This window comes from Plasmodium malariae, assembly GCF_900090045.1.
Source record: "Plasmodium malariae genome assembly, chromosome: 9".
In the NCBI taxonomy this organism is placed as follows: Eukaryota; Apicomplexa; class Aconoidasida; order Haemosporida; family Plasmodiidae; genus Plasmodium; species Plasmodium malariae.
In genome coordinates this window covers 801,579-945,757 of record NC_041783.1, presented here as the reverse complement: position 1 = coordinate 945,757, position 144,179 = coordinate 801,579, and the positions used below count along the sequence as shown (strand labels likewise).

General features: G+C 28.8%; 31 protein-coding genes across 31 annotated transcripts; 14 read left to right on the top strand and 17 right to left on the bottom strand.

The window, feature by feature from the left end:
* Positions 1-953: 953 nt before the first annotated feature.
* On the bottom strand, positions 954-1,322 carry PmUG01_09030100 (heat shock factor-binding protein 1, putative; the record flags this gene model as incomplete). Its single annotated transcript, XM_029004991.1, has 1 exon — positions 954-1,322. The coding sequence occupies one exon, from the start codon at positions 1,320-1,322 to the stop codon at positions 954-956; it is 369 nt and encodes a 122-aa protein (XP_028861625.1).
* Positions 1,323-1,386: 64 nt separating this feature from the next.
* PmUG01_09030000 (conserved Plasmodium protein, unknown function) lies at positions 1,387-1,635 on the bottom strand (the record flags this gene model as incomplete). The annotated part of the gene is made up of 1 exon (XM_029004990.1): positions 1,387-1,635. The coding sequence occupies one exon, from the start codon at positions 1,633-1,635 to the stop codon at positions 1,387-1,389; it is 249 nt and encodes an 82-aa protein (XP_028861624.1).
* A 2,926-nt stretch (positions 1,636-4,561) lies between these two features.
* On the top strand, positions 4,562-7,957 carry PmUG01_09029900 (conserved Plasmodium protein, unknown function; the record flags this gene model as incomplete). Its single annotated transcript, XM_029004989.1, has 1 exon — positions 4,562-7,957. One exon carries the CDS (start codon positions 4,562-4,564, stop codon positions 7,955-7,957), a length of 3,396 nt encoding a protein of 1,131 aa, XP_028861623.1.
* Positions 7,958-9,233: 1,276 nt separating this feature from the next.
* Positions 9,234-18,232, top strand: PmUG01_09029800 (conserved Plasmodium protein, unknown function; the record flags this gene model as incomplete). The annotated part of the gene is given in 7 exon segments (XM_029004987.1): positions 9,234-9,349; positions 9,679-16,572; positions 16,587-17,190; positions 17,306-17,356; positions 17,530-17,667; positions 17,858-18,058; positions 18,170-18,232. The coding sequence occupies 7 exon segments, from the start codon at positions 9,234-9,236 to the stop codon at positions 18,230-18,232; spliced, it is 8,067 nt and encodes a 2,688-aa protein (XP_028861622.1).
* A 133-nt stretch (positions 18,233-18,365) lies between these two features.
* PmUG01_09029700 (tRNA nucleotidyltransferase, putative) lies at positions 18,366-21,219 on the bottom strand (the record flags this gene model as incomplete). Its single annotated transcript, XM_029004986.1, has 2 exons — positions 18,366-18,446; positions 18,589-21,219. 2 exons carry the CDS (start codon positions 21,217-21,219, stop codon positions 18,366-18,368), a joined length of 2,712 nt encoding a protein of 903 aa, XP_028861621.1.
* A 2,874-nt stretch (positions 21,220-24,093) lies between these two features.
* Positions 24,094-25,519, top strand: PmUG01_09029600 (alpha/beta hydrolase fold domain containing protein, putative; the record flags this gene model as incomplete). Its single annotated transcript, XM_029004985.1, has 2 exons — positions 24,094-24,278; positions 24,580-25,519. 2 exons carry the CDS (start codon positions 24,094-24,096, stop codon positions 25,517-25,519), a joined length of 1,125 nt encoding a protein of 374 aa, XP_028861620.1.
* Positions 25,520-27,104: 1,585 nt separating this feature from the next.
* Positions 27,105-28,838, bottom strand: MIT1 (CorA-like Mg2+ transporter protein, putative; the record flags this gene model as incomplete). Its single annotated transcript, XM_029004984.1, has 2 exons — positions 27,105-28,273; positions 28,577-28,838. 2 exons carry the CDS (start codon positions 28,836-28,838, stop codon positions 27,105-27,107), a joined length of 1,431 nt encoding a protein of 476 aa, XP_028861619.1.
* Positions 28,839-30,463: 1,625 nt separating this feature from the next.
* PmUG01_09029400 (conserved Plasmodium protein, unknown function) lies at positions 30,464-31,451 on the bottom strand (the record flags this gene model as incomplete). Its single annotated transcript, XM_029004983.1, has 2 exons — positions 30,464-30,550; positions 31,287-31,451. 2 exons carry the CDS (start codon positions 31,449-31,451, stop codon positions 30,464-30,466), a joined length of 252 nt encoding a protein of 83 aa, XP_028861618.1.
* Positions 31,452-33,895: 2,444 nt separating this feature from the next.
* Positions 33,896-34,970, bottom strand: PmUG01_09029300 (phosphoglycerate mutase, putative; the record flags this gene model as incomplete). Its single annotated transcript, XM_029004982.1, has 3 exons — positions 33,896-34,532; positions 34,715-34,796; positions 34,937-34,970. 3 exons carry the CDS (start codon positions 34,968-34,970, stop codon positions 33,896-33,898), a joined length of 753 nt encoding a protein of 250 aa, XP_028861617.1.
* A 1,333-nt stretch (positions 34,971-36,303) lies between these two features.
* Positions 36,304-40,450, bottom strand: PmUG01_09029200 (conserved Plasmodium protein, unknown function; the record flags this gene model as incomplete). Its single annotated transcript, XM_029004981.1, has 6 exons — positions 36,304-36,507; positions 37,282-37,335; positions 37,663-37,763; positions 37,910-37,970; positions 38,141-38,277; positions 38,506-40,450. 6 exons carry the CDS (start codon positions 40,448-40,450, stop codon positions 36,304-36,306), a joined length of 2,502 nt encoding a protein of 833 aa, XP_028861616.1.
* Positions 40,451-42,984: 2,534 nt separating this feature from the next.
* PmUG01_09029100 (conserved Plasmodium protein, unknown function) lies at positions 42,985-48,658 on the bottom strand (the record flags this gene model as incomplete). The annotated part of the gene is given in 2 exon segments (XM_029004980.1): positions 42,985-46,065; positions 46,079-48,658. 2 exon segments carry the CDS (start codon positions 48,656-48,658, stop codon positions 42,985-42,987), a joined length of 5,661 nt encoding a protein of 1,886 aa, XP_028861615.1.
* Positions 48,659-53,612: 4,954 nt separating this feature from the next.
* Positions 53,613-55,175, bottom strand: PmUG01_09029000 (conserved Plasmodium protein, unknown function; the record flags this gene model as incomplete). Its single annotated transcript, XM_029004979.1, has 1 exon — positions 53,613-55,175. One exon carries the CDS (start codon positions 55,173-55,175, stop codon positions 53,613-53,615), a length of 1,563 nt encoding a protein of 520 aa, XP_028861614.1.
* Positions 55,176-60,742: 5,567 nt separating this feature from the next.
* Positions 60,743-63,871, top strand: PmUG01_09028900 (ATP-dependent zinc metalloprotease FTSH, putative; the record flags this gene model as incomplete). The annotated part of the gene is made up of 1 exon (XM_029004978.1): positions 60,743-63,871. The coding sequence occupies one exon, from the start codon at positions 60,743-60,745 to the stop codon at positions 63,869-63,871; it is 3,129 nt and encodes a 1,042-aa protein (XP_028861613.1).
* A 1,575-nt stretch (positions 63,872-65,446) lies between these two features.
* PmUG01_09028800 (AP-4 complex subunit mu, putative) lies at positions 65,447-67,203 on the bottom strand (the record flags this gene model as incomplete). Its single annotated transcript, XM_029004976.1, has 3 exons — positions 65,447-65,674; positions 65,895-66,083; positions 66,292-67,203. The coding sequence occupies 3 exons, from the start codon at positions 67,201-67,203 to the stop codon at positions 65,447-65,449; spliced, it is 1,329 nt and encodes a 442-aa protein (XP_028861612.1).
* Positions 67,204-69,738: 2,535 nt separating this feature from the next.
* Positions 69,739-75,822, bottom strand: PmUG01_09028700 (ubiquitin-protein ligase, putative; the record flags this gene model as incomplete). Its single annotated transcript, XM_029004975.1, has 1 exon — positions 69,739-75,822. One exon carries the CDS (start codon positions 75,820-75,822, stop codon positions 69,739-69,741), a length of 6,084 nt encoding a protein of 2,027 aa, XP_028861611.1.
* Positions 75,823-78,131: 2,309 nt separating this feature from the next.
* Positions 78,132-79,064, top strand: U2AF1 (splicing factor U2AF small subunit, putative; the record flags this gene model as incomplete). Its single annotated transcript, XM_029004974.1, has 1 exon — positions 78,132-79,064. The coding sequence occupies one exon, from the start codon at positions 78,132-78,134 to the stop codon at positions 79,062-79,064; it is 933 nt and encodes a 310-aa protein (XP_028861610.1).
* Positions 79,065-80,720: 1,656 nt separating this feature from the next.
* PmUG01_09028500 (conserved protein, unknown function) lies at positions 80,721-81,500 on the top strand (the record flags this gene model as incomplete). Its single annotated transcript, XM_029004973.1, is given in 3 exon segments — positions 80,721-80,921; positions 80,935-81,096; positions 81,420-81,500. The coding sequence occupies 3 exon segments, from the start codon at positions 80,721-80,723 to the stop codon at positions 81,498-81,500; spliced, it is 444 nt and encodes a 147-aa protein (XP_028861609.1).
* A 925-nt stretch (positions 81,501-82,425) lies between these two features.
* PmUG01_09028400 (tRNA m(1)G methyltransferase, putative) lies at positions 82,426-84,010 on the bottom strand (the record flags this gene model as incomplete). Its single annotated transcript, XM_029004972.1, has 4 exons — positions 82,426-82,569; positions 82,897-82,956; positions 83,161-83,229; positions 83,384-84,010. 4 exons carry the CDS (start codon positions 84,008-84,010, stop codon positions 82,426-82,428), a joined length of 900 nt encoding a protein of 299 aa, XP_028861608.1.
* Positions 84,011-86,399: 2,389 nt separating this feature from the next.
* On the top strand, positions 86,400-87,485 carry PmUG01_09028300 (acyl-CoA-binding protein, putative; the record flags this gene model as incomplete). The annotated part of the gene is made up of 1 exon (XM_029004971.1): positions 86,400-87,485. The coding sequence occupies one exon, from the start codon at positions 86,400-86,402 to the stop codon at positions 87,483-87,485; it is 1,086 nt and encodes a 361-aa protein (XP_028861607.1).
* Positions 87,486-87,823: 338 nt separating this feature from the next.
* On the bottom strand, positions 87,824-89,485 carry PmUG01_09028200 (conserved Plasmodium protein, unknown function; the record flags this gene model as incomplete). The annotated part of the gene is made up of 7 exons (XM_029004970.1): positions 87,824-87,921; positions 88,017-88,050; positions 88,241-88,294; positions 88,371-88,396; positions 88,606-88,751; positions 88,904-88,953; positions 89,147-89,485. The coding sequence occupies 7 exons, from the start codon at positions 89,483-89,485 to the stop codon at positions 87,824-87,826; spliced, it is 747 nt and encodes a 248-aa protein (XP_028861606.1).
* Positions 89,486-90,324: 839 nt separating this feature from the next.
* On the top strand, positions 90,325-93,028 carry ARC40 (actin-related protein 2/3 complex subunit 1, putative; the record flags this gene model as incomplete). The annotated part of the gene is made up of 7 exons (XM_029004969.1): positions 90,325-90,513; positions 90,839-91,151; positions 91,304-91,400; positions 91,709-91,775; positions 91,976-92,045; positions 92,347-92,489; positions 92,720-93,028. 7 exons carry the CDS (start codon positions 90,325-90,327, stop codon positions 93,026-93,028), a joined length of 1,188 nt encoding a protein of 395 aa, XP_028861605.1.
* A 1,842-nt stretch (positions 93,029-94,870) lies between these two features.
* Positions 94,871-100,387, top strand: MLC-B (myosin light chain B, putative; the record flags this gene model as incomplete). The annotated part of the gene is made up of 18 exons (XM_029004968.1): positions 94,871-95,023; positions 95,331-95,362; positions 95,520-95,583; positions 95,782-95,921; positions 96,105-96,213; positions 96,458-96,591; positions 96,820-96,903; positions 96,999-97,095; positions 97,283-97,365; positions 97,536-97,590; positions 97,993-98,112; positions 98,359-98,463; positions 98,765-99,127; positions 99,286-99,333; positions 99,485-99,637; positions 99,921-100,012; positions 100,175-100,228; positions 100,366-100,387. 18 exons carry the CDS (start codon positions 94,871-94,873, stop codon positions 100,385-100,387), a joined length of 1,908 nt encoding a protein of 635 aa, XP_028861604.1.
* A 2,531-nt stretch (positions 100,388-102,918) lies between these two features.
* MYST (histone acetyltransferase, putative) lies at positions 102,919-104,565 on the top strand (the record flags this gene model as incomplete). The annotated part of the gene is made up of 1 exon (XM_029004967.1): positions 102,919-104,565. The coding sequence occupies one exon, from the start codon at positions 102,919-102,921 to the stop codon at positions 104,563-104,565; it is 1,647 nt and encodes a 548-aa protein (XP_028861603.1).
* A 1,517-nt stretch (positions 104,566-106,082) lies between these two features.
* NOP56 (nucleolar protein 56, putative) lies at positions 106,083-108,038 on the bottom strand (the record flags this gene model as incomplete). The annotated part of the gene is made up of 1 exon (XM_029004965.1): positions 106,083-108,038. The coding sequence occupies one exon, from the start codon at positions 108,036-108,038 to the stop codon at positions 106,083-106,085; it is 1,956 nt and encodes a 651-aa protein (XP_028861602.1).
* Positions 108,039-111,758: 3,720 nt separating this feature from the next.
* On the top strand, positions 111,759-112,673 carry PmUG01_09027700 (haloacid dehalogenase-like hydrolase, putative; the record flags this gene model as incomplete). The annotated part of the gene is made up of 1 exon (XM_029004964.1): positions 111,759-112,673. One exon carries the CDS (start codon positions 111,759-111,761, stop codon positions 112,671-112,673), a length of 915 nt encoding a protein of 304 aa, XP_028861601.1.
* A 1,321-nt stretch (positions 112,674-113,994) lies between these two features.
* PmUG01_09027600 (insulinase, putative) lies at positions 113,995-118,158 on the bottom strand (the record flags this gene model as incomplete). The annotated part of the gene is made up of 1 exon (XM_029004963.1): positions 113,995-118,158. The coding sequence occupies one exon, from the start codon at positions 118,156-118,158 to the stop codon at positions 113,995-113,997; it is 4,164 nt and encodes a 1,387-aa protein (XP_028861600.1).
* A 3,952-nt stretch (positions 118,159-122,110) lies between these two features.
* PmUG01_09027500 (heat shock protein 90, putative) lies at positions 122,111-124,789 on the top strand (the record flags this gene model as incomplete). Its single annotated transcript, XM_029004962.1, has 1 exon — positions 122,111-124,789. One exon carries the CDS (start codon positions 122,111-122,113, stop codon positions 124,787-124,789), a length of 2,679 nt encoding a protein of 892 aa, XP_028861599.1.
* A 1,290-nt stretch (positions 124,790-126,079) lies between these two features.
* PmUG01_09027400 (AP-1 complex subunit sigma, putative) lies at positions 126,080-126,858 on the bottom strand (the record flags this gene model as incomplete). Its single annotated transcript, XM_029004961.1, has 2 exons — positions 126,080-126,365; positions 126,677-126,858. 2 exons carry the CDS (start codon positions 126,856-126,858, stop codon positions 126,080-126,082), a joined length of 468 nt encoding a protein of 155 aa, XP_028861598.1.
* Positions 126,859-129,699: 2,841 nt separating this feature from the next.
* PmUG01_09027300 (conserved Plasmodium protein, unknown function) lies at positions 129,700-130,672 on the top strand (the record flags this gene model as incomplete). The annotated part of the gene is made up of 2 exons (XM_029004960.1): positions 129,700-130,077; positions 130,457-130,672. 2 exons carry the CDS (start codon positions 129,700-129,702, stop codon positions 130,670-130,672), a joined length of 594 nt encoding a protein of 197 aa, XP_028861597.1.
* A 1,429-nt stretch (positions 130,673-132,101) lies between these two features.
* PmUG01_09027200 (conserved Plasmodium protein, unknown function) lies at positions 132,102-136,832 on the bottom strand (the record flags this gene model as incomplete). Its single annotated transcript, XM_029004959.1, has 3 exons — positions 132,102-132,220; positions 132,468-135,028; positions 135,151-136,832. The coding sequence occupies 3 exons, from the start codon at positions 136,830-136,832 to the stop codon at positions 132,102-132,104; spliced, it is 4,362 nt and encodes a 1,453-aa protein (XP_028861596.1).
* A 2,916-nt stretch (positions 136,833-139,748) lies between these two features.
* MLH (DNA mismatch repair protein MLH, putative) lies at positions 139,749-142,424 on the top strand (the record flags this gene model as incomplete). The annotated part of the gene is made up of 1 exon (XM_029004958.1): positions 139,749-142,424. The coding sequence occupies one exon, from the start codon at positions 139,749-139,751 to the stop codon at positions 142,422-142,424; it is 2,676 nt and encodes an 891-aa protein (XP_028861595.1).
* Between the last annotated feature and the right edge of the window lie 1,755 nt (positions 142,425-144,179).

The following is a 144,179-nucleotide window of genomic DNA, read 5'->3' as shown; positions in this document are numbered from 1 at the left end:
AAAAAAAAAAAATAATAATAAAATAAATAAATAAATAAATAAAGCAAGAAACAATGTAAGAGATAAAGAAATATTACACACTGGAAATGAACGAGAAATGCAAAAATGCTAGCAAAAAGATAAACACAGATAAGTGAAATATTTAAGTAAAATTAAATAATGAACGAAAAAATAAGTAGAATAATAAGCGAAATAGTACACAATATGGCAAAACAAATACCATACAATAAAATAAAATATAAAGACTCAATAAAGTATATGAGCATTCGAGACTGGCTGTACCACTAAACTGAACGGACTTGCTCCATTTTTGTAATACAAAATATTGCTTCCCTACGAATTATTACTCACAATTTTTGGACATTTTGCGCATTTTCTTTTTTCTTTTTTTTTTTTTTTAACATTCGTGTTCATATTAATAAATTGCTAAATGCTAAAATGCATAGTACATGATGAGGATGAAATTTAAGAACAGTAAATAAACACTGTAATATATTATATATGTATATATATTTTTTTTTTTCGCGCCTTACAAAGTGAAACGACAAAAAAAAAAAAAAAAAAAAAAAAGCTGTGCTGTGTGTTATGTATTGTGGCATTGTTGTAGTTTAACAAAACTATGGCAATAATATCCTTTTTTCATACAGTTTTTTCTTAAAAAAAAAAAAAAAAAAAAGCTGTGCTGTGTGTTATGTATTGTGGCATTGTTGTAGTTTAACAAAACTATGGCAATAATATCCTTTTTTCATACAGTTTTTTCTTAAAAAAAAAAAAAAAAAAAAGAAAGAATGAGTGACAGACAGAGAGAGATAGACAGAGAAAGCATTTTTAGCAAACCTACAAATTAAAAAAAAAACAAACAAACAAACCTTTGCTTACATGTGGATGATGTACACCTACGTGTATATACTCAACTGTACATGTACATATTTTTATACTTATAATACAGCTACTCAACTATTTCTTTTATTTGAAAAGTCAATCATGATGTTTTCAAGATCATCTAGCGATTTTTCCATGCTGTCCACTTTGCTCAATAAGTTGTTCGACAAATTTTGCATTTTGCTTTTTAACTCATTTAGCATGTTCTCAACAAACATTTCCAATTGTTCTGTTTTATTTTCTACACCGACCTTGTTCCCCTGATTGCAGTTACTGTTACTGCCATTGTTACCGCTGATACTGTTGTTTGTGTTATTATGGCTATACATGTTCGTATTAATATCGCCAACGTTCTGAGTCTCGTTGTACGGAATGGTATTTCTTTTACTTGCCTCTAATGCCATCGATGTGTTGTTATAAGAATCAAAGAAATGGTTCATATTTTCATCTCTATTCCTATTTTCACTATTGTTTATTATGTTTTTGAAACTAAGTAAGTTCTCATTATTGTTGTTTAACATTTTTAGTTGTTTTATTTAAGATCGGCTTAGATGTACTACTTGCTCTATATATTGCTAGGAAACTAAAACAAAGAGAAATTAACCCAAAAAATTTTTTATCACCTGTTCTTTTTTCGGCTTGTAAAAATTTTAGAAATGAATAAAATGATAGACTTCCAAATACTAGCGTACCTGTAACTCGACAAAACATGCAATCTTCTGTGTTTGAGTTTTTTTCAGGTGTTATGTTCATCACGTTGTTTGCAATTGTTTGCGGTTATCTGTTTCACTATTCTTTATTTTGCAGAACCTTTTTGTTTATCTTGTTTGTTTCTCTTAATTTTTCAACCTCTTTTTTCTATTTCTACTTCTATTTCTACTTCTACTTCTATTTCTACTTCTACTTCTATTTCTACTTCTATTTCTACTTCTACTTCTACTTCTACTTCTACTTCTATTTCTACTTCTATTTCTACTTCTACTTCTATTTCTTTTTTTTTTTTTTTTGTTGGAAGCGATTTCACGTTGATACTGGAAAATGTGCTACACTTGCGAAGTGAATTGATTCAATTTTTACCTAAAAAAAAAAAAAAGCGAATAAAATGAGAAGCGCAAATACGTTTGCAGTTAGTGTGGATATGTGCATGGTCACACATGTGCGTATATACTTTCCCAATAACAAACATCATCTCTAAATAAAATATTAAAATTTTTTCCATTTATACTCTTACACTTCGGTTGAGCATAAATTCTTAAACTAAAAAAATTTTGCATTGGTCCGTACGGTTTCCACAATTCTGAGGGGAAACAGGGGAAAGGAAATAATAAAAAAAATCAAATTAAACAGTGAACGGTGAGTAGAGAACAATAGTAACTAGTAAACACTAAACATGCACACACACATACAAGTTAGCAAAATAGGCAAACATAGTTTTAGTAACTACCAAAATGACAACCGATTAGATTACTCTTATATTTTGTTACATTCCTACTGTAATGTACGATGGGTTTTTGGCGTAAGAACTACTGAGCAATGTTAATTATACTAGCCTTTCCCTTCTCTTTTGTAATTTCGGCGTTAAAAAAATAATAGCAATAATAATAAAAAAAAAAAAAAAAAAAAAATTGCTAATTTTTGAAAGATGTTACAATATATGAAATACTGAAATACGAGTACTCATATTGCATTTCTTTGTAATTCCCTATTCGATTTCCTACATCTTAATTTTTAATTACAATCCCTCGTGTAATACATATATTAATACATATATTAATACATACATATATATATATATATATATATATATATATATATATATATATATATTATATGTGCGCGAATGAACAAGCAAAATAATTGATGTATATTTCTAAGGAGTGTTAAAAAAAAAAAAAAAAAAATTTCCCTTGTATATATAAATAAAAGTACTATGTATATACACAATTTTTTTTTTTTTAATTTTTTTCTATGTGTGAAATTAGGAACATAAAATCCTTAGCTGTTAAAATATGATTAAACAATTTAGTAAAAAACTAATTAATGAAAAAAATATATAAATGATACATATTTATATCACTTGTGAAAAGTGTATCATCTTTTTCTTATTATAGGTTTACTAAGTCTTTTATTCTTATGAATTAATTTTTAAAAGAGAGAAAAAAAAATAATAATAAAAAATAAATAACTGTATATGTAATATTTTTTTGTGTATTTTCATATAACACTTAATTGTTTTCCATATTTATTTTTTAATACAAACAAGTTTTTTTTTTTTTTTTTTTTTTTTTTAGTAATAGAGTGTAGTGATCCATTCATTAACTCCTTCATCCCTTTTGCTCTTAATATTTGTTGTTTTATTCAAAAAGGAGTTAGGAGTAAGTACTGAGTAAAAATATAGCGTTTTCTCTTTATTGAAGAATTTTATTTATGTAAAACATTTTTTAGAAAATTTTTGTATCTGATATTAGCTGTTCCTTGCTCATTCTTCGTGAAATTTTTTTACGCCTCTTATCACGTTACACATTTTTTGTTATATTTTATGAACCTCATTTGAGTGTACCCGTTAGTATATATATTCGTATATATGTACGTATGTGCGTATTTATGTATATGTATACATCTCCCCTGAGATATATTTTTTTATAACTCTTTTTCGAAGAAAGGAAATTTTTGTAATTAAAGAAGATCTAATGCACGTACTCTTAATCATTGTTTTGTATTATTCCATTTTTTTTTTTTTTTTTTGTAACTAATTTTTTACATATTTGTCTTTCATAATATTTTACCCATTTGTTCATAAGTTTTTACCTATTTGTGGTTGGCATATTAATACATTTTTGTGGTTGGCAAATTGATACATTTTTGTGGTTGGCAAATTGATACATTTTTGTGGTTGGCAAATTGATACATTTTTGTGGTTGGCAAATTGATACATTTTTGTGGTTGGCAAATTTTTTTACCTTTTTTATTCCACAACTTCATTTGTTCTTTCACAGTATATATTTTACTATCATTTTTAATTTTGTTTGCGTCTTTTTAATTTTCCTATTTCTCAAAATTATTTTTATTAAAATAAGAAAAGGAAGAAAAAGAAAAAATACATAGAAAAAATGAAAGCTAAATAAAATTCTTACCTTTTTTTTTTTTTTTTTTATTTTATTTTATTTTTTTTTTTTTTTTTTTTTTTTTTTTTTTTTTTTTTTTTTTTTTTTTTTTTTTTTTTTTTTTGGTTTTCCTGTTTCCTTCTTTTTCTATAAATATTTTTAGAAATATTATTTATTTTTACAAACTTTATTATCTTAATAAAGTGAATAACAAAATTTGTATGTATCACTCAAAACGTGCTTATACATTGACACAAGTTGGATAGAAGCGGCTTAAACTTAAACAGCATGAAAAGTTGAGCACGCTCATAAATTTATCAAAATAGTCTATAAAATAGTAAAGAGGCAAAAAAGGGTAAAGCCGTAAAGGGGCACACGGACGAAGAGACACAGGGGCAAAGGGAAAAAAATGCAATATAAAATCGACTTGATCTAAAAAAAAAATATTCGTACTTGGCCAAATAAAAACATTTCATTCATATACATTGTAGTTAAAAAAAAAAAAAAAAAAAAAACGCTCGACATTAAAAAAAATTCTGACTTGGTCATACAAAAAATAAACAAAATTAAATAATATGTGGATAGAAAAGGACACGAGAGAAAATTGCACACATGGTGGAGCTTTAAGTAAGCAGGTGAATAATGATATTGAAACTTTAAAAAAGAGAAATAATTTTTTATGTAACAACAAAAGTAGGAACATTTTTTCAGAATCGATAAGAACAAATTCCGGGGAAAATTTGAGTAAATACAGTAAAAATGATTCTCCAGTAGGTGTGGACCAGAAAAAGGATATGAAAGCAAGATATGATTCCTCTAATAATACTATCGTCACGTCAAATATCTTTGAGGAAGGTTTATCGAAGAAGTGTATGAATAGATCGATTAATTTTAATAGCACAAATACATGTAAGAGAACAAACGAGTCTGACAAAAGTTATGAACAAGATAAATTAAAAGAAAAATTTTACCTGAACAGCAATAAAAATAAAACTATGTTCAATAGTACTAATCTAGGAAAAGGAAAAAAATTAGATTTTCTGAATAATGTAAATGATGAAATGGTAGAAAAATCTACCCAAAATTTTGACAATATGAAAAGTAAAAATTCGTATAATATGAACCCAAATTATTATAAAAATACACAATACCTAAACAACAGTTCGATTTATAATGACAGTATCATAAATAACAAGACTGTACTTTGTCAAGATTACGCTGATATGAAAGAGCTTCACATGGAGGTAGAAGACCTGCACAAGCTAGATTTAGGAAGAGGTGTCGTAAAGCATAATGATAGTGTAATAAAGGGAGACTCACATTTCACCTTAACAAGTAATAAAAAAGGCATATTCTCATATACAAAATCTTCACCTAGCAAACTTCACACAAAAAGAGGAATGGAAGAAACGGAGAGGGAAATTTTACATAAAGAGAAAGAGAGTAATTACCAAAACAGTGTGAACAGTAGCAGTAAGAATAATTTTTTAAGAATGAAGGAGTTTATTCGTAAGGACGTGCCGCGCATTATAAAAAATACAGTAGATAATAATTTGTCCAAAAATATAGACAAGAGAGTGCAAGATGCTATAGAGCAAAAGATAATGCATTTTGTTGAAAATAATTTATTCAGTATTATGGAAAAGAATGCTAACAATCTAAATAGTTCTTATACTTATGAAAAAATAAATGAATGTATTAACAATGAAATAAAGAAGAACATAGATATGGCATATGAAAACATAAAAGAAAATGTTCATAGGAACATTAACGAGGAAATAACAAAAAATATATATTCCTTAAATAACACCTTGAATGAAAATATAAACAAAGAAATAGAAAATAATATAGAAAGAATATATATAAAGGTGAATGAAAATGTGGATGATAAATTAAATACTCAGTTGATTGAAAATATGACCAATGTTCAGAATAATTTATTTAAAAATGTGAACGATGAACTAAAAAGAAAAATGGAAATAGTTGGTAGTAATATAAATAGCAAAGTAAATGAAAACATTAACAAAGAATTAGTGAAAAATATAGATTTTTTAAACAAGAAAATAAATGAAAATATACATAAAGAGCTGACTAAAAATATGCATATACTTAACAGAAATATTGATGAAAATTTACATGACCAAATACAGAAAAATACACAAATTTTACTCAAAAGTGTGAATGAAAATTTAACCCAAGAAATAAAAAATAATATTATTACTATGCAGAAAAATATAGACATCAGTTTGAGTGAAAATTCAGTCGAAACAAGGATTCAAAACATGTATGACCATTCAAACAAAAACGTAAATGAGGAAATGAAAAAAATAATAGAAATTACACATGAATATGTGAAAGAAAGTATTTCAATGGAAGTTAAAAAATGCATCGATAGGATAAACATTACATCCGTAGAGGAAAATTTAAAGGAGGAATTAAAAAAAAGCATGCATATGCTGGAAAATACCTTCACTGCTACTGTGAATAACAAGATTGAAAAAACTTTTGATGATTTCAATAGAAATATCATCGATAATGAAAATAAAAAAAAAAAAGGAATTGAAGATATAATAATAGAAAAAATGAATTTCCTTGAAAATAATTTTACCTTACATGTGCAGGAGAAAATACAAATTAATATGAACAAGTTGCGAGAAGAAGTAATAGCTAGCTTAAATGACGAAATAATAAAAAAAAAAAAAGAAAAAAAAAACATAGAAATAATACATTCCGATAATGTTTATCAAAAAATAAGTGAAGATATAATAAAAAATAATGAAATAAAATATGATACCATAGTTCACAAAACAAATGAATTCTTTAACACATTAATGAAGGAACAAATGTTTCTATCAAATAATTTTCAAAAAGAAATGAAATTATTAAAGAATGCAAAGACGAATAACAAAAACATTAGTGAAATGGTAAAAACTTACTTAACCACGTTTCAAAAAAAAGTGTATGACTCGGTGGAAGCAAACACGGTTCAGCTAATAAACATAAATGAATCGCTTTTAAAAAACATGAACGGTCATGCTTCAGCAGTAAAGAGGGAGCTTAACGATCATACTTTGGCAGTAACGAAGGAGCTGATGGAGGTGTGCGCAAATGTAAAAGAGAAAGTATCAGTAGAAATAAGTGAGCAAGTTGAAAAAACGATTGCAAGTATGAAAAGTACAATGCATGATAGTGAGAGCAAAATAGTTAAAACGTTAGTAAGTATAATTAATGAAAACGCACAAAAAATAATGGACGACGGAAGGGATGCACAAAAAAAGGACGAAACTGTAAATAAAATATATGAGTTAGTAAGCAAGAACAATGAATATATAACCAGTGTAGTACTAAATAGATTAGAGGAGGAAAATAAATACTCAACAAGTGATAATCATGAAAAGATTTTTTCAAATTTACATAGTGCAATTACTAGTCATTCTGGTATATATCCTGACATGTTAAGGCAAAAAGAAGAAAAGACAAGTGATTATTTAAAAAACATGCACAAGGAAATTAATTCGAAAATAAATTATGGAACTAAGTATATTTCAAAAATTATAGAAAACAAAATGAACGATGTTATTAGGAGAAATTGGAGGATTAGAAAATATGAACAAATAAGGAAAAAAGGGTTGAACAGATTGGACAAATCAGCAATAGATGATAAAAATGCTCAGGAATATTATCATAAGAAAGGTTCTAAAATGGAAAGGAAAAATGCACATGGGCTTCATAAAGAAAAGGAAGAAAATAATACAACACAAGTGGAAGTAGGAAAAAAGTGTTTTGGTGCACATAAAGGCATGAACTTATCAAAAAGGTGGGCAGGTAAAAAAGTAAATATGCAAAATGAAACTGCGCGGAGGAAGAGGCTGCCCGTATATATAGTCAACTACTGGAAAAATGAAAACAACGAGTTGATAGAAGTTACTGAGTATTTAAAACAAAGAACGACAAAGAGGGTTCATATGTGACTGGTGCATACATGTGTGTTTATATACATATGTATATATATATATATATATATATATATTTGCATATATTTAGACATGTGTGTGTATACAATTTTCTACCGTGCTCATATGTTCACTCCTGTATACATACACATGTTCGCTCCTTCCGGTAAAATAGTAGTGTGAATATTTGTAAATTATGTATGAGTGTACAAGCATGTGAATGGACGGACATTCATAATTTTGAATATACATGTATACAAATATACACAAAAAGTCATATTTTTTAATGTAATTTTTTTTTTTTTTTTTTTGTTAAATATGCACATGTGCGTGTTATTCTGGTATGCTCATCTACATTTACGCGAAAAGGAAAAAAAAAAAAAAAAAAAAAAAAAAAGACATAATTTTTAAACATAGTCATTTCTGGAAAAGAAACAAATGGAATATAATTAACAGTAGATGAAAGTTCAATATTTAATGAGAAACTTTGCAAATTTAAGGGAAAAGAAATTACGGATGTTAAGAAAAATACACGTATACACATACGTATGCAATTTTTACATATGATATGATGATAGGCTTGCGCAAATTCTAATGCCATCGCTGCAACTCCAACAGTGTTAGTGTTAGTGTTATTGTTAGTGCGCTTAATATTTTTTTTTTTGTTTTTCCTTTTTTTTTCTTATTTTTTCCTATTTTGCTAATTATCGAGGCCCATCGAATTTTATTATTTTCCAGAGGCCAGCTCCTTTTTTAAAAGAGCATCATGTTTCTCATAAAAGAATATTTGAAAAGCCTTTTCAAATTTAAAGAAAAAAAAAAAAAAAAATCTTGTTTAATTATGTTAATAAATATTTTTAATGTCTGCAATATCATTTGAGCTTTTGAAAGACACCTTATGCAAAGGTTGAACAGGGCATTTTACACACATGCTTACTTATGCATATATATGTATGCATATGTATAAGTAAATGTATATGTAAATGTATATGTAAATGTATATGTAAATGTATATGTAAATGTATATGTAAATGTATATGTAAATGTATATGTATATGTATATGTATATGTAAATGTATATGTATATGTATATGTATATGTATTTGTATATGTAAATGTATATGTAAATGTATATGTAAATGTATATGCAAATGTATATGCATGTATACGTATGTATGTACGTATATTTATCTATATATATGTGCCTACATATACGTACGTATACATATGTTTATATTTAAAAATGTGGTCTTCCTGCAGACGCATGTATAAAAACTGAAGGTTGCTCTTTAAAATGAATAAGTCATCAACTTTTTTTGATTTTTTTAAAATAGAGCTTTCTCTTAATGCAAGTATTACGTTTGTACTTATAAACGTCTTGTTGGTCTTCCTTTCCACCTACTTCATTAGGTAAGCTTGAAGTACCTGCTCTGGCAGTCCAAGTTACTGCGTTCGCACAAAGGGGACGTAAATGCATAAACATGTAAATATATACAAATGTATATATAAACATTTAAATATACACAAATATATGTAAATATATAAATATACACAAATATATACTCACTCTTGTGTGTTTGCACACATGTATACCCCCATAACACGCTTCTTAACATTGCAGAAGTTATGTATCTTTCCGAATAGCTAAAATTTACATAACTTTTTTATGTACTATATTTTATGGCTGATTTTTTTTTTTTTTTTTTCTTTTCTTCTCTACCCCCTTTCTATTATCACAGGAATGTAAGAAGAGTAGGAAAGGAAAACTCCTTTCCAAACAGTGGAAAAGAGAATGAAAGAGAAGAGCATTTTAACATTGAACAAATATCTTTAAATAGCAAGGAATATTTAGAAAGTTTTAATGATTCGGAAGATGAGATTTACAGTAGGAGTGAAATAAATAATTCTGACCAAGTCAGCAAAAAAGAAAAAAAAAAAATATATACTTACTTAAAATTAAATGAAGGGTTGGAATATATTAAAGGGGAATTACTAATAATAGACAGAGAATTACATAAAATTTTAAACAAAGAAGAGAGTAGTAAAATTGAGGACGATATAAATGTGCTTAGTGCAAAGTCTACCAGTTGTAAATGCGATAAAGGAGAAAACAAGCCTAATGATAAAGTTTTAAGAAAGTCAGCAAATATTAGTAATGAAATATGTACTACTGAGGAAGATTTGTTAACAAGCGGAATTAAAAGTTCAGCATATGTACTTAAGAATGAAATGGTAAAAAAAAAAAATTCTACGAATTACTTCTCTAATGATAAGATGATATCAAGCAGTCCAACGGACAGTCCTAAATGCAAAGAGCTTACCAGTCTAGGTGATGTTTCGAACTTTAATAACGAAACGAGGGAAATATTTGAAAATAAGAAGAAGAAGAAGAAGAAGAAGAAGAAAAAGAAGAAAATGAAGATGGAGAAAATGAAGATGGAGAAAATGAAGATGGAGAAAATGAAGATGGAGAAAATGAAGATGGAGATGGTAACACATACAAAAACAATTTCAGAGATGAAGAAGCATAGCAAAATAAAGAAAACAATAATAAACGAATCAGATGATAGTAGAGAAATAGTTCTTAAGGTTAGCGTTAATATGTACGATAGTTTAACCCTTAGTTGTCACAGCGAAAGGAATGAAGAAAACAATATATACTCTGCAGATTTTACTGAACGAGAAGAAAATGCAAGCAATAATAAATATAATATGAATACTGCTTGCCTCGAAGATAAGGAAGTAAAAACAAATACAAGCTATTTTAATTGCTCCTGGATGAATGATCGACTAAAGGATGTAATGGAAGGCACCGTAACACCAGTGAACCGTTCAGAAGAAAATTGTGCAGAAAATGGAAATGCATCAATGGAGAATGACCATAATGTTAACAAAGATAGTAGCAATAAAAGCGGAAAAAACTATATCAGCAGTAGAAGCGGCAATAACGATAGCATCAGTATAAGCGGCAATAACGGTAGCAGCAGTAGAAGCGGCAATAATGATAGCAGCAGTAGAAGCGGCAATAATGATAGCAGCAGTAGAAGCGGCAATAACGATAGAAGCAGTAGAAGCGGCAATAACGATAGCAGCAGTAAAAGCAGCGGCAAAAATGGTAGCAGTGGTAACGGTAGAAGCACTAATTTCTCTATTGTGAGCCTAGTGCAAAACCTGTTTTATGGTTACAGAAAGAGCGTTCAGAAAAATGAAGGGCAAATAGACAAATTAGAGAAAAACATTGCAGTTAATAATTTGAATAATGCCCACAAGGATTATATAGATGAAATAATAAATGATATAAAAAAATACGAAGAAAAGGATTCTTATTCTTTATCAAAAGAGAAGAATATCTCAGATGATAGGGAAAATGAAAACTCTAAAAATTATTATTCTGATAAATTTTATGATGAAGAAAAAACAAATATAAACTCGTTTTCACTTAAAAGAAAGGAAAAAACAAGTGATCATATTCAGGATACGACTAGCCAAAAGAGAAATTCTATTGACAAATCTGTTCATGTAAATGAGATGAGAAACAGTAAGGAAGAAGCAGTTGTCAGTGCCTCTTTCGAAGGGGGTGAAGTTGCAGCAGGTAAAAGTGCTAGATATGAAAGTACTCAATGTGCAAGTGTAAGAGGTGAAAATGCAAGAGATGAAGGTGCAACAAACGAAAATGCTAGACGTAAAAGTACAAGAGATGAAAGTATTGGAAGGGAAGATTCTCGATCTCAAAGTACTGGATGTGTAAGTGAAACAGGCGAAGGTTTTCGACTTGACAGTACAAGAGATGAAAGGACCCGAAGCGTAAATGCGAGAGATGAAGTTGCTCTATGTGAAAGTGCAGGAGATGAAATTGCTAGACGTGTAAGTGCAAAAGATGAAAGTGAAGAAAGTGAAAGTGCAAGATATGAAAGTGCAAGCCGTAAAAATGCAAGGGACGAAAGTTCAAGAGATGAAAGTACAAGAAGTGATAGTTCAAGACGTAAAAGTGAAGGAGGTGAAGGTGCTCGACGTGTAAGTGCAATAGATAAAGATACTAGACGTGTAAGTGCAATAGATGAAGATACTCGACGTGAAAGTACAATAGATGAAGATACTCGACGTGTAAATGCAATAGATGAAGGTAGTCGACGTGTGAGTGCAATAGATGAAGGTAGTCGACGTGTAAGTGCAATAAATGAAGGTAGTCGACGTGTAAGTGCAATAGATGAAGGTAGTCGACGTGTGAGTGCAATAGATGAAGGTAGTCGACGTGTGAGTGCAATAGATAAAGATACTAGACGTGTAAGTGCAATAGATGAAGATACTCGACGTGAAAGTACAATAGATGAAGATACTCGACGTGTAAATGCAATAGATGAAGGTAGTCGACGTGTGAGTGCAATAGATGAAGGTAGTCGAAGGGTGAGTGCAATAAATGAAAATAATAAACGTGTGAGTGCAATAGATGAAAATAATAAACGTGTGAGTGCAATAGATGAAGATACTAGACGTGTGAGTGCAATAGATGAAGGTAGTCGACGTGTAAATGCAACAGATGAAGATACTAGACGTGTGAGTGTAATAGATGAAAATAATAGACGGGTGAGTGTAATAGATGAAAATAATAGACGGGTGAGTGCAATAGATGAAGATACTCAACGTGTGAGTGCAATAGATGAAAATAATAGACGTGTAAATGCAATAGATGAAGATACTAGACGTGTAAGTGCAATAGATGAAGATACTCGGCGTGTAAGTGCAATAGATGAAGGTAGTCGAAGGGTGAGTGCAATAAATGAAAATAATAAACGTGTGAGTGCAATAGATGAAAATAATAAACGTGTGAGTGCAATAGATGAAAATAATAAACGTGTGAGTGCAATAGATGAAAATAATAAACGTGTGAGTGCAATAGATGAAAATAATAGACGTATAAGTACAATAGATGAAGGTACTCGACGTGTGAGTGCAATAGATGAAGATACTAGACGTGTGAGTGTAATAGATGAAAATAATAGACGGGTGAGTGCAATAGATGAAGATACTCAACGTGTGAGTGCAATAGATGAAAATAATAGACGTGTAAATGCAATAGATGAAAATAATAGACGTATAAGTACAATAGATGAAGGTAGTCGACGTGTAAATGCAACAGATGAAGATACTAGACGTGTGAGTGTAATAGATGAAAATAATAGACGGGTGAGTGCAATAGATGAAAATACTCGGCGTGTAAGTGCAATAGATGAAGGTAGTCGAAGGGTGAGTGCAATAAATGAAAATAATAGACGTATAAGTACAATAGATGAAGGTACTCGACGTGTGAGTGCAATAGATGAAGATACTAGACGTGTGAGTGCAATAGATGAAGGTAGTCGAAGGGTGAGTGCAATAGATGAAGATACTCGGAGTGTAAGTGCAATAAATGAAGGTAGTCGACGTGTGAGTGCAATAAATGAAGGTATTCGACGTGTGAGTGCAATAGATGAAGATACTCGGCGTGTAAGTGCAATAGATGAAGGTAGTCGAAGGGTGAGTGCAATAGATAAAGATACTAGACGTGTAAGTGCAATAGATGAAGATACTCGGCGTGTAAGTGCAATAGATGAAGGTAGTCGAAGGGTGAGTGCAATAGATGAAGGTAGTCGACGTGTAAGTGCAATAGATGAAGGTAGTCGACGTGTAAGTGCAATAAATGAAGGTAGTCGACGTGTAAGTGCAATAGATGAAGGTAGTCGAAGGGTGAGTGTAGTAGATAAAGATACTAGACGTGTAAGTGCAATAGATGAAGATACTCGACGTGTAAATGCAATAGATGAAGGTAGTCGACGTGTGAGTGCAATAGATGAAGGTAGTCGACGTGTAAGTGCAATAGATGAAAATAATAAACGTGTGAGTGCAATAGATGAAAATAATAGACGTGTAAATGCAATAGATGAAAATAATAGACGTATAAGTACAATAGATGAAGGTAGTCGACGTGTAAATGCAACAGATGAAGATACTAGACGTGTGAGTGTAATAGATGAAAATAATAGACGGGTGAGTGCAATAGATGAAGATACTCGAAGTGTAAGTGCAATAAATCAAGGTAGTCGACGTGTGAGTGCAATAAATCAAGGTAGTCGACGTGTGAGTGCAATAGATGAAGATACTAGACGTGTAAGTGCAATAGATGAAGGTAGTCGAAGGGTGAGTGCAATAGATAAAGATACTAGACGTGTAAGTGCAATAGATGAAAATAATAGACGTGTAAATGCAATAGATGAAAATAATAGACGTATAAGTACAATAGATGAAGATACTCGACGTGTGAGTGCAATAGATGAAGATACTAGACGTGTGAGTGCAATAGATGAAGATACTCGGCGTGTAAGTGCAATAGATGAAGGTAGTCGAAGGGTGAGTGCAATAAATGAAAATAATAAACGTGTGAGTGCAATAGATGAAAATAATAAACGTGTGAGTGCAATAGATGAAAATAATAAACGTGTGAGTGCAATAGATGCAAATAATAAACGTGTGAGTGCAATAGATGAAGGTAGTCGAAGGGTGAGTGCAATAGATGAAGATACTCAACGTGTGAGTGCAATAGATGAAAGCGTTAGACGTGAAAGTACAAGCGATGAAAGATCAAGAGATGAAAGTACTAGACCTGAAAGTATAGGAGGTGAAGGTTCTAGACCCGAGAGTGCAAGAAGTGAAGGTGCTCGACGTGAAAATGAAAGAGAGGAAAGCGCTATACGTGTAAATGCAAGAGATGAAAGTACCAGAAGAAAAATTACAAGAGATAAAGGTTTTACATGTGAAAGTCAAAGAGGAGAAGGTACAAGAAGTGAAAGCGTGGGAGATGAAGGTTCTCGATCTGAAAGTGCTGGACGTGAAAGTACTAGAGGTGAAAGTATAAGAGGTGAAAGTGTAAGAGGTGAAAGTGTAAGAGACGAAAGTGTAAGAGACGAAAGTGTAAGAGTCGAAAGTGTAAGAGTCGAAAGTGTAAGGGGTGAAAGTACCCTGCGTATAAGTCTAAGAGATGAAAGTGCAAGACGTGGAAGCGCAAATAAAGAAAATACAGTTTCAAAAGGGGAAAAACATATCTATGTGTGTGATTCAAACAAAAGGAAGAGTAAGAATGACGCTCATGATAGTATGTATAAGGGAGAAACGAGAAGTAATAACTCAAATTATGATACAAACGAAATGGAAAAAAAAGGCAAAGTTCTTGATACGAGACAAGCGCTTGAACCAAACAGAATGCACGAAAGTCATAAAATAGTAGTACTAAATGAACGAGTAAACCAAGTAAGAAACAGAAAAGAGAGTGCACAAAATTATGCTGATGAGATAAGTATTGAGATGGTTGATGTTCATACGGAAGATGGAATAAGAGCTATAAGGACAGGTAGTAACAAAAAGTGCTATGAAATAAATGAACAAAAAAGAAATAATAAAAGAACAGAAGACATAACACATATCAAGAGAGACTACGTCAAAGAGGTAGATACATACAGTAAGCAAAGTAGTAGCAATCATATTATAGATGCAGATAAGAGGAAGAGTAAAGGTAACAAAATAAACAACGTTAATAGAAAAGAAATTGAAAGTAACAAAACTAAGGACGTATATGAAATAGATACATTGAGAAGAGGCGAAAGAGACTATGAGAAAGAGAAAGATACATACAGTAAGCAGAAGAGTAGTGATCATATTACTGATACTTATGAAAGGAAGAGTAAAAATAACAATAAATACGACACATATAGAAAAATAATTGAAAATAAAGAAATCGATGTTATAAATAGTATAAATGGTGTAAATGATGTAAATGATGTAGTCGAACCAAATGAAAGCACAAAAGACAACATGAAAAGGGAAGGAACGAATAATCAACTGGATAAACATGATCATACTATTGATGCAGATAAGAGGAGGAGTAAAAATGGCAACACGTATGAAGTTCCTAGCAAGTATATTAAATATGAAAACGATATTGATATGAACGATGTAGACAAATCAAGCAAAAGCAAACCAGACTACGAAGAAGCGGAAGACAATAATAGTCAAGGGCGTAGATGCAGTCTCATCGTTGATGTAAACAAAAGAGAAGGTGAAGAGGTTGAGACATACACTGAAAATACTAGCAGTAGTACTTATATTATAAGTGAAAATAATGAGGGACAGAATGAAGAGGATAAATATAATAAAATAGATAAAGCAAAAGAAGATAAAAAAAAAGAAATGGATGAATTTACTTTAAGAACACATGACTATGTAACTGCTAATGATATACCTTATATTAATAATTCAAAATATGTAATTAGTACAAATACCTCTAACGACAGCATAAAGGATAACTCAAGGAATGATTCAAAGAAAAAGAGCTCGGGTAGTAATAAAAACCTTAAACACATTAAAAAATTAAGGGAATTCTTTATAAGTATAGATGAAAAGTCAGATGTATTAAGAAATACCATACATGATAGTGAGGATAGTACAAAAAAGAGTAGTGCACACAAGGAAGTTAGGGAAGAGGCAAATGGAGTGGTAGGTGACGAGACAAGTGGAGTGGTAGGTGAAGAGACAAGTGGAGTGGTAGGTGAAGAGGCAAGTGGAGTGGTAGGTGAAGAGACAAGTGGAGTGGTAGGTGAAGAGACAGTGGAGTGGTAGGTGAAGAGGCAAGTGGAGTGGTAGGTGAAGAGACAAGTGGAGTGGTAGGTGAAGAGACAAGTGGAGTGGTAGGTGAAGAGACAAGTGGAGTGGTAGGTGAAGAGGCAAGTGAAGTGATAGGTGAAGAGGCAAGTAGAGTGGTAAACGAAGCAGTAAACGAAACGTCAAACCAAATGACTGTTGGAATATCAAACGAAGATGCAAGGGAACAATTTAAAAATTATGAGTTTAAAAACCTAAAGGGGCGATACAAATTTGAGACGAGTATGAATGAGTGCGAAGTAAAGAAACTGCAACAAAATGTAAAAGAGGAGCTTAAAGATCTATTTGAAAAAAATATAAAAAAAAATAGTTTAAAAGAGAAATTTGAAAATTATGTAAATGTACAAGTAGCCAATGGGGATAGTGAAAATCCATTTGACAAAGCCAGATACCGGCGTGATAACATAAAAGATTCATTAATGAGAAATTTAGAAATGAGGAGTAACGAAGGAAGGGCAGGGCATCAAACAAATGAATCAGAAGAGGGAGAAAATGAAGATATAATGATGAAGGAACAAATGTTTGAATATACAAGGCACAGAACTAACGCGGACGTATTGAGTGTAATATTCTGAGACGTGTGCGCATTTGCAAATTCGTCCTTGTTTTATGCCCGAATTATATGCACATATCAAATGCTCACATATCACAAGCATAAACTTTATTTTTCCTTTTTAGTATTCGACTGAAATGAGTAACAGAGAAATAAGGAAGCTCAAGAAGTGGAAAGTGCGTATCTGTCTTTAAAAGATTCTTCAAAAGTGTTCATGCACTCGTCTACGTGTATAGAAACTTGTGGGTGCATGTATAGATGCACGAGTATACATATATATATATATACTCACATTTTCACTCACGTGTAACCCCAACAAATGTTCTTTTTTTTTTTTTTTTTTTTGCAGTCCCACATGATATCGAAGAAACAAGAGGACGACTGGCTTTCGTCAGACGTTCTTATGTCTTGTTTTTTGAATTTTATAAAATTAAAAAAGTATGTAAATATAACAGAGTTATCAGTTAAGTTCCAAACAACAACGGAGGTACAAAAGGAAAAAAAAAAAAAAAATAAAATAAGAGGCATCAAAAAGAATAACTAAAAGATATTACCCCACTTTTTGCAAAATATTTTATGCACGAGTCATAAAAATATGAACACGTCACGTAAATGTGGCATACATCACATAAACATGAACATGTAACGTAAATGTGGTACACACCATATACATGCAGGATATACAAAAAAAGCTGGAAGAGCTCGAAGAACAAGATATGATTAACGGCGTATTAGACGAAAATGGGAATTATATATATTTGTCACAAGAGGAGATTAATAAGCTATGTTTCGAAATACAGTCGAACGGGAAAGTAAATACGCGTGAAGATTTTGTGAAAATTTGTAATAAAGTTATATCATTAAGTGTTAATGATAAGGTAAACAGAACATTCATTATCCCCTTTATTTTTTTTATTTTATTTTACTACGAAAATATTTATAAGGTAAATAATTTATTTTTTCAACTTAAACAATTGATACGTTTGCAGGACGTGGAAAAGTTGAAAGAAGAAGAGGAAAAAATAATTAAAGCCAAAACGGAAATATTCTAATTTGAATATGTGGAACCTTATCCTACTACAAAGGTATGCACACAAGTATATATATACATATGTGTAAAAAAAAAAAAAAAAAAAAAAAAAAATATAGCAATATGAAATTATATTTAGGTTATTCCATAACAACTTAGGATGTTTTCTTAAAATATTGTTTCAAAAATTCTATGCAGTCTTTTTCATTTTCCCCGTGGATACACGTAAATCGAATCTGAAAGAGAAGAAAGGTAAGCATAAAAAATAGGAGAGCTCATATGATGGACATTACACATGCATAAATGTATGTTCGAATGTATGTACGTCCGAGAGCAAATACGCCCCTGCACACGCTCACTGCGCATTTCTGTGCTTACTATCTGCTCGTAGACCTCGCCAATTCGAGAGTTGGAAATTTGCGGAAAGTTGTGCTTAATGTCTGGCCATTTTAAAAAGGGTTTCATATTATAGGCATTTTGTAAGCCGTTCGTTAAAATATATTGATATAATATTTTAACAAAATCTGAGAGAAAAATATCATCTGATAAACAAGTTATATAATTTTTATTTATTTCATTATATTTATGAAATATAAAAAAAATGAATAGTAACAAATCCCATTTTTCCCCAACATTTTTTAAAAACAAAACAATATCACCTGTGCTATGTAGATTATTTTTTTTATCATGATTACAATTTTTCAAAAAATTATGAACGTTCATATTTTTATATAAATTATATATATGCATAAATCCTTCAAAAATATGTACACAAAATTTCGAATATTTTAAAGGGAATTTTAATGATTCACGAATTATATACTCAATTACATACTCTGTTTTCGTTTTTTTTTTTATGTACGAAAAATGATTTTTTAAAGGCAAAAAGAATAAGCATAAGTGTATATAATTTAAATTTTCTTTATAATTTAGCTCAAAGAATATCTCTTTTAACAAATTATTCTTTTCAATGTCTTTAAAAAATTTTATATAATTTAAGCCTTGAAATTGCCACCTGGCTTCATCGCACCTTTTTTTTTCCACTCCTTCATTATCAAGTCTATCCGCTGTTTTGTTTGTTAAATTGCCTAACTTGTTAATACGCATTTTTTTGGAAATACCATTTACCTTATTTTGCAATCCAAAAAGGAGAAGTTGTTCTTCATTATTATTGCTCCTCTTCGAATTACTCATATCATCATACATCGTCTTTTCTCCAATGAGATGGTCATTCTGTAAAACATTCCTATACGTTCCAGCGTCAGCTAATCCAACGTTAATTTTTTTATTCATACCCGTTGGGCAACTGTTAAAGCTACTATTACCACTACCACCATTGCTGATGATGTTAATACCATTTCCGCCATCACGACCACTACCAGCCGAATGGATGATGCTCCCTCGATTTATCTTGTCCCAATTCTTAACCTTTTCAAACGCCTCCTCATTTTTAATAAAATACTCTGGTGGTAACTTAAAAATTTGAGATGAATAAGAACTATAATTCAATAAGGCTAAAGAGAGAATAATATTTTTACATTTTGAAGAAAATATTTTCAATATTTCCAAAGAAAGTCTACCTTTTGAAATTTTTTTATTAAACGATTTTTTGATGTCTTCATTTTTTAAAACATTAAAAATATTTTTTTCTATATACAAATTAAAATAACCACAGAATCTTATACATCTAATAACTCTTAATGGGTCATCAAGAAATGTCGTTAACGCATTTAACGGGGTACAAATAATTTTATTTTTTAAATGAAATATCCCTTTTTTAGTAAAATCTTCTACTCTTTTGTTATCTAAATTATAAAATAAAGAATTAATTGTAAAGTCCCTCCTTAGTGCATCTTCTTCTGGTGTGCCAATAGCAATCTCTGGGATCCTACTATCCTCTGAATATTTTTCACTCCTTAAGTTTACAATATCTACTTGAAAATTAAAAAGATTAAAACTTGAAGTTTCTAAATGTTTTGATTGATCTGAATTTATTTTTATTATTCCAAAATTAAAATTTTTGTTTTCTTTTTCTTTTATATATTCTTTTATATAATTACAGAAATCCGACCCTTTCATATTATCCACTGTAATATCAATATCGTCATTACTAATTTTTAAATATTTGTCTCTTACCCATCCACCAACAACCCTCAGAGTACTTTTCAAATTATATTTTTCATTGACACTATTCAAAAAATCAAACAGCTCCTTTTCATTTTTTCTTATCGTGTTGCTAATCATCTTTTCAATTTCATCTACCTCCTTATAATTGTTCTCTTCATTTCCATGCACACCTTTGCCATTCGATTGCACGCGTATCAGCTCTTCTTCGTCCACAATATAATTTTTCAGGTAACTCAAGTACTCGCTTTCGATCATTTTTGTATTCACACAGGTGCAGTACGTGTTATGGTAACAATGCTCACGGAATGAATTACCGGCGCTACTACAACTGCTGCGTCTACCACTACTGCGTCTACTACTACTGATTCTGCTACTGATTCTGCTACTGATTCTGCTACTGATTCTGCTACTACTACTGCTTCTGCTACTGCTACTGCTACTACTGCTTCTGCTACTACTACTGCTTCTGCTACTACTACTGCTTCTGCTACTACTACTGCTTCTGCTACTGCTATTACTGCTTCTGCTACTACTACTGCTTCTGCTTTTGCTACTGCTTCTGCTTTTGCTACTACTACCGCTAACACTATTTCCACGGCTACTATGCGTAACGGCGTATTTGCTGCTTGTCCCCTTAACTTTGTAGTTAATTCTATGCTTTACATTTATATAAAGAATTTTGTTCGCACTATGAATGAACTTTATTTTTTTAAAAATCATATTTTCATTATCACTACTATTTTTCCGAAAGAAAAATAATGAAAATAACATAAAACAATTTCTTTTTTTGTTGAATAGCGATGAACCATTTTTTTCTTTTCTCCTAATGGCTGCAGTTATTAGCAAAAGGAACAACAACAGGATGATGCCGAAGCAGTTCATTCACGGCACAAGGTAACACACACATATATATGTAAGCTGTGCAACGCCTGGAAAACTCACAAGCGTATGCATGTACATGTGCATGTTCATAAATGCAAGCATAATTTTTTACAGACATTACGTCATACATTCAGTACGTATAAATATATGTATGTATATTTATATATACGTATGAATATTTATATATACATATGAATATTTACATACTTGTATGTACATATGTATGTATATTTATATATATGTACGTATATCTATATTCATATATATATATATATATATATATATATACTTGCACATTCATATACTGTATCTTTATATATTGGGCACACGTAAATGCATTACGTAAAAAAAATATTAAAAATATATTGTACAAATATACTAGTTAATTATCATTGAACTTATCCGTTTATCCATTTTTTTTTTTTTTTTTCCCTCTTTCAGAATGAATATATTTTATGCACAATACATAAAATTATTATATTCATTTATAACCAAATGGTAACATGATGTTATACAAAAAGATTAATTTTTTTTTTTTTTTTTTTTTTTGGTTTACCGTTCTACGGTTTGGTATTTCCTTTTTACGTCTATTTTGGGTGTTCATTTAGTGTGCATTTAGTATTTATTTACCATTTGTTTTTTATTTTTTATATAATTTTTTTTTTTTTTTTTTCCCTCTTTTCAAGGTTTAGGGGGAAAGAGATTAAGGAAACCTTGGCTCACAACTTACAATCAACAACAAATTGTAGTTACTAAAATGTTACAGCTATAACAATTGCATAAGGAGTTAAACGATCGTTAAAAATGTTACATATATATGATGTATACATATGTAAAATATATATACATGTATTTATAAATTATGTACATTTATCACGTAATAGTAATATTTTTCTTCCCCCAATGTTATTTTTATTTCATATATATGTGCTACTTGCTTATTGTACTTTTTTCTAGTTTTTCTTTCTCAAATTATTTCACGCATTTACTATCCATACATTATCATTACATATATATATTACCATCATTTTATTTTACCATTATACGTTACTATTAGAAAATTAGTACTATTCTTTACTATTATATTTTACTGTTATATTTTACTATTATATTATTATATATTATACCTTACATATTAACGATATATATTTCTTCACATAGATGTAAATTTGTTTTTAAATTTTGTAAAAATTAGTTCTTTACTTGATTTTATTAAAATATATACATATATAAATAAATATAAATATATATGTATATATAATATATTACTATTATTTATTACTTTTAATTATTACCATTACTTCTACTATTTTATTATTACTATTTTATTATTACTATTTTATTATTACTATTTTATTATTACTATTTTATTATTATTATTTTATTACTGCTATTTTATTGCTTCTATTTTATTGCTGCTATTTTATTGCTTCTATTTTATTGCTGCTATTTTATTGCTTCTATTTTATTGCTGCTATTTTATTGCTTCTATTTTATTGCTGCTATTTTATTGCTTCTATTTTATTGCTGCTATTTTATTGCTGCTATTTTTATTACTACTATTTTATTACTACTATTTTATTACTGCTAATATTATTATTACGATGTACATAATATTTTATTTACGTTGTTGCATGCTCTCCAATAATATTTAAACTTTTACAGCTATATTTATATATAGATGTATTTGTATATATAATTATATATGTACCTTTTTATTTGTTGAATTATATATAAATAATAGTTCGTATCTAAATTTTGTAACTACAGTAATAAGAAAAATGTACTTCAATCGAAACAATATATATTCGCATGTATAAATATATGTTAGTATACCTATATATGTAATACAAGTATATATGTAATATAAGTATGTAAGGTATATCTATTTAAGAATATGTATTATATTAAGTATATGTAATAACGGTAAACAACATGATGGCGCTGCCTTTCTTTTGAATTAAAGTTTCATAAAAAATGTAAAAATTATGCAAAAAAAAAAAAAAAAATAATAAAACATTTTACAGGTATAATAATATATAAGATTAAATGGAAGATATATATTTGTACATTTAAAAGTATTTATATGTATTTATATGTATTTATATGTATTTATATGTATTTATATTTATTTATATGTATTTATATGTATTTATATGTATTTATATGCATTTATATGTATTTATATGCATTTATATGTATTTATACGCATTTATATGTATTTATATGTATTTATATATAATTATATATATTTATATACATTTATATAAATATTTGTATATATTTGATTAGTACCATAATTATTTTTTAGTTTAATTTTTGTTCATTTTTAAGAAAGTAAAAAAAAAAAAAAAAAAAATAGTAAATGATTAGTGGTAATTGCTAAGTAAATACTTAGTAGTAAATAACTTTCTCAACATTCATTTTATGGATTGTATTAATGTGTTAGTATAATACTACATTGTTAATATTTGATATTAGTTTATAATTTGTATAAAATTTACACGTGGGGTATGTTTGTATATACACTTATATATTCGTTTGTTTACATATAGTATGTACGTGTTTATACGTATAATTCCGCCGTCTATTTTTTTTATAAATTGTGTACAAGCTGCACATGATGTTAGCACAACACAAATAGTATTAATTAGTAAAGAGCGAAACAGTTAGTGCCTTTTTTTTTTTTTTCTGTTTGTGGGGTTCATACATATATAGATATGTACATTCATATATATATATATATTATATGTATTATATGTATGTATGGATTTAAATAATATATTATATCGGAGATAGTCCTATTTTTTCCCCTTTTTTTTTTTTTTTTTTTTCGTTTTTTCCCCTTTTTTTTTTTTTTTTTTTTTTGTAAAGATGTTCAACGTATCAAATAGTAACATGCAGGATAAACTGAGGACTGCGTTGAGTACTAGGGATTGCAGTAGTGAATTTGGTGAGTGTGCTATAGTTGCTGATACAGAAAAAGAGTATGTTAAGCAATATAAAACCACTAGGGAAAGAAAATTAGCCTTCTTTATCCTTGGCCTTTTAAGTATATGGTGAGTTTGTTTCATCCGAGCATTGTGCATATACATGTAGACATGTATTCCTTGCACATCTACATGCACTCCTGTTCGTATATACACTTGTACACATATACACTTGTACGCATATACATTTGTACACATATACACTTGTACGCATATACACTTGTACGCATATACATTTGTACACATATACACTTGTACGCATATACATTTGTACACATATACACTTGTACGCATATACATTTGTACACATATACACTTGTACACATATACACTTGTATACATTCTTGTGCTTCTCTCGTGGACCTTATAGCGGATTGAGATCGTTTCTAGTGGGGAAGATGGCGTTTTGCCCACCGAAGTTAATCGGGTATGAAGTACAAGATAACAAGTTTATTTACGTAAATCCGTTCAGTGATTTTGATATGAATGCGTTGTTAGAGCAAAACAATATAGGAGTAGATTACAAAACAATAACTGATGGTTCGAATGAAGTAGCATCTCTAATGATATATAAAAAACCATTAGATTTAAATAAGCAAACAATACTATTTTCTCATGGAAATAATACAGATATGGGTTATATGTTCCCTTCGTATTTAAATATAGTATTTCAATCAGATGTTAATGTGGTTGCATATGATTATAGTGGATATGGTCATAGTAATAAGACACCTAGTGAAACAAATATTTATAAGAATATAAAAATGGTGTATGATTATATAACAAAAGAAAAGAAAATCAATCCGTTAAATATTATATTATATGGATATAGTATAGGTACATGTAGTAGTAGTTATTTGATGAGTTTAAAAAATATAAAAGTTGGTGGATGTATTCTGCATTCTCCTCTTGCAAGTGGAATCAAATTATTATTTCCATTTCAAAAAAAAAACTTACCATGGTTAGATGTATTTAAAAATTCAGAGCGGCTTAAAAAAGTATCACTTCTACCAGTTTATATTATGCATGGAAAGAGAGATAAAGATATTCCTTATTATCATTCTGTCATTTTATTAGATACCTTAAAAAAAAATTTTCTAAAACAAAAGAAGAGGAAGAAAACTTCGTCCAATTGCAGAGCGGATGATATTGATGAATTGTCATTAATAAAGTTTTGGGGAGTTGAAAATTCAGATCATCATGATATTGAAATTAGGAATGCTACTGATTTTTATCGGAACCTGAGGGACTTTCTAATGCTTTGTAAGAGGTACAACCAAACGCGATCCCTAACCCAACAAGCCATCTAATAACCGTCTAACTACCAAAACACATAACCACATGGGGTGATAGTGCCTACCTATTTGTACAAATGGGTATATACCCATATATATGTACCCCCATCTTGTAGTGTGGTGGCATTTATTATTATTATTTTTTTTTTTTTTTTTTTTTTTTTTTTTTTTTTTTGTCATCCGTTGTTATTGCATTACCCTGCAGAAAGCTTTGATGCGTAAATTTGTATTTTCATTATTTTGAATAATTTGAATATTTTGAATATATTCTATATTGTCCACATTTTTAATATGTTCCTTATTTTCCATATTTCCCGTATTTTCTTTTGTTATGTGCAAAAATTGTGTTTAGTTCATGTATATATATATATATATATATATAAAGTGCAATAGGCCAACGGTTATTACATTTAAAAAGGGGGGCGGGTTACTTGTTCATGTGCTTGTGTGAGTATGTGCTTACGTACCCGCGTATATGCACACAGATGTACGTGCACCCACGTTTGTGTATATCTTTTCCATATGTCCATTTGTTTGTTTGTTTGTTTGTTTTTTATTTTTTTGTCAATATTTTTTCGGTTATTTTTTCTATTTTGTTAATACAGTTTTTTCGTTAATTTTCTTTTCCTTTTTGTTAATACAATTTTTTCGTTAATTTTTTTTCCCTTTTTGTTAATACAATTTTTTCGTAAATTTCTTTTCCTTTTTGTTAATACAATTTTTTCGTTAATTCTCTTTTCCTTTTTGTTAATACAATTTTTTCGTTAATTTTTTTTCCCTTTTTGTTAATACAATTTTTTCGTAAATTTCTTTTCCTTTTTGTTAATACAATTTTTTCGTTAATTCTCTTTCCTTTTTGTTAATACAATTTTTTCGTAAATTTCTTTTCCTTTTTGTTAATACAATTTTTTCGTTAATTTTCTTTTCCTTTTTGTTAATACAATTTTTTCGTTAATTTTCTTTTTCTTTTTGTTCATTTATTTGCAAACATGTACATCCCGCCACATCATTCCACTCAATTTGCTGCTCGTTTTCCTGAGAAAAGGGGCTTACTTAAAATAGCCTTAGAAAAAAAAAAAAAAAAAAATAGCTCACTTCTTAAGGTACGTAATTTTGTTTCATTTTATTATAAGATAGTAGCATATCGTTGGTATAGAGTAGTCGACTTATCGTTTGCTGTTATACTGCTGTAGTAGTAGTGTTTTGTTGTTGTATATATGTAATGAGCCCACTAAGGGGTGAAGAACAATTAAAACCAAAAACTGTAAACAAGTTGTTTAATGACAAAATTGAGAATAACAAGAAAGCATTGTACTTTGAAATTTTACTGGAAACAATAATGCGCAGGCGCGGAAATAAAAAATAAAAAAATAAATAATTAGAACAGTTGGAAGTAAAACAGTGAGCAGTAAAGCAAATTATGATAACGCAAAAACGGCCCATACAAACAGGGCACACACAATAAGTAAAATACGTAAAAAAATTAAAAAAAAATTAAAAAAAAATTAAAAAAAAATATAAAAAAAATATAAAAAAAATTAAAAAAAAAAATCTTGCACCCGAACTAAGCGAAAACATAGCTAGCATCAGCAGTGGCACATCATTTTACGTTATATTTGTCGAAAAATTTGAGCAAAGAATTTATATTTCTTGTAAGATAAATGCCAAGGATGGACCAAAAGGAAACAAAAATGGATACAAAGCAAAATGCATAATCACTATTTTCAATAAAATTTTTGAGATTCATACCAAACAAACTTGTAATGACTGAACAAACAGAAAAGAGTAAAGTTGAAAAAGAAATTTTTGCATTTAATAAAATAAATTTATTCCTATTATAATCAAGATTTAAACGCAATAATTCTTCATAGTGAGTAATTTTTTGTTCGACATTGTCTAAGTGTACATATATTTCATCTGTTAATTGTATATGTGTCTCTAGTAATATTTCAAGATCACTATGATCTTTTAATTTTTGCATAGAATTATTATTTAAATATGTTAAGTACATATATTTCATATCTAATTCGTTCTTTAATACTTTTTCTATATTACTACGTAAAGCATTTAACATGTTGGATAATTTTTGTAAAAAATTTTTTATTTTCATCATATCTCGTAATAACTTATTTGTTAATATATTTATTTCATTGTTCTCCTCTTTTCTTTGTAATAATATATTTTCCCTTATTTTCATATTTATTTTGTCTAAATTATTTTCATATTCCTTTATAGACAACTGCATACATACATCCAAACATAAAAATTCGAAAAAGACGTTTCCCTTATATCTATAAAAATTATTCTTTACGTTCAGGTAATGCAGTGCATCCTTTTCTTCATTTATTATGTCCTCCCTCCTGTTCTCACCCATTTCGTCTATTTCATCATATTCCACCCCCACCATTGTGGCACTCTTACTCCCACCAGCTTCTTTGTTAGCAGCATCACTAGCTGCTTCATTGGCAGGTTCACTTGTCTCTCCACCAACCACTTCATCAGCAGGTACACTAACAGCTTTACTAACCTCCCCACATGCACACTTGAAATTTTTTTTTTTTTTTTTTCTTTCCTTTAAATTCTCTTTTATTAAAGTGGTTGCTTTAATAATCAACGGGTTATTTGGATCAAACAACCACAACTCGTTATATCGAATAACACAGCTTATAAAACCTGTTCTTAGTAATATCATATTTTTCCTAACTAGTAAAGTAGGATTGTGGTTGTTGTTGCATGTGTCTATTAGTCTTAAATCGCTCACGGGTATTTCTGCCAAAAAAAAAAAAAAAAAAAAAGAAGCATACATTATTTGCACAGCACTCACATTAAAACGATTAAACATTAAGCTTTGGACATTAAGCTTTGAACATTGAGCTTTGAACATTAAGCTTTGAACATTAAGCTTTGAACATTAAGCTTTGAACATTAAGCTTTGAACATTAAGCTTTGAACATTCAGCTTTGAACATTAAGCTTCGGACATTAAGCTTTGAGCATTAAACTTAAACTTCGAACTTTAATCTTTGAACTCTAAAACTTCTAATTTTTTTTTTTTTTTTTCTTTTGGAGCTACTTAACATATAAGGCAGGTTGTACTTGGAGAAGAAAATCTTCTCACAAATTATCTGGTCATCCTCCTCCGTAATTTTCAAATTTTGCATTAACACATTATTAAAATTTTTTTTTGAAAATATTTTGTTTTCACTATTTACATGTGCACTAGTATATTTGGATATCCATCGTGCAGTGGTTATATTATAATTTTTACATCTTACTATGTATGGTCGTATAATACCACTTCTGTACGTTTTCATATGATTCCACCACCTTAACATTATTATTTTTCTTTTCCCAATGGACCACGTTAAAAAGGGTACCTACATGGGCGTTAACTATTCACGTACATGTAGATATATACGTTTACATATGTATATGTATCTTTGTACATGCACTTCTGTACATACAATGACCTATCGGTGTGATGTTTGTAACAGGTCAACAATCTTAAGGAAAAAAAAAAAAAAAAAAATTCTCGTCAAATTGCATACTATCACAAGAGTAAACAATCCCTTGCACGGTTGTATAAAAAATTAATTTTACAAAGCTTAACTGAAATTTTAAGCATATACATACATACATAAATACGTACATAAATACGTACATGCTTATATATGTGCATATACGTATAAAAATATATTTATAAACTGTTGTGCTGCAATTTTATTTTATTTAGTTTTTTTTTGTTAGCGCCTAAGATCAAAATGTGAGCTTGAAAAATAGCTACATTCTATGAATAGCATATCAAAAAATAAAATAGTAGGTAAAAAGGGTGGGAAAAAAAGGAAAAGGGAAAATAAAAATACCGAATAATTAACATAATTAAAAATAAAAATAAAAAAAGAAAAAGAAAAAAAAAAAAAAAAAAAAACAAGAGATGAAATGTGAAAAAGTACTAATTATGTAGTAAGACTGTTTATTATGAAAAAAATATGTATTCAAAAAATGTTTACACAAAAAAAAAAAAAAAAAAAAAAAAAGAAAATGCAAAAACGAAAAAGAAAAATTGGTACATATTATATAATATATTGAATGATTTATTAAAAAAAGGATTTTTTTTTTTTTTTAAATAGAAAAACATAAATTAAAATTTTAAGCTACGAAAATTAAAGTGGAGAAAAAGCCATATACAGAACACGCATATATATGTATATGTATATATATATATATATATATAGATAATATATGCATATAGATATGCACATATATATATATTTTTTTTTTATTACTACGAAAGGATGAATCTTTTTTTTTTTTTTCCTCTTTTTTTGTAAATATGTGTAAAAAAAAAGAATTTTATGATTTTTTTTTTTTTTTATGATATGACGAAGTGTACTATATCTATAATTCAGACAAAAACAATAAATGCAAAATTTCCTTCTTCTTCATACATACACACATACATACATAATATATATGTACGTATTCATATAGATAGGTATATGTTTATGTACATGTACATATGCATATATGTGTAATTATGCATAGACAACATGCGTCGAGAACTTCTAACATTACAAGGTACATAAATTCAAAGGGGGGGGTTGTAGGGATTGACGGAGGGGGGAACACTTAATTTGATAAAAAGCAAAGGATTGCGTGCTACCAATACTTACAAAATTACATACATTAATACATACAAACGTGCAAACATATACGCTCAAACATACGCGCAAACAAACGGCGCAAACAAACAGCGCAAACAAACGCGCAAATAAATGTGCAAACAAACGCGCAAACAAACGTTCAAACAAACGTGCAAACAAACGTGCAAACAAACGTGCAAACAAACGTGCAAACTCACACAGTATTTGCAAATAGATAAAATGATATAACTGAACAACAAAAATAAAGAATAATAAATAAATTCGAAGAGCACTGAAATAGATGTTGCTTTTTTACTTTATACATTTTTGCTCTTATATTTTTTCGATTTTCTACTGCTTGTGATTAATGTAATGCTGCTTATAATTAATATACAAAAATAAATCTGCAAAAAAAAAAAAAAAAAATATATATATATATATATGTATACAAATTTATATTTTTAAGATTTATATTCCCTTCATTAATAAAAGGTTTATTCTTATTCGTTCTTTTACACATTTGTATATGTAGAAGTGTACACGCGAACAAGCTAACACATGAACATATATGCATAAGATGCGTATATATAAGATGCATATATATAAGATGCATATATATAAGATGCATATATATAAGATGCATATATATAAGATGCATATATATAAGATGCATATATATAAGATGCATATATATAAGATGCATATATATAAGATACATATATATAAGATGCACATATATAAGATACATATATATGCATGTATATAGCTTGCCGTGTGCAAGGATAAAAATAAATATATCAAAAATTGTGTTTGTGCAGCTTGTTTCAAATGAACACAAATGTGTATATATTATACGTGCCCATGTTTCACACACTCACACATACATAAATATATATATTAATGGAAGCATTCTCTTTTACTAGGAAAAATATTTTTTCGATGAACATCGACTCTGTTTTTCCTTTTAATGCTTTTTTTTTTTTTTTTTACATAAATATATATATTTATATATATATATATATATATTTATAGACACATGGAGCTAAAATTTAATTATGCCTTCACTTATGCACGTATATAGGCACATACACACAAGTACAAACATATATTTGCATTTTCCTGTTTATCTTATACTCTTACCCCTGCACAAATAAAGGACGGCTTGACTTTTTCTGATTTATTTCCATGTAGTTCTAGTGAGTCAGAATCATATAATAACAGAAGACCAATAACTGCCAAAAAAACTGCAGAGAATAGTGATACAATGGCAAAGTAATAGGTAACAGCTTTTTTAAATGTAGACATTATCTTTACTATTTTTAAAGAAACTATTTATTAAGTTTTCAAATTTTAATAAATTCTTGCACGTTAAACAAATGTTAAGGTAAATTCTGTACTTTATAATACCATTCTGTTTAAAAGTCTGAGTGAAAAAAATATAGTAAGTTCACCAAACATATATATATATACATATATATTGTAATAAAAATATGTTCCTTATTTCCTTTTCTCGCTTCAGTCTTATCTACATTTAAGAGTTTTGTAGCTGTTTAATTATCCCGTGCACAAGAATTAGTTTATATACAAACCATACATACACATATACATACATGTATATATATGTTTATATGTGTACATGTACGTGTACATAAAGCAAGCTTAAGATAAACGCAAAGGTAAACGAATGATAACTACAATGTAAAACAGTTATCGAGATATTTACTCAGTTATAAGAACAGCATGAATATGAAAAAGATAAAAAAAAAAAAAGAAAAAAGAAGAAGAAAAAAAAAGGGCTTATTTTCTTCAGAGTTCCTTCAAAATTTTACAAGTATGTTTACTTCTTTTTCTTTATATTTTTTTTTCTTTTTTATCATCCTCATTACTATTTTTTAAAATCATCCTCTTCACTATTTTTTAATCATCCTCTTCATTACATTTTAATCATTCTCTTCATTGAGTTTATCATCCTCTTCTCATGATTTTTTAAATTATCCTCTTCATTATTTTTTAATCATCTCCTTCCTTAATTATTTTTTTGTCATATCTTTTTTTTTTTTCTGAGTTGTACATGTAAAATATATTATTTGTTATAATAATTTCTTTCTTCTTTCTTCTTTTTTCTTTTTTCTTTTTTCTTTTTTCTTTTTTCATTTCTTTTTTTTTTTTGTGTTAATATAAAAAATAGTAGGAATAAAATATATACGCGTATTAGTTTTTGGCTATTTCTTTACTTTTTTGCACACATGAAAGACAAAATAAAATACATATTTGAAAAAAAAAAAAAAAAAAAAAAAAATTACTCAGTAAAAGTAAGAGATAAGAAAACTTTAATTTAATGTGTAAATATTTATAAATAAATTGGAGGAATTGTCAAAAAAATTTATAAACGTATATAAAATTAACGCATATATGAAAAATACCGAACAGGCGGAAAAAAAAATGCACAAATGGATTGCCATATACATATATAAGTATGTACATATATACGAATGTACTATGTACGTATATATATATATATATATATATATATATATATATATAGATATATATATGATTACATACACGTAACATGTATGTATATATATATGTACATATATATATATAAGGAAAAATTAACATAAGCCAGAGGACAAAAAGTTTCCTCTTGAAATAGTTATGTATATGATGAAATAAAAATAATAAAAGAAGAGTAACAATACGTATAACTGCTCAATATTAAATTTAACAAAGAAGAAAAAAAAAAAAAAAAAAAAAAAAATTCCAACTGAAGTTGCTACTTTACGAAAGAGTTGCATATTTATTTTTTTGATCGTTTAAATATCGAAGGGGATAATATATCGTTTAAGGCAAAAAAGGAGCCATCATTACTAGCGAACAAGTACATATATGTATATACATATGCATGTACATATACGTATAACTTATACTTATATACATTGTACACATTTATATATGTGTAAGCAAATACATTGTACAGTTAGTTTGCTAATCATTTATGATGAGGCAAGATGGCATTAATTAATAAACACTCGTCTATAATTAAGCAATGTAAAACTAGTTAACACATTAAATAGTGTATAGACCAGTCACGCAAAAATTAGCAGTGCGTTTCACGTTACATGTATATAATATTACACATGGTTCTTTATTTTTTCGCATCATATAGTTTACATTTAAACTTTACAAAAATATTTTCTATAATTTTCAATGTACCAAAAAAGAGCGTCTTCATTTGTGCGTACTGTTATTAATAGCTATTTCAAAAATAACACGTTCCCGATGTATTAAAAATTCTCAGTTGTACATATGTATATTATACTGTTAAGCAGCAAAAACTCAAAAAATTAATTGGCTATGCATTTTTTTTTTTTTTTTTTTTTTTTTTTTTTTGATACTTCAATTTTTAATTTAATCTATTACAGTATATTAATTTTATTAATATATAATATAATAAACTGTAATATAATATTTTCATAAGAATAAATATGTTTTTCACGTATTGAAGAATTACGTAAAAATAAGCGAGAAAAATAGGAAAAATTATTTTAATCAATGCACGAATTTTTTATATTTTACCTTATCTGTTAAGGTTAAAATGAAAGAACTTACTTTTTGAAATTTATACAACACAGAGATGGTAAGTATACACGTATGTTTGTATGTATTGTACGCAGGTTATGCATATATGTACTCCTGATCAGGCCTTATGCGATGTAATTATTTTCCTCATTTGGGTACTGTCCCTTTCACTTTGCCTTTCCTTGGTTGGCAACTTCATCCATTTTTTTTTTTAATGCTTCACTGTCTAATAAGTAGTAATGTTTGATTGGTTTTAAGTTTTCATCTAACTCATAAACTAATGGCACACCTGTAGGTATGTTAAGCTCCAATACTTCTGCTTCACTCATATTATCTAAATGCTTTACTAATCCTCTTAAGCTATTTCCGTGTGCAGCAACAAGAACTTTTTTATTTGATAAAATATCTGGTGCAATATGATCAAACCAAAAGGGTAAAACTCTTTCAACTGTATCTTTTAAGCATTCCGTAAAAGGTAAAGCATCTTTTGGTACATTTTTATAAACAGCATTGTGGCCTGGCCATCTACTATCTTCTTTATCTAATTTTGGTGGTGGGATGTCATATGATCTTCTCCATATTTTGACTTGTTCTTCTCCATATTTTTTGGCTGTTTCAGATTTATTTAAGCCTTGCAATGATCCATAATGCCTCTCATTTAATCTCCATGTTTTTATGACTGGTACATGTAAGAGGTCAGAAGTTTTTAAAACTTTCCATGCTGTCGTAATGGCTCTTTTCAATACTGAAGTGTAAACTACGTCAAATTGGAAGTTTTTCTCTTTCAAGTACTTTCCTGCAGCTCTATGGAGTGTTTAAAATGATATGGGAAAAAGTTATATCTGTATGTAGAAATGAAACGTACACTTTTTTTTTCTTTTTTTTTTTTTTTTTTTATAAAAAAAAAGTAGCAAATAGCTTTTTTTTATTAACAGAAATGTACATACAGCTATTTTTTTTTTTTTTTTTTTTTTTTTTATTTTTACACTGCTTCTTGTTCTCCCTCTTCACTCAAAGGAACATCAGTCCAACCGGTGAATTTGTTTTCCTTATTCCATGTGCTCTCACCTTGAAGAGTAAAGATTAAACAAAAAGAGAAAAATATTATCAAAAAATTAGCAAAAACGTAACAATAATAATTATTATTTTGTTTTCCTATAATTTTCCTATTATTTTCCTCTTATTATCTGTTTTATTTTTAAACAAACCATGTCTTAAAAGAACTAAAGTGTATGTCGTCATTTTTCCTTTTTATATTTACTCGTAAATTATAAATAATATATATATATATATATATATATATATATATATATATATATATATATATATATATATATATATAATACGTATATGTAATGTATATAAGCAAAGAGCAAGTACATGTACGTTCTTTTTTTGTTGTTTTTATATTTGTACAATAATATGCTTAAAAATGTATTTTTTAATATAATGTATTTATGCGCACTAAACGTCATATAAATGTCACATTAATGTCATATATACGTCATATAAATGTCACATTAATGTCACATTAATGTCATATAAATGTCAAATAAATATCATATTAATGTCACATTAATGTCATATAAATGTCAAATAAATATCATATTAATGTCATATAAATGTCATATTAATGTCACATTAATGTCATATAAATGTCACATTAATGTCATATAAATGTCATATAAATGCCACAAGATAATTATTTAGCGTTTTAAATTTATTATTAAAAGTTAAAATCATAAAACTTTTTTTAGTGGAAGCAAAGATATTTCTATATAAGGTAAAATTTCATTTATTTAATATACGATGATGCTAAAAACTATAATCTTCCTAAAGTAAAAATTTGAAGTTAAAATTATTTAAGTTTTTGTATTTATATTCATATGTGCTCACGTATATATACCGTACCTCAAATGCATACGTGTATATGCATATAACTACGTGTAAATATATACGCTATCTTGTACGTATATGGACTCATAATATTGTATTACATATATCCATAGGTATATGTACTATATATGTCATAGCCTGAGTGGTATTATTTTGCTTACCCTTTCTAATTTTTTTTTTTTTTATTATATATGTAATAATTCATTCATATGTGCATTCCATTTTTAATTCGCTTTTTACAAGGTGCAGCGGAATTTTATTTTACGGGAGTACGTATACTTCATACAACATAATGTACAATAAAATAATGAACGGTATAATACTTATAATTATTTTTACATTTACATTTATGTACATGTATATGTATGTTTATATATATGTATATACGTTTGTACCTACTGATTATATGGTTCATGGCAGTGGTATTATTTGCTGCATTAAAAAAAATCTTCTATACTATAAATTATGATATGCTCAGTTTATTTTATTATTGTACATTCAAAATGTTTAAACAGAATATTTATAATAAAATATTTATAATAAACTCATAAAAAAAAGGAAGCAAAATTAAAGGCAGAAAAAAAAGGGGGATACAATAAAGTGCAAAAATTAAAGAAAAGGCTTGAAAAAAAAAAAATAAAATAAAATAAAATAAATAATATAAAATTTCTTTAAAAGCTTAAATAAATTTCTTTTTAATTTTTTTAAAGATAAAATTCTTAGGAACATTTTTCTCTATATCTGATGCATTTTCCATCTTATTTTTTTCATTTATTGCTTTTTCATCTTCTTCTACTTCTTCAACTTCTTCTTCTTCTTCTTCTTCTACTCCTTCCATTTCTTCATCCTCTTCTGCTGTTACCCATTTGTGCCAATAAATTAGCTGAACAGGGAGAGAAAAAAATAATTCGAATTATATAAAAAAAAGAAAAATAAGGATAAAATGAAGTACAACTACCGTAAAAATAGCGTAAAAATAGCATAAAAATAGCGTAAAAATAGTGTAAAAATAGCATAAAAATAGCGTAAAAATAGCGTAAAAATAGCGTAAAAATAGCGTAAAAATAGCGTAAAAATAGCGTAAAAATAGCGTAAAAATAAGGATAAAAAAAAGAAAAGCATAATATGCAAACGTAAAGGTGTCCACATACACAGTATGCGCACTATACACATATGACTTTTATTTGTTCATTTTTAAAAATTAAAATTCGTAGGAGAAACATAGATATACACAGGTTATATTTTATTTTATTTTTTGGTTGTTGGCACACGCCTTTTTTTTTATCATTTAATTTTATTTTTTTTGTTGATAAAAATCTTTTTGCATGCCAGTTAATTTAATTGTTATTTTTATTATTATTACTATTATTAATATTATTACTATTACTATTATTAATATTATTACTATTACTATTACTATTAGTATTACTATTACAATAATTTTTTTTTTTTTTTTTTTTTTATCTTCTTTTAAAATAGTTTTACTCTTTTCGAAAGTAAAACAAAGCTTTTAAATGAAGAATAATGGACTGTGATATATGGGTATTACTCCAATTTTTCATTTATTTATTTATATGTACGCATATATGTAGTATATATTGTTGTGTATATGTACATACGTACATATGCACATACGCATGTATGTGTATCAAAGTACCTGAAGCATAGCTTTGCTTTTTAGTTCTGAATCAAAGTCATCCTCTTGGAACCACTAAACAAACAAAAAAAAAAAAAAAAAAAAGAAAAAAAAAAAAAAGATGCTCACAGTTAATTATACATGTTATAGTGATACCTTGTGATAAATATAATGGTACACGTCAGTATGTTCAAACATTCAAGCAAAATAAATTTCATTTCAATGATTTTATTATTTTTTTTTGACGAACAAGTGGAACGTATATACATACACAAATACAAACATACTAATGTACACATAACACACATACACACTCATATACGCTCGTACGTTCCATGCAAATGATAAATTAGGTGGGTAATAATACACAGAAAACGTGAATGACTATGGTATATTTTTTACTTTTATGAATGAATCCTTTGGAATAACGCCTGAAAATAGCAACGAGTCAAAAGCAGCTTCAATTAAGGAGGTTTCTTCTGATATATGCGGGTAGTTTAACTCTTTAAAGAAAGGGAAAAAAAAATAAAATAAATAAAAGGATATAAAATAAAAAGAAATAAAATAAAATGAAACTATGAACAAGGGAATTATTTGTTAAGGGGTACAATTTGTACATTTACTTTCGCATTTATATTTTCATTCTTACTGTCGCATAAATTTATTGTGTCATTTAGTATGTACTGATCATGATTTTCTATTTTGCTATTCTGAGGGGTTACAGAGAAAAAAAAAAAAAAAGAGTGTAGTACGACGGGAAAATTTTAACAAAACTACAGATAATAAATCATAAACTTAAAAAATAATTGCACTATACATAATACCATGTAAATTGTTATGTATGTATGCATATAAGTATGTATGTTCATCCAAGTAATACTTGTTTTAGGTAAAGAAGTAAATTTTTCATATTTTGTGCTTTCTTCAAATAAACATCATCCTCTGCTTTTTGCGGAATGCTTAAAATGAAAACAGACAAGGCCACATAGAACGGTACATGACTCTCCAAGTAGTTACCTAAAATGAGAAGAAAAGTTAGCATGTTACAAAACGTGCATCGCGGTTGTTTCGAAGAGCAAATGCATACGTGCATGATATTTGTACATAAATACATATGTATATACATACGTACGTATATACGTACAAACATACTTAGGTGCATATATTTACACACACGCATATGTATACGTGTATGTATGTATGTATATATATGCCCCGTTGCATGTAGGAAGGGGATGGACTTACACTCATCCATCTTCAGTGGGGTACAAACACTTGCGCACTCCTCCTGGGTAAATGCATAACTTTCATAAATTTTATTTTTGATTTGATTATAAAAGAGTTTAATACTATTTAAATCGTGTTTATATATATTGTTATATCTAGTATTCTCTTCATTTTGTTTTGTAATTTTTTCTAATTGTTTTTTGTAAATTTCTTCTCTTCTTTTTTTAGCTATTTCTTCAATATCTGCTTTTTCAACGATTTTTGCATTTTCGGTTTTTTCAGCTAATTCTAAAATAATATTTTTTACATTTTTTGCATTTGTTGTATTACTTTGTTCCTCAATTTTATTTCTTTTCAATGTAGCTGTATATTTTTTGTTCTCGTTTATCTCTTCATTTTTAATACTTCCTCCTTTTTTTTTTCCTTCATTTTTGTTTTCTTTTGTGTTTTCATCTTTACTTTGTTCTTGCATGTTTTTCATATGTAACAATTTTGCGGACGGTATAAAAGTTGATAACCCTTGACTTTTTATAAGTTGTCTTTTCAATTCTCTTTGTGCTTTCTCTTCCTCTAGCTTTTTCAAAGTCTTTTCTTCTTGCTCCTTCAGTGCTTGCCTGTACATAATAACTCTTTTAGGTACGAATTTCTTTTTTTCCATTTCGCCTTCTTTGACCTTTTCTTCCATTCCAGCCGCTTTGGTTTTTTCTTCCACACTAGCTACTTCCATTTTTTTCATCTCGTTATCCTCTTTCATGTCTACTGTTACTTTCACTTCTTCTTCTTGTCTTCCCTCTTTTGAATCATTTACATCCTTTGCATCTTTTCCATTTTGTTTTACTTGATCCTTTATTTTTTCATTCATTTCTGCAATTATTCTTTCTACCTTATTTTCACCCTCCTTTTCGACCTCCTTTTCTGCCCCTTTTTCGGCTTCTTTTTCGGCTTCTTTCCCCCTTATATCTTCTTTCACTTCGTCCTTTTCTCTTTTTTCATCTGTATTATTAGATATTGAACCATCTTTTGTTTTCTTCTCTGATTCTTTTTCTTTTCTTAGTTGTTCTAACTTCAATACATAATACGGTTTTTCATTCGTTTCAGTATTTTCTTTCGTTTCTTTGTTATCACTTGTTTTGCTTCTAACATTTGAAAAGTCAACACTGTCGTTTCTTTTGTTCCGTACACTGGAAAAGTCAATATCGTCGCTTTTTTTATTTCTAACATTTGAAAAATCAACATCATCGCTTTTTTTATTTCTAACATTTGAAAAATCAACATCATCGCTTTTTTTATTTCTAACATTTGAAAAATCAACACTGTCGTTCCTTTTGTTCCGTACACTGGAAAGGTCAACATCTTCGTTCTTTTTACTCCTCATATTTCCGTGGTCGACATCTTCGCTTCTTTTGCTTCTTATATTTGCGAAATCGACGTCGTCTTTTGATTTATTTCTTAAATTAGTGAAATCTACATCGTTACTTGCTTTGCTTCTTAAGATAGCGAAATCTACATCGTTACTTGCTTTTCTTCTTAAGTTAGCGAAATCTACATCGTTACTTGCTTTTCTTCTTAAGTTAGCGAAATCTACATCGTTACTTGCTTTGCTTCTTACATTGGCAAAGTCTATATCTTCACCATTGAGTATATTCGCTTTTGTTTTATTTTTCCCTCCAAGGACAACAGTATCATTTTTTTTGTTGTTATTTTTATCAAATGTTGAATGGTAAATTTTATTATCTTCCTTCTTATTGTTAATCTCATCTGTTTTATTATTTGTTTGTTTTTTTAGGTCTACTGTTCTCCATTCAATATTCTGTACAAGTTCATTTTTTTCAAAAATTTTTTTTTTTTTTATGTCTGCTGCATTTTCTTCAGGAGTTGAGGAACTAATTATTAAATCATCTTTTTGATATATTTTTTGTAAATCGATTATGTTTAAATGTATTTGTTTCTTTTTTTTTGCCATATTACATATACATACATATATATATATATAAATATATATATTTTATTTTTTTTTTGATTTATTTATCAGCGTTTATATGATTATACGTTTTTTACAATCGGTTTAATGTGCTGCGTTCTTTCCTCTTATACATTCATAAATATATACGTACATAAATGTATACGTACATAAATTGATAAGTACATACATACACATATATACATACATATATATACTTACGTACATATATATTTTACTGCATAACATATATAAACTTGCTATATATACAATAAAGAACAAATTCGCTTTATTCCTTTTTAACGCTAGAACGTTGCTTCGTTTTTTTTTTTTTTTTTCTAATGGGAAAAATGCTTAAATCTGAGTTAACTCTTTTTTTTTTTTTTTTTTTTTTTTATCTATTCTAATTTTAACTGTATATTAAAAAATTGGTAGTACGTAAAACGGGTAATTTTATATTAAAAGAAAAGAAAAGAAATAATACAAATAACACTAACACAAATAACACCTATTTTCTTTTTAAACTGGCATACGTACATCTCTCGGGTATATACATAAAATATGTAAATATGAGTACGAACATATACATACATATATAATGCAAATATATAATTTTTTTTTTTTTTTTTTTTTTTCCCTTTTTGTAAGGTATAAGAGCGTAAAACAGTTGAAAATGCGCCAATTGATATATGCATATATAAATATATATATACGCATACATATATTTACTTACGTGTTCTTACATATATCTGTATACATACACGTATGCATAATATTATGTGAAGGGGAAAATATATTTCAAAATATTGTTCCTGTTCAACGTTCTGCTATCTGCTATCTTTTTTTTTTTTTTTTTTTTTTTTCCCGTTATGCTCAGACGTTTGTATATCATATATACGTAAGCGCGTATACGTATATTTATATACGTATATACACGTATATGCATATACCTACATACACAGAGTTATACACATGCTTACAAACCTACGTTAGTTGTATGTACATACATAATATTACCCGCATGCACGTATTAAATATAAAATTGTACATTCAAAGTACGATGGGGGAGTTAGTGCATTAAAAAATCTATTTTTCCAAATGAAAGAAAACGAAGCAGTACAAAACAAAAGAGAAATAGCATAAAACAAAAAAAAGTATAAAATACGAAACAACAAAACGATATAGTATGATAATAAACAAAACGATATAGTATAGTAATAAACAAAACGATATAGTATGGTAATAAACAAAACGATATAGTATGGTAATAAACAAAACGATATAGTATGGTAATAAACAAAACGATATAGTATGGTAATAAACAAAACGATATAGTATGATAATAAACAAAACGATATCGTATGATAATAAACAAAATGAAATATTTTTCTAATAGTTCATGGTGTTGTTATTACAAACTGTTCAATATATAAATAAGGAAAAGAAGGTAAAATGCAAATGTAAACTTCAACGATTTTTCCTTTTTTTTCAGAATTATGAAAAGGTATAAGTTTATTTTGTTATTATGTATTAGACATATAACTAATACGCATGTGCATACATGCTATAACTTACATGAGGAAAGAATATAAGTGAAGCCATAATTTTTTAAATAAATAAAACTCAGATAATACGAAAAATACGAAATAATATAATCGAGCTAGTTTTACGTCCTTGTAACTTATCATTGTAACTTCATATATAAATGTGTATACATAAAAATGCATTTGAAAAAGGTAATACAGTATATTGGATTTTCGTATATATAGTAGTTGTATTAGCGGTAAAGTAAAATCATATCAAGATCGTTGTGTGTGAAACGGTCAAAGGGGCAAAAAGGATTAGTAGAAGAAGATGACTGTTTAAACAATAAAATAAAAAAAAGGATAATACGGTATATTTGGATATGATATGGTAAGATTTGGTAAGATATAGTATAATGATATTAAAAAAAATAATAAGCATAATGAAATAAATAAAAAAGTAAGGCCAATAAAATAAATAAAAAGGTAGGGGCAATAAAATAAATAAAAAGGTAGGGGTAATAAAATAAATAAAAAGGTAGGGGCAATAAAATAAATAAAAAGGTAGGAGTAATAAAATAAATAAAAAGGTAGGGGTAATAAAATAAATAAAAAGGTAGGGGTAATAAAATAAATAAAAAAGTAAGACCAATAAAATAAATAAAAAAGTAGGACAATAAAATAAAAAAAAAAGTAAGACCAATAAAATAAAAAAAAAAGTAGGACAATAAAATAAAAAATACAACTGCACGTTTTAAAGATGCGAAAACAAACGAATTTTGAAATTGCAAAAACTCAAAATGTAACAGTTGCTATACAATTTGTAACAACCACGGAAAGGAATTGAACATTTAAACGTTCAACTAAAAAATAAAAAAAAAAAAAAAAAAAAAAAAAAAAAAAAATAAATAAATAAATAAATAAATAAAAATGTAATACATGTGCAAGTAGCCTTATATACATTCTTGAACTCTTTTAAAAAGTAGGTAAGCTTCACACCATTTCATCATCACTTCAGTTAAAGTAGTCCACGTACCTGCTTCGAACGTCGGTTTTGTCGAGGGGATATTTTTTGCCTGTGTTGGAATAATTCTGCGCCACACGAGGGGGAGCAGTGTTTTTAATATTCATTTCTCTTTTCAATTTTTGCTCCTCTCTTTCTTTTTCCTCATCAGATGTTACACCTTTTTCCCTCCATCTTTTTTTTTCATAATCATAATAAAATATATTATCTTCTTCTTTTTCTTCTTCTTCTATATCATTTTTTTTTATTTTTTCCTTTATATTTGAAAAAAAACCAGTAATGAAATTTTTTCCCATATTTATTATGTCCATGTTACCTTCACTAGTAGACCGTTCATGACTTGATACATTACAAGTTCTATTCACATTGGTAGAGGTTGATTCTTGATTCGTTTCATTATTCGTTAGTGTATTATTACCATCAGTTATTACTGCATTATTTGACGTATCATAGTTGTTCGTATGTAGTGGATTCTTTGGATGCACACTTACATTAATTGATGGTTGCACTTTTAAGTTGTTATTGTACATGGCCTCCTTCATCAAGGTGCTCCTCATCGGGTTGTTCACCGTAGTATTTGGCCTATTATCCATGGCAGTGCTACTATCTCGGTTATCAAGGATGCCATACTTCTCGATTCTGAAAGGGTTCGTGTCTTTCTCCCTTCTAAAAACTTCCCCATCTCTTTCATTATAATCATTAAAATTGCTACCATTGCTATCATTGCTACCATTGCTACCATTGCTACCATTCCTACCATTCCTACCATTGCTATCATTCCTACCATTCCTACCATTGCTACCATTCCTATGATGATTATTACGAAGATTATTCTTATCACTGTAATCTCTATCAATTTTGCTGCTAGTACTGCTGAATTGCTGCATGTGCCCATATACTGTGTAACTAGCTTCATGCACCATATTACTTCCGTGCATAAGAGGGGCATATATCTCCATGGACAGCCTTTCCGTGTTATTCTTTCCGTTGTACGTGGAGGTATCCTTTTCACTCTGCACATAGTACTTTTGAAAACTTACCTGATCATCATACTTTTGTTCAACTTGTTGATTAGAATTACCATCATATAGAACGTATCCTCCTTCTTTAGAAAAACACTCCTCCTTTTCATTCATATACTGTTTATTAATTTCGATTTGATGATTAACCTCATAGCTATTCTTAAATGCATTCATATCATCATGTATCTTATTAAGGCTCAAATTGCTAATTGATGGAAGTCCACACATGTGTACATTTTGTATGGAATGAACATTATGCACCATGCATTCACTATATGGTGGTGGGTTCAACGTTCTTTGTAATTCCACTGTATCTTTAGTTATCCTTCCTTTAGGTTTCGATGATGCTTCGAATACCCCTTCCGATGTTGTTAACATATAATTTCTTTCGAATGGGGTATTATTGCTGTTTAATTCACGTACGTTATAATTACCGCTGTGCATAATGCTAAAATTTGAGTTGTATGTAGGGGCACTAACATCTTCATTATTATTATACCTTCTATTATCATGTTGTTCGTAATGTTGTTCATTCCTTACTGCCTCCCGTATATCGTTGTTAAATGGTTGGTTCAAGCTATGGTTTATATTATTATAGTTAAGTGGGTCATCGAGTAGGCCATCATAACATGTATTCACGACTGCATCATTGTCCTTGGAAAAGGTAATCTCTTGAGATGGCAGATTGGGAGTTATTACCCTGTAGCTGTAAATACTATCATTCCAGTTGTCATTACACGATGACGAAATCCCATATTTGTTTTCATCTTTCGACAAAATTGATGGGAATATATATCTAACTCTATTCAGTAGTGAATAATATAAATAAACAACATCATTGTTCTTTTTCTTACTCTTAATTACATCTATGTAGTAATGTAATATGTCTATATATTGCTTTGCCTGCGACAGGATCCCAAACTCTAGTAGGGTAAGTGCATAAACTATTTTTAAAAAAATTAAATCTTCGTAAAAAAAGCTGTCTTCATCATATCTGCATAGATATTCGTACATATCACATACTTGAAAAGAGAATATGTTGAAGTCTCTGGCATCGCGATAAGAAGTGGAGTAACGTGTGGCTGCACATGGGCAATCCGCGTATGGGACAGAAGAATATGGAGCAACTGCGCATGGCGTATCCGCATAGTACATAGCGGAGGATATACCAGAGGCATTGACATACGTAGATGTATCCGCTTTTGCTCTAGGGTAAGGGGTATCCCACTTACCGACCTTAGTATTTGTTACCTGAAATATGCAAGGGTTGCCAGACAGGATTAGGTATAAGAACTGCGATTCAGTTACACGTTTATTTTCATAAAGAAGATTTATTAAATACGTAAAAAAGTTGATTATGTCATCCTTGTATTCATAAAAATTAATTTCGTTTTCATTAAATTGAAAAAGGAAGTTATGAAATACTAAGGTATAAAATATATACCAGTAGTTTATCAAAATATTTTTTTTAAAAGTCATATTTTTTTTATTCAATAAGCAAATAAAAAAAATAAAAGCTTCTTTAAATATTTCATCATATATATTATAATTATAAATTTTGTATATATTATTCATACTATTTGTTATTTCCATTTCGCTGCTGATTAATGATTTGTTTATATGTCTTATATACTGATCTATCATCTTGTAATATTTTTTTCTATTATATTTTTTTAAAATTAAAAAGAAATATTTATACAATTCTTTCTTTATACATAATCTAGTAGCTTTTTTACTGTTATATATACACAAATAGAAATATTCTAAATAGGAATCCTCCAGGGTTATTCTTTCCTTATGTTGTAATAATGTATGCAATATGATGATAAATTCCTTTTCTACAAAATCTAGGAATTCATATTTATAATTATTTATATAAATGTTATTTATGTTTTTTTCGTACAACTGAGTGTAGAAGTCCTTACACATGTTACTCTCTTCGTTAAATTTATTTTGATTTTTCCTCAAGGGGTTGCTTCTTCCAGTAAACCTACTGCCTTTTCTATCTCTATTACTTTTTGTAGTTATTTCGAATAACTCCATTTCATTTTTTTTTTTTTTTCTTCTTCCTTTTTTTCTTCCTTTTTGCTTCTTCCTTTTTCTCTTCCTTTATTTCTTCCTTTATTTCTTCCTTTATATCTTCCTTTATTTCTTCCTTTATTTCTTTCTTTTTTCTTCTTCCTTTTCTTTCCCCCTCTCTATTTCTCTGCGTGCTACTATGTGAGCAGTCGGAATAGCTGAAATAACTAGGGCAATCGGAATAACTAGAATAGTTGGACCAACTGGAGTAATTGGAGTAAATGGAGCAACTGGAAAAACTGGTGGAGTTCCCATCCTCCCCTGATCCATTTTTATTCTCTCTGCTCTTGTTTTCATCATGATGATTGTAACTTCCATAGGAACGCTCATTTGAATGGTGCTTTTTGTTATGCTTCATATCTTGGGGGTTGTATTGGTGCTGACTATTGTAGCTATCTAAAAAATAGGAAACGATATTCTTACCTCCCTTTGAGTTATCATTCATGGGCTTCTTTTCACCTTTCACGCTTTGCAAGTTGAAGTTAAGCAGATGAGGCTTATTCATAATGTTCAGCAGATGCTTGTACAGGCAAATTTTTTGTATGCACTCGTACATGTTTTCCCCGGAAGCTCCCACTGCCGTTACGCCAACTCCTGATTCTTTTACCGCTTCTTTTTCTGCTTCCTTTGCTGCTTTCTTTGCTGCTTCCTTTGCTGCTTCCTTTGCTACTTCTTTTCCGGGTTCTCTACATCCCCTCCTTTGCTCTTCTTCTTCCTGTTCTTCCTCCTCCTTTTCTAAGTATCTTGCCTTGTTCATATTAATATGACCGTTCAAGAAAACTTTGATTCTTTCATCCGTTTTACTGCTTTTCCGGCTAAATGGGCCCGGGAAATTTTTCAAGGCATATATATATTCCTCTAAGTGTTTTTCATTCTGTCCATAAGTATAACTACGTCTATATTTCTTTTCCTTTGTTTTTTCATCGATAACACTAATTAAAAATTGGCATTTCACGAGTGATCCTGTTGTGTAATAAAACATACCATTATTTCCAAAACAGAAACACATAACATTATTCCTTGAAATTTCTCTATCACCATGCGGCACATCGATTGCACGATTTCTCCTTGTTACATCTTCTTGCCGTAAATTAGAAGATGCTTCTTCTTTACAATATGCATAACTGGGATAATGTGCATTTAAGCACTTGTTGTTATCATGATCAAGTGAAATGTTCTGTACCAGTTCATTTTTATTATTCATCTCACCATTTAGATTTATAAATGTGTTTTCTATATAATTATGTTTTACCTCCATTGTATTATTATCGTAAAGTAAAATACTGTCATTTGAGCAAAATTTATTTTTCAAAAATACACTGTTCGGATGTATACCCTCATGCTGATAAATACTCACAGACGGCTGCACCTCTTTATGATGATAATTAATTATATGCTTACCTTTACCTTTAAATCCATCTTTAAGGTTGAATTTTCTATTCTCATTGGTTGCACTCTCACAATAATTATCACTGAAAGGTGATAACAAACCTTTGTCTACTTTGTTTTCATTTTTATGTTCATTCATGGTTTCATTCTTGGCTTCATTCACGGCTTCATTCATGGTTTCATTCTTGGCTTCATTCTTGGCTTCATTCACGGCTTCATTCATGGTTTCATTCTTGGCTTCATTCATGGTTTCATTCTTGGCTTCATTCATGGCTTCATTCATGGTTTCATTCTTGGCTTCATTCATGGTTTCATATTCATTATGCGCATAGTTCGTTCTTAATGCATTACAAAGGGAGGAACTAATTCCACTGTCTTCCATATTATACACGTTTAAGCATTTCGTCTCATAAGTGTACTCTTTTGTTTGTTCCTTCTCAGTGCTTCTATCTACTGTTTCCCTAATCTTATCTTCATTTTTTGAAAAAACGAAAAACGATTCAGTATTGTTATTTCTGATCCCATCCACATGATTCATAATGTTGTCCGAAGAATCATTAAAAAGAAATGATATATCATTCTTTTTTTTTACTTTCATATTTATATATTTTTCTTTTAATGTGTTTGAGGAGTAGGATGGTCTCCCTTCGCTATGATGTCTTACTTCCCCCACTTGCTGTTTTTTCCCCACCCCCATTTGACTTTTATCTTCTATTGTTATATCCCCTTTACATTCATTAGTAGCATCCTGCTTCGTTACCGCTTCGCAATATTCCCCAGTTGCTCCTGCATACCTACAAGCATATTCCTCACTGGTTTTAATGAAGCTATTACTCTCTCTTCGAAATTCATAATCAATATTTACATTTATTGTACCCTCTTTAGTTGCATTTGATTGTACATCCTTTTCACTATTTACACACACGTCATTATTTCTAGTGTATTTGTTAGGAATAATGTAGTAATTACGTCTTTGTTCATTTTCATCGTTTAAAATGGTTGATGATGCCCTATATGTTTGCGCTTCAGTGGTCTCTTCCACATGAGCTACGTGAGCTTTTCCAGTATCCTCACCCTCCTTTGAATTCCTTTTTTTACTTTCTTTTATTTTATCGATTATATTTATACTGTTGTTTTTGAAAATATTCTCATAGCTAAATAAATGGCTGTTCATTTTTTTGGCATATTTACGTACGCTTTTCTGTATGTTTCGTTGTATGTTTCGTTGTATGTTTCGTTGTATGTTTCGTTGTATGTTTCGTTGTATGTTTTGTTGTATGTTTCGTTGTATGGTTCTTTATATGATTCTTTGTATGATTCGTTGTATGGTTCTTTATATGATTCTTTATATGATTCTTTGTATGGTTCTTTATATGATTCTTTATATGATTCTTTGTATGGTTCTTTATATGATTCTTTGTATGATTCGTTGTATGGTTCTTTATATGATTCTTTATATGATTCTTTGTAAGATTCTTCTGTATATTGTGCGGTACACCGTTCCATAAACTATTTTGTATATATATATATATATTTTATATTAAAAAGGGGGATGCGCAAATGCAACTGGCCCCTAGCATATACATATCGTGTACTTATCCTTTTACTTTGCTAACACGCGTATATATGCTTACGCAAGTTTTGCTATCCCACTCTCATAAACATTTTATACAACTTAGGCGCATGCCACAGTAGATTCATATTCATATACAAGCACATCCGTATGTATACCTATGTACATGTGTATGTATCCATGCCAACACTCGATGCAGTACTTGTTGAAGTTAATGCTGTTCATATAGTCCATGCGATTAATAAAATATTCGCTTAAAAAATAGACTTGTGCTTTTTTCTTTTTCAAGTTTTTACTGTCTTGAGCTTACAAATATTTCGTTTACCTACATTTTATAGTTATACATATATATATATATATATATATATATATATATATATATACCCGTTTAAACGGAAAAAAAAAGAAAAATTCGAAAATGGACACGTATAAGTATAAGGTGGTGGTTTCCTACATATTTTTACGTGTCTATATAACATGAACACGTACATGTGGAAACACAGTAATTCACATATATATGTATAAATATGTGTATATATAGTTTCGTATAATTTAATTTTTTTTTTTTTTACATGAAAAAACGCAAATCATTTTTTAAAAATGCTTTATAAGGAAATTAAAAAGATGAAATAATTTTTTAAAGTGTTTCATGAGAATTACTCATGAAGGCAAAGCGATGATATAATGCTAAGATTTTTTTTTTTTTTTTTTTTTTTTTTGTTTTTTTGGAACTATTTATTTTTTTCTTCCTTTTGGAATTTTATTCATCCCAAGGGTCAATTCATTTATTCTATTCTATTTTTCTTTTTTTATATCATTTTTTTTTAAATTAGAAGCAATGATTTCTGCAAAGAAACAAAATATTTTTTTTTTTTTTTTTATATATAGATAATCGTTAAAAGTACATTTTCTATTACTTTGCAGTTAAAAAAATTTTTTGCCAATGGGGAAAAACATAAAGCAGTTATGTAACTATGTATATACATGTACGAATTGTGTGCATATAATATTATGTATATATATATATATATGTACTTATATATTTGTATGTGTACTTATTCAGCATATGAATAAATAGAATGCGTTACTTGCAAAAGCAAATGTTAAAAAAAAAAATAAAAACATATACATATGTATATATATTCAAATGCTTATACATACAAGTACTTATACGTATATATATACTCATTTGACCAATTTGGGTGAAACAAAGATGAAACGGGACTTGAAAAAAGATTTGCACGCTTTCTCTCTTTAAGAGGGTTCTCACACTATTCCTATCTTCCTTTTTTTTTTTTTTTTTTTTTTTTTGGTTTACAAAATTTACGAAAGAAAGGAATTTTTTGCTTCTTTTTTTTTTTTTTTTTTTTTTTTTTGATACGTTTGTTCTAGCAAAGTGAGTTAACATCCTCCCATGTTGTCGACTCATCATATTAGAATCGTCCAGTTTTTACTTCCATCCACTTTTATTTTCCTCCATTTAGTTATTATCATGGAAATAGTTTTTACTTAAATGTAGCAATCCCCATTTAGTTTCTATTTCCAATTCTCTAAATTTTCAATTTGTCAATTTTGGTAAAATAAAAAAGATTAGGTAAGGAAGTAATAAAAGCGTTTGAGATGGGGGAATACTTAAAATTGATATGTATATATGTATATGTACTTATAACATTAGTTTGTTGTGGAACAAACTGTTCTTCTATTAAATACATAAATAACCCGAAAAGTGAAATATAAACGTATGCAATGCAAAAAAAGGGCAAAAAAAAAAAATTTCAATTGATTTTACTGTTCTGCGTAATATTTATTATAGTACTGATAAGTAAAGACACTGAACCAATTTTTTGTTACCGCAATACTAAATCATAGTGCCAACATATTGTAATCATTTTGAACTAAATTATAAAGCTTGTTATCATAATAATTGTTAACATCAAACGGAGGTGCATCAAGTGTAAGGTGTACAGTGGTTTACCTATTGCAAAGAATGAAAGCATTTTGAATATGTAAATACCTTAGTATAATTCGCGTGTGAATAGAAAAATGTGCACCATACATTTAAAGGTGTACATATATATACATATACACATACATACCACAGCATTAGTCGCTCTTTGATGAGAGTGGTTGTTGTAATATAAATTATGAAGGGAGTGATGGTAACAATAGTTAAGCATATATTACAATACCTTTCATATAATGAGTCTATTTCTTATAATTGAAGCGATAAAAAACTTATGTAAGAATTTTAACATGAACAATGCAGAAGACACACTAGCTAAGATGAACAGTTAAGGGGAGCAGGAAAAAAAAAAAAAAAACTTTGATACATTAATACTGGACAATGAGGAGAACACTTATGATGATATTTGAAAAAAAGGTAAAACCGTAGTCCTTGCATGAAAGCAATTTAAAAGAGTGAATTATGACCATCTGGAATGTAGTAAAGGACGAAAAGAAAAAATAAAGAAAAAAAGAACGAAAATAAAAAAAAAAAAAAAAAATAAAATTACGTGCTGAACATTACTCAACTTAATATGCTTGACACATTTAGACTTAAACTACAAACATGCTCTTCCCTACCCCCACATATTATGTCTCCAAGATGGTTATAAAATATTTGCTAACTTTTTAACCGCATTTAAATGAAGCCGTTGTTGCCATGTTCAATATTTTTTCGACGCTTTTACGTTTATGCGTTTATCCGTTTTGATATTTTTGATATATTTGATTAGATTTATTTGATTCATTTTATTTTATTGTTTTCCATCCCTCAACTTTACAAAAAATAAGCAGGCAGACTGCGCTCGGTTAGTGCAAGCATATGGGTACATTGCTTCATGTAGCAAGAATTTCCGCGTCTTATTTATTTGATCATTTATTTATTCATTAAACTATGCATTTAACTATTTATTTATTTATTTATTTGTTTGTTTAACTGTTTATTTATTTATTTATTTATTTATTTGTTTGTTTGTTTAACTATTTATTTATTTAATTGTTTAACTGTTTATTTATTTATTTATTTGTTTAATTGTTTAACTGTTTATTTATTTATTTATTTATTTGTTTAATTGTTTAACTATTTATTTATTTAATTGTTTAACTATTTATTTATTTAATTGTTTAACTATTTATTTATTTAATTGTTTAACTATTTATTTATTTAACTATTTAACTATTTAACTATTTATTTAATTATTAATTATTTGCCTTTTTAATTATTTATTTAATTATTTTTCTTTTCTTTTCTTTTTTTTGAAGGGCCATAAAGCCATATGTATACTTGTGTGCATATTCTACATATTCATATGTGTACTTGCGCATGAACATGTGCGCATTTAATCATGCTTATCTGAGGCATATTGTATGTTTTTTTTTATCTTTCTTTTTCCTTTCTTTTGTCAATTTTTTATGATTTTCTTACATGGTTTTCACTTGGAGGAAGGATATTTCATTAATTGCTTTGTTAGCAATATATGAGCATACCAATTTTTTGTTTTCTTTTTCCCCCATTATTGGCTTTAAAATAAACTGCATAAATTGAGGCCAAGAGCACCATAACGGGTGCGTATTATATACCCATACATACTCATGTGTACATAATACTTTTACATATACGTCCAGGCATATATATGCAGACATATATATATGTATATATATATGTGTATATATATATGTGTGTGTCTTTTTGTATATGAGCAAGTATATAACAACCTTTACTGAAAAAAAACAAAAAAACAAAAAAAACACTTAGCGCATACATAAACTATGTGTGCAGAGCGGAAGTATTTATACGGACGAAATTTCTTTACCTGTCCATGGATGAGATTATAAACATTTTTAATTTACAAAAAGTATAAAAATTACAAAAAAATACATTTTCATTTTTGTTAATTATAGTTTAACATAAGTTAAATAAAACAAAAAATATCAAATGGGTCGCATATGCGCACATATGTGCATGTGTATGAATGTAAATACACAAGTATGTGTATAAATTTGTTGGTGAATTAATACACAATTAAATGCTTCCCCTTTTAAGACACAGCAAAAAGCGAAAAAGGAAAGCAAAGTAAGCACAACATATAGTATCTGTAGCTAAAATTTATATGTAAAATTATAGATAATAATAAGCAATTTAGGTTAAAGAATATTCGCCTATTTTTATATTTTTAATGAGGGAAAGAAAATCGCTGTAATTATCGTCAAATTATTTTCTATGTTAAACATGAATTTACTTAAGAATAAAAAAAAAAAAAAAATGTAACAGTTGTGTTATATATGCATATAATGGTAGTTAATTTTTTTTTTTTTTTTTTATTATTATGTATTTATTTTCCTTATTTTTTATCTTCTTTATATGTCTTATCCTTTTTATCTTTTTATTTTATTTTTTTTTTTTCTCACTTCTTAAGTCTTTTTCTTGACTACAAAAAAAAAAAAAAAATCCGAGTGTGAAATGTATGATCTATATAACATTGTTTTAGATGCCAAATGTTACTGAGCATGTTCTACATAGGGGTAAAAATAAATGATAGTCATTGTATTAACTCTATGAAAAATTGCCACTCATATCATTAGAAAAATTGTTTAAGTTGTTCATATTTTCCATATTGTTCATGCTTTCTGTATTGTTCATATTTTCTGCACTGTTCATAATTTCTGAACCGATCATAACTTCTGACCCGTTCATCATTTCTGACCCGTTCATCATTTCTGACCCGTTCATCATTTCTGCACCGTTCATATTTTTTGCCCTGTTCATATTTTCTATATTGTTCATATTGTTCATGTTGTGCATATTGTGCATGTTGTGCATGTTTTCCACATCATCCATATTTTCAATATCGTCCATATGAACCCCGTGCTTCATATTATTCGCACAAACCAAATTAGGGAAATTGGACATATTAGGAATTTGATGCACACTTTTCATATCGCTGTAGTTCTCCACAAAATTGTTCACGCCATTTAAGTTGTTCATTCCGTTTATGTTGTTCATTCCGTTTATGTTGTTCATTCCGTTTATGTTGTTCATTCCGTTTATGTTGTTCATTCCGTTTATGTTGTTCATTCCGTTTATGTTGTTCATTCGGTTTACGTTGTTCATTCCGTTTATGTTGTCCATACCGCTTACATCGTCCATACCACTCATATCACACATATTTATATACTTTTTATAATCATCCTCTGAATTTATATTGGCAGGAAGTCTACTGTTGTAGTTATTTAAATATATGCTGTTACCATTATTGTAACGTTTATTAGTTTTCATGGCAAATATAGATTTCATATTTTCATACAGATCCATGTAGTTGTTATTATTATTACTACTACTGCTATTATTATGGTTGCTATTATTATGATTACTATTACTGTTGCTATTGTTATTATGATGATTACTACTACTATTATTATGATTACTACTACTATTATTAAGATTACTACTACTATTATTTTGACTACTATTCTTATGGGTATGCGTGCAAGTACTAGTATGGTTATCAATTACTTTCATTAACGAATCATTAGAATTTAAATCATAATTATATAAAGATGTGTTGAAGTTACTGTTTAAATGCGCATGCATAACCTCATGCATATTCTCATGCATACCATCATGCATATTATCATGCACACCATCATGCATACCATCATGCATACCATCATGCATATTATCATGCATACCATCATGCATACCATCATGCATATTATCATGCATATTATTATTGCTAAAACTGCTTATGGAAGAATTATTTTTTTTCTGAATAGCAATATATACTCTAACTTTCCTGTTTTTTTCAATATCTTGTTTTATTTTACGCATCCTTCTTTTTAATATTCTTTCATATTGTTTATCATTCACATATATTATACCATTCCCAAAATTTTGATTATTATTTATATAATTTCTGTCATTACACATTATATTGTTTCTGTTCATCATCATATTGTTCATATTAATCATATCTAATGAGTACTGCTCAACTTCACTACTGGTATTTGTATTAGTATCGATTAAGTTACTCTTTGATATGTATATAGGCATATCATGGTTATTCCTTTTGCTCTTCACATAACTTTTATGTGTTGTTGACTTTTTTTTTTCCATCATTCTAAGACTTCCTGCAAGCTGTTGTATGCAGACTTGCACAGTGGTTCATGTATGTGTGTCAATGTACTTGGAGGTCTGCTCGTTTGGGTGTGTACTATTCGTTCTACATATGCATATGTAAATAAATAAATAAATATATATATATATATGTATATATATATACGTATATATATGTACATATATACAGGTACCTATATATGTGTACGCATGTTCGAGCGGATAAACACCCATGAAGAAAAATTCGGGACGCTTTTCCTCCTTGCTAATATTTGGATATCTTAATGATTTTCAAAAAATGAGCTTGCACGTACAGGTATTTGCATTTTTTGCCTTTGAAAAACCGTAGAATTAGTTAGCGATTTGAATACTTGGTAGCTTCCTTCTCACTGTACCGCTTCTTAACTGCCTAATTACTTCACTACTGCTTTACCTAAGTAGTAATTACTCATTTGCCCATAAAGCGGTGAAAAGGCGTGTGTATGTACCCTTACGTTTGACTGAATAGTGAAATGGATGTAATGGGGGCGAAATATAAGTAATACGTTGTGTGTGTATGTGTGTGTGTGTGTGTGTGTGTGTGTGTGTGTGTGTGTGTGTGTGTATGTAGTAAATGTAAGATAAGTATTTTTTGATGGAATATTTTGGGCGTGCATAACTGATGATTTTTATTTATATGAGAAAAATGAAACGTCCATGATGTTAATTCTTAAGAAAAATGCATATACCCATAAAAAGTACATACATTTACATATACTTTTATACATACACACGTATAATTACACATACAATTATTCAAACAGACATATACACATACATACATATACATATATATATATATATATATATATATATATATATATATATATATACATACACACGATGGCATGAAACAAAAAAAAAAAAAAAAATTAAGGCATCTTGAAAACGCTTTTTGGGTCACTCGTACAGTTGAACATGAGCATGTTCATATTTTGGACAACAACGAGATGAAGGGATAAAAGAGAAAGCAAATAGGCAAAAAAAAAAAAAAAAAAAGTTGTATTTATTTTATCCCCTTTTCACTTTTATTTTTCGTGTGTAGCAAAAACAGAGGAATTGTTTAACAACCTGTATAAAATCATGAACTTCTTCGCATTCTCAAATGATATATTTTTTTAAAAATAAAATCGTTAAGAAGTTAAGAGTAAAAAAAAAAAAAAAGAAAATTTATGAAAGGGGGGCGTTATAACAATCTTTCACGTTTCACATGTTACAATATACGTGTTACAGTATACATCTTACAATATACGTGTTACAATATACATGTTACATTGTACATGTTACAATATACGTGTTACAATATACGTGTTACAATATACATGTTACAATATACATGTTACATTGTACATGTAAGATTTTATTTGTTATATTTTTCATGTTACTAGTTACATGTTACGTTTTATGCTTATGTTTATGTTCATTTCGTGTTCATGTTTATGTATAATTTAATTTTTTTCTTTTTTTCTCACCTTTTAAGTTGTTTGCATGGTTAAAAAAAAAAAAAAAAAAAATTATCTATTCTTTTTTGTTTCCTTATATAATCCTAATAACATTACAGATAATAAAAAGATAAAAAAAAAAAAAAATATAATAAAATAAAATAATAATAATTCAATTAGAAATGTAATCGTTATAAGGGAAAGATATTTTTGCCCACAGAATAGTTCTCACACTTCAATGACCATAACCCATGGTACTCGCGTATACACGTACACATATTCTTATATACATACAAATTTATATATATACACATATGTACACTGTGATGATATATATACACGGGCATGTGTATACTCTTCCCCTCAGTTGGATTCTCATTTGACGTTCATATAATTAAACAAAAAAACTCCAAGAATAAAAAAAAAAAAAAAAAAAAAAAAAATTACATTTTTCACACATATAAAAAATGGTAAAAGAAAAAAGAAATGGAATTCTTCTATTAAGAAAAAGTAAACATGTTCTCTTCTTGATAGTAGTTAAGAAGAAAACATGTACGGGCAAATTATCTTTTTTTATAGTACATAACATTTAACATTTATTTTTTTTATTTTATTTTATTATTTTTTTTTTTTTTTTTTTTTATTTTATTTTATTTTATTTTATTTTTTCTTTTCCCATAACTTCCAGTCCAAATGAAATTTAGTAGATAAAGAAAAAGCGGAGAAACAAAGCAAAAATGGTTAAGGAAAAAAAATTTAGTGTGATAGTAACTGTTAGCGGGTTTTTACCATTTTGTTAATATATTAGCGTCTACTCACATGTTTGAAAATTGTACGAAAAATAAAACAAAAACAAATACAAAAAAAAAAAAAAAAAAGAACAATTGCAACATTTCTTATTTTACGTGAAGAGAACACCTTTTATTTCTTCTTCCGCGAATTAAATAAGACGTATGTCGTTAAACGTACCTGTTATTATTATCTTTTTAGTTCTTTTTCGTTCTCATTGTTTTATTTTTATTTATGATTTCTTTTCCTTTTTCATTCCTCCCCCTCTATTTTTTTACATTTTATTTGTTTACCTGACTTTTTGATATTTGTTTCTCTAATCTGTCCCTTTCGCTGAAGGGAAACTGCAAGGTCCATTTTGGATCAGTAAATACAAAAAGTACGAGAACCGGTGTTTCTACATAGCAGATTTTAATTATTTAAAAATGGTGTAACGAGTGCATATATATATATATATATATGCATATGCACACATAATACACCTCTTCCGATACAACTCAATTTTCAAATTTACCTTTATTTTTCCCTATTAAAAGGATTAAGTGCATGGTCTACTTTGTCCTTTAAAATATTGGCATGAATGAAATTATATTAAGATATAGCTAAACGTTATATGTTCTTTTAAATTCAATATCTTTTTGTATCTTACATGTGAAGCTTATGCATTTGCCTCTGATGAGATCAGCTTGTGCTTTATTACATGCACATGTACATATATGTGCATGTAAACAAAGGTACTTACAACGGGCATGTATACACTCTGTTGAGAAACTGAATGGAATTATGTAATTCGACAATTATCTTGACATGAGGAAATTATACACCTTTTGTCTACATTATCTAATATATTTTGCTATTTCTATGCTTTACGATTTTAAAAAGCATAAACCAAAAAATTCATCAAAAATTTTTGTTTCAAACGTAATATCATGAGCAGAATTACGATAATGGGAATTGCGAAAAAACGGGATGGAAAAAAAAAAAAGAAAAAAATGAAAAAAAAGAAATAGCAATTTATACTAGTGAAGGGCAAAATAAAAAACTAAAAAAATTATTGAACAAGGGCATGATTTGTGTGGAAGTTAGTTCCACTTACAATATGTACGTATATATACATATATACCTATATACATATATACCTATATACATATATACCTATATACAAATATACCTATATACAAATACACCTACATACACATATACCTATATACACATATACCTATATACATATATACCTATATACAAATATACCTATATACATATATACCTATATACAAATATACCTATATACATATATACCTATATACAAATTTACCTACATACACATATACCTATATACACATATACCTATATACACATATACCTACATACACATATATATATATACGAGTACGTATAAACCTACCTACATATGTTTGTACGTATACATGAGTAGCGCGTCTTAGTATGGATGTACTATCTCATAGGGCAATCATAGGGCAAAGCGAATGGACTTTGAAATGCTTGTAACAAATAATAGTACAAATCTTTTATTTTTTAAATGTATATTATATACATAGGTCTTAAGTAAGAAGTGATACAATGAAGCGTACAAATTTCTTTTTCTTTTACGAGTCCTTTTTTTTTATTTTTAAAAGAAAACGTAACGTTACTGCAGAATAAGAAAGATGATTAGCAGGGAAGAGCAAATATATGCTTGTGTATATGTACAAACGCGGGTACTTACATTCGCAAAAAAGAAAAAAAAAGAATAAACCCGCATATATTGCATATGGTCATGTTCAACACTTGCACTTGCTTTTTTTTTTTTTTCTGATCATTTAACAAAAAAAAAAAAGAAAAAAAAAGCGATTTTACAAAAATTTTAGCATGCAGCATATATATATAAATATATTTAAATATATATATATATTTGTGTATACATTTATATTCCTATTTTGAGCAGTCCAAAGAATACGAAGCTGTTTGTCCCCCTCCCCGAGAGTACTTCATTAATGCTGTTAGGAGAATGTTATGTAAAAATTATATTTTTTTTTTAATTTATTTCAACTTCATTTGTGCTATTTTATTTATGGCATATTATTTATCCTACTTCATTTGAAATATTTATATATTTCCCCGTAACATATACATATGTATATACATATATATGTACCTTTTTTTTGAATTTGTTTTAAGGAGATTTATGTAGTCATCTGCTCGACATTTAATGCGTTGTGTTTTATATTGAAGAGGGTTAGCTCTCAAGCGATGAACGTATGAATACGTAACTACGTGTACGTGATATATATATAAGTACATGTATACCTATGTATGTACCTTTGCATGTACCTGTGTTTGTTCCAGTATATGTACCCATGTATGCGCATAGAAGTGTATACATATACAACTCTAATACGTTTAGGAGTACTGGGAAAAAACAAAATTATGCATAGTAATGTTAAGAGAACGTGGTTAAATTTTTCTGTAACAACAAATCTGACAACAATTTGGAGTTGCATATCTTTGTTAGCTATGCTCGTACATTATTTTGTGATAGACTTTTCTCTTCGTTTAATATGTCGATGGTCAATTATAACATGCATATATATACATGGATGTAAATACATTTGTAGATATGCATGTATTTAGTTATATATGTATTTAGATATGCATGTATTTAGTTATATATGTATTTAGATACGCATGTATTTAGATACGCATGTATTTAGATATGCATGTATTTAGTTATGCATGTAATTAGTTATGCATGTATTTAGTTATATATGTATTTAGATATGCATGTATTTAGATATGCATGTATTTAGTTATGAATGTATTTAGTTATGCATGTATTTAGTTATGCATGTATTTAGTTATGTATGTATTTAGTTAAGTATGCATGTTTACATACTTGCCTGTTCGTACGTATTGACAACCTAGGTATGCAAAGCATTCTCACTGAAGGGTGTACGTACACAACTTTTTTACATGCATGAACGAATATAATGGGAATGTGTTGAATAGTAGATAGGAGAATAAGTGGAGAGGATCTTATAGCGTGAACTTGTGTATTTATAAATAATTATTTTGCGCTTTAGACTCCAAGGGGTAACCTTGTCTCATATCAGCTGCTGCACATGTTAACCAACCTACATATTTATGATGACAAAATTTGCCGGTATTTTATGTAATTTCATTGAAAAAGATACATACAATATCGTGGAATTAGTAAAGTTAAAAAAAAAAAAAAAAAAAAAAAAGAAAAAAGAAAAAAGAAGAGAAAACAAACCAAAGTAGAACTAAACAACGTGGAGCAAAATGCTCAAGATGTATGTCCTGCGAAGGGGTAGGAGGGTCTTATACAATGAAAAAAGGCCATACAACAGTGGTAAATATTGGGGAGGAATAGAAAGATTAAAGAGTATAATGCAACATGAAGAAGGGGTAGGGAAAAAAAGATTCCACAGCTCTTTGATATGTATAAAAAATTTTAATAAAGGTATAGAAAAAGAATTTAGCGGAGTAGCTATAAGCAATGAGAAGAATATTCAAAACAATTTTTCCTTATATTCATTGGTAAGTCTACTTCAGAAAAAATGGTGTACTACTGGTAGTAGGAACAACACCGGTGGGGATAATAAAGAATTGCTTTTTAATATTTTTTTAAAATATGCAAAAATGAATCATATGAGTTTATATTTTTTAAATAAGTATAATTTTGGAAAGTATGAAAAGCATGCTAAGTCCATTTGGAGTAGCACTTGGTACAACACGGCAAATGGTAGAAGATATAATAGTTCGTGTAGTAGTACTTCGAATGATGCACATAATTATATGCGGCGCAGTGATTATGTATGTTTTAAAGATAAGATTTTTGCAGTAAGATATATGCTGAATATACTAGTACACATGTGTAGAGAAAGGATAAATAAGAGCCCTTGGCTGATAAAAAGAAGTATGCCATTTTGTAATAGTAGTAAAGTTATATATGATAGAATACCCTTTTTTTCATTTTTGAGAAAGATATACTTTTCAAAAGCACCCAAAGGATTTGAACGATTCGAAAAGAAGAATGCTTCACCAAATTCGTTTAAACCTGAGGAAGATAAACATAAAAAGTTTGACAATTACTTTTTTTATGTCTTTTTTTTATTATTATTACTTTTTCTACTGTTTGTAGACTCGAATAGTTTATATAACGAGGTGAGTCAGAACGATTTTTTTTACAATTATTTGGCAAAGGGATATATAGAAAAGATAAAGTTAATAAATAAAGATTATGTGAAGGCTTATTTAAATAGTCATGGGGTTACAAAGTATCATTTGAAATATATTTCATTTCGTATAGGTAATAGTGATTCATTTGAAAGAAAAGTAGAAGAGATGCAGAAACAAATGAATATAAAAAGAGAAGAATTAATTGAAGTTCAATATATGAATGAAACGAATTTATTAAATGAGGTGAAGAGTTATATACCTAGTATTCTTTTTTTTTTATTATTAATTTTTATATTTCAAAAAATCACTTTAAAAAATGTATCTAATAGTGGTATGGATAGACTATTTAAATTTAGTAAAATAACTCCAATAAATAAAAATAATTATAAAACGGATGTTAAATTTTCAAGTGTAGCAGGTATGAAACAAGCAAAAGAAGAAATAATGGAATTTGTAGACTTTTTAAAAAATCCATCTAAATACGAAATACTTGGAGCAAAAATACCAAAGGGTGCACTATTATGTGGTGCACCAGGAACAGGGAAAACATTACTAGCTAAAGCAGTTGCAGGAGAAGCTAATGTTCCTTTCTTTAATATTAGTGGAAGTGATTTTATCGAAGTGTTTGTAGGTATTGGACCATCAAGAGTAAGAGAATTATTTGCTCAAGCAAGAAAACATGCTCCATCTATAATTTTTATTGATGAAATAGATGCAGTAGGAAGAAAAAGATCAAAAGGAGGATTTGCGGGAGGTGGAAATGATGAGAGAGAAAATACATTAAACCAAATGTTAGTCGAAATGGATGGTTTTCATACATCTAATGATAAAGTTGTCATTTTAGCTGGTACTAATAGAGTAGATATATTAGATCCAGCTATAACTAGACCAGGTAGATTTGATCGTATTGTAAATATTAGTAAACCAGATATAGATGAAAGGTCGGAAATATTTCAAGTGCATTTAAAGAATTTAAAATTACACGAAACGTTAGATATAAAAAATATTAGTTACATATTAGCATCTTTAACACCTGGTTTTGTTGGAGCTGATATAGCAAATGTCGTTAATGAAGGAGCTATTCAATGTGCTAGAAGATCGAACATGATAGGAGTACAGGTAAAAGATTTTGAGTTAGCAATTGAAAGAGTTATAGGTGGTTTACCTAAATCTTCATCCCTTATTTCACCATATGAAAAGAAAATTATTTCATATCATGAAACTGGGCATGCACTTATTGGATGGTTTCTAGAATTTGCCGACCCAGTTTTAAAAGTGTCAATAATACCTAGGAATAATGGTGCACTAGGATACTCACAACACCTGAGTGAAGAAATAATGCTATTTTCGAAAGAACAGATATTAGATAAAATTGCAGTAATATTAGGAGGAAGAGCATCTGAAGAATTATTTATTGGAAAAATTACGACAGGAGCAATTGATGATTTAAATAAAGTAACACAGTTATGTTATTCATACGTATCTCAGTATGGAATGAACAAAGAAATAGGATTAGTTTCTTTTCAACCTAATTCTACTAGTGAGTATAATTTGTATAGACCTCATTCAGAATGCTTAGCACATCAAATAGATAACGAAGTGCGTACATTAATTGAGTCGCAGTATAATAGAGTAAAAACAATACTTTTGAAAAATGAAAAACATGTACATAACTTGGCTAATTTGTTATATCAGAAGGAAACTATATCTTACCAGGATATTCAAAAATGTGTAGGTGAACGTCCTTACCCTATAAAGTCTAATTACGAAAAGTTTGTCAAGGCAAATCCGTACAAACTTATACCCAGTAGTGAGGATACTCAGAGTGAGACCTCTCAGAGTGAGACCTCTCAGAGTTCAGGTGGGAATAGAGATGGTAGTGACCAGTTGACGTTATCCTCTTTGGACAGGTGTTGTAATAAAAGCGATCAAGACGGACCTGGTGTTACCAAAAAGAGCAGTGATGACAAGGGAAGGGGGGCGGTCAGTAACAAATCTGTACTAGCAAAGTCGAATGGGATAAGTGAAAAAGGAAAAGAAGAAGAAGGAGGGGAAGTCGATCGGGCAGAAAGAGAGGAACGAGACGAGCAAGATGAACGAGCTGAACATGTTAAAGAAGCAGGAGGTACAAAAAGAAGAAGGGATGATGAAAAAGCGGGCAAGGGGAAAAGTGCATCCCCAGATGGTACTAAAAAAGATTACAAGGTTTTGAACATATCTACAATATGATATAAGAAAAATATATGTGTACATGATGGTTAAGCGTCTAGAATGCATATCTTATCGGTGTTTTTTCTACTTATACAGGACATAGTTATACATACGTTTGTAAAACAAAAAGAGGAGTAAAAAAGGGGAACAGAATGGGAAAAGCATATCATTACACACAGAAAATACTAGAAGTGATGTGTTGAAGTGAGAAGCCTACCATAACGTTGAACAGTTTATCGTATATCTCCAATCGTAACAACGTATTCACTATATAAAGGAATGCCTTCATCTCACTACTTAGCAATTACACACAAGAGTGCAATGATTAATGTTATTTCGATTTAAACATAAGCAAACTAACTTAGACGGAAACGAGAACAGGATTTATAAAAATACATAGGAAATATTTGTCGCATATAAAAATGCCTTTTGTATAGACCTCATATATATGTATGTAGGCTTAACTTGAGGATACGAGGGTATTAGGCTTGCGCGTATCAGAAAGATGGGAAGTCCGGTGGTTTAAAAAAAAAAAAAAAAAAATTTAGGCCTTTATTGGTAGTATGATTACTGCTACTGCTGTAGTTGTGATTGTTGTTACGGTATATTTATATTTTAAATTTTTTTAATTTTTCATTTTTTTAATATTTTTAAAATTCTTTTCCTAAAATTGTTAACATAAACATTTGTGTCCCCTCTTATCAGCACCGTTGAGAACCGACATCCCTGTTTTTGTTTTTTTGCCCCGTTTGCAGAGGCGCGTATTTGCATGCGTTCGTTATTACATAAAAATTAAATACGTTCTTGCAAATATGTGTGTACGTGCATAAGCAATTTTGTTAGCCAATTTATGTTTGGCTCTTATTTGTGAACTGAGCTTATATGTACATATATTATATATCCTTGTGAATATTTGCATAAAAATTTTTCATATAATTTTACAAGCCATGATAATGGCCAATTACCACAGGAAAATGGGTTAAAAAGCTAAAAAAATAAAAGAATGGACAACTGCAAGAGTGCATAAGTTGACGATTGTAAAAATATAAAAATAAAGGTATAATGGCAAAAATGGTAACGCTATATAAAGCGCACGAGGGTGCGAAGCTTGGATCATCCTGCATGATATTCAAGCACGTACATACGCGCAAATGTACGCATTTCTTCACTTAATCATTTATGCACATCATGCATGTCAATGCATGTTTACACGTACATGCCATTATTCATTCGTACGAGTGTAAATGAAAAAGAAACAGCTATCATTTCAAAAAGAACCGTAAATGTGCAGCCACCATATGAAGTATATTTTATGCCTCCACAGCTTCCTAAAAAATATTGCTACTTTGCAGAAAAATTAATGTGAGCAATTTTTTTTCCTTCTTCTGATAACACACAAACGTTCGTACACATATACATGTTCATACCTTTATAATTATACATAAGTGGTCATTCATAGGGATCTACTAACTTTCTTCAAGTGGAAAAACATCCCCCTCCATCTCCCCCATTTATAACCACTGATAAAACTTCTTACCAATGTAGTAACTTGGCTGAGATGATCATATCTTGTTATTTATTTTTTTTTTTCCTTCAATTCAATCTATACACGTATGAAGACGACTGAGTGATGTAGCGAACCCACCTGTGTGTATTACACGACTTATAATTTTCAATGATACGTAAATATTTTATTCTTAGTTTTGATAAATTGAACATGGGAATTTCAAAAAGAATATATATGGGTCCGAAATCACGTCTAGAGTAAACATAATTTGTGTTCAATGTTATTTTCGATCGTATACTATACTCGTTTTCCCCCTACAGATACGGGAAAAAAGAAAAAAAAAAAGTGTAAATAAAATGTACAATAACCAAAAAATATACAAAAACATATAAACTCAAAAAAAAAAAAAAAAAAGACAATGAACTAATATACCGATTTGTAATAAGGAAACCTCCTTTAATTATGCACTTGTACCCGTGTACTGCTTTATCTAGCTCAATACACATGCAAAAAAAAAAAAAAAAAAAATTTTACCTTGAACTTCTTTATTGTCCATAGAAGTTTGTGTTCGTTTGATATGTAGTGAGCGGAAAAAAGGTCCGAGTTGGAGTTCAGATCCAGGTGCACGTTACTTATGTGTTTGCACAGGTTACAGTTAACAAACACGTTTGTGCACGTGTACTGAGCTGGGATGTCAAGCCTTATTCGAATGCAGAGCTCTACCTGAGAAGCGGTTAGCAAGGAGTGTATGGGAATTAGTAGAAAGGAGCTGAACAAACAGTGTTTACACATACGCAAAGAATCAGTAACGTATAAGTAAACACAGAAGTGATACATCGTTTGCACGCCGTTACGAAGCATCCGTAAGTACGCATGTATGTGTGTACACATGAAAAGAGAACGGGTATCCTATCTCTCTTGCAATGATTACCGTGTGTGTGGGATTGTAGACAAGGCTGGCAAAGACTCGAAAGGGGGCCTTGAAGTTGTTGTTAATCCTGTAGTTCATAAGAACGCATTCCCCATCTGGTTGGTACAAAGAGAGTATCTTTTCCCTTTCAAATTGGGATAAATTAACTAAATGATTAAAATTACAGTCATCAATAATAATATTATTAGAATTGTCATTATGAATATTTTTTATGTACAAGTCATCATTTAAAGCAATTTTTATATATGGATTTCCAAGTAAATAGGACTTTATCTGTATTACTCCATCCACATAAGAGTAAATAATTTCACCTTTACTATTCATAATTAAATTAATCTTTTCCACAATATCAATAAAAATTTCATTTTTTTTATCATTTATTTGAATAGGTTTTTGAGAAGCATTAGATGGTAAAGTATTTGAATGTTTAATTGAAAAGTTGGATAAATGAGCAAATTTCTTATTCATATTATTATTATTGCTACTTCTACTGCTAGCGGCTATTTCATTATGTATTAAATTTCTTATATATTCTGTATTACTATTTTGAATATATCCATAATCTATTACTTCATCTATTATTTCATATATTAATATAAAATTTGCTCTAATTATTTCTTCATTAATTTGACCACAAAAATCTTTAAATACTTTTAATAATCTATTTAGTAGTTCGACTAAGTAACTTGGTGATACATTAAATAAAGATGTTAAAACGAAATAAAGACTATTACTTTTTAAATAGATGAAATTTATTCCATTCAAATAAAACAAAGGTGGAGCATCCCCTTTGTGCAATTTTACATTTCTAAAAAATAACTCAGCACTACCTTTCGATATATCCCCTCTGAAGTCACGACTGATAATTGTATCCCCTCTGGGGGATAGGATGTACAGCTGGGAAACTACCATGCTCCCTAGACTGCATATAACTGCATATGTATGGTACTTCCGATGGAGGTAATAGCAGCTTCAGCTGTTATTGCTACGTTTGAGCAGCTTCAGATGTTACTGCTACGTGTGAGCAGTTTCAGCTGTTATTGCTACGTGTGAGCAGCTTCAGCTGTTATTGCTACGTGTGAGCAGCTTCAGCTGTTATTGCTACGTGTGAGCAGCTTCAGCTGTTATTCTTACGTGAGCGTGGCTACCACTGTGTCTGTTACGTAAGAGCAACTTACGCTGTACTTCTTCGAGTGTTCGAATAAACGCACAGTCGGCTGGCTTTCCTCTCTAGTGCTATACTAGACTAAGGACTAGGACAATTTATCAAACTTATTCTTATATGAAAAGAAAATGAAAACACTTTTAACGAAAAACTAATTGCCACATCGTTTTGGACAAATTTATTCTATGCGTCATATATTTTCCGAGTGTGCTATACAAGGGGGATGGTGGATCGAAAAGTGAAAAATGGGGGAAAAAAAAAAAAAAAAAGAAAAAAAAAAAAGCGGTAATATAATAGATTAAAAAATAAAATACATTCGAACAAAGCATAAAATACACGCATAATATGCATCTGTACGCGTATTACTTAAGAAGAGAACAGGTAAAACAAGCGTGCGTTTTATTTTACCTTCCCATGCGGTAGTCATTTGCCATGAGAGCGCATTCTCAACAAAGCCCAAATTGTCAAAACATCACTGGGTAAATATTAAAATTTACAATTATTCTTATTAAAAGGAGAGTTTACGAGGAAACCAAAAAAAGCGAAAAAAAAAAAAAATTAAAATAAAATAAACGCGAAATGTATACTGCAAAACGTAAGTTTGAAAAATGTAAATTGCAAAACATAAGTTTGAAAAATGTAAACTGCAAAACATAAGTTTGAAAAATGTAAACTGCAAAACGTAAATTTGAAAAATGTAAACTGTATAATGTAAATTGAAAATTGTAAACTGTAAAATGTGAAGCGAAATAGGTATTAATAGATGCCCAAGTGAACAACTTTTTTTTTTTTTTTTTTTTTTAACCAAATAATATGCCAAAAAAAAAAAAAAAATTCCAACGTATAGCTTTTTGTGTGCATATTACAGCGTTAAAATAATTTACGAACAAAACACATATTCAAGAAAATTCGTTAATTTTTTACATGTTATTTATAATGTACAATAATAATCTTGTATTATTCATATTGTGGGTTTTAAAATATGACATCAAATAGAAAGGAATGTATTTGTAATGGCGAGTGTGCAATATTAAGCAAGCAGTATAGAGAGATGCAAATAATTTTATATTTGCTATGATTTGCTATGGATATATATGTTATGTATAAAATATACACATACATATGTCTACATATAAATAAATGTGCACACTTGTATATACATGTACATACGTGTGAATACATACATATATGTATTAATACTTCTATACACATATACTTTCCACATAAACAAAAAAGTCTGCGTAAATTTCCCCATAAAAACGTGCGCATGATGCACGTACGTCGCTATGAACCTTACATACAGCAGCCGTACAACTACTCATTTCGTTTTCGTTATATTTACATTCAAAAAAAAGATTTACGTCTGTAACAGATCATTTATTGTTCTAAAATATTTTACTATTTGTGTATATAAGAATGCTTTATTTTAAAAATCCTCTTCAAAGTACGATGTACTTTTGGGAAAATACCTCACGTGCAATTGTGCATAACTACACCTATGCTACACTCATAGGTAAAACTCATTTTTGTGGGAACCGTGGGGTTATTGCATGTTTATATAGTGCTTAAACTGCGTTTAAATTATACTTTTTACTTTTATACTTCTTTAATTCATTTTAAAATTTAGAAAAAAAAAAAAAAAAAAGTAAATTAGCACAATATGCTATGGAACAAAACATGCGACATGAATAAATATAGATATATATGCCTGAATCATTGAAATAAACAAAAAAAAAAAAATAATATAATAAAATCCATTCCCCATAAGAGCATATATATATATATATATATATATATATATATATGTGTAAGCATATGTCCACATACGCATGGGTATGTGTGCACTCCTTTTTACACTAATGCTGAGGCGTAGACAAAAAAAAAAAAAAAAAACTACATATTGGAGAGCGTACTAATTAAATGCAATCCAGAAATATTAATGAATCGATAAGGTACACGTGTTTATGTATTTGTTTGAATGTTCGTAGATCTGTTCATAGTCCCCTGTATATAATCTTGCAATGCCAGCTATTTAAACCAAGCTCTTAAGAGAAACGGTGCAACAACATTTCGCAAATCAAAAACGTAAGAAGCGGTGCAAGGGTACCCAGATAACCGAAAAAAATGAAAAAAATAATTAAACAAAATAAAATACAGTTTTGACGGTGTTTTTAAAAATATGACTATTCTGCGACAATACGAACCAGATCTACACACAAACATACACATACCCATACGCATATATGTCCATGCGTATCTTCGAAAAGGGAGCTGGCAATGTGTTAGCTCAAGTCAAAGCCCTGCGTACCATTTATTGCCGTTACCAAATTTTTATACAAAACTTCGCATGATGAATAATCAGGCAGTTTCAACAAATTGACACATGTTGATGCAGTGGGTAGTCTAGTATAATCTACTACTCTGTAAATACAAAATTTTGGATATAATTCTTGAAAACCTAGTAGAGGAGATCTTGAACAACTTGTTACAAACATAAGAAAAAGACTCTTCTCTTTTGGTGTAAACCTTTTTAATATTTCAAATAAATTAATAACTGTTCTACTAGTCTCACTGTACCCACCACCATAAACAACATTCTTTCTTAAATCATCTACATCAAAACATTTATCATTACCAGAAATTAGTGTCTTCAACTCTTGAGCATTAAAAAGTTTAAGCCATTTCGTTGGTATTAATTGTGATAAACCTTTTAAAAAATACTCCGTTTTTTTCTTTATTAATTTATTATATTTATAATTAATATATAATTTTATATATAATTTTTTATTTTCATCATTCACTATTATATTTCGACCATTTGGAATTAGTTCAATACATTCAAAGTCCTCCTTCTGTAAAAATTGATCATTTGTATTTTCGTTTTCGCTACTTTGGTTTTCCACATTTTCACTCGAAACAGGATCAACTCTACCGTTCAGACTGGACTGGCTGTATGAAACCCTCTCGTCTTCCCTACCTACAGACAAAGGTACATTACTACTTACGTCATTTCTCGTTATATCCACTCTATGGATGGCACTATGGCCCCTAGGACCGTTAAAACTGCCAAAATTGTCAAAACTGCTATGGTCGCTCAAATCGGTATTCCTGCTCAAACGACCCATCTGCATAACGTTTCTTGAAATAGAGGACAAATTCCTATCCAAAGTATTTATGAGGGCATCTAAGTTATCGATGATGCTGAAGAAATTGTTTATGTTCCCATGAGGATAAGGTCCACTTTGTGGGAAAAAAAAGGGCTCCATATCACTTCTGCTAGTACTAGAGGTACCAACTATTCCAGAAGTATTATTAGGAAAAGTATTATTCAAAACATTTTTGCTTAAAATATAGAAAAAATTCTTTATGTCTTCATACTGCTTTATAGTACCTACATCAGGGCTTTTTTTCTCATAGGTACAAAAGGTTAAAGATAAATTTTCGACATTATTAGTATTCTGAATATATAATAAACTATTAAAGATATTTTCATCAATAAAGAATATATCATTTATATCAATATCGTCAAAAAGTAATAGATTTAAAAAGACATTATTAAAAATGGTTTCTATTAATATTCTTTCATATATAGCTTTGCCTACTACTCTACCAGCAAACTCATACAAAGTTAAGTTGTCGTTCTGTTCATAAGTTTTTGGAAATAATGTATTATTTTTTTGCAAATTTTGGAATAAAATAAAATTAGGATGAAATATTTCCCTACATAATAAAATAATAAATTCTTTGAATAATCCACCTCCATCTATTCCTGTTTCTTCATTACCATTTTTATCAATAAAAGCTATTCTAATATTTTGTTTTAATTGTGTTGAATCGAGTTTATGTAGTATTATAAAAGCATCTTCCATAATATTTCCTCGTCTTATTAAATGATGTTTTGCCTCTATAAAATTAAAACGTTGATCGTCTCTTATATTCTCTTTACTCTTATTACGGAAATGATAAAATAAAAGTATTCTATCACTAAATGGTAAGGTAAAAGGTGCATGTCGCAATAAATAATTTGCCAAAACATTCACATGCTTTATATTATTATTTAAATATATATCATTCTTTTCTATAAATAAATGGGATTCTTCATTATAACTACTACTATTGTAATTTAAGTTATTACACTCACCTAAAATGTTGAAGCGGTTTTTTAATAAATTAAATGTTTCCTTTATAACGAAAAAATCTTCTTCAAACAAATCTATATAGCTATTTATCTTGTATAGCTTTTTCAACAACAGCGGCAAAATGTAGCTCAGCCCCTTCCTATCACTCTTGTACAGATAGTACGTGATCATCGTTGACGTGTATGACGAGTCCTCAACGTTTCTCCCTTGAGACCCCAAAGCGCTTCCCTTACCACTTCCGCTAATACTACCACAGCCATACCCGCTTCCTACAATGCTGCTGTTAATACCATCATTCGCATAATTAACGCATTTACTGTTTCTACTACTCCTCCGTATGAACTCCCTCATACTGCAGTCTGTGCATAGTCTTCCCCATCCATAGCCACTGTCATCACCACCATCACTACCACTAACATAACAGTAGCAATCCCTTTCATTGCAAGTGCATTCATACTTCCTTAATCTATCTAACGACTCCAGTATTTTTAACAAGTCACATTGGGGGAGACTACTAACATACATATCAAACGAATCATCATCATCGTTACCTAACACAATGTTGGCACCTAGACTTCTCGTATAATCTACACCTTCATTCTTTACCTCTTCTTGTACCACATTTTTACCAAAATTTTCATAAATTTTTTTTTTTTTATGCTCCGTCTGAACTTCATTTTTACTTGTCCCTTCTTCTACCTCCTTTCTCACAAAACTTTTGCCACATCTGCATTTATCATCTTCGACCTTTTCTTCATCCCCCAAAGATACATGCAATATTTGAAAATTCAATATGAGGGTGTCGTTAAACCGGTTTTTCTCTCCATAGAAAATATCCTCATTTTGTCCCTTTTTTCCTTTTATTTTTTCCATATCTTCCACGTGTATTACATCTCCCCCGTATAGTACATCGTCTTCCTCTTTTCTGTTAAACTCCTTTTCGTACTCCTCATCCTCATCATTATATATATCCTCATCCGCAATGCCTTCGATGAGTTCCTCTATCCTTTTTCTTCCTTCATCTGATAATCTATACATTATTTCAAAATTAATTGCATTTATTGACACCTTTAAAATAACACACAAGGATAACACTAAGAGACTGCATACCTTTTTAAAACATGCATGCTTCATAAAATGATTACTAAGTCTGTAACTCTTTATGTCAATTAGTTTATTGTACATATTAATTATAATATAATAATGAAAAAGAAAACAAAAGGAAGAAACATAAATAGATAAAGCTGTATTGTCAAAATATGGAAAAAACACCAAATTTTTAAAAAACATGGTATCGTTGCATTTACATGTGTAAAACCAAAAGAGATATATTATTTTTATTAAATAAATAGGGATATGATGCATTACCAATATTTTTTTCACCCTCAATAATATGTCATTGTTTATCATATCATATCCTTTTTCCTTTTCTTCTTTTACACTTACTAAGTTGTTTAAGCTAAAAAGGCAATTTCTCTGGACTCTTTGCAAAGCCATTCCCCCAATGGGGTCCTTCTCCTGCGCTCCCTTCGAAAAATTTAAAACATGCTTATAATGACTGCTGCTACTACGGTGGTTCGTATTATGGCCGCTACTGCCGTGAAGGCTACCATCGTGGAAGCTACTACCATGGCGGCTATTACCATGGCCTCCAGCCCTGTTTATGATGCGCTCCTTCTCGTGGTTACCCTTGGATCCAAGATACCCGCGTAGTTCTTCCTTTTTTCTACTGCTTACACTGTCATACTTTCCATTTATTACCTCCTCAGCACTGCTGCTCACATTTTTAATATAGTCGTAGTAATTTTTATATGTTTTATATATATTTATATGTAAGCTTCTAAAAGGAAGCAAAACAAAAAGCAAGGTGTCTAATTTGATAAAACCACACTTACTGCATATGTACAGCAGCGAATCGATTATATCCTTGCTATAATAATAACCCATTTGTAATTTCTTCATATATGCTTGATAAGTGCTAAAAGTATTTTTATTTTCGCCCGGACTCGATTGCAACGACTTATTCGGTTCCTCCTCCTGCGGCCTTTCCCATTCCGCCTTCAGCTCTGGTGAAGGTTCCTCAAGTAATGACGCTTCTCTACCCCTTTGATTTCCATTCACATTATTCTTGAATTTTGTAGAATCGTTGATCAGATTATTTCCAGCTAATCCCAACCATTTCTCTTTGTTACCTTCAATTACAGTGACCTGGTAAATATACGGATGATACTTAAGGGGCAAAAATAAATATGCCTCTAGAAGTAAATCAAAAATATTATGGTCTAAGAATTTCCTATTGCACTGAGCAAATAATAGTAGATTTTTAAATAAATTGATTCCAGAAATATGATATGAATCAAATGAATGTTGATTATATATATAGGATTTGTTATGAATAGAGTTAATTGTATTGTTGTCACAGTTGTACACATACTTTCTCATTGCATCCACATCTTTGTAGGTATTGTTAATTATTATTAGTAGTATCCTTTTCAGTAGTTTCAATTCATCCTTTACATCGACGGTACTTGTGAATAATTCGAAAATATTATATTTAAAGAAAGAAATAAAAAGATGGTAGTTATTGCCAGCACAACTGCGACGGCGAGAACTGCGATGAAAGAAACTACCATGGAAAGAACTTCCATGGTAGTAATTATTATTATAATTACTATTACTATCGTTATTGTTTTTGTTATCGTTTTTGTTATCGTTTTTGTTATCGTTTTTGTTATCGCTTTTGTTATCGTTTTTGTTATCGCTTTTGTTATCGCTTTTGTTATCGTTTTTGTTATCGCTTTTGTTATTGCTTTTGTTATCGCTTTTGTTATCGCTTTTGTTATCGCTTTTGTTATCGCTTTTGTTATCGCTTTTGTTATCGCTTTTGTTATCGCTTTTGTTGTCTTTTTTATTGTCGTATTCACTTCCGTTGGTGTGGCCCATCGTTTGCCCCACATGAACAAGCACAAAATTTAGTAGCACGTTAATTTTCTGCTTCAGCTCTGTTACCTGACCACTCTTTAAATCTTTTCCCTTTATTTTTAATATATAAAAATATACATATATCATATCACAGACATACATTATTAACTTTGATGATGCATAATGCATGTCAACGTTTTTATCCCCATATGATTGAAGTATTTTCTTTATGATGGTAGTCAGTCCATTCATAGTTAAAATTATGTAATCACTAATTTTCTTGAGCGACGCGGCTAATTTGTAATTGCAATTTTTGCAGTTTTCGTCATATTTGCAATTTTCGTCATATTTGCAGTTTTCCCCATTTCTGTTATTCTCGTAATGCCTTATTTTCACCTCCAACTCTTCAATGAACAAATTATTCAAAATAAAATTATACAAATAATACAAGTGTAGCATACTACTGCTCAGTTCGTCCGTACTTTTTTCGAATTGTACGCCTCTTCTACCACTACTATTTACACTACTAGACTTATAATAGTCTTCCTCCTCCCTCCTTACCCCTTCATGGTATTCTCTATATATGTTCACATTATATACATAATAATTTCCTAACAAAATGTCTAAATGATTTGTCAATATTTTCAATTCTTTCTTGTGTCTGTAATAAAATTTGTTTTTTACTACTTCGATACTGCTTCCTAATTTTTCCTTATCAACATGTGGACGATCATGAAAAATTGTTTTATCCTGTGTACAGCTTATCTGGTTATCACTCCGTAATATACTTTCACCACTGTCCTTTGCGTCGAAACTGCTAGTAGCAGTACCATCCTTGGTTATGTTACCATCTTCATCCTCCTCTAAACGATCTATTTTGTTATATAACTTTATTACATCGAGTAAACATTTTATTGGTGGGTATATCGTATTTTCAAATTTCATACCCTTGTAATGTTTATAACAATCCTTTTTTGAAAAAAGAAAAGTTGACTGAACTGAAAATTCATGTAAACATATCCTCAGTGCTTTCCTATAAATAGCAGGTGATACTATTTTCTCTAATAATATTATATCATTTATTCTTTTAGGAAGAATATTATTTATTTCTTCTCTTCTACTCTCAATACATTTTTTAAAACAAATATAATTACTTATAATTTTAAAAGCATTTTTTCTTTTCGTTAATGTAAGACAAATTTCTTTCTCCCTTTTAGCTTTTTCAATAAACGAGTCCTTATTCAGTATAACATGCTTTTTTCCACTCAAGTTAATTCTTCTACTATTACTACCTTCATTAAACATATTCTTTTAAATTTTGTCAACGTTTTATGTTATTATATACAATCCACGGAGATTTTGCCAAAATAGTAAATTTTATTCAAATACGGTTAATACGGTTAAGAAGAAATGATGAGGTCTACCTAAAGGAGGAACAACGTTTTTCTTTCCCCACACGTGCACATATATACACGTTATGAGTACATGTACATATATTTTGAAAAATAACAAAATGGGTAGACTGCAAAAACGAAGAGGTTTAAATATTTTCTCAAATGCTTTCAATGATACATATGCGTCATTGCTCTAATTTTATGGTAAATTTTAATAAAATGCAACGAAAAAATGAAAAAAAAAAAAAAAAAGTAGTGGAACAAAAAGAAAGCAAAAAAAAAAAAAAAAGAAAAAAAAAGAGGGGAACAAAAAGAACGCAAAATTAGTATGTATAATAAGGTAAATATTAAAAAGGTTTCACAATAAACATTTCATTTGACGCATTTGTTATAGAAATGTATATTACATATACTTGCAAACGTTTCAATGTATTTCATCTTGAAATTGTTTTTCCTTTAAACATAATGCGAATACAAATTTAAAAATAATGTACAAAAAGGTACGTATATATATATATATATATATATATATATATATATATATTTATATTTACATAGATATATGGGAATATATGCATACATTTATGAATATAAATACTTATATATACGTGCATACAAGCATCATAAACATGTGTTATACGCGTATGTAAACGTACGAAGCATGTGTAAAATTCGTATTATGTAAAAATTTGCATAAAAAGAAAAAAAAGAAAATCAATATATATTTTTATCATACATTTAACATGGACATTGGTGTAATGTTTACAAAATAATGCTATGAAATTTATTTTTTTCAATGAATAACATTATATATACGGTTAAAAGGAAGAGGCACCAGCATTTTTTTTTTCATCTTACCTCTTTTTCTTCCTTTTTTTTTTTTTTTTGTTCATACTAGGAATATTATTCTTATTTTATAAAATTATGTTATAAAGGAAAATGTAAATCATGCGAGAAGAAAGCTAAATTGCATATTTCACGGTTACGTTAATTGTAATTTAAATTAACGAGTCAGGGGAGTAAGAAATTAACAAAATATAAAATTATCAAAATAGCAGATTAGCATATTAGCAGATTAGCATATTAGCAGATTAGCATATTAGCAGATTAGCATATTAGCATATTAGCAGATTAGCATATTTGCATAGTAGCAGATTAACTTTTTAACTAATTAATTAAATGTATGACAACATGTTTACGCATTCTTGCCTTTATGTTATTCGTTAGATGAGCATGTTTTTAATATACTCCATTTTACGTAATTAGTAGAATATAACTTGTTCATTTATCTATACATGTATACATATATATACCTATTTTATATGTACATTTTCGAGCGTGAAATGGATTTCATTTAATTTGAAATATTTCTTTTGCCTTGAAAATGTATGCTACTTTTTAAAAAAAAAAGAGGTGGAAAATTCAGCGAACATACATATACACGCATATATAGGTATATACATATACGTAAGTGCATACTTACATACGTGCATACATACACACATACAGGTATGTGCATGTGTAATCATTGAAATTAATTTGTTCTCTTTTTTCTTTTTTAGCAGAGCATATATGATAAATTAAAAAATTAGTATTCACAATATTCACTTAATAAGTTATATCGAGGGCTGTAACTGTATTCTTGTCCGAACTTGTAATTGTTTATTAATATTTAATAGTTAAAATTATTAAATTGTGTGGGATATATGCCTACATACGCAGTTCCCGCGTAGTTATACGGATATATATATATATATATATATATATATATATATATATATATATATATTCACTTACATATACACTTACATACTTACGTGCACACATACATACCATATACATATATACCTACATGCATACGTGCACAAGTGTACTTGTTCTCGTTTATGTGTAACCGTTCTTGTACAGTTGCGCGTTACACAATTTTGGTAAAATTTGCTTGAACATGTAATAAATTTTTTTATATTTGTACATGTAAACTGGAAAAGGAAATGCATAAACACAAGTGTAACTAGCTTTTTTTTTTTTTTTTTTTTTAACTAGCCAAAAAAGAAAAAATAAATAAAAATATAATAAAAAATAAACATATTAACAATAATTGCAAAAAAAAATAAAACTATCAATAATCGTAAATTATTATTATTATTATTATTATTATTATAATTATATTAGTAACTGCTACAATACGAAATTATAAGTAAAGCACAAATAGAAATAAACATGGCGGAACACCTGGCTCGTATAATTGGAACGGAGGAAGATAGGGTTAACTGTCCTTTTTTTTGGAAAATAGGGGCGTGTCGTCATGGAGATCAATGTAGTAGAAGTCATTACAAACCAAACAGTGCTCAGACGTTAGTTATAAGGCATATGTATGATAATCCACCTATGGCAGTTGCAATTGCAGAAGGGCAAATGGTTGATGATGAAGTATTAGATAAAGCTGCTGATCATTTTGAAGAATTCTATGAAGAAGTTTTTGAAGAATTAATGAAATATGGAGAAATTGAAGATATGGTTGTATGTGATAATATAGGTGATCATATTATTGGTAATGTATATATTAAATATACTCATGAAGATTATGCAGAAAAGGCTGTTAAGGAATTAAATGGTAGGTTTTATGCTGGTAAACCATTGCAAATTGAATATACACCTGTAACTGATTTTAGAGAAGCAAGATGTAGGCAATTTGTAGATGGGCAATGTAGACGTGGAGGATATTGTAATTTTATGCACATCAAACATGTGCCTAGGAGTGTTAAAAGAAAATTATATAGACGAATGTATAAAAAATTCCCAGAATATAAAAAAAGGAGGAAAACAAAAGACGATTCGGAAGATGCATATCATGATAGTTATAGGAATAGAGCAAGTGGTAGAGAAAAGCACAAAAGGGATAAATATGGAGATGGTCATCATTCATCGAAACGTAAAAATAAAAGTAGGAGTAATAGTAATGATGATGAAGATGTTGATAGGAGTCATAAATACGCGAGGCGTGAAAACAGTACAGAAAGAAGAGAAAAAATAGAAAGATGGAATAAAGAAAGAGAAATGAAAAATGCACAAAAAAATGAAAATGTTGATAGTAAACAAGGGGAAGTGAAAAAGGATGGGGGGGAAATCGAAGTAGTTGAAGGAGGAGGATGACCATGACCATATTATCTGTAATATTTGTCACAATTATCATAGCTTAGATATGTTTAAATTAAAAAAAAAAAATTAGATTATTCAGACGAATAAGTTAATAACAAATAGAAAACAGTATTGCTTCACTATGTAGCTAGGGATTTACTATTACAGAGGAATACATGACAATAGGGTAGTCAGTTAAGGTTGAAAGATATGAGTGTTCACGTAGCCACAGCATCTGAATGTAAAGCGTTATTAGGTTTTTCTTTGCCTGCATGTTATAACTAAAATGTACGATGCTTTGGAGAAACGTTAAAAATGATAAAGGTGTTAAAAAAGATGAATATTTTGGTATGTTGTTCTATATTTATTTATCTGTAAAGTGCAAAATTAATATGTGGCATGGTGTAAACGGTAATTTATGAGAAAAGGTAAAATTTTATAGTGGTAAGGGTAAAAAAAAAAAAAAAAAAAAAAAATTAGAAAAAATTAGAAAAAATTAGAAAAAATTAGAAAAAATTAGAAAAAATATATTTTTTCGTGTTTATAGTAAGAATGAATGTTCTAAGTAACTCTGATCAGTTCTGTGTTTTTTTAAATTTTTAACTTTTTTTTTTTTTTTTTTTTTTTTTTTTTCCCCCCCCTAAACCCTTAAAATGAATATTTACTTTGGGAAATTAGGTCTATGCGCGTATATGTGTGCGTATATACATATATCCATGTACCCATAGCGTATATATATATATATATATTTACATACGTATGTATATATTTATAATTCATATTTACGCGGCCATAATTACATTTGTGTTTATATTCCTTTCCTAATTTTTCATGTTCAGCAACGCCAATACCGATGTGTATTAAAAAAGTTGTGCGGGAAAAAAAAAAAGAAAAAGATAGTATTTGAATCATGTTCACAATGATAAAATGGCATATTTTGTATTTTCCTCTTCATCCTTTTAAATTTTAGAATATTGTTTAATCATGCTATTTTGTCTCTATAATTTTTATGCTCCTTAATTTGAGTGTTTCATTATTTTACACAGAATTTATCCTTCATACGTATTTTATTTTATTTTACCTGCATTTTTACTTTAATTTGTATCATCATATTTTTGCTTCATTTATCATTATTCTTCTTTGACTTCGTTTTCTTTAATATGAATGAATTTAAAAAAGCTAACTATTTATAATTAAGAAAAGAGAAAAACCAATAATAAAAAAAATGCTAATTTATTATTTATACAAAATGACGAAGCAAAAAATGGAACGACGAAATAAAAAAAAAAAAAATTTATTACCACTTAAAATAATGTAACGTGCCTGCCTCTATATATTGAATAAAAAAAAAAAAAAAAAAAAAAGGCAAAATATATAGAAACATATATAAGCAAAACAGATGGAAAAAAATATATAAACAAAATGAATAGAAAAATATGAGCGTAATAAATGGAAAAATATATGAGCAATTAAAATAAGCAAAATGAAAAATGCAAAAAGAAATAAGTGGAATAAACAAATTTCTTAACAATTATACTGTTTATTAATGTTAAGTATTATTATGAATATATTACTTTGACGTATATATTCTGTACCGTATGTTAGTGTGGCACTGGGAAATACGTTGCATACAGTTATATATAAATAAAAATAAACTACATCTTTAAAAAAATGGTTGATGTTAACGAAAATTTGAAAAAACCTTTATCGAGGAAGGAAAGAAGGAAAATATTAAAAAAAAAAAAAATCCATGAAAAGAGTAAAAAAGATATGGTAGAAGCCAAATCGAATATAGAGAGTATCTTCAGTACCGTCATAAATGTTAAAGATAAAGAAAATAGTTGTAAGAAAGTTAAAGAGGATGGGGAAATTAAAAAAAAAAAAAAAAAAAAAAAATAATAATAATAATAGTTTAGAAGGAAAAAAGCACGTTACCAGGATAAAAAAGAATAATGAAAAAAGTAAAGAAGTGTTAAAACAGAAGGCGATAGAACGACTACGTACTCCTGATGGTTTGCCCATTTACTCAATGGAAGAGCTTAAGATGGGTACTTTGCATAGTTTTCTCATGTATTTTTCTGATTGTACACGAGCCCCCACGCGAGCCTGCATATATGATACATATATATACATGTATATATATCATATATGCATATATAACATATATATACATGTATATATATCATATATGCATATATAACATAAACATACATGTATATGTATCATATATGCATATATAACATATATATATGTATATGTACGAACATGCTCCCTGTACATTTTAATCCTTAAAACAGATTAAACGTTATTTTTAATACTTATAAAATAAAAAAACAAAAAAAAAAAAAAAAAATTATTTATTTTATTCAGGCAGAGGAGGATACACAAAAGATTGCCCATTCGACTGTAACTGTTGTTTTTAAAATTTTTGATTGGAAAAGAGAATTTTAAAAAAGACATAAAAATATTATAAGTTGAATGTGCAAAACGAAAAAAAAGATAATAAACAGTTACGTAAATAAATAAATTAATAAATAAATTAATAAATAAATGAATAAATAAATGGATAAATAAATGGATAAATAAATGGATAAATAAATGGATAAATAAATGGATAAATAAATGGATAAATAAATGGATAAATAAATGGATAAATAAATGGATAAATTAAAGAATAATGCGAAATAAAATAAAACAAAATGGTTAAAATAGTTCAAAACAGTTCAAAATGATTCAAAAATTGGCAAGATAAATCAGAATAGAGTAAAAGTGGCATATTTAAAACATATTGCACTTTAAATTGCACTTAAGAAACCACCTTTCTGATGCACATACACCCAAAATGGAGAATATGTATAAAATAAGCAAAAAGATGAATATATATATATATGTATGTATTATTTGCAAGATATTCAAAAGATATAACTATGAATTCCCCTTTGCATTGTTCATATTATTGCACAACATCATCATAACAAAAAAGTAGGTGTGCTTTTCGTTGAAAAAAAAAAAAATAATAACAGAAGAACGTTGTGCATAATTTTTTTTTTTTTCTTTTGTTGGTATACAAAATGACGTTACACTGAAATAAATATGCGGCAAAAGTACTACTTTAGCCACGGCATGCTCATAGATATATGTATACATATATCTATGTGTATATATGTATGTGTATAAATCCCATGGGTGCAATTTTTCAATTGCTTTTGCTAAGCTCTTAATGATTTTACCATTTTTACTGTAGTTTATTTTATTTTTGTTTAACTTATCTTTCACCCTTTTTTGCATGATCAGTCGCTTTTTTTCCGTTTGCTATAATCTTTATCTACCTTATTTTTTATATTTATTTTTTTAAAACCTCATTTGTACATATGGACTAATAACAAAAAGAGATAACCTTTTTTTGTGGAATACATTTTTCGAAAACTTTCAGCCAATCTTTGTCCTTTAAGTAGCTTATTAATATTTCAATAACTGTGTTTACGTTAAGCACGTTGCTTTTTTTTTTCTTGACGTATTGCTAGCAGCGTGGGGAAAAAAAAATTAAATAAATACATGTACTATATGTATATATATATGTATATATATATGTATATATATATGTATATATATATGTATATAAATATACACATATACGTTGCAATTCGGTGGGATAACGATCGTAACGGTATAGCGAAATAGAATCTACACAAAAAATATCAAATACAGTTATACGATCGTACATTAATGGGCAGTTACATATAAATGGAAAACTGCTCTATTTATTTTGCGTTCACTTGTTATGCTTTTGTTTATTGCGCTCTTATATTTTTATTCTTTTATTTAACTATTTTTCCTTAAACCTTACCTCCAAGGGTAGTTTCCTCGTCTCTAGGCCGTGTAACGACGCTTGGTAGAAGGACAAATTCTGTAGCAGCAGAAAAAAAGGAGTAGTTAAAATAAAATTTTAAAGAGGGTGTAAATACCTTAAAAGTTTTAGATAATTTCTACATGGTTGTTTTCATTATATACATAAAAAAAGGAACATTATGATACGTCAAGTATAAACTGTTCAAGTGTGCACATTCACACGTATGTAATAACTACATGTTTTCTTTTTATCTACACAAACCTTGGAAACACTCCTATCCACCAGGGCTGATATAATGTAAACGTGGTCCTTCCTTATTTCTGTTAGGTCCTAAAAAAGTGGATAATATGTATTGCTGAATAAAATAAATAAGCTAATTTTTTGAAGGTGCACTGAAGACTATTCTATGGTCCACTGCAGTTGATTTTAATGCTTTTTTTTTTTTTTTTTTTTTTTTTTTTTTTTTTTCTATCCTTCACTCTACCTCGGTCGCATCAGGAGAGAGGACAACAATTTTGTCTTTCGGAAAAATTTCCCAAAAATCCTGTACATGCACCTGCACCATCCACTTACTTAATGAATATTTTTTTTTTAGTTGTACAAATAATTCGTCCGAATTATTTAAGTGTGAAAAATGAAAGTGTACAGGTACTTCATGTTTTATCATATAATGATATGACAAGAATATTTGTTTAGCTAAACTAGAAATTTCTTTTTCTCCCATGTAATGTATAAAAGAACAGTTAAAACAAATTTTATATGCTTCATTAAAAGAATTTTTTAGAAATTCTTTTTTTCTTTGTTTCTTTGTTTGTTCCAATATTTTCCTTTCTTTTAAAAATATAAATTTCTCCTCCTCATTTAAATTATTTAATATTTTTAACAGCTCTTGTTTTTTTTTCTTTTGTCTTTTTTTTTTTTCTTCTGGTCTATTCTTCTTTCTTTTTTCTTTTATATATTTTCTCTTTTCTAATTTTTTTTCTTTTTTCGTTTTTTTCTGTTTTGTTAATTTGATTATATCTTTTTCATCAATTACGTTTGATATATTCGCAAAAAACTTGTTTATTTCGTCCTCACTTGCGGACGAGTCTTCCATGTCCTCGTTTGCCATATTTCCTTTCTTGTGCAATTCTGTTTTGGAGTTTTGTTTCAAAATTTTAACAGATGTATATATATATATATATATGTATATATATATATGTATATATATATATATTTTTATGTACGGCGGAAGGAACAAAAGAACTCGAAGAATTAACCTTCTTCCATGTGTAAATAATTATATATACATACGTGTATATATGTACGTACGTATGTAAGTATGTAGTTATTGCAATGCAGCACATTCGTTTCTTACAGCACAGAACGTACATATATCCGTCTTACGTAACAGAGACGTTTTTCTTTTTTTATTTTAAAAAAACCTCTACTGTTAGTTTTTTATTTTCATTTATCGATCGAAAAATTTAGTTAAGTCTGGACAGCTACAGTAGTATGTTCAGTAACTACGAAGAATTTGTAAAATTGTCCTTCATGCGGGGATAACATAAAAATTACGTAAAAATAAGAAATAAATGAAAAAAAAAAATATATATATACATATACTTATATATACATATACTTATATATACATATACTTATATATACATATACTTATATATACGTATACTATATATATACTATATATACTTATATATACATATACTTATATATACATATACTTATATATACATATACTTATATATATACATATACTTATATATACATATACTTATATATACTATACTTATATATACGATATACTTATATATAATATACTTATATATACGTATACTTATATATACGTATACTTATATATACGTATACATATATATACATATACTTATATATACATATACTTATATATATATATATATAAACACTTAACTATTTAAATATATTAATAAAAAAACAAATAGAACTAATGTTTTTGCTTTCTTTTTTTTTTGCATATATATGTGGACCCTGATATTTGCCGTATCCAGCATTTTTATTATATAACCAGTGGAAACAAATTATCCTATTTTACTTTGTTTTTTTGGTTTATTTTGTATATTTTGCTTATTTTGTTTATGCTGTTTCTCTTTGTTTTATTTTACTTTAGAGGCGTTGATGTATAATGCGTAAATGTAAAAAAAGAATTAATTTTCATCCTTACGGGTGTCTCATGTGTATACATGTTTGTATTATGTATGTACGTATGTATGCATGTATATAAGTGTATGTATATAAGAGTATATATATAATTGTATGTATATAATTATATGTACATATTTGTATATCCCCGTTTATGTACACAAAAAAGGAGATAAAAACAGAAGTTAACGAACAACGGGGATCATATTTTACCTTCCGAACTTTATTTCTTCGAAATAATTTAATTTTTTTTTCTTTGCACTTGTACTCACATAAAATTTGGAATACTACGCAAATATGTGAAGGCAAAACGAATATACAAAAAATTATGTACAAATATATGTACATGTACATGTACATGTACATGTAATTTTTCTCATTCTTCTCATTCTTCTCGTTTTTCTTTTTTTTTTTTTTTTTTTTTTTTTCTTTTTTCATTGTTTAAAAAGAGGGAAGAGGGAATGTTGTAAAATAAGCAAAAGCATAAAAATTAGTAGTAGCAAAAAATTTCCTCAAGCGGTGGAAGTAGCACCATATGGAACGTAACTTCCTGTAGAAATATATGCATAAATACATATATACTATGTAAGTACATTCATTTACATATATATATATATATATATATATATATATATATATATATATATATAACCGCACGGGCGATAATTTTTTTTTGAAGTTACGAAATGGTTTTAGTTGAAATTTAAATAAAATAAAAAACAAATACAGTAAAATAACCTTGAAAGGATGCTCATGCAAAACAATTGCTTTTTATAAACTTGTAATTTAGAAAATTTAAATTATAATAAGGGTTTTGTTACATTTAGTAAAAGTTTTGCCTATAATTTCGTATAACGGGAGAGGAATAATTTAAAAGGACAACAAACCTTTATACGTTTACTCAAATAAATAAGTATACATATATATATACAGATATATATACATATATACATATACATATACATATACATATATATATATATATATATATATATATATATATACAAATATATGTACATATATACGTATGTATGGCACGCATAGCCACAGGCGTAAACCCACATATGCATGGACAGAAATATGAACACATATGTAATGTTATAATGATTGATTTCTGTTGAAAAATTTAGCAAGTATGAATTCAGAGCTAAGTTCAATTAGACATTTTTTTTTTTCTTTTTTTTTTTTTTTCATCTCGTAAAAAATTTTAAGTATATACATATAGATCATACGTATGAATAAGCCCTTCCTTGAGCACGTATTGGCAGCAATTGTTTACGAACGTGTACAATATATCCTTACCCCCTTTATCGCAACTATAAAATATGTTTAAAAACATAAACAAGTCATTTTTATTTGTTAACGTTACCTTTGCGATGGTCATACTATGCTTATTAAAGGGCTATAATAAAAACACAAGTATAATATTAAACAAGTTATATTACATAAAAACATGGTTACTTAATGTGCCATTGGCTATATATAGAAAATATAGAAGGATCGACTTGCCCGTAATAGATAAGAGTATAATTGTAAATGTAAGCGATGAAGAACTAGAAGAGAAATTTTGCCAAATTTGCAATGCTGTTAAAATGTATAGAAGCAAACTGAAATTCGAGGAATGGGTGTACTTGTATGGGTTATATAAACAAATCAAGGAAGGAGATGTAAAGTTAATTAATGATACCAATGAGGAATGTAGTCAATGGTGTAGTAATAGTGGGGATGCAAGTGGTAAGGGCGATTCTAGTGGTAGTGACCATACAAATGGTAATTTGCATGGAGGGAGGTACCACTGCAACAGCGGTAACAGAAAAGGAGAAAAATTAGAGGAAAGCAAAAATGGCGAATTTGTTAAAAGTGCAAAAATGAGGGCATGGAAAAACTGTTATGGAGTAAATAAAAAAGTTTGTAAATTTTTATATGTCGAATTTTTTACCAAACTATTTCCTAATGCTTTAGAAAATTTAAATAATAATTTTACGTTTGATATTACCAAGAGCATAAGTAAAATGAAGCCATTGAAGGATAATAATTATGATCAAGAGGACTGCATGAATAATAATAGTAGTAACCTATGTGATATATTTTGTCAAGGTGTCGTAGAGGAAAATATAGAACAAATAAAAAATACTTTAAAAAACCATCCTTCTTTAATTAACAAAAAAAATACTAGTGGATTAACTGCTCTACATTATGCATGTGATAGGGGATATTTGGACATTGTCAAATTTTTAGTAGATCAAGGAGCTGATATACATGCAGAAGATTCTTTTGGTGATACAGCATTGCATATTGCTGCTTATTCAGAAAAAAGGGAAATAATTGAATACTTAATAAGTGCTGGAGCTGATGCAAATAGAAAAAATTTGGATGGGATGTCAATTACCTCTATACTAAGTCATAATTGAAGTTTATCAGGAGGGGAAGGGGGGAGGGGATAAAATTTGTGCACGCTTGGTGGTGCTTGCGTTAGCGATATTTGACTATTTAGAATTTTTTCAATTTTTGCAAACATTTTTTAGGTGTTTATCTTTGCAAATATTTTTTCAGCTTTTATTTTTGCAAACCTTTTTTTAGAGTTTATTTATGCAAATTTTTTTTCTACGTTTCTCCTTTTATTCTACAGTTGTCCATTTTTTCGGCAATTCTCCATTTTTTCATCGTTTTTCTACGTTTTCAAGTTTTTTATTTTTTATTTTTTCGTTGCGTTAATTATAGAAAAAAAGAAAAAAAAAGTTAAGTCATATTATTTGTAGTAGACAACGAAATCGTCTATGCCCCATGACGTTGTACATGCATCAGTTTTTTTTTTTAAAGTATTTCCAATTAATATATTAACCGTATCTGATGTTTTATGAAAAATTAAAAAGAGAATGTTGTGACAATAAACATGATATAAATTTTTTCTTTAAATTTTTTCTCATTCTTATGATACACACCTGACGTATGCTCCAATTCCACGCCTATAGGTACCTGTAAGCATTTGGAGGAAAAAAAAAGAAAAAAAAAAAAAAAAGATTTTTTTTTCATGATGTTGTAATTTCATTACTATTTGGTAGGTGTATGTATGTGGAAAAGAAGTGAACATGGTGAAGGGAAGGAGAAACTTTGGAGAAATTTCTTTTCTTCCTTCTAAATTTTTCCCCCTTTTTTTTCTAATAACTGATAGTCGGTCAGGGGTATCCTTCCCGCAGAGGTTTATTCCTGAGGAGCAACTCTACAAAATAGGCATAAAACGAGTGAGCTCCTTTTTTGTAACGTTTGATATATATTATTTATTTGTAAGCAATTACTTCCGAAGAGCAAGACTGATGAGATTCTAAAGAAAAAAAATAAAAAAATTTAAAAACTCTAGAATATATAAAAAAAGAACATAAATTAGAAAACGCTCGAAAAAATAAAGAAAAAAAATTTGCTTCAGTTAAAGATTTGTTCAAATTGGTAAAATGTGAACATATACATATATATGCATAAACGTGCATACATACACTCATAAACGCGCACTCATATTTGAGCGTGTTTGCTTACCCGTCCAAACTGTTTTATTGTCGACTTGCAAAAATAGCGAATCGTTTTCCCATATATCGAAAAAATGTACCCTCAACTTAATTTTTAATTCTCTATGCTTGGGAATGTTGGCAATTTTGGTGTAGGCATCGGTGGCTCCAAATTTGCTTCATACGCATAAAATACATACGCATAAATGTACAAATATACATTCATACTAAAATTTTACCTTATTGTATTTATTTTTGTTGTTTCTTTAAAAGTAAACTATCTGTGAGGATTTTTTTTTTTTTTTTTTTTTTTTTTTTTTTGCCTGTACCATGGCCCGCCAAGAAATGTATCAGGAGAGGTACCGCACGTGCTGATATCCTTTTGAAAGTATATTTTGAAAAAAGAATGTAACCAAATAATGTATGAGAATTAAAAAAAAATGCAGCAAAGAAAAGTATGACAGGTGAAGCCAAATAGAAAACATTGACGAGGTGAGCTGTTGAAATTAGTAGGATACACTATTTTTTTTTCCTTAATTTTTTCATATAATTATGTAAGCATGGGGTCCTACCGAGGGGCTCCATGAATTATCTTTTCTATCGAACGTATTAATGTAGTATAATTTCCACTGATTTGTTTGAAAAAAGAGAAATTCATTTGTGTGTACATTTCCATAAACGTTTAAACTGCTTATAACTGTTTTGTTGTCATGGGCTTCTAAGTAAACATTGTCTTTACTCCTTATAGTGAATGAGTCCTTGCCTGCAAACATATATATTGCTCTTTTGCATTCATTTGTTTTTGACTCAAATGTTAATTTGTTCGTTTTTATGTTGTAATCTGCGAAGGTAAAATATGCTAAAAGATCGATTACTGCAAGTATGACTGTACTGAGAACAAGCGCATTCATTTTTTTTTTTTTTTTTTTTTTTTTTTTTGAGAAAAAGGGTACTATTTAACAATTCACAGTTTCTTTTTTAACTATATCTACAATTTTGAATTATTTTTATTTTTATTATTATTTTTTTTTTTTCCTTATTCTCCGGATGTAATTAATGTCTTCATGTGTAAATAAAATAAACTAGGAATAGTTAAAACGCGAATGTAAAAGGTTAGTATATGTCAAAATGAAAAGCACTTTTTTTTTTTTTTTTTCTGTCAATTGCAAATATCCTTGAGCTTTTCTCTTGCTACTGTGTACCTTCTACCCCCTATTGTTTTCTTTCTTTTATTTTTTTTATATCTTCTTTTTTTTTCTTGTCGTTTTTATCTTATCACTGTTAAAAGTTGGCATATACAGCAAATTAACACTGAAAAGTATTAACACTTGATAGGAAACATAATACACATATATATTATATATATATTTATATATAACTGCGTTTGTACATATTTATATCCACACATGTGCGTAAATTTCTTACTTTGTCAACATTTTGCGCTTTTTATTTTTTTGTCGAAAAATAGTTTGTTCTCACTTTGCATTACTTTTACTGTAGTGCATGTTATGATTATATTGGTATGTACATACACTTTCTGCTGAGAATATGAAAATTAAAAAATACTATTCTAGAGAAATATACGCATGTATTTGCATTTTCCCATTTACATGTACATATACATACATATACATACATATACATACATATACATACATATACATACGTATACATACGTATACATATGCGTATACGCTACTCCTCTTGCTATATTAAACACAAAAAGAGAAAACAACGAAGTGCCAATATAATGATTGAGCATGTAAAATGTAACTGTACAAAGTACAGTATCCCAGAGAATGACTACTATGAACCCCCAATAAGAGTGTCCACTAAGAAAAATGATATATTAATAGCTGTTATGAGCAATAGAAAAAATGTAGTTCTACACAAAATAGTAAAGGCAGAATTAATTTATTCCGACACAATTTATACTGGAGTAAGTTTTAATGACAAGAAAAAAAAAAAGTAGACAAATGCATGTGAAAAGAAAAACATAAAAAATATAGTTTGTAGTATTAGCTCTCGATAAGTTACTATGTTATATAGTTGTGTGTAAATAAAGTAATAACTGCATTAACATGTTCAGAAATGAGCACATATATACAAAATATGTGTATAATTATGTGAACACATATCAATACGTATAAGCATAAATTGCATATTTTACTCCATCATCATTACCACTATCACTACTACTGCTACTACTACCGTTACCACTACCATTACCATAACCCCTCTTCACCTTCCTCCTCTCATAATAGATACAGAGTAGAAACAAAATTGTAGGACTAGAGTGGTCAAGACAGAATGAGTTACTCATAGTTACCATTGATATGAAATGTGTCATTTATAAAAAAAAAAAAGAAAGTGAGAAATGGATATGTACTAATGTTAATATTCCAACAGAGGAATTACCTACATGTGTTTGTTGGCATCCATATGCCTATTCTTTTGCCATAGGATTTTCTACCGGAAATATATTTATTTGTTCAAAAAAAGAAAAGGAAAAATGGACAATAAAACAAATTGTAAGTCATGCTGGAAGTATTTTATTTTTAGAATGGGGTTCTTCAGGTATGTATCCATGAATAAAGGCCTCTTTTTTTTTTTTTTTTTTTTTTTTTTTTTTCATATTTTTAATTGCTCATTCTTTAGCGGAATGAATAAATATGTGCATAGACGAATGAATATATGTATATGACTTCACCCTTTTTGTTCTTTAAAAGGGTATATATTGTCTACAACGTCCATGGATTCAACAGCAAGGATTGTATGCACATTAGGCTTGTCAGATGAAAGATCAAAACATGAGGAACAATACGGGTGGGGCAGCTAATGCTTTACGCGTTAGTTTAGTATTTTCCTTCGCCTAATGTTTTTGTGCGAACATATGTATATGTGAATATATATTCGTAATTACATATGTGCGTGTTTACATGTATGAGTAATTACATGTATGAGTAATTGCATATATGAGTAATTGCATATATGAGTAATTGCATATATGAGTAATTACATGTATGAGTAATTACATGTATGAGTAATTACATGTATGAGTAATTACATGTATGAGTAATTACATATATGCGTATGTATACACACGTATCCCCATGCGTTCCACCTTTGCGCAGAGCATATGGGAACATTGAAGATCTAATCGCACAAAGGGATTTAAAAAATAACGACATAATATGCAAGGTGATGAATACATTCCTCCTTGTTTACTTCAATCTTGCTTTCTCTTTTTATTCGGCCTTTTATTTCGCTTTTTCTTTTTCTTTTTCTTTTTCTTTTTCTTTTTCTTTTTCTTTTTCTTTTTTTTTTTTTTTTTTTTTTTTTTTTTTCTTTCAATTTCAAATGCACTTCAAAACGATTTCATTAAAATTCATTCAGAACAGATTGAATGTGAAGGATATGTCATTTGTCATAGTTCTTTTTCCTTATCCAATGAAAAAGTGGCAATAATTGGTATGCCCCCATTTGTTGTACAAAATATACACACATATGTGTGTGTACATTTAGATAAGTGCATGTATGCAGTACGTGCATATCCGTATATGCACATACGTATATACCCATATGTATATACCCATATGTATATACCCATATGTATATACCCATATGCATATACCCATATGTATATACCCATATGCATATACCCATATGTATATATACCCATACGTATATATACCCATACGTGCATACGTGTCCATATATTAATATTTAACACAGGGAAGTAATTCACGTTCATCCATTTATTATTTTGCAGCTAACAACTTTGAGAATAGCTACGAAAAACAACAAATAATAATAGCGGATTACTGTAAATCACCCGCTAATATTCAGTTCGTTTCATGGGTTGGTCAGACATTTCAAAAGAGTTTGTTCTTCGGTGAAGACAAGCTATTAGTGGTACGAAAGGGTATTTTACGCATATAAGCACATAATTATGCTTATATTTATGCGTGTATTTATATATATATTTACATGTGTATTTATGTGTATATGCGAATAAAAAGAAAAAGCAGTCGCTAATATAACGTTTGCCTGTTTATGAAATAAAATTTAAATAAGAGTATTATCTCTTGTTAACATTTTTTTTTTTTTTTTTTCTTTTGTTATTGTTATTGTTACTGTTGTAGTATGGCTATGAGATATTTCCAATTATTATTGACTGCGTGAACGGTGAGTGGGTTATCTCAAAGGTGGTATTACCAGAATTCACTATAAAAAATTTAAGTTTTGATTTTTTTTATGATAAGAAAAATATTCAAGATATAGAAAAAGAATGCAATCATATAAATGGAAATGAAGTTACTGGAGAAATTATTCCCCATTCAAATAGTATTTTACAAATATCTATGTTGGAACCATATGAAAGTAAGGAATACACCCAATTTATCACAGCATCCAGTGATTTTAATATCGTTCTTTGGACTTTTATTTTCTGACCATTTTGGCTAGCTAGCTACGGCAAAAATAAAAAAAATTAAATAAATAAAAAAAAATAAAAAAAAATAAAATAAAAATAAAATAAAAATAAAATAAAAATAAAATAATAAAAATTATTCGCAATTCATAAAATACGTCATTTTATTCCAAGCCCCCGCATATATATATATATATGTATTGGTGCATATACATATGTATTGGTGCATATACATATGTATTGGTACATGTACATATGTATTGGTACATGTACATATGTATTGGTACATATGAATGTTAAAAAAAAAAAAAAAAAAAAAAGCCCTATATTAACATTACACTTATCTTCATAAAAATGAAGCATAAGTGGGATTGCGGTGATTCATTTTCTTATTAACGATACAAAGCAGAAAATTGAAAGTACGAAAATGGGGATGTACAAAAGTGGGAAAGGGAAAAACAAGGGAAAAACTAAAAAACGCAAGAGGGTGTCCTTTTACAGAATTATTCTTTAACTGCTAAGCAGTTGCCGTCAGAAAAAGTTAAAGATTGTTTATAAATTATAAATCGCTAAACATATATGTGTGTATATATGCACGAATACATACACACGTGAACATTCACACTCTCGTATATTTGTGTATAAATCAGTCTGACAATAACACGTGGCAAACGCAGCGTTAACAATAATGGACTATTTGTTTCCACTCAACTAAACGGGGAAACTGAAAAATTATCTTTGAACTTTATGTAAAAAAGACGTACTTATGTATGTGTAACTGAGTAATGAATATATCGAAAAAGGGAGGAAAGAAAAAAAAAAAAAAAAAAAATCAAAATAAAGCATATTAAAAAGAAGAGAAACAAAATTAATAAAAAATATGAACATGCGATTATAACATTCCATTTATTTCTTGGACAAGGAAATAATATGCAAAAAAAAAAAAAAAAAATATACAAAATATACAAAATATACAAAATAGACAAAATATACAAAATATACAAAATATACAAAATATACAAAATAGACAAAATATACAAAATATACAAAATAGACAAAATAGACAAAATTAATATATTTGTTTACTTAAGAGCAAAATGACATTTACAGAAATATGCATATAATGTGTAAACGTTGTATGTTATATAATGCGGTATGCAAAATGTAGGGGAATGCGAAATTTGTAAAATGAATGTGTTTTAAATGTATAATTCATATTTCGTGTTTTACATTTCATATTTTATAATTTTTGAAAAAAATTATTCATTTATATATTTATGCTAATTATTTGCTTATTGTATATTTTTCAGGTGTCAATGGCAACACACGTAACATTGTATACACATTTTCGCACATATTTACACACATGTACACTTATTTATACACATACATATATATATATATATATGTATATACCAAAGTGCATGTTTTATTTTTTTTTATTGGTTAATATTCAACATTAATACTTATCATTCCAACACAAGTTGATTTGCCGTCTTTTGCTTTTACTTTTGTTTTTATTTTGAACGTCAAATAATTGAGTAATTGACTAACATCTTAATTGCGTAAATACCATTTTTTTTACATATAATTTTTAAGTATTCCAAATTTTAAGTTTAGCAAAGTTGTCTTTTAACAAAAGTTGAGATGCTTATTCAAGCTGTTCTATCTACAAAATAATGGTGTTTGAGTTTCATAAAAAAGAGAAAGAAAAGAAAAAAAAAATAAAATAAATAAAATAAAGTAAAAATATAATGTAAAAAGATAATGTAAAAAGATAACGTAAAAAGATAAAGTATAAAAATAGAGCAAAATTTAAACGTTACAAAAGAAAAAACGTGTAACACGAATAGTATTAAGACAAATGGAAATTTTAAACGGAAGCATAAACAAAATTTTACATAATAAGAAGAGAGATACATTTCTTTATGATAGTGAAAAGCCATGTGACACTCTCTTCAGAAGGAGCAACGTATCTTTTTACGATGACCTACACACAGAAGCAGTGTTTTTACTAGTACAAAAAGATAGAGGAAAAAAAAAAAAAAAAAATACATAATATGCATGCATACTTACATACGTACATACATACTTTCATACGTACACACATACTTTCATACGTACATACATACGTACATACATACTTTAATACGTACATACATACTTTCATACGTACATACATACTTTCATACGTACATACATACTTTCATACGTACATACATACTTTCATACTTGCATACGTACAAACATACATACACTTGCATGCACCTGTATGTTCTCTATTCGTTTATACATAACCCTCCTTACCATTTACGTACGCTCAGGACAAAGGAAGTCAGCAAATAAACTTTAAGTTGTAAAAATGAAAAAAGATGTGTATCGCTTTTTTGATGTATTGCTATATCAAGTCTTCTTGCACATATAATTACATACATAAATATATACGTATGCACGTAAGTATGTAAGTACGTGTACATATGTATACCCTGCTTATTCGCTTAAACAAAATGCAGGATTGATGGAGACTGTGTACTATACAGTGGAGGAAAGAAAACACAACACCGAAAAAAAAAGCAGGTCTTACCATTATAACAGAATGTTCTACCGAACAGTGAACGTTGGCATATGTTTGCATCATTGAGTTGTAAAAAGGTTTCGTTTACGTGTATATACATAAATAGGGCACATGTCCGTGTTAAGTTAAATCAATATGAACTGATCTATTTTTTTTTTATATTTGAAGGAGATTATGTTTTCTTTTTTTTTGAATGATAGGAATTTGAAAAGATTAACGCAGTTATAAACAGCATTGATTATTTAGATTCATTCAAACATAAGGTCCATAACAATGCGTTTGAAAAAATTGTAGAGCCGTTGGGAGCATGTGTGCAGAACGGGAAGCAACAGAATGAAAGGTACGTCTTTTATGAAAAAAAGCTATGTTAAAATTTTCAAAGATTGAAAAAAATGAGTTAGAGTGCTGGAAAGATAAATAAAATATGGTAAAATATTGTATAATAAGACATTACATAGTAGCATGTGGTAAAATCAAACAATCAGTTATGTAGTACACATACTTTGTATACCCATTTTTACAGAGATAAATCGAGTGAAAGTGTGTACAAGGAGAAATTTAATATGCTGAAAAAAGAGTATGATGATCTGAAGGAAAATATGGACACACGGATAAACCTGGAACTGATTAAGGCAAACTTGTTCATATAGTCTATCTTTTTTTTACATGGAACTAGCTGAGCGCGTCTTTTAAAAACAATTTACACCAATCAGTGTACATGTATATGTGCGTATATGTTTGTGCACGCATATGTGTCTGCATAAGTATCCCCCTGAACGTCTTTGTAATCACTGGAAGAAGTGTGCATGTATGAGTCATTCAATTGCTCATTTATGTAAAAATATTTAAAACTCTTTTATGGTAAATGTACATTAGGCAGGTTTATTTTACAACAAAGAAGATATACAAGACATTTTTTATTTGATTAGAAAATACCAGTCTGCTGTTAAAACAAAAAAAGATATTATAAATGTTCAAAATGATATAATAGAGACCGCTATGGAACACAAGTAAAAAGAACAAGCTAGAAAGAAGTGGACATCCAAAAAATGCGCATTAGTTGTATATACTAGTGCAAATGTACGGGCATCTATGTGTATACATAAGTACATATGTATATATATATATATATATATATATATATATATATATATATATATACGTTTACTCGTGTTTGTCTTTTTTTTTTTTTTTTTTTTTTTTTTCTTCTCCTTTCATCTTTTCTCCAATTTTGTTAGTAAGTTAAACAGAAATAAGCTGATAGTTGACAGAAGAAAAAACAAACAACTGACAGAGATGTGTAAAGCTTATTCCGAACAGAAGTAATGAAAAAAAAAAAAAAAAATAATAAATGTACAATGGGCATTTTTTATTTCTCATCTTTTTTTTTTTTTTTTTTTCTTTTGCACCTTTTTAGCAAAAATGCGCAAATGAGAATGACAAAGTTGAAGAACTCATTTCTTGAATACAAAATGGTCTTGGAAAACATTGTATCATGTTGTGAGAAAATCGGGGTAACATAACAATAGGAAAATTAAAAATTAAAAAAAAATATAAAAAAAAGAAAAAAAAGAAGTAAATATAAAGAAGCTAATAAAACAAATAATTCAAATTTTCTTTTAAAAGGATTCTCTTTATTTTTCAAAAAATAATTTAACACTTTTTGTACTTAAAAAATGTAACTATAACCAACATTAATAGGGGGACAAAATTATTCTGATGGACGGTATAAAATCAGCAAGAGCCCAGGCTGACTTGTCTATAGCAACGGATATACTCAATACGTAATATTCTTCAATAAAATGAGTTAATATTTGATATATTTGAAATAATATAAGATGAAAAATGAAATTATCATAGTTTCATCAACTTCACTATGTATGTATCGAACGGGGTATTTCACATATTTATGTTGTCCTTATTACGTCGACATTATGTTATTATTTCTCTTCAGGATGAAAATCCAGGAGCTAGAAATGAACATCTGTTACTGCGAGCAGCAAATAAATGTAGGCAATTATATATACATAAATTGCACATGTTAATGTGGATATACCCGTGGGCAGATTGACATGTGTATATACGGATATGTGTGTTTGGTTACAGCGCATCCATGCCTTAAAAAGGGCGCCTCCATTTCGTTTCGTTTGATCTGTACATTATGATATTTTGTTCATTTTGTTCATTTTGTTCATTTTGTTCATTTCGTTTGCTTCATTTGCTTCGTTTGCTTTGTTTGCTTCGTTTGCTTCGTTTGCTTTGTTTGCTTCGTTTGCTTCGTTTGCTTTGTTTGCTTCGTTTGCTTCGTTTGCTTTGTTTGCTTCGTTTGCTTCGTTTGCTTCGTTTGCTTCATTTGCTTCTTTTCTTTTTTTTAATTTTTTTTTTTTTTCCTCTTTTGAAAGTGTCTGAAGGAAGATCTAGATTTAAAGCTAGAAGAGCTGCAAAATGAAAAGAAAGAAAGACAAGAAACTAGTAAAGAGACACTACGATATAAGGAGGAATTAAAGAAGAACAACAATTTTCTGATAGAGGTAAAAAATATATATATATATATATATATATATATATATATATATATATATATGTATGTATGGGAGCTCTTCTTTTCTTTCTTTGTTTTTACTTGGCGTATTGTGGTTCCATATATGTATACATGGGTACTTGTTTATTTCGTAAACAATCGCACATATCCTGATGCAAAACTATTGCTACAGTCCTCCCTTTCACCTACTTGCACTACTTCTACCATATTTGTCCCCATTTGTTCTTTTAAAAAGTTGTTAGAAGACTATCATAGCATGATAACAAGCGTTGACAAGTTTCTTTATAAGGATGAAGATAAAAATAATTTCAAAATAGCTTTTACCGAAAATAAGAAAAGGGTAAATGTGCATTTATCTACATTCTGTTCTGTTTGTATACAACTTTTACGGCGTTTGTCTTTTTTTACTGCTATATGTTTCGTGTTATGGGTACTTTGCATAACTGGACTACTTTGCTACCTGCCTTAACAAGTTTTATGATTACTATCCGTTTATCCATTTGGCGATCTAATGGTTTGATGATTTAACTGCTTAACCACTGTTACCATTTTTAACTGTTGTTCTTTAGCATTTTTTTTTTAACCTTTAACTTTTTTTTTTTCTATGTGTTCCCTTTTATTGTTGTTCTACCTATGCTTAGTACAATAACCTTGTGAAAAAGGTATCAGGGAAGAACGATGAAATAAGAAAAAAAGGAAAAGAACTAGTTTTATCAAATACCAAGAAAGGAAATGAATTAAAGAAACACAGAGAATACTTAAATGAACAAATAAATGAAATCAAACAAAAGGAAGAAGAGGAAAAGAGAAAGAAACAGGACCAGGACAATGAACGTATGATGAAGCAGAAGCAGAACAGTGAACAAGTGCTTAAACAGACTCAGGCGGATGAGCAAGAAGGAAATATCAACAAGAAAAAGATAGGAGATCATCAAAATAATACTGCCCCAGATTTAGAGACTAGGACAATAGCAAAAGTGAACAAGTGCATGGAAGAAAAAGGCGTAAGAAAAAGAAAAAGAGAGACAGAACTAGAAATAGAAGCAGATAAAGGAGATAAAGCATTGTACATTTCGTACTCCCATTGCCGTTTTGAATAATAAAATAAAAAAAATTAAAATTAAAAGGAGGTATTCTCATGTTCATTCTTACCTTTTTGCAGACTGATAAATTCAATTTCGAAGACTGTGTAGATATTATATACAAAGTGGTAATATAAAGATGTTATTATATGAGTTCATACACATCTCCACTCATGAGTGTGTAAAAATGTATACATAGATTGCATCTACCTTATCAGTGTTTCTTGGTATTAACTCCAGCACATTAACAACCCCCCTTCGAAATTTCTTTACATGTAGAACCTGCCACTGACTCGGAGCAAATTGAACGAATTAAAGAGCATGGGGGAAATAAGTAGAGAAGATCTTATCGATTTTATTAAAACGATTATAATAGATGAAGAGGAAGCATTTCATAATATGGTAACTTTCTTTGAAATTTGGGATGTTCAGGTAGGTGTGCATGTTATCTCGTATGTACGTACAAATTTATACATACATATAAAGGCGTAGACATACGTGCACAATTATACAAACGTACACACAATTAAGCCAGTAGGACATAAATTTGAATTACCAAAAAGGGGATGCTGCCTTTATAACAATAACTATGATTGCAAAGGCCTACCATTTGTTCGCTCATACACAAATAAACAAATTCATATTTGTGCATATATATGTATATATATGTTAATGCATATTTACGGACATATTTTTCGTTCTTTTATTTTTATAGAAAACTGGGTTTATGCATAAGGACCTAATACTGTCCATCTTGAAACAGTTTGGAGATAACTTAACGGATGAAGAGGCAGACTACTTAGAACAGTAAAAAAAAAAAAAAAAAAAAAAAAAAAAAAAAAAAACGGAAAGAACGTAGCAAAGAAGCAAGGAAAGATAAAGTAGTAATGACTATTTTCGAAATATAAATTTTTTTTTTTTTTTTTTTTCCTTCCTCCTCCTCCTTTTTCTTCTTCTTTGTTTATACAGAGAACTAAACCTGTCCAAGGAGTCTAATGTATCTTATGTCAATCTGTTGAAAACGTATGGATTAAAAAAAAAAAAAAAAAATGGAACTATATTTTATGTACACACAACCACCAACTAAAACATTGCTGTACATTTAAATTCGTTTTATGTACATAACTTTATTTTATCATCTTTCAACTACCAATTTGTAGATTGATATATGGAAAGGAGTAGTTTTCTTTTTTCTTTTCTTGTATAAGCAAATGCGAATGTGAAGGTTGAAATGTTATATATATTGCTTCGAAGAAAACGGAAAAAAAATTATGAGTGCATTCATCATATAGTATCAAGCTGTAAATGAGAAAAAGATTACATAAAATATCGCCATTACCACATTGTCGTATTACCGCATTGCCGTATTGCTGTATTGTTGTATTACCATACTAGCAAATCATTCATTTTTAACGTTTAGATGATTACCTTTATATTTCTTCTTCATAAGTTTCTATATTAAATAACATTTATCAAATTATTTGGCAGCTATTTTGAGTATATGTATTGTACATTTTTTTATGATTTATTTTTTTGACTATCTTATTATGGGCATCCTTAAGTTTATCTTTATCGATATTGTGAAACATATGTATATATATGTATACGTATATAATTTTCTATAAATCAGTGTTCTTTTTAAATACTAAATTTTAATTAAAATGTATGAAGTATGCCAAGCAGGTTGCTATTTACACACACACATATATATATATATATATATATATATGTACGTACGTTTGTATATATATGTATATATATGTATATTTATCTGCTTACATGTTTACATGTACACTTATACATATGCAAGCATACTAGTGCCAAAATTTATATACAATGGATCCACATTTTTAAAGCAAGCCTTTTTGTGATCCACAAATTTGCACATATTTAAAACACTTCTAAACAAGTATTATCATCATTATATAAAACTTTTTTTTTTTTTTTTTTTTTTTTTTTTTTTTTTTTTTTTTTTCTTTTTTTTTTCGTTTTGTTTTCATTTATTTTTATTTATTTTTTTATTTTTTTTTTACATTTTTATATGTTTGTTCCCGTCAGTTTTCCTTTACCAAATTTGTGTATTAATAATAAAAACAAACAGTATTAATAAAAAAAAAAAAAAAAAAAAAAAAAATTATTTTTGCAGTTATTTTATTAATGTCCTTTTTTTTATATTTTGTATTTTTCCTACTCCAATATGCTCGTTTAATTTTTTTTTTTTTTTTTTATAAACATTTTGTTTTTTCAAGTAATAAATAATGAAGTACTTGATAAAAATAAAAAAAAATAAAAAAAGAAAATACAAGAGAGGAAATAAACTTTTTTATGATTTAAAACTATAATATTGCGTTGGTATATTATTCTATACCTAATTTTTTTCACACATTACAACAAAAAGGATAAAATTAAGGAACAAATTAAAAAAATAAAATATAACACATAATATATAACATAATATATAATATAAAAAAGAAAAATATGGCATAATAATACAAAGGAGCAAAAAAAAAAAAAAAATTATACAATTTAAAAAAAAACAGTAAACTTGAATTATATTATAAAGGCCCAACATAGTTACAATATAAAAAGCGAAAAATTCTATTATTATAAATCTAAAAATCATAAAATGTGAGAATATATAATAATTATGACTTCAAGAAGCCAAACAAAATGGTGTGATAAAATGATGCAAAATTGAAGGCAATCACAGTTGCCATTATGAGTTAACGTAGCTATACATTACATATATATATATGTATTTATATATGTATATATATATATATATATATAGATAGATAGGTACAGATATATAATACACACACATAATATAATGAACATATATACACAAGTGTATAGGAAAAATGTAAAATTACATATGTATATCAAGTGAGGGGGAAAGATAAACATTTACCATATTCAAATTATGGGACAAATAATAAAATGGTAGTAGTAATCATAAGCAATAAAATTATATACGATGGTATGTGGAAGAACAGAAGAGCAGAAGAGACGAAGATAAGTGAATATAAAGAACTTACTATATAAAATAGTATAAAAACTAAATGATAGAGAAAAATGCGCAAAATATATATATATATATATATATATATATATATATATATATATATAATAACAAATAACAAATAACAAATTTCACAAAAAATGAATGAAAAAAAAAATTTGTCATTTTTTTTTTTTTTTAAAGAGCCTAAAAAACTCAAAGATGGAAGGAATTGTTATTTCCTTTCCATTTAATTAGTAATATATGTTACATATGTGTTTATCCGTATAAACAATATATATTTACATATACATACATTTTGTCATATACATATATATATATATATTAATATATACGTACATGTATATATAAGTATACATATTTGTAACTCGCATATTTATGATTTAAATGCGTCGCTGGTGAATTGTGTTTGCTGATTTTTTTTCATTTTCTCATTTGATTGTTTTATCACCTTATTATATTTTCAATTTTGCACTTTTTTGTTTTCTTACTTAAGTATTTTATTATTTTATTATTTTTTCATTTTTTTATCTCTTTCTCTTTATCTTTTTTTTTTTTGTTGTTTTTTTTTTTTTTTTGCTGAGTACATTTTTTATGACTTAAGAATAAACAAATAATAGCATTATATGGGCCCCAAACTTTGGGAGAAATTTTTTTTTCCTCCTTAAAAGCAGCCCAAGTAACCATAACAATGGGTGGAAGTAAAAGTGAAAATTTGCATTTAAATAGAGGGGCAGGAATAATATGTAAAGGGTCAAAGGGAAACAGTAATAAGGCAAGGGGGGTAACGGAGAAGACTGTTTCAGGCACAGCTACGAACGAAACTACTACCGTTCCTACCAGAGCATTGAACGAAGTCAGCACTTTCACTACTGCAGCAACGAACGAAGCGATTACTGCCGCGTGTGCAGATGGTGGGGTGTCGTGCGATAGTAAGAGCCTCGGAAAAAGTGAGTGGAATTCGAAAAGCAAAGAAAAAGGAGGAACAATTAGTAGCAGCGGAAACAAGTATACAAAGAGCAGCAGCAACAAAGCAAGAAGTACAGGGAAAGTTGTAAGTTCTATATCAAAATTCAACGACTCATACGCTTTAATATTCCCAAATGCATTACCTGTAAAACAAGTGTTATGGGGTTTGGATCCTCTTAATAAGGTATGGAGGCATTGCTCTATTGTATATGCAAGAGCAAAAAATAAAAAATTTAATGATATGAATTTAGTATTTCCCTTAAATATTAATAAGAGTGAATATATAAATAAGTTTAACAGTGAGTTAACTACGAATAATATGAACATGAAAGAGAGTGATTATGATTATTATGTGCATTGGGAAAAATTTGATAGGAGATTAGATTGTTGGCTAGCTTATGAAAATTTAAGGCTATTAGAACAAGAGCCAGATGATGGGCTGCCATTCATAAAAGCCTATGATAATAATGTATCAGATCATGAACATGCTGGTATTGATAAAGAATATTTGAGAGAACATGAAGAAAATACAAAATTAAAAACTATTAATCAAATAAAATTTGGAAAATATCTAATTGATACATGGTATTTTTCACCATACCCGAAAGAATATCAAAATATTGATATTTTACATATATGTGAATTTTGTTTATCTTTTTTTAAAGAAGAAAATGAATTAACTCGTCATATAAATAAATGTGAAATTCGACATCCCCCAGGAAATGAAATTTATCGAAATGAAAAAATATCTATTTTTGAAATTGATGGAAATTATTTTCGAATTTATTGTGAAAATTTATGTTTTTTGTCAAAATTATTTCTTGATCATAAAACATTAAAACATCGTGTTAATTTATTTTTATTTTATGTTATTACTGAATTTGATGAATATGGATATCATATTACAGGATATTTTTCAAAAGAAAAATATTCAAAAAATAATGTCTCTTGTATTCTTACCTTACCACAACATCAAAAAAAGGGGTATGGAAAATTTTTAATAAATTTTAGTTATTTCTTATCACAAACGGAAAAAAGAACTGGCACTCCAGAAAGACCACTCTCCGATTTAGGTGTTGCGTCCTATATGGCCTACTGGTATGAAACATTACTAAAAGTTTTAGTTAATTATGAACAATTGTCCATTCAAGAACTTTCCGAAATTACGAGTATCGAAACGAATGATATAATATCTTGCCTAGAGGAAAAAGAAATTTTTAAAAATGTATTAAACGGAGAGTCTATTTATTATATAAATCCAAAACATATGGAATTTGTTCTTGGCAAAATTAACCAAAAAAATTCTGAACTGTGCAGGAGCAGACTGCACTGGGTTTCCTACGACTATTACTTGGCCCTGTACGAATAGCCAAAAGTGAGGAAAAATGAGGAGAAAAAAAAAAAATGGTCAGGAAAAAGGGAGAAGATATGATATGGTCAGGAAAAAAGCGGAAAAAAATATGATATGGTCAGGAAAAAGGGAGAAGACATGATATGGTCAGGAAAAAAGTGGAAAAAAATATGATATGGTCAGGAAAAAAGAGGAAAAAATGTAATAATGTCTGTTTGTTACCTGTCACATATACAATTTAAATTGTTCAGTTTTAGTATATTTCTTTCCTGTGAAAAATAAAAATAAAGGGGTAGGGGGGATAAGCGGATTAAGTGCAAGTTTTTCGAATTTTTAAATGTTTTAAGAAGTGTTACATATACATATGTGTGTGAGCATAATGCGTAATATATTTTTACGCATATATAAATGTATATAACAGATATGTATACATACATATATATACCCAAGCGCGCACACTCACCTGTGTACTATTCTTCTACTGTGTCAATGTTTTACCTTTTTTTTTGCATATATTTTTCTGATTTGTAAATAACCCTTATGTTGGTATTGCACTTAAATATATGTGTACACAAAGTGCACAGCTGTATGTGTTCATATATATTTGCCCGTTGTTTTATTTTATTAATATATTTTTTTTTTAATAGTATATTTGTAGAACTTTTTTTTTTTTTTTTTTTTTCTGTATTTAAAATATTCGTTATTTGATCAACTTTAATTAATTTGGCATAGCCCTTTTTTCTTTTTTTCGAACCATAATTGTAATAAAAGCGTTGAAATTGTATGTATTACATAGGCATGTAAATACGTGTGCACTCCATGCGCATATAGCATGGGCCAAAAGAGAAAAGTGTGCCAATATTTACCCGTCACAGAAATGTTCAAATGGTACCTTGAGCTTGAGAGAATAATGAGAAGGTAAACTTAAAGAAGTTCAAATTGTCATATATTTGTATGTTCATATCTAGATTGTTTTTTGTTTTTTTTCAACTTTTTAAAATAAAAAATTCGTGTGTGCAAATGTAATTAAAAAGGGAAATATTGAAAACGTTTTATTACATAGCTCAAAAAAAAAAAAAAAAAAAAATTCAGAAAGACAAACATGAACACACGTTCAGTTAAACTGTCACATAACGTAATACGGTGCGATAAAACCAAATAAAAAAAGGAAAAAAAAATAAGGGAAATATAACAGGGAAATACAAAAGGGAAATATAAAAAGGTAATAAAAAGAGGAAATTAAAAACAAAATAGTACAGCTAAACAGTAAAGCGAAATGGAATTAAAATAAGAGTTGTGCAATCATGTACGCAAAAATGCACGTAAACAAAGAAATACTTGTCCACGTGCAACAAAATGGACATTTATGCAACTTACAAATATGCTGTAACGAAATGGGCATTTTTTTTTCTTCCCCTGTGTTTTGTGGAATATGCATCATTTATAAATACATATAAATAAAAATATGTACACATAAAAATATACATAAAAAATATGTACATACATAAATATATGTATTTGTTTGTGTACATTTCTTAATCACCTGAATAATCCCTGTTCTGGTTTTTCTTTGATTTCTTTTTATTTATGTTCCCATTTATTTGTCCATTCATGTGCCCATTCAAGTTCCCATTTTGTTCCTCCCCCTTCAGCTTTTCTTTCTTTTTATTCTTATCTTTTTTATTCTTTTTCTTATTCTTCTCCTTAGTCTTTTCTTCTACCTCTTCCTCATCTTCACCCACCTCATTGCTAACCTCTTCATCATTTCCTCCTATTTTGACTTCAACTTGTGCACTTCGTTCAACATCCCATTTTGCTTCTTCTTCTTGCAATGTTTCCGCTAAGGTCGAATCTTCCCGCTCCATAAATTTGTTTTCCTTTTGCTTTTTCTTCTTTTCCTTTTTCTTTTCCCTTTTCTTTTCTTTTTCCATTTCCACTTCCTTTTGCATTACAATATCCTTTTGCATTTGCATTTCCTTTTGCATTTGCATTTCCTTTTGCATTTGCATTTCCTTTTGCATTTGCATTTCCTTTTGCATTTCCATTTCCATTTCCTTTTCCTTTTCCATTCCCTTTCCCTTCTTTACTTTCTTTTCCTCCTTTACTTTCTTTTCCTTCTTTACCTTCTTTACCTTCTTTTCCTCCTTTATCTCCCTCTTCAGCTTCTTATCATCGGCCTGCGTATCATCTCCTTCCTTCTGATAAATCTTTTCTGCCTCATTTATGTAATCCATATTTTTGGATAGTTTCACTCCCTTAATCATGTGTAGAATTTTATGCTCAAGTTGCTTTTTGAATACGAGACCGTAGGTGTTGGTCGGATTTTCTGAGAAAGAGTCAATTCTTGCGGCCATGGCACTTTTACATGATAAGTACCTAGACATTCTTCCCTTTAATGCTAGTGGTGTTTTAGATATATAAGAGGAGTTATATAAAATACCAAATTTAGGTGTTTTTTTATTACTCTTTAAAGAATTAAATAAAGCTTTTTCTGATCCGAATATTTGAATACTACTAGAAGGGCACTTGGCTAAATTTACTAACGACCCTGCATGACTAATTAATCGAGCACTTAGTGTATTACCTAATAATTCTTTTAGATTAGGTGAAACAATATTTAACTTTTTGTCCAAATAATTCCATAATATATTTCTAGTATTGGATAAACTAATTACTTCATTTGCGAAATTCACGATATTATTTAAATCCTCTTCAGTTATTTCTTGTCCAATAGATAAGCTTGCTCCCTTTTCGATGTGTTCAGTCATGTTTTCATCTTGTGTTATTTCATTAATTTGTTCTTTATTTTTTGAAAAATCAAAATTTTCTTTTATTTTTATTAATTTCACTAATTTACAATACATGCAAACGTCAGTAACAATTTTTTTTAATTCAGGAAAATGCCAACTATACCATTCGATAACTCTCATACTAAATAGGTTAATATTTTTATCTAAAGATTCAATAGTACCTATACTGTTAATAATAGATTTGTCTTGTTTTCTCGGGTCTAATTTTAGTTTAGATCTAGAATAACTATGACCTAATCCTATATTAAACTTTTTTATATCTATATCAATATTATTAACATATGTAGCTATTTTCTTTAAATAATATTGTCTACATGCTCTAAATAATTCTAATATATTATTATTGTGTACTATAGTAAAACCTATATTTGATAAAAATTTTCCTAGGTTTAGATCTGCCACCCCTAATTCATATTTACTTTTATTATTTGGCAAATTCTGCTCTAAAAAGTTTAACAAAAAATCGGTTGCTTTACCTTCATTTATATTAAGTAGGTTATCCAGTGCCCTTTCAGCAGTTTCGAATGATATGAACGCACTAAACTTAACAAGCTGATTGAATATATCACCATCCAATAGTTTCTTTTCCAAATTTTCGTTGTTTCCTATCTGTTCCCACTCCTTCACTTTTAGCAAAAAATAGCCCGCTGAGCACTCGAACAGGATGTACAGCTTTTTCATTTTAAAACGAAAAGAATAATTTTAAAAATTAGAACAAACTGGGGCAAATGAAAACACGAAGAAAAAAAAAGAAAAATATACATATAGGTATGGATATAGATACACATATATATATATGTGCTTATACAATAGGCTCACACCAAAGCATTTATCGTTTGTTGTATATTTTTCCCAGGAGCCTTGTACGTGCTCATATAGCACACGAATATGCAGCTAAACATGCAAGTGAATATAAACAGGCTAACAAGTATACTTATACAAGTGTATAAACGCGTGCATGCGCACATGTAAACATAGATATGCCCAAATATATGTATATTCTTTTCCCCCTTCAAAAAAATGAAACACAAATAGTCAAACCATTGAAAATAATAAAATGCAGCGGGAGGTTATCTCTTATAATTTGAGGTGAAACCTCTACAAGGCGTGCAAAAGGGAAAAAAGGAAAAAAATAATTGAATAAATGAATGAATGAAAAATATACGCATGTATCATATAAGCAACGCTCGCTTTTTTGTTTCTTCCACAAAAGCAGAACTAACGCTTTAATGGCTAATTTTGTTTCTCATAAAACAAAATATTTACTACTTTCACATCATCAGAGCGTTTTAATAAATGCAGTTGCTCCACGTAAGCAGCCTGCATATGCTGCATTTTAAAAAATAAGTTATCTATAATAATATGTACGTTTGTAGAAAATTAAAAATATACATGACTCCTACTTTATTATATATTTTTTTTTTTGTTATATTATGTATTAATATTATCAATGCATACATGTGGTTATTTCATTGATCATCCTTATTTTCTTTAATTTTTTTTTAAATATTTTTATGTTTCCCTTGATATTTATATATTTTCTTATTCTCTATCAACATATTTATATATATTCTTCTACATACAGTAAAGCGAATAAAAAAAAAAAAAAAAAAAAAAATATATATATATATATATATATATATATATATATATATACATTACGTATATGTAAGTGGGGACTATACGTTCTCATAATTGTACATTCTTTTTTTTTAAAAATTCAGAGTCGACAAAAAAAAAAAAAAAAAAATGTAAAAAGAGGTGTAAATATATGAGTAAACATAAACGTGAACGTAAAAACGAAAGTATATATACAAATAAACTGAAGGATAACACAGCAAAACAAAAAGGCAATTATCTTTACATTTTTATTACATGTATTATTATATAGGAGCATAATAAGCACTGTCGCTATTACGATTTATAAAAGAATAAAATTTTTTTTTTTTTTTTTTTATTATTTCGCAAAAGGATATATATATATATATATATATATATATATATATTCACAAAATATTTTTACGTCCTATAATTAAAGCGAATATTTTTTATTTCCTGCTCGCCCCTCCTTCCCCCACTTTTTATGGCGATTTTTAATTTATTCGTTTAATTATTTTTATTAATATATTTTATCGTTCGTATTAATTTTACTTTTTTGTTAAACTGCTACTCCTTTATTTTAGAAATACATACATATATACATATATATATATACATATATATATATATATACAAGTTGAGAACATTTAGATACAAATTATTTTATTACTTCATACGCATCAGCATAGCGATATATAATATATATGTGTATATCTGCATATACATACGCATATATATTTCGTGTATATATGTCCCTTATCCTTTTCTTCATAGGCATTATATAAAAATAGCAGTGTTTTGCTAAAAACATAAGAAAAAAGAAAATATATATTTAGCTTAATAGGACCACTTCATGTTATGTATGTATATATTTAATATATATATTTAATATATATATATATATATATATGTACCTACGTATGTATACGCCTTAGAGTAAATAAATTAGAGGGAATGTCTCCTTCAAAAAGAGAACAAAGTAAAGAATACTGGTGTTTTATAACATAGCAGTAAAGATAATATCTTCGTGGTCATTCACCATATACCTATACTTATACCTTTTTTATTGATTACCTTGTAAAGAGGTTTTTATAAATTGTAATTTAAATTTTATTGGGGGGTATATAGTTAAAACTACAGTACAGAAAATTAAAAAAAATAAAATATATATATACATATATATATATACATATATATATATACATATATATAAATATATATAGTCAGTAAGCTTAACACAGCTGAGCTATAGGTGAAACATTGTTTAGAAAGATCATTCTTCAAACAGTTAAGTCAACGTGATGATATGTTTTTCGTATAGTAAAAAAAGACATACACTAGATAACCTTTTCCGTAGCGCAGTGATGCAGATACATACACATGTATGCATATATATATATATATGTCTAAGCGTGTGTATATATATAAGTATACATCTGTGCGTATGTCTAAGGAGATATAAAATCATTATTGTAATAATATGTGGTACGTCCTTCGTTCCATTCATTCATTCATTAATTTATTCTTATATTTTATTATTTTTTTTTTTTTTTTCTTTTGAAAGCATTTTCCCATTTGCTTCATACTAATGTAACAAGTGTCAAATTTATAAATACGTACCACACATATGCCTACTAGTTTCTTTTTCTCATCCTAATTTTATATCATTGTGTTGTTTAGTGGTGTGTAGTGTTGTGTAGTGTTGTGTAGAGTTGTGTAGAGTTGTAGTATGTAACATCATGTTATGTTATTCTGTATTATGCTATGTTCAATCTTTTTTTTTTTTTTTTAAATATTTACCAAAATAAAAAAAAAAAAATTTTGCCACTTGTAACAAGCTAATGTAAATGAAAATACCCCTTTTAAGGTGGACACATAGAAATAATAAATTGTCAAATTGTTAGGAGAAATTATAAAATTTACTACAAATTAAAAAAAATAAAAGGCTAAACATAAGAAAACATCCTGAAATATAACAAAAGCATGGAAAGAAATTAGCGTAACTATTAATATGTAAAGTTCTTTTGCATTGTAAGAGGATATTTCTCATTATACATTATGAGGAAATTAAAAAAAAAAAAAAAAAAAATTAGATTAAAATATAATAAATTTACTAAAATAAATTTAATTATGTAAACAAATTAAACAAATTAAACAAATTAAACAAGTTAAACAAATTATATAAATTTAATAGTTTAAACAAATTAAACAAATTATATAAATTAAATGGTTTAAACAAATTAAACAAATTATATAAATTAAATAGTTTAAACAAATTAAACAAATTATATAAATTAAATAGTTTAAACCAATTAAACAAATTATATAAATTAAATAGTTAAAACAAATTAAATAAATTAAATGTGCCGTTGGCGATGTTACCTATTTTTCAGATGTGCCACGTGCGCAAAATAGGTAAATAGGCTATCGAACGAGTGCAAATGCCCATATGCATATACGCACTTATATATACATCCATTTCAGCGTACATACTAACGTTTAAGCAACAAGTGTTTGTACCCATGAAAAAATTTGCCACTTAATTGGTTCAGCGAAATACAAAAAAAAAAAAAAAAAAAAAAAAAATTAGAAAAAAAAATTTTAAATAAAAAAAAAAAAAAAAAAGCTTTAAAATTCTGTTGTCACGTTTGCAAAAAAAAAAAAAAATAGCCTTAGGTAGAAAATCATAACTGGCGTGTTTGTACCTACAGGTGTGCACAAGTACGTATACGTACATATATATGTGTTCATACTATATATACCACACACCTGTGCATACATATCTACGAACAGCCGTATAAAATGAAAGGTGAAGAGAAGTGCTACTACCTGTCCGAAAGGGGAAAAAGCAAAAGTTTTAAGAACATAAAATTGATTACATTCGACCTTGATCATACGATATGGAACATTGATGCACTACTAAACTACGCAGACAACGAATGCTATAAATACATGAAGAGAAATTATAAGAGACTATATGATTTTCTATTGAAAGAGTATGAACTGTCCATTACAAAATTGGTAAAACAGTTATTAGAAAAAAATTTAGATCTAAATAAAGATGTAGTACAAATATTAACAAGAATAAGAATTGATGCTTTCAAATATTTAGCAAAACAAACAAACTATGATGAAATAAAATTTTCGTCCGAAATACAAGCATTATGGAAAAAAAAAAAGAATGATGTCCATTTATTTATAAGTCCTGGTACTATTGAATATTTAAGAGAATTAAAAAGTAGAGGTTATATTCTAGGAGCTATAACAAATGGGGATTCAGATGTCAATGGTATTAAATTCTTAAATGAAATATTTTCTTTTGTAGTTAGATCAATGGATTATAATTATGCAAAACCAAGTGTCGAAATTTTTAATATTGCGGAAAATTTATTAAAAGAAAAAAATTATAATTTTAATACAGATGAATGGTTACATGTTGGAGATGATATATATACAGATATCATGGGTGCAAAAAATAAAAACATTAACTGTGCATGGATTACTATGTTTCGTGATGGTAGAGAAATATCACAGAGTGAATGGTACTCTTATTTAAAATTAAAACTTGAAAATATTAATGATTCTACATTAACTCAGTATAACCCTTATTCTGATGTTTTATTTTCCAAGTTCAGAAAAAAAGACATCGTTCTTCCATACGACTACATCGACATAGAGATACGCCATTGCCGTGATCTCGATATTATTTTGGTTTAGCGCGGTAGGGAGGTGGATCCAGGAGAGAATATACCTACAGAAGTGGTGCTCATGTGTATATGTACAATTTGCACGTTTACTTATCACCCCATGAGCGTATATCCATTTACGTGCCTCCTTATTTTTAATGGACCTTATTTGTCATAATAATTTTTTTTTTTTTTTTAAAGTAACCAAAAAATAATTTCTCCTCTTTTTTAACCTGCTTTTTTTTTTTTTTTTTTTTTTTTTTTATGTACTTCTACACACATGTGTAACTAACATTTTTGCAATACATCATCATACTTTTTTACCTCATAATTTCTTTGCTTTTTTACCACATCAATTTAATACTTTTCTGCCGTCTAATTTTATACCTCATAATTTATTTACAGTTCATCTTTTGCCATCTCATTTTTTTTTTTTTTTTTTTATTTCCCCACCCCACTAAAAACTTGTACTTTATTTAGCTAAATTGGTCAATCCATATTTTTAAAATCCTCATTGGATATGCTTGAAATGGTGTTACATTCTTCCTTACATGTACATGCAAAAAAAATAAAAACATGTCCCAATCTACAAAGAGAAATAATCTACTGGTTATTAGGCACAGACATTTTCGGGGCGATTTTAAAAGATGGCTTTTCTTCTATTTTCTTCTGACATAGTGTTGCAGTTATATTTTCCATATACCCCGCACAATATGTGTGTACATACATGTGTATGTACGTATGCTTGTATGTAGTATATGCGGATGTAGGAATGCATGCTTGTATGTAGTATATGCGGATGTAGGAATGCATGCTTGTATGTAGTATATGCTGATGTAGGAATGCATGCTTGCGTGTAGTATATGCGGACGTAGGAATGCATGCTTGCGTGTAGTATATGCTGATGTAGTAATGCATGCTTGCGTGTATACCCGCGCGCCTGAGAGGGAAGAAACCCATTACATTTATGCACTGAATGATGTGGACTTCCTTCAGCTTATTTCGCGCTCAAGTTATGCATACGGTATATACTTAATGACACGTTTAAAGGTAATCTTCCATTTCGCTTCGCATTTTTTTTCAAAAGATTGCATTACATTGTTTGGGGGGAAATGTATATACCCCAACATGTACTCACATGTATGCACATGCATCATATGTGTACGATAGGTGCTCGGTATGCGTATAACATGCGTATAATACGTGTACGATATGAACTACACGTTACCACTTTACATGTCTACGATAGGGTCACACAGGTGTGTATAATAGCTCTCTAGTTTTTTTCTCGTTTTGCAAAAAAAAAAAAAAAAAAAAAAAATTATGCATAAATAAGCTAAAATGGCAAATGACTAATAGTCTGAATACCCGGGATAGCTGTCATCGTCCAAATAAATCGAGGATTTGCAACTGCTTGAAGAATCTTCTGTAACGTCTTCCCCATCTTCACTTTCACCATCCTCATTACCACGATCGTCGTCATGGGTATCTCTATTCGCATCGCTGCTCTCACCCGGATCTTCCCCATTAGTTTTGTATGAAGAGACCTTAAGACACGAAACCAAATCGTAATGCTTGAAAAAATGAAAAAGCTGACCAACGTTCAAATTACAAATTTGTCCAAACTTGATATCTGTTTTCAACGAATTTTGAATTTCATCCGTTTTTTCTGAACAACAGATAATACATAAGGTAGATCCTATCAATGCGTTATGCTCATCCATTTTAAAATTAACAATACGAGATAAGTACTTCTGGCATATTTCTAAAAGATTTTTTGTAGTAATATTTTCAATTTGTGCTAATAAGTTTTCATAAAAGTTTAAACTTAAATTTTTTAGACTTAAAAAAATGGTTTGTGAAGCTCTATCTAATACAGTTTCTTGGTTATTAAAAATAGTATAGTATGCACTACACTTAGCAATGGATAATTCATCTTCTTTCATTTCATTTGTACAATAATACTCAAAAATTTTTAATGCTTCTTTTAATGCACATATAATATCACTAGACCTATATATACGCAAACTTAATTCACCTAAAATACAATTAAATTCTAATGCACACTCATATGCAAAGCCTCCACCTCTTATACTACTGTATAACGGTCCTTCTGTCATAGAAAAAAATTCTCGTAATATTAACAAAGCACAGTAATCTTTGTTACCATATCCTGAAGGTGCTTTAACTGTTAGTTTCAAATAGGATACATCCGTACTTTTTATGCCACATACTATTCCATTATATGCGTCATTCTTTATTATATTATGCATGAAATTCTTGTCTTCCTTTTCGAATTCTGCATCCAGGTATTTCTTCAAGCTTCTGTGAACGCTCGGCCCCAAGCAAACATATTTGCATTCCCCCTTCGGCTTAGAGACTCCCCCTACTAGGATTCCTTCGTTCTTGCCTGTGTTTCCATCGTTACATTGACCTCCATCATTGTTAATTTTTCTGTCCTCATTGCTTCTAATGTTGCAATCTTTGTCATCTTTGCTTCCTTCCCCAGTGCTTGTACTGACGTGATTGACAGAGCTTACGTTGGAAGTCTCTTCATATAGAGAAGCGCAGGGGGGGTTATTCTCATCATAGTTCGTGGCAATTTCCAAATAATTGCAAGAGTTACGACAATCTGATTTATCTGCTTCATTCGTTTCATCTGTTTCGTATGTTTTGTCTTCTGCCTTCGGTTCATCCAGTCCTTTGATTTCACCCAATCTCTTCGTTTCTGCTTCACCAAAGCACAGGTCCACGATTGGGTCGTTTACAGTGTAACTGCCCTCCTTGTGAATACTGAACCATTTATCATACCACGCGAAAATATTTTTTATTTTTGAAAAATTCCCATCGATAACTAGAGCAAAGTTTTTCAAATGAAAGAGCTGAGTTTTTAAAGTATTCAACTTGTTATATAATTCGTCCAAATTCTTTTTATTTTCAATTAGTTGTAAAATTAATTCTTGTTGTCCTATGGAAACTATACCTGAGTTACTATTCTTCATATACCTTAATGCATATTCTAAATTAACAACTAACGTTTTGGGTTTTATTTTTTTTTGTAATAAATTCTGATAAGCAGATTTTAGTATCAACTCTAGTCTTTCTAATGTTATATTCATTTTAAAAACTGACAAAAATAAAAGATCAAATAACTTTTCATAATTCTGTAATAACCCTACTATTTGTATACATAATATATTTCCTAAATTTCCAGATTTAAAATTTTTTGCATTACCTCCTAAACCATAATTGCAGTCATAATTTATTGTATTTCTTATCAACTCTTCCATAAACAATTCACATTTAACACTTCTATTATTCACCTGTACATCTGTTTCGAATAGTAAGTAACTTAACAGAGGAATGTATTTCTTTAACTCCTCATCAATGTTGTTCGAGTTTATAAGTACATTTATCGAAACGAAGTTCGATTGAATATAACTCAGTTGGATAGGAAATATCACTCGCTTTAAATCATTCTCAATTGATTGCAAAAGACCAGCAACATCGTCAGATACATTTATCCCGTTTACATGGGGAAGCCCCTCTTCCGAGGCATGCGCTCCATTTGCTCCATCCATGTAATTCTTGGTATCACACAGTTCATTGGTGGACCCCTCTTTTGATATCTCCTCTTCCAATTCCCTTTCCACCGACTTGAAATTTCTAAAAACTGTAATTCCATCGATAAACACATTTTTAGGACTGGCGGACTTCACAATGTTTAGCAAACTTTTGGGCGGTTTCTTTTCCATGCTTTCCTTTATTTTCCTTATATGTTTCACCATATTATTTAATTTTTCCATTCCATATTTTTTCTGCTCACTTTCTACCAATTTTTTTTCGAACAATTCAATTTTCTTTGCTTTTTTATAACTAGGGTAACATCTTACCTCTACGTAGTGATTGTCAATAAAAAATTTTTTTAAAATTTCCTTCCAATAACATTCATTCTCATTTAACAAACCGATATAAATTTTTTTCAAATTTAAGCAGTTTTCCAAATCCTCTATGTTCCTACCATAAATAAAATATTTTATCAAAAATTCGTTTAGCAAATACTGTGGGGATGTTTCTAGATCCCTCAAGTGCTGCAAGTACGATCTGATGATGATGTTTCGAAGTCTGTCCATGTTCATTGGGTGATCGTACACTTCCTCCAAGCAGCTCCTCGTTATATCACCCACCAGGTTCATCTTAACAGTTTGCGGTTTTTCTGCAAGAGGGTTACAATCAATGGGGTTGGCGGTTTGATCAGTGGGGTTGGCAATTTTATCAGTAGGGTTGGCGGTTTTATCAGTGGGATGATCTGCGAGGGAATCAATAGGATTATCATTTAGCTTTTCCAATTGACCCGTCTTCTCCGCCTGCCCGCGCGCCTTAAACTTGTAGGAAACGTCATATATATCCACGGTGAAGTAATTGGCCTTCAAATCCTCGAGGGAAAAGTCCAAACTGCTGCAATACGTGTTTTCCTTATCCTCTAGGAGCCTCTTACTAAGGGGTGAGGTGGTCAGATCGGTTAAATAATTACCTAAAAGAGAAATGGACAGTTTCGTTTTAAAATCATTCCATTTACATCCTCTCCATGCGATAGTAACTTGTCCATTATTTAAATTATTACATGGGTAATATTTTTTTATTATTTTTGAGTTATTCCTTTTTTCAATATTAGCTTCATCATTCCATGGTCTTGACACACTCTGCATATCTTGAACGAACATATCTACACATTCTTTATAATCCTGTTGCATATTATCTTGATAATTCTCTTTTTTTTTTCTTTTTTGATTTGGATATAATTCTAAATGATATTGTTCATAATTATATATTATATTTAAAATACAGTCATTATCAAAATTACCAAAAATTATTATTGCAAAATTATTTAGTCTGTAAAATTTTTTAAAATATTCTTTTACTCTCTTATTATTAGTTTTTCTTAAACCTTCTAATGTACCCCCTGTCTCATACCTATACCCGCTTTTCTCATTAGTATATAAATTAGTTATTACTGTCCTCTCTACTATATTTTCACAATTGTTTTCAACTGATTTCATTTCAGAGTATACAACACCATTATGTGTACCATTTTCATATATATGATGAACTTCTGATAAAAACATATCCTCTTCTAAAGTTGGACTTAATATAAAATCTAAATAGATTGGCAATATATTACTAAAACCTTCTATACCAAATGTTTCTATTGTATAACAGGTATGATCCACAGATGTCCATGCATTTGTTCCCTCTGATAAACACTTGTAAGCTAAAAAGTCTAGTAAACCTTTGTACGGATATTTGTGACTACCCAGAAAAATTAAATGCTCTAGTGTATGTGGTAACCCTTCATCATTTTCTGCTTCTGTTAATACTGTGAAATAGCCATATATCTTCGGGCTTTTTATTTTACTCAAAATTATCCTTAGCCCTGAATCTGCTGAGTAGTACTCCTCTACACTCAGCTCATGCTCAAGCTGTATGTAATTTATTCGCCTGTAGTTGTGCTGCATACTCTCTCGTATCGATTTATCTGTTTAGCGGTGCGGCCGATTTTCCTGGTAGATTTTTCCTTTCACCTGCGTTCACCTTCTTGATATCACTGTGGGGTAACCAAGCCCCTAACAATGCAATTTAGTTAACACAAGATACTTCACGCAGATGACTGTATAAACTCGATTGCAAGCACTTTATCTAGCACATTTCAGTTCTTGCCTCTGCAAAGCAGTACCATGTATTACTGATTACTTTAAAATAGCAAAAATCAAAATACTATCAAAAAAAAAAAAAAAAAAAAAAAAAAAAATTTACAAAAGAATATGCTATTAGCTCAAAAGGTGCACACAAATTTTTATATTGCTGTGACAAGTAGTAAATACTAACTTTTCCAAACTACATATAATGAATAAAGAACAAATCGATAATTAATTAGGGACTATAAATATATACATAAACATAATATATATACATAATATAAATACATGTACAAAATATATATACATATATATATGCACATACATAATATAAATACAAGTACAAAATATATATACATATATATAATATAAATACATGTACAAAATATATATACATATATATAATATAAATACATGTACAAAATATATATACATATATATATGCACATACATAATATAAATACAAGTACAAAATATATATACATATATATAATATATATGCATGTATATAATATATATGTATGTATATAATATATATGCATGTATATAATATATATATACATAATGCGCCATCCACACCAAATATAAATTTTTTTTTTTTTTTTTGTGTTATCTTAAAAATATGTTGTATATGTGCGTATACAATTTTTTATATCTCCATGCAGGTTTATAAATTTTTTAAAAAATACTATATCACATATTAAAAAAAAAGAAAATTAAACATATTGATCTGCCTTTGAAACTAGCAAATTGATTTTAAAATTCCCCATTGTTATGTGCTTCCTGTAAGGGGATATATTCATATTTGCAATTTGCTACTCCGAACTGGATAAAACTGGATAAGTAGTATGTGCACTAATATACGTGTATGAACGCCCTTATATATATATTTATATATATATATATGTATACACGTAATATGAGTATATGTAATATGTATAAATGTTATATGTGTATACGTAGTATGCATATATGAAATATGTGTACATGAAATATGTGTATACGTAGTAAGTGTATTATGTAACATATATATATATACATGTATGCACCCCATGTACATATATATGCGTTGACGTTTAATGGGTGAAATAAAAGTATATACTCCTCGTTTACTCTTTTTTTTTTTTTTTCTTGTTCACGAGAAAAAAAAGTTTCTATATTTAAGGTAATTTTAGTTTTAAACCAAACATTTTATTTGAATGTTGCATGCATTTTATTGTAGCAATAAAGAAAAAAAAAAAATATATATATAAATAAAAATAAAAATAAAAAATAAAAAATAAAATAAAATTTTTATTTTTTTGGGGAATAACAATAATTCTTTGTGAAAGTTGCTATACTACTTTACATTAGAAAGAAAGAATGAACTTAAAAGAAATCATACATAGGTCATTTTTGAATGATTCAATGTGATGGTAGCTCTTCATACGATTAGGATTTAGGGTGCTTTAATGTAAACTTAAGTGAGAACAAATATGAAGAAACCGAACGCTTTATCCCTTGTGAGAACAAATATATAATAGGATGAATAAATAGTTTATTTTGAAAGGAGGAGAAGGGCGAGCCAAAGAGATATATTTTACCTGCCTTAACTTGTTCATAACATATGTTAAACCACCTCCATACGTGCTTAAATCTTGGAGTGGGGTATTATTTTTGCTATATTTAAGAAATTTATGAGTTGCCCAAATTTTATTACTATCACTGAATGACAATTTACCTTCTCCCCAATGAAAGCGAAAAAATGAAAAAAAAAAAAAAAAAAAAAAGAAAAAGAAAAAACTACAAAATGATGCACAGTAAATTGAGGCATAGTATAAAATATTTTTTTCTATGAGCCCTTCTCCGTTTAAAAATTTAACCTTGGTACATGACAGACATATAATACGTTTTCCGTATACTTATATACACATATATATATATATATATATATATATATATATGTACGTATGTGTATCCTCCTACTTTTTTGTTCTTACTTTAAATGCATTTCTTTGTCCATTTATTGCGCCTTAACTGTTGGCACGAAGTACGTTTTACATGTACTCGTGTACTTGTTATCATGCGTAAATACACATATAAATATATATATTTTTATACATATGTGTGTACTCCCTATGCAACAAATTGCCACCCCCCACCTCCACAAAGGTGTTAATAATTTAGGGAAATTACTCACATTATTAAAAAAACAGCACACAGATAATACTTCACAAATATATTAAAATTTTCTTACACAAAGTATAATACACAAAAAAATGAGCGGCCCATTAATACAACAATAACTGCAATTTATATCGATCCATTAATGTGTAGGAAAGATGTTACTCTGTAAAGGGGTAAACAGTAACAGCAAAGAAGCTGCAAAATAGCTAGAAAAAAAAAAAAAAAATTAAAATAATAAAATAATAAAAAATTAAAATAATAAAATAATAAGATAATAAAAAATTAAAATAATAAATTAATAAAATAATAAAAAATTAAAATAATAAAATAATAAAATAATAAGATAATAAAAAATTAAAATAATAAGATAATAAGATAATAAAATAATAAAAAAATAAATATAAAATAAAAAATTAAAATAAAATATTAAAATAGCTGTTTTTAATGAACAGAAACTACTACAATGTATTACCCAAAATTTTGTGGAAACCGTTCTTTTTTTTATTTGGTTTAAATCATCCCTATGTGCCTGTTTTTTTGCAAAAAGGATAACATGTGCACCTATACTTATATAAATATAAACATGTGCATATATAAATATGTATGCGTATATAAACAAGTAAATACATTTAGCACTTAAGGAAACCTATATAATACCTCTTTTTTTTTCTTTTAAAAATGTAATTAACCTTCACGGGGCCATGCCTTTGTCAACTGTGCATTGTACTTATATAATAGATAAAAAAAGGAAAAAAAAAAAAAAAAGAGTATTCCACTAAAAATTAAGAAACGGCATCTACAGCTCAATTTGCTACATATATTATACTGCACATGGGTTAACGTCCTTCTATACAAACGTATATATGCGAATGTAATTATAATATACATAACATGTATATATATATGCAAATATATAAATGTATGCATACAAGCGTGTATATGCGTATAAATTTATTTTCTCTCATGCCATTTTTTAAGTTTCTAAAATAAAAAATCAAAACTGTTGAAAGGGCTCTTTATAAATCAGCACAAAAATAAATTTTCTGCTCATGCTTGCCTAGAATGATTTTTCTTCAAACATTTAAAAGGGAAAGAAATATGCAAACATATGTATATATATACAAATTTGAATTGCATATGTAAATAGTACATACATACGAACTTGCGGTGCAATTAAGAGATATGGAAAGCTCTTTTTCTTAACACCCGTAAAATAAAAATTGTTTTAAAAAAAAGATAAACATATATATATGCGTTTATATTTGTATATACCTGTATACGTATGCGCGTGCGTTCCTTTGTACGAATCCGTTCGAATGTATGAAAATACATCATTTTGAACGAGCAAGTGTAAGGGGCACCCCATTTTTAAGAAATTTTTTTAAAAAAAAAAAAAGAAAAAAAAAAAAAAAGAAAACTGAGGCAGAAGTTTCTGTATTAATTTTTATTTATTTGCAATTATATGCACATAATCAACAATACATACACGTACGTGTAAGTATACATATATATTACATCGGTATACAGCATCCGCGTGTAGAGGTGTGTACTCCTTCTTAACTGCCATTCTTCCACCCGGATTGAGGAAAACCCATATCTTGTAAGTATGAGTTTGTCGAAGTTTGCTAGAAATACTTTGCAAATTAGCAAAGTATGTTCCATAGCGGAAAAAAAAGCAAGCAATAAAATAACAACACAGAACGGAGTTCGAAATGTGAGTAGCTGTATTAATAATGTACATAATAAATGGATGAATAGGAGATACGTGAACGGTCGAGTTAATAGTGATAGAAGAAAACATTTTAGTACAGGAGAAAGTTATGAGTTCAAAGCAGAAACAAAGAAATTGCTACAAATAGTAGCTCATTCGCTGTATACAGATAAAGAAGTATTTATAAGAGAGCTAATAAGCAATTCTTCTGATGCAATAGAAAAATTAAGATTTACTCAAAATGCATCCATAAAAATTGCAGATTCCTCAGTAGAAGAGGAAAAGAACATTCCGTTCTACATAAAAATTTCTACGGATGAAAAAGAAAAATTATTTATTATTGAAGACAGTGGAATCGGAATGACCAAGCAAGAAGTAATTGATAATTTGGGGACTATTGCAAAAAGTGGTTCTTTAAATTTTTTGAATTCGATAAAGGAGAAAAATATAAAAAAAAAAAATACCTTAACAGAGTCAGGTGAAAAGGAAGAATTGTCAAATACAGGCGATATCATAGGGCAATTTGGAGTTGGATTTTATAGTTCTTTTGTTGTTTCAGATGAGGTGGAGGTTTTTACACGTTCGTATGAAGAAAATTCTGTGGGTTATCATTGGAAGTCAGATGGAAATGGAATGTTTACATTGAAAGAAGTAGATGACATACCCAGAGGAACAAGAATAGTTTGTCATCTGAAAGATACGTGCAGGGAATTTTCCAATATCCAGAAAGTTCAGCAGATAGTGGAAAAGTTCTCCTCCTTCATTAATTTTCCTGTTTACATAGTTAAGAAAAAGCGCATCCAGGGAAGCTCAGCAGAGGGGATAGAGGCAGCAGAATCAGCAGAATCAGCAGAAGCAGCAAAAGTAGCAAAAGCAGTCGAAGTATCCGAATCGGCCGAAGCAGATGCAGTGGAGCAGGTCGGCCTACGTACGGATTCCAAAGGGGAGAGAATGAACACCGGAGCTGATGTAGCAGAACAAGGCCCATCAGAAGAAGAGGCAAAGAAAAGGAGTGCAACTGAGGGTTGTAGAGCTGACGATGTAATGACGGAAGAAATTCTGATAAACAATCAAAAACCATTATGGTGTAAGGAGAACGTGTCGGAAGAAGAGCATCGAAACTTCTTTAAATTTTTGAACAAGAAAAAAGGTTATGATGACAATACTAGTTATATATATAAGCTTATGTACAAAGCAGATGCACCTATGTCTATCAAGAGTGTTTTTTATATCCCTGAAGAAGCACCATCAAGACTATTTCAGCAAAATAATGAAATAGAAATATCGTTATACTGCAAAAAAATGTTAGTGAAAAAGAACGCAGATAACATTATACCCAAGTGGTTATATTTCATTAAAGGAGTAGTTGACTGTGAAGATATGCCATTAAATATAAGTAGAGAAAATATGCAAGATAGTACATTGATGAATAAGTTATCTCGAGTTGTTGTTACAAAGATTTTAAAAAATTTAGAAAAGGAAGCAGATCATAATGAAGAGAAATACTTAAAATTTTATAAAAATTTTAATTATAACTTAAAAGAAGGTATTTTAGAAGATTCGACAAAGAATCATTATAAAGGCATTTTGATGAATTTGTTGAGATTCTATTCCATTAATCTAAACAAATATATATCTTTAAAAGAATATATGAACAGTGTGATAGATGGTCAGAAGAACATATATTACTTTTCTGCAAATGATAGAGATGTAGCTTTAACGTCACCATATATGGAACCTTTTAAAAAACAAAACATGGATGTACTATTACTATTAGAAGAGATCGATGAATTCGTTTTAATGAATTTGCAATCATATAATGGGGCAAAGTTTGTTTCAATTGACACATCCCAGAATGAAGATCTAGATGATGTTATATTAAACGCTAATAAGAATATTAATAGTAGTAATAGCAGCAATAATAATAGTGGAAAACAAAATGAACAGTCCAATTTTTTTACACAAGAACAGAAGAAAGAATTACAAAAATATTTTAAAGATGTACTAGGATCGAAATGTTCAGAAGTAAAATTTTCTGAACGCTTAACTGTATCACCTGCTGTTGTTACAGGATTTTTATCACCAACACTTAGGAAAGTTATGAAAGCAACTATGAAAAATGCAGATTTTCAAGATAATATGCTACATAACTTACCAGCAACCTTAGAACTGAATCCCACGCATACAATCATTACATCCATTTATCATTTAAAAAATACTAATCAGGAGGTAGCGAAATTGCTAGTGCACCAACTTTATGACAACGCATCTATTGCAGCAGGGATATTAGACGACCCTCGTTCGCTTCTAACCCGATTAAATGAATTGCTCTTACTTACGGCAAGGTATGCATATCACTATGAACGAAAGGATTCATCTGAGCAGGTTAGCCCGGTGGACGGGGAAGCATCAGATACTAAGTCAAGCAAAGTTGTAGGAGAAGGGGGTGCAAATGATGACGATGTGAGTGGTAGCGGCATGAGCAGTAGTTCAAGTAGCGGCGGCATAAACGACGGAAATATGAATTCGACTGACGAAGTGGAAAGGAAAGAAACGCAAACATCCAAACTGTAAAGAAGGTATGCGCGGGTATATACCATGTACCTGCATGAATAAATGAGCATACGGTACTTTTACGTGAAAGGTGTGCTTACATGTTTACACGTATGGTGGCAGCTACAGCTTCAGCTTCATCATTCTTTTTGTAGGTTCATTTTAAGTGTGCGTATCGACAATTCTTGTCATAACTTGTACAATTGAGGTTACCTACTCATGCATGTGCATATATGTATATGTATATATATATATATATTTTTGCATTTGAAATTACATTTACCATTTCATATGCATTTTAAAACGTACCAATAAACTAGTAACTGCTTGAATGTTGTCGTATCACCTTCTCCCATCTGTGCTAAGTTGTAAATAGGCAATCCTTACAGGAGTGGACAATTTTAAAGAAGAAAAAAAAAAAAAAAAAAAACATAGCATAATAATAGCTCTTTTTTGTAATTGTGTATTTTTTAAATAAAATATATTTTTTTTTTTTTTTTTTCGCATTTATTTTATATGTATGTAACTATGTAACTGCACAATTACGTAAATACATAACTGTACAATTACTTAACTATGCGAGTGCATATCTGATCAGTTAGCACAATGAAATCTTTAGTGAGCAATTTGTTAAGAATGACTTTTTAAAATGATAAGAAAAAACTGCTTCGAAAGATACGACAAAAAAAAAAAAAAAAAAAAGAGACACAAAAAATATAATGAAGTGTAAAAAGTATAAAAAGCATAAAAAGTTTGAAAAGTATAAAATGGCGTAAAAAATTATAAAAATTTATGGAGAATTATAAAAATTTATGGAGAATTATAAAAATTTATGGAGAATTATAAAAATTTATGGAGAATTATAAAAAATTATGAAGAATTATAAAAAATTATGAAGAATTATAAAAAAGTATAAATTGGCACAAAATGGTACAAATTAGTCCCTTTTAAGTTACTTTATACACAAAATGATAAATTAAAAAAATAAAAAAATAAAAAAATAAAAATAAAATATTCTATCATTTTGAAAAAGTGAATGAAGGTAAATCAGAAAGAAAAAGAAAAATAAACTAAAGCATTATTTTTTTCATATGTTAATCAATAGTGAAAAACATTATAATGCTTTTGTGTGTGCACATATATATTGTTCTATGCAAAAAAAAAAAAAAAAAATAAATAAATAAAATAAAAATAAAATAACCGATAAAATGGAATAAAATATAGTGAAAAGGAGCGAAAAGGAATGAAAGACGTGCAGGGGTAATATGTGCTATATAAACATATCTACATGTTTCTTATGTGGTACAATTCCTATATTATTGTCCCCAACTTCTTACTGCTTTTATTATCTTCCATTAAGGAATCCTGTGCAGAAACAACTCGAAGAATGGTTTTCTTGCTACTCTCTTGTAACTCTCCAGTTACTAGAATTTCATCTAACAAATAATATGCTTTATGAAAATTAAAAATTAAATCCAACTCACACACGTTACCAAAATATTTGTCCAGTATTTCAACATAATGATGTATTATTTCCAAGGTGATTAACTCGTTGTCATTTTTGTCAATACACGCTATGAAGAACAGGCTGGCGTACCTGCAACAAGTAAACAGTAACGAGTACACACATATATTTGCGCCCGCTATTCATCAAATGTCAAAAGAAATATCCACAAGGTGAAAATTTCACTATTTTTGGGTATTTCTCAGATAAATGTGGAAGAAAAAACGCACTTATGCTCATGATATGTAAGTGTACACGTTCGCATACATACCCACATACATACATGCTTACATACATACGTACATACACATAGATATACATACATACGTACATACACATAGATATGCATAAATACATATTCACATATACACATTTATGTACGCGTGTATATGCAACTGTCATACCTTTTGAACACCAGCTTATATTCTCTCCATTCTACGAAATTGCAAAGCTTCGGAGTTCTGTTCAATGTTATTTGAGATGTTTCTCGTATTATTTTTGCTTTCTCTTTTTGAGATAAGGGTATATACCACTTTGCAAGTCTTGTTTTGCCTTGACGGCTTATTAGTAACACAAAATGTATCATAATTTGAGCAATATATACAATAAAAAAAAAAAATAAATAAAAATATATATATATTAAAATAATAAACCCCACAATTCTGTTTCCTTTCCTTTATAACTGCTAAAAAATTCGTTAAAAATAAATGAAAAATGGGGAAAAAATGAAAAAAAATGAAAAAAAAATGAAAAAAATGGGAAAAAAAAAATAGGATAATATAAAATAGGAAAAAAAATAGGAATAAAATAGGAAAAAAAATAGGAAAAAAAATAGGAAAAAAAATAGGATATAAAATAGGAAATAAAACAGAATATAAAATAGGAAATAAAATAGGAAAAAAAATTAATAGTAAGAACAACTTTTTCCCTTTCCCCAACAACAAAATTGAAAAAAATATATAAAAAAAAAAAAAAAAATATATATAGCAGTAAAATGAACAAAAGAAAAAAAAAAAAAAGAAAAGGACTAAATATTTCAAAATTAATTAATCATATAGACTTATCACTTAAAAATGCTATATTATAAATAAATAAACTTTAGAAAAAAAGGGAAAATGTGTTTTGTGCTGAATGTACTAAGAAAAATGTTTATTTATGAAGAACAAATAAAACAAGATTGAGAAAGACTAAATATGTAGGGTTATAATCTTTTTTTGAATTCTCATTTTTCCGTTGAATTGTTAACACTTATATATTATTATTGTTTTCATTATATCCATATATTATGTGAATGCATACATATATATTAATTTTGATAACATGTATTTGAAACGGAGTATTTTAGAAACGGAAAAGGGCAGTCATGGGTGAAATAAAATAGTGTAATTGGGAAATAAAAAGGCTATTTATTGTTACCATATGAAGGGAACAGCGATACGAAGCTTATCGTTAAATATGGAAATAAACAAATAGATACGCAGTGATTATGTTTATATTTATGATGATGAAGATAATAATAATAATAATTAAAATACATGGATAATTATTATAATGGGCACTAATAATTTCTCTGCTATGACAAACAAGTTGAACATCTTAATTTAAATATAAATGCGTGAGGAAAAAGGAAAAAACAAAAAGGAGGAAATGAGGGACTTCCTTTATTTTGTTTTCCTTTTTTTTTTTCCTTTTCAGTTGTAGTTCTGTTATTACTAATGGAAAACCTTCAATTAAACGCAGAAGTGAATTTCAAATTAATATCAGTTAGAACATTCGCAGGATACAAACAACTGACCAAGTGAAATTTTGCAAATTAATAATAAAATGTGGAAAAATTCTGTCTCTTGCCAATTAGTACGTAAACATGTTACTCAAGAGGAATAAACAAACGAATGCGTAAAAGTGTATGTATAAGTATGATCGTGTAGATTTATGTGTTTGTATTTATTTGTGTTTTCGTGGGACACCCATTAACTAGAACACATTCCTTATTCAATGACCACTAAGCAGCTACGACTCTATCCTTAATTACACACTTATAAAGGGAAGGGGGGGGGGGAAATAATAAAAATAAAGAAGAGAACGTGTAATATATTGGGATTATGATGTATATTATTTCATTAAGTTATTTAATTTTTTCTTCTTTATTTCTATTTTATGTTATTTTTATTTTTTTCGTTTTAAAATTATAATAAATTTATTGTATGTTAAATAGGAATACTAGCCTATTTTCTTGAAAGGGTGTAAAAAGATCATTATTTAAAAAGAGATAAAAATACATTTCTGAAATGTGGAAAAAATTGAAAATGGAAAAAAAATCATTTTCTTACATGCACTGTTAAGGATCTTACGGTCTTTTCCTTTTTTTTTTTTTTTTTATTTATTTATTTCATAGCAACCAAATAAAACGTTCAGACTTGTTAAGATATTAGAATCGTTTTTTCGTTTTATTACTTCATTGCTTTATTATTTTAAGAATTTTTTATTTTATTATTTTAAGAATTTTTTATTTTATTATTTTAAGAATTTTTTATTTTATTATTTTAAGAATTTTTTATTTTATTATTTTAAGAATTTTTTATTTTATTATATTATGAGTTTTTTATTTTATTATATTATGAGTTTTTTATTTTATTATATTATGAGTTTTTTATTTTATTATAATTTTTTTTTTTTTTATGCCATATTATGATAGTAACCCGAGTTAACCGTTATATATTTTCCCACTTTTTTTTCCACTTCTTTCTCGATTTTATTTTCCATTTTATTTTCCATTTTGTTTTCCATTTTGTTTTCCATTTTTTCTTCCAATTTTTCCATGACATGTTCAGGTATTTCTATTGAATTATTTTAGTAATTTTATTTTCCCGTATTTTACAATTTTATGTATTTTATTTTTTGGTGTAATAAGATATATCATTTATTTTTCTGTGAGAATTATCTTATGACGTTGAAAAATTAATAAAGCTTAAATTATATTTTTGTATAGGTAGTCCCTATTTTGCTTAAGGGACGAGCGAAAAAAAATGCCAAAAACATTCCAAAAAATTGTAAAAAACATTCCAAAAAATTGTTAAAAACATTCCAAAAAATTGTAAAAAACATTCCAAAAAATTGTTAAAAACATTCCAAAAAATTGCCAAAACAATACCAAAAAAATACCAAAAAAATACCAAAAAATAATTTTAAAATGCCAGTAAAAAACTTTTTAAATTAAACAACCAAATTACGAACATAAGTCCACACAGTACACACATTTCATACCTGTAATAAAAAGTATGTATAAAAAGGCGCATTTATAAGTATGTAGTAAAGTTATAATACATGTACTGTATATTAAAGTAACAGTTAAGAGAAGATAGATATTGGAAATTCCGCGTAAACAAATTGTACGTACACGTTATACTTTTAAAAAGTAGTTTGTAAAATGGCATGTTTTAAGGTACCATCAAAGTATGTGTACCCAAAAGATATGTGTGAATTAATAAGAGAGTTAACAAACGTTATAGAAAAAAAAAAAATAGAAGATGTCGACAGGAAGAAATTATGGGATATAACAAATAATATGTATGATCAATGGGTAAAAGTAGCCGAATCAGAAAAAGAAAAAGACAAAAAAGATTACTTTAAATTAATTTCCTTTTTGACATTGCTTTTATCAACAAACTGGTTTACAGAAGAACAAGAAGAAATTGAATTTATAATTAATGAAATTTATTATAATTACATAGGAGTGGATGAGTCCTTCCCAGAGGACGAAATTACAAGAGCAATTGAAAATTCACTCGGTGCGGAAGTGAAAAAGGTATATCTACATAATGCAATGTCACTTTTTGCAAATTAGTGAATGAAAAATAGTACACACTCGATCAGACGTCGTTGTGTATGTCAAGTGTAGTCTTAACTGGTTTGCATATTATATGCACATATATATAAATATATATTCGCTGCTTATTTTGTCATATTTCGTTAAATTTTGTCATATTTTGTTATATTTTGTCATATTTTGTCATATTTTGTTATATTTTGTCATATTTTGTTATATTTTGTCATATTTTGTTATATTTTGTCATATTTTGTTATATTTTGTCATGTTTTGTTAAATTTTGTCATATTTTGTTATATTTTGTTATATTTTGTTATATTTTGTTATTTTTTTTTTTTTTTTTTTTTTTCCTGAACAGTGCATAATTAATAAGAATGCCCTTACTGTGGAATTCATAAAAGGTGATTACGGAGAGGGGGTTTTTGATGGGAAACTTGTGCTAGACATAAATGATGGTTTATTTTTGCACACACAAAAAGAAATTTTACAATATACTGGTAAATTACCTGTCGATTCCTACGAAATAGAGCTAGCTATTAATTCGTACAATTGGAAACAATATGAACAAAAGTAAAAATTAATTTTTTATTTTGTTACTATTATTTGGTCTCCTTTTATTTACCCACTTTGGCAAATTTAACTGTACTTTTTTTTTTAGCCGTTTCTACTTGTCATATGCATTTCGTTGTTCCTTATTTCGTTGTTCCTTATTTTGTTGTTCCTTATTTCGCTGTTCCTTATTTTGTTGTTCCTTATTTTGTTGTTCCTTATTTCGCTGTTCCTTATTTTGTTGTTCCTTATTTTGTTGTTCCTTATTTCGCTGTTCCTTATTTTGTTGTTCTTATTTTGTTGTTCTTCATTTCGTTGTGTATGTGCTTCTTCATTTGGGTGTTTCTTCGCGTCGTCATTTCTTTATTTGCATTTGCATTTGCATTTTTTTTTTTTTTTTTTTTTTTTTGATACATTCATGTGTCTTGTTTTATTACTTATATTTGGTATGCACTTTAATTCCACATTTTACTTAATCTTTTTTATTCATTTAAGACAATCCCAAAAAAAGAAGAAGCAAAATAAATATAGCTCACAACACATATAAATCTTCTGAAGATTTTGTTGTATACTCTATTTATGAATTTAAGGCAAATAAGAAAAAAATATTGAAAAACTATTAACTGAACATTTGAAAATGTATATTAATTTTTCCCTCTGCAAATTTTCTTTAAAAAATGTAATTTCTCAATTATCCCACATGTACGAATGAAGTTAAAAAATTTCGAAAGGGGTAATAAGGAACAAAAAACAAAAGAAAAAACAAAACAGAAGAAACGGAACAGAAGAAACGGAACAGAAGAAATAGAACAGAAGAAATTGAACAGAAGAAATAGAACAGAAGACGCGAAACAGATGAAACAAAACAAAATAACAAAAACAAACGAAAAAATAAAAATGAAGAAACAAAAACAAACGAAAAAACAAAACTGACGAATAATATCAATGGACAAATGCAGTTGTAATTTAAAAACATCAAAAAAAAAAGCAAATAACGCGAGAAAAATATTATTTCACTAAAAAAAGCAGAAACGCATATGCAGAACAATTGATTATAACTACAAATTGTCATATGGACAGCAAAAAAAAAAAAAAAAATTAAAAATTACCCAAAAGAGTAAGGTGACACACATAATATGTGCACGTGTAATATATACATGAGTATGTATGTTTATACACTTCTGCTCATGTGTGAACAAATACGCAAATAAAATCATGTATCAACAGCTACGTTGGTACAAAACATATACTTCTATACCGAAGCACATTCAGTCAATATCTCCAAAAAAATTTCTAACCCAATTATTTCGGTCAATATGTTCCAAATGTTTTAATTTAATGCTTTTTTCTTTTTTTGCACTTCCATTATGTAAACTTCCATCATGTGAAGATGAATTATATTTGGAATCATGATTTGTATTATCTGTTATCTTGTTTGTTATTTCCATATTATCTTATAACTTCAAACCTGTACAACTTTTCATAACGTTCACATTCGCTTGTTTTAATTTTAAGTAATTTCCGCCCCCAAACCCGTCGTTTTTCTTGAGGAAATTCCTAGCATTAGACGCTGCTGCAAATTATAAACGTTCGAAAAAATAAATAAATGATATATTACATATCACATATGTGTATATATATATATATATATATATACATAATAACATGTACAAACGTAAGAGGAGCAATTCACAGCCATATCACAAAAATTGGTACACAATTTCACTAAACGGATGAAATAAAAGTGAGCAACACAAGCTCTTCATTGTTATCATTGTTTTCACTGTTATCATTGCTTTCACTGTTATCATTGCTTTCACTGTTATCATTGCTTTCACTGTTATCAGTATAATCACTTCTATCATCGTTGCAGTTACTTTTTTCGGCACTTTCGATCATCAGAACTTGAGTATTCTTCCTATTGACGATCTCCGTGTCGCTCATGCTTCCTTGTTCCTCATATGATGAATTTACGTATTTGCTTCCATAACTACTCATACCTGTAAATGAGCGTCTTTCATTTTTCTGTGGGCTCTCTTGTTGATTATTAAGTATGCTATTAATATCAAAACAGTTAGTTTTATTATCCTCCCCAGTATCATCCTTATTATTGTTGATGTTCGCTTTTTCTTCGTCATTTCGCTTCTTTATTGATACTTTAATTCTAAGAGGGTGGTTAATATAGTGATCTGTCTCGTTCATCTTTGTATACTTATCATTGTTTAAAATTTGATTTCCCACTGTTACGTAATTCTTTGTTATCTTTTTATCTGTCTCTTCCAATGCGCGATGATGGATTTTTGCCATCGTACTTAAAACATGGACTTCACTCTTATTGTCTATGGCATCTGCATCTGCATCTGCTTCTATAACTAATGGATCATTCAGAGAATTCCCTAAATTCAAAATTTCTCTTTTATTTATTACATCACTAACACTGCAGTCGTTGTTATTACTTGCATTATTGTCATAAATATAACTGTTGGTACTCTTCAATTTATCCCATTCATTTGTATAATTTTTTTTTTTTACACTAGAATTTTCTTTTAACAAAGTTTTCTCAATATTATAGGTAATTTTGAAGATATCATTTTTTCCCCTCTGATCTTTCTCTTCATCATAACTGTGTTGTTTGTAAATATTTTTATTACATCCCATTTTTTCACTAATGTCATTCTGTTCGTTATCACTAGAGTAGTCGCTCTCATCGTACCTGGATTTATCTGTATGACCATTTTTTCCCCCATCTTCCTCACCGCTATCAATATTATTAGTAACTCCATCGCCTTGTTCTTTTTTCCTCTTATTTTTGGTACCATCCCCCTTAGTATACTTCTTAAACGATTCAATGCTTTTTTTCAGTATGTCCAATTTTGCTGCTCTATTTTTATAGGATAAGGATCGATGTCTTTGTTTTTCCTTCTTATTACCATTTATACAGCTCCTATGAACTGCTTCTTTCATTGGTTCCTGGGAAAAACTGGCAATATCGTTTTCAACATTATTTGGGTTAAGAACGCTGTTATAATAATACACTTTCTTTTTTTCCTTGTCTAATGATAAATATTTTTTTTTTAAAAAAATATCCTTACTGTTATGAACATTTAGATCCTTCTTACTATCTGAGTTATTATTTTTTTGATTCGTATACATTTTTTCCTTTCCTCCTTGTTCACTATAATTTCTTTTTTTAAATAAACAAATATTGCTTTTTTCGTCCCATGCCTGTAAATCAGAAGAGAACATTTTGACACGGTTGGGGTGATATGCATAAATATTACTACTATTATTTGCCTTATCCTTCTTTCCATTCCCATTATTCAATAAAAAATCGTTATAATCGCCATGATGATTGGAACTAGCGCATATATTTCCACCCCAACTATCACTGTACAAGTATCTCCTTATACGTGCGGTGTCAAGTTCCTCTTCGCTACTCGTATAATTGCCATAATACATACTTCGCAAATTATTGGCATGATATAGACCGCTATCCTTTAGTATGCTTCTATTCCGTAATAAGCTTGTAAATGTATTTTTAAATTTCAATTTTTCATATAACTCTTTTTTTTTCTCTATATATAATTTTTTTAATAAAAATTTATTTATAATTTTCGATTTCTCATATTCCTTATCAGCGTAACTCTCTTCGCTTGGATCTGTTTCGCTTCTTAAAAAGTTCTGCTCTTCATACCCTTCGCTCATTTGTCCATGTATATGTCTACGTATGTAATTATCCCTATTTATTTGCCTATCTCTGTGTCTTCTGCATATTTTTAAATCGATATCATCCGTACCTTTTCCTATTACTTTGTACTGGGGGCAAACTTTCTCACCAGTAGCAGTTGAAAGAATACCAGCAGTACGTAGAGGATTGTTTATTTTCTTATCTCCATATATTATAAAAGGGGTATTACATTTAATTGAATCTCCTGCATTATCATTGTTTAATACATGTATGTCCTTTTTGAAGGGGATAAATTTATTATTTTGTCCACCTTTAACTGAGTACTGTTGAATGGGTACCTTCACAATGGACACTCCCCCGTTTGGCATTCCCCCAATTGGTGCACAGCCACTCATCTGCTTCTCTATTTTCGATCGATTAGAAAAATTGTATTTATAATATTTTAAAGGAAATTTAAAAAAAAAGGGGGAATGATGGTTATTCATTTTGTTTAACAGATTCTGAGATTCTTTCACTTGAATACTCTTATTATAGTTTATAATATTCTGAGCAAAATCAAATTTTTTCCCTCCTGGAACTCTTTTATTAACACTATTCTTCTCTTTCTCCTCACGTTTCTGCTCCTTTTCTTCGTTCCGTTCACCAAGTTCGGGATATGCTTCACCTGGACGGTTTCCACCTCCACTCACCCGGCTGTCCTTACTCATATGGATGTCGCTACTTACCCGTCTGTCGCTACTCACCCGTCTGTCGCTACTCACCCGTCTGTCGCTACTCACCCGTCTGTCGCTACTCACCCGTCTGTCGCTACTCACCTGTCGCTACTCACCCGGCTGTCGCTACTCACCCGGCTGTCGCTACTCACCCGGCTGTCGCTACTCACCCGGCTGTCGCTACTCACCCGGCTGTCGCTACTCACCCGGCTGTCGCTACCCCGCCAGCTGCTGCTACCCTCGGTGGTATAGTCACATCCGTCTGAACGCTTTTCCAGGTTATACGAAATTTTAAATTTTAATTTTTCTTCATTGTCTTTTTGTTCCTGCCTTAGCAAAGCTGCAGTAATTTGATTGTGCCCCCCTCCTTTCTCCTCATTTTTGCACTTATGAACCTTGCCCAAGGAAGGTTCGCTAACTGTGTCGGATTTCTTTTTATTTAATATATGAATAACATCCTCAAGGTCCGAATCAATGGTATGCGATGCTTCTCTCTTCATACATTCATCATCGTTCGTTTGTACTTGTACATCTTTAAAAAATTTTTTTTTTGTTTGAAAAATGCTTTTACCCTTGTTAAGATCTTTATTGTTTTTAATATCAAATGTTTTTAAGGTAACTACTCTATTGGAGGTGTCTATAAGAGAGATATGAAAATTTTCTTCTTTTTTCTTGACATTTGTTTCCTTCGTTGTTTCACAAGTCAAACCATCTATATCTTTTTCAAGTAGATTTATTTTTTTTTTTTTTAGATTATTTTGTATGATAATATTTTCTCCTTTCTCATTTTTTTCAATAATTGGCATTTTCTGTTTTTTTAAAATATTAAGTGTATGTAATTCGTTGTTCTCGTGATCTGAGTTATTAGAAACATATCTATTCTTGTAGCATCTTAAGATTATGTTACTTGGATCATATAATTTTTCGTACAGCTGACTATGATTTATGGTATTTGGGTTTAACACTTCAATCATGTTTTTCCTTTCTGGTTCAAAGTACTCGTACATTTTATTTCTGATTGTTGAATTGTTATGTGAAACGTTTTTTAGGTAACTGTGCAGGCACTTTGTATCCTTAATCTCGACGAGCAGCTTACTCTTGATAGTGCTCAAGGGTACATCCGTTCGCTCTGCCTTTTCGGCTCCATACAGCTCTACATTTTCTACCCCTTTTTGCTCTACCTTTCCTTCTCCTTCCTCTTTATCCCTCTTCAATCCTTCGGATGCGCTGTGTTCCTCTTTTTGATATCCCCTTTGCGCATTATCCGCTTCTCTTTCTTGCAAATAAAGCAGCTCGGGATATAACACATAATGAGGAGAAGTCTTCAAATAGGATGGTATTTTAACATTTGTATTTTCTTCAAACTTAATTGATTTGACAGCATTGGACAATTTACTCATTTGAAAATTGCTTTGAAGACTACCAACAGCAGTGTTATAAATCTTATTTGTACTAACGATTTTATCATAAAATATTCCATTTGAAAATTCCTTTTGTAACTCATTACAGATTAACGAATTGTTGTTTAACTTTGTATTATTATGTAATTCCTCATTACTATTTATGAAATCAAATATGTTGTTTGCAAATTTTTCTTTATGTACATAATCATTTATTTCCTCCTTTTCATCATACTGCTTTATTTGACTATATCCCAAAGGGCTACTAGTTTTTAAGATACCATCTGAATTCTTTAATATGTAAGAAGAACATAATAAGTTTTCTTTAATACTATTAGTAGATCTATTTCTTGCGAATTCAAATTTACTTTTTGCACTTGTCATTTTTCATTTTTGTTTATTGTACAACGCTGTCTGTTCGATGTTCTTTTCTTTTACCACCGTTGGATGTATATCCCCTTCATGCGGGCACGATACACGCATGCACATGTGTAAGTGTGTATATATGTGTGTTATTATGCAAGTGCGTATGTATAATTATATGAGCATATATTCCTAGATGCACCCATATACGTGAATACCTACATGAATGTACACACACAGTGTCCAGAAGATTTATTCTTTGCAAAAAGGATGTTATATACATATATATGTTCGGGAGTTATATTCTGCATCTACCTTTTGGTTTAAAAAGTGGTATTACTCGAATGGTAAACAAAATGAAACAAATGTACATATACATACGGAAACATAAAATGTGGAACACTTAAACAAGCTTCCCATATGTTTGTCAAGACACAAATACAGGCAGGGGGGAGGGACTAAAGAAAGACAATACAAAAAACAAAAACATAAAAATATGAAAAATATGTAGTAAAAATATGAATAAAAAGGGGGAGAGTTAAATATTCTTGTTTTCCACCCATCTGCAAAAAAATGAAAAATAGGATTAATTTTCTTAAAAATAGCTATTTTTATAAATGGGGTGTAGGCAGAAAATATAAATCGACAAATTGTTCATGCACTTTATAAAATTTCAAATATTTATTCTTTCAAATATTGGATTACGGTTGGTCGCGAGTTTGCGTAATCGCTATAAAATGAAGAGAAATAAAATAATGGACTGAAATAAGGCAGGTGCAGTGAAATGAAATAATGGAGTTGAGTAAAATAATGGAGTGAAATAAAATAGGGGAGTGAAATAAAATAGGGGAGTGAAATAAAATAGGGGAGTGAAATAAAATAGGGGAGTGAAATAAAATAGGGGAGTGAAATAAAATAGGGGAGTGAAATAAAATAGGGGAGTGAAATAAAATAGGGGAGTGAAATAAAATAGGGGAGTGAAATAAAATAATGGAGTTGAGTAAACTAAGGGAGTGAAATAAAATAATGGAGTTGAGTAAAATAATGGAGTTGAGTAAAATAATGGAGTTGAGTAAAATAATGGAGTTGAGTAAAATAATGGAGTGAAATAAAATAAGGAAGTGAAATAATGAATTAAAATAAAGGGTAAAAATGGCAGGGTGCGAAAAAGTAAAAAATTTAGTAGTGCAACAAGGAATACTCCATAAACGTTTTTATGTAAAATGGGGTATACAAAAAAAAAAAAAAAAAAAAAATCTGGAGTTTCTTTTTCTCAAAAACAATTTTTCTTATTTTTTACAAATTCGAATAGGCATAAGCGTACATACATATACATATATAAGTGTACTTGCACATATATACTTTTTAACAAGTTCACGTTCGAAGGGGAAATTTCAAAATTTCTCATGTATTCTTCTCTCTTCATAAAGTTTTTAAACGATATATATTCAGTAAACTAAAATAAAATAAAATAAAAAAAAAAAAAGTATGAAATTATGAACATAATGTATACATATATATTCCATCAAGATACATAAACTTACACACATAAAGGGGTCACTCCCCCTAATATGGTATTAAAAAAAAAAAAAAAAAAAAAAAAAAAAAAAAATGCATTACACCGTAAGGATGAGCAAGAGATTCATAAAACGAGATACTCACTTTTAAAAGGAGGGAAATAATCAAATAAATCGGAAGAAAAAATAAAATACTTACGCAAAAATAATGATATAAATTTTCAAATTAAATAGGGAAGCAAAACAGGAAAGTGAAAATTTCAAATTAAATAGGGAAGCAAAACAGGAAAGTAAAATTTTCAAATTAAATAGGGAAGCAAAACAGGAAAGTAAAATTTTCAAATTAAATAGGGAAGCAAAACAGGAAAGTAAAATTTTCAAATTAAATAGGGAAGCAAAACAGGAAAGTAAAATTTTCAAATTAAATAGGGAAGCAAAACAGGAAAGTAAAATTTTCAAATTAAATAAAGAAGCAAAACAGGGAAGTAAAATTTCTTTCTTGTCTCCCGTTGTCCACATAAAATTAACGAAACAATTGCCACTTAAAAGAAAAAACACAGGCAAAAAATATCTACTATTATATTTTTTTATCCTTTTTGGAGAAAACATAAAAGGAAGGTAGTTCTAACGTGAACAAAAATAAAGTTTTGCATACATGTATGGGTGAAGAAGCGGGAAATGCTTCCTTTATTTCTTTTTTTTTTTTTTTTTTTTTTTTTGTTCGATACGATCATCACAACAGCAAATGAAACAAAGAACATAAAACAGTTAAGGGGAGAACAGTTTAAAATGAAAGTTTGGGCGTATAATGAGCGGGGAATTATTAATATGAAGGCAGATACTACGAAAAAAAAAATAAATCTGTCTGGATATAGTGTAAATAATTGCTTATTTACGCCATCGTATGGTACGAAAAATTATTTATTTATTTTTTTTTTCATTTATTAAAATTGTTCAAGTTTACAGAGGAGCGCACAATTTTGAAAAATATAATTACGAAGTGGTTTCCCAACTTTGTTGTGCGTCCCTCTTCCGTTCCATTTTAATTCTTTCGCATTTGTTTCTGTTTCCTTTTCCTCAGCAAGACAACTTGAAAAAAAAATTAAGTGCTCACAAGAATTTTCTTCCGGCGAACAGGTTTGTTTTATTAAATAAATGCAGTATTATATAAGCAGTATAATACTACGTTAGCCGCATCATACTATGTTAGCCCCATCATTCTATGTTAGCCGCATCATTCTATGTTAGCCGCATCATACTATGTTAGCCGCATCATACTATGTTAGCCGCATCATACTATGTTAGCCGCATCATACTATGTTAGCCGCATTATACTATGTTAGCAGTACAACATTACGACAACAGAATAATACTTGAGTAACATCACAATACAGCATATACAGTATAATGCGCATTAAACATGACAAGTAACAACATCAATGGAGATCGTAACAACAGGGGGAACCCCTCCGATGAAAGACGAATAATAAAACTTGCAGAAGAGGATATAAACAAAATAGCAGCGGGTGAAGTTATAATAAGGCCATGTAACGCTTTGAAAGAGTTAATCGAAAACAGTCTCGATGCTAATTCAACAAGTATTAGTGTTCATTTAAATAAAGGGGGGTTGAAATCTCTACAGATAATTGACAATGGGGATGGTATACATAAAGATGATTTACCAATAGTGTGTGAAAGATTTACAACAAGTAAGATAACAAATCATAAGGATATAAGAAATATCAAGACATTTGGTTTTAGAGGAGAAGCATTAGCATCTATTTCGTATGTTTCTTATTTAACAATAACTACTAAAAAAAGGAACTCTCCGTTTTGCTATACATGTACTTATAAAGATGGAAAACCAATACAAAAAGAGCCAACAATTTGTTCAGGTAAAGATGGGACGATAATACGATTCGATGATTTATTTTATAATATGCAAACAAGATTAAAAACGTTAAATCATAATGATGAATATAACAGATGTTTGGAAGTTTTGCAAAAGTATGCTATTCATTACCCGCATGTTTCTTTTACATGTAAAAAGTGGTTAAGTAATACCGTTGACCTGAACACGCAAAATATGGGTAAGGGCATAGGAGGACTAGGAGGAATTTACGTTATAAAAAATAAAAAAAAAGAAAAGTTCGAAAGTATTGTCAGGGAAGAAGCGAATGTAGTTGGTACAAGGGTACACGAAGAAGGACAGGCCAGTAGTACGAGAATGCACGAAGAAGCAGAGCATAGCATAGGGAATTATGGTGAGGAAAAAATTACCAATGCAGCTGAAGATTATTCTGTATTTGAGAAGAAAATATTAGAAGAGGAAAAATACTTGGATGAAAATTATGAAAAGCACTTGAATAATGTGAAATCGGTTATACAAAAGATATATGGTAGAAATATTTCTAGAGAGTTAAATAGTATATTTATAAAAGAAAATATTCCGACCTTTTTTAAATGTTATGGTTTAATAAGTACTCCTAAATATGTCGGTAAAAAGGGTACTTACATTTTTTTTATAAATGATAGATTAATTGAATCCAATATTATAAAAAGAACATGTGAAAACCAGTATGCAAACTTCATACCAAAGGGTAACTACCCATGGGTGTACTTGTCATTACGACTAAAGTATGATATTGTTGATATTAATGTGCATCCTACTAAAAAAGAAGTACATTTCTTGTACCAGGAAGAAATAGCTCAGTTGATATCCAAAAAAATTGAAAATTTTTTAAAAAATGTGTACAATATTAGATGCTTCGGTGTGCCCACTTCAAATCTTATGCAAACCACATTCAACTTAACATCAGCAAAGGGAGGTGTAAAGAATGAGCCTCTTACCAGCGCCTCTAGTAGCATCTCAAATATGAATGGAAATGTGAAAGGAAATACCACCCCCAATATCTCCGTCAGTGGCGAGACAACCAAAAAAGCGGTGGATACCAAAAGAGTAAGAACAGACCACAAGCAAATAACCCTGACAAACTACTTTGTGAAAAAAGAGGAGCATAAAAAGAACAACAAGGAGGACAGGTCATTAGTAGTATTTGAAGATAATAATGAATATGAGGTGTTAAAGCTGGAAGCACCGAAACCTGCTCTATTTAATGTAAATGTAGATAAGCATGTTAGTAATACAAGATATAATAGAAAATATACATGCGAATGTGATGATATATCCAGTATAAGAAAATTAAAAAAGATATGTGAAGAAAAAGAAAAGAAAGAATTAACTGAATGTTTAAAAAATTCAATTTATGTCGGAGCTGTTGATAGTATTCATAGTTTAATTCAATATAAGGAAAAATTATTAATGATAAAAATGCCTTTAATTATTAAAGAAATAACTTATCAATCTATTTTAAATAGAATAGGTAGAATACCCCCTTTTAAATTTAACCCTCCTATACCTTTATACGATCTGTTACTAGTTGCTGTGAATAATTATTATTCTGGATATTATGAAAATCCTGACTATGTTCATAAAAATATGGAAAGAATATGTAACGATTTAGAACAACTATTTTATTCATATATAGAAATGTATACCGATTATTTCTCTATCATTATTGAAGAGGGATGTGTAGTAACTTTTCCCGCATGCTGTGGGGAATATTTTCCTGGACAAGAATTTTTACCACTCTTATTTTTAAGACTAGCTACACAAATTGATTATGAAAATGAAATTAATTGTATTAATGGCATATGTTATTTACTAGCCAATTTTTATTCAAAAATTACTCTCTTGGATGACCAGGAATGGACATTTCAAGATGATCTACTTATGATAAAGGAAAACGAAATGAATATGTTAATGAATAAATCGCATGAGAAAAAAGAAGCATCATCAACTAACACAGAAAATGAAAACTACCTTTTTGACAATTTACTAGGAGACGAAACAGTTATTGATGTCAACAAACATTTAGCAGTCTCTAAAAACATTAACTTGGTTTTTGAAAAATATTTTTTCCCCATGATTCAATTAAATAATCTGATGAGAATTCCACACACCTTTTCGAACAACGGGTATATAATTGAATTGACCTCGTTAAACCAGTTATATAAAATTTTCGAACGGTGCTAATGCAGTTATTCGTATGTAGCTAACACCGAGGAAGATGGGCCTGCTGAGCGATGGTAAGGAGGAGAACAGGAGAAGAGGTGACAAAAAGAGAGGGGAAAAAACAATGAATGATGCAGAATGAACAACGAAGAAATAAGAATGAAGAACGAAGATCGAAGGATGAACAATGCAAGAACTATTCAACGTAGGAAACGGCATGCCGGTTCCATACATCTACCACATGATAAACCCATCGCCAATATTTTGCTCTTTATTGAGCAAGAAACAAACAAAGGATAGCACTGACAAGGATAAAAAAACAAAAAAAAAGAGTTGTAGTTTCCCCCCCCCCCACGTTTGACAAGTGGATATAGTATTCTTCCAAAAATTGAATATATCTCACCGTAAGACTTGCCTCAGAGAATTTTTTCCTGACCTTGTCATGCGAAATGATAAATTATTTTAAATTCATTAAAATAAATTATGCTCATTTTGTTAGCGAAAGAAAAAAAAAATATATAAAAATAACCCCTTCCCCTTTTTAATTTTCCATCTTCCATTCTTCATCATCCATGTTTCACTTTTAAGACAGCTTATTTGCATAACCTTTGCTTATTATTTTTAAATTTAAGAAAAATTTTAAAAAGCTTTTAAATTTCTTTTTTTTTTTTTATTATTTGCATTTTTGAACTTTTGCATTTTACCGTTTTGCCATTATGGCATTATTCCATTTTACCATTTTGCCATTATTCCATTTTACCATTTTGCCATTATTCCATTTTACCATTTTGCCATTATTCCATTTTACCATTTTGCCATTATGGCATTATTCCATTTTACCAATTTGCTATTTTTGTTTTTCTTTTTCAATATATGTATCATATCGCAAGTCAATAGAATAAAGAGCATTTGTTCTGTGGTAAAAAATATTGAAAAACGCCAATTTATCGAATCACGTATAAGCTAATTCTTTCAAAATGAACTTAAATTGTATAATGAAGCAACGGAATAAAAAAAGAAAAAATTGAAAATACAGAAAAAAAGAAAAAAATTATGAACAGTTCATATTTAACCAAAATGGAAAAAAATTTATGCATAGTTCACTTTTGTAAAAAGAAAACACTAATTTTTTTTATCTTTAAATTACATGATAATAGAACGGCAAAGTAGATGGGTGAGGAAAAAAAAAAAAAAAAAAAAAAGGAATAAAAACATGTACATTTACCTTATTCTTTTATGATACAACATATTTGTACTGTCACACTCCTTTCAATTTCTCATAATTCATATTTCACTTCGCATTCTTATATTTTTCTAACAATACAAATAGAACATATAGCCAGCAGATACTTAATGTTATTCCGCCTGTATGCATATATTTATGTATGTATGTATGTATGTATGTATGTATGTATACTTTCCCTCCCCCCTTTATCGTCTATTGAATGTATTACGTGCGCAAACATATTCTAACCGAAGTCAATGTATCTTAAGTTGACCGGACGGTGTAATTCTCGAACAGCATAATTAAAATCGTTAAACAAAAAATATTTTTACATTTATGTTTCTCATTTCTGGCACCTTATTGTAAGATTTAAAATAAAAAGAATAAAGCATAATAGCGTGATAGAATGATAGTTTAATAACATAATAGCATAATAACATAATAGCATAATAGCATAATAGCATAATAACATAATAGCATAATAGCATAATAGCATAATAACATAATAGCATAATAGCATAATAGCATAATAGCATAATAGCTGATTTGTA